Source organism: Marmota flaviventris, chromosome 3, assembly GCF_047511675.1.
Source record: "Marmota flaviventris isolate mMarFla1 chromosome 3, mMarFla1.hap1, whole genome shotgun sequence".
In the NCBI taxonomy this organism is placed as follows: Eukaryota; Metazoa; Chordata; class Mammalia; order Rodentia; family Sciuridae; genus Marmota; species Marmota flaviventris.
Window position 1 is genome coordinate 4,294,564 of NC_092500.1, and position 121,474 is coordinate 4,416,037.

Sequence of the window (121,474 nt, forward strand, 5' to 3'; positions counted from 1 at the left end):
CTCCCTTTAGGTTAATGTACCTTCTCCCATTTATAATTGTCTTAAATATTTCCTCCACATACATTTAGAGCCACATCAGAGAGTGTTATAATTTTCATTTTAATCGTCAAACATGATTTAGAAAATTCAAGAGAAGGAAATCCTACTGTATTTTCCCATATTTTTGCCTATGTTCCTGACGTTCAAAGATTCCTTATCTTATTTTTTCCCTTTCTGCTTAGGTTTCTCTTAGCAGCTCCTTTAGTTCAGGTCTGTTGGTGAGTAATTTCCCCAGGTTCATTCCTCTGGTCTGTATTGGTTTTCTCTTTATTCCTAAAGAATATTTTCTCTAGGATTCTGACTTCTTTCTCCCAGTCTTGTAAAACGCCGTGCCGCTTTCTCCTGACTGCCGTGGTTTCCATGAGAAATCTGCTGCTTTCGAGTTTTTTCTTTTTCTTAGTTTCTGAAAGTCCCCCAGGTCCCTAGGTTGTGTCTATTTTTTCCCCAAAGATCTCCCCCATTGTTCCTCCTGGGCAATCTCTGCTGCTGGATCTTTCTGCTCCCAGATGGTTTCCTTGGTGTTCTTAGGTTTCCTGGTTGAGGCTTTCTGTTTTTTCACTTGTTTGGTGTCATGGCTGCGAGAACCTAACACATCTGTCCTTGGGTTGGGTCTATTCACGGTCGTTTTTCATCCACTTGAAACCTCTCTGGTTCTTGGTGAGATGAGGGGCATTTTTGCATTTCTGTGAGGTCCTGGATCTCATTTCACCTGTGAGACCCGGCCTGCTTCCACGGGGCTCTGGCGGGGAGCAGGGGGCCACCTGCTGCCTGGAGGTGGAGGTGGAAGTCAGGGATCCTCTCAGCCTGACGCCTGCGGGGGGCTGATCGTGGAGGCAGGATCCCTGCCAAGCCTCCAGGAGGCCCCCCTGGCTGGGAGGGTAGAAGTGCCCAGTTACTTCTTCCCAGCTGGAGCCACAGGGGGAGAAGAGGCGGAGCCTCCTTACCTTGGATCACAGAGGGAGACCCGAGTCTCTACGAGGCCTGACGCCACCTCAGGGGGACCTCATTACCAGCTGGCGGGAATGCGAGTCCCCTGAGCCTTCTCTGGTACCTGCCCAGGGCAATGGTGGCCAAGTCATCACTGCCTGACGTGGCTGGGCCGTGGCTTTTTCTGTGGGGTGGAGCACTTGCTGTCTAAAGGGTCTCCTTTTGAGGCTATCCCTCTCTGGACCCTGTGGGTGGAGGATCGGGCTTCTGCTGGGTCAGTTGTGGGTTATGGTTAGGGCCAAGGCTACGATATTCAAGACCAAAGGGAACCCCAGGGAACCCATCGCCTTGTTGTTCCTTGGGTCCTGAGGTCCCTGTCATCTTAAGCTTCCCCCCTGTCCCCACTGGTCAGTCTCCTTATATTTGTCCAGGGTTTTTAACGGCATTTAGTGAATGGAATAGGAAAAACGATCCGTTCCATCTTCTCAGAAACTGAAGTCTCTCTGTGCTATTTTTATTTCTCACGACCTTCCGTGAATTTATAATCATTATGAAATGAAAAGTTAAAAAGCAATGCTAATGTTGGTGCCTAATTTGTTCAATCAGACTGCAAGGATGATGCTTCTTTTTTTTTAAATTTTTAACATTTATTTTTCAGTTTTGGGTGGGCACAACATCTTTATTTTATTTGTACGTGGTGCTGAGGATGGAACCCAGCGCCCCGCGCCTGCCAGGCGAGCGCGCTACCGCTTGAGCCACGTCCCCAGCCCCAGGATGACGTTTCTTCTAAGAGAAGAAAGCTATCTGTCCCTTCAAGTCAGCATGTGACAAATGCCAGTGTGTGGAGGGGCCCAGGGTGGTGGCTCAGAGCCCGAGCACACGCCGGGGTCCCGTCACTAGCAGCAGGTCCCCGAGGCAGCGGGAGAGTACAGCCTTCCGAGAGGAGGGGCTGAGCAGGCAGAGTGGAGGCCTCTCTGAGGATCTCAAAACAACATAACGGGCATCAAGACTGCCAACCCCCGGGGCTGGAATGCCTGACTTCGGTCCTGAGGCTCTCCAGCCCGGAGCACAGCATTGGGGATGCTGGAGCCCCAGGGGCCGTGGGGCCGCCTTCCCGGCCCTTCCCCACCCCAGCTGCACCGGCCAGAGGAAGGCGAAGGCCATCTGGATGTGCGGGTGCTGGGCTGCGGGGAGGCCCGTGCTGGGGGCCCAGCTGGCCAGCCGGACTCCAGGCTGGAAGAGATTGGAGGAGATAGAAGCATCTGGAAGGCATCATTCACTTCAGCCAATCAATGTTTAAAGGCCAAACAAAGGCACAGTGAGCACAGGCTTTTTAAATTTTTTTAGCCTTCCAAGTCGAACAGCACATCTGGGTGTTTCATTTAAGCCCAGAATCCTTTGTGGGGAGGGTGTGAGCTGCTCATGATCAAAGGGCACATTTACCCCTCTTTTACTCCCAGAAAGTAGGCTGATTTCAGACAAACAGAAATTCATACTTGCTGATGAAAAACTAAAAATTAATATTTTCGTATTTTTATTTTTATTCTATTCCTGAGCCAGGCCCCTGGGGGAAGGGCTGGGGACATGGATGGAACCCAGCTCCTGCCCCAAGTGGTCTGCCATTTCTGGAAGACATGAAACCGGACTCGTGCCAGAAAGGAGAAGGCCATGTGGAAGATCACTCCCTCTCCCCTGAAGAAATCTTTTTCTTTTTCCCCCTTTGGTACCAGGGATGGAACTCAGGGGTGCTCAATCAATGAGCCACATTCCCAGCCCTTTTTATTTATTTTGAGACAGGCTCTCACTAAGTTGCTTAGGACCTTGCTTAAGTTGCTGAGGTTAGCTTTGAACTAGTGATCCTCCTGCCTCAGCCTCCAGGCGTGCACCAACAAGCCGGACTCCCGTGAAGAAATCTTCTTGGGTTCCTTCTGCAACTCCCCCTCCCCTCGGTCTCCTCCTGCCCTGCGGCCACAGCTTCCACCTGCACTTCCCACGGTGCGCTCCTGGGCTGTGGCCAGGTCCTCCTTCTCCCACCCCTCTTTTTTTTTTTAAAGAGAGAGAGAGAGGGAGAGAATTTTTTAACATTTATTTTTTAGTTTTTGGTGGACACAACATCTTTGTTTGTATGTGGTGCTGAGGATCGAACCCAGGCCGCAGGCATGCCAGGCGAGCGCGCTACCGCTTGAGCCACATCCCCAGCCCTCTCCCTCCCCTCTTGATGTTGGCTCAACTCTGCCTCCCCTGTGGCTCCAGTCACTGCCCCTCAGCCACTTATCCCTGAATCTGCAGCCGCAGCCAAGCACCTCCCTCTGAACTCAGACCCCCTCCACCTCCCCTCTTGGATGGCTCCGGGTTCTCAGAACTCAGCCTACTCAAAGCTGTCTGCCTGCTGTTGTGGTCTGAATCATCCCCGCTCCCCATCCCCGGCCACATTGTCGAAGGCCACATTCCCAGGACCTCAGAATGTGAGAGAGAGGGTCAGTGAAGACACTGAGATAGGGTCTCCAGGGGGTCAGTGAAGTAGAAAGAGGTCCCTGCCCTGGGCCATGATCCAATGCGAGGCTTGTCCTTCTAAGAAGAGGAAATAGGGACAATAGGAGCGACCACACAAGGACGCAGGAGAAGAAAGCCATCTGTGAGTGAGTGACGGAGAAGGGCCAGCAGACACCAGACCTGGGCCTCCATGACGGTGGGAAATGCTTTTCTTCTGCTTGTGGCCCGTCTGCCGGGCTTGGTGCCGCGGCTCTTGCAAACTCATACACATGCTCTCCCTCTGATTGTGGCTTCCCGCCTCTTTCCCGCCTCTGTTCGCGTCACCACACCTGGGCAGCAGCCGGAGCTGCAAAGAGCCTCCTTCCCCGTGTGACCCCGGCTCCCATGGCCGCATCTGGCAACTGGGTCTCCTAAATGTCTCTTCAGTCCCCACAGCCCTCCCCCTCCCCCAACGCTGGATGACCCCCCAGCAGGCAGAACTGCCAACCTCAGGGTTTCTCAGGCCCGGTGACTCCAGGCACTCAACTTGAATGACCCCCCACAGGCCCTGGTTTCTTGGCTGCAGGGACCCGACACATGGGTGCTGCCCAGACACTATGGAACCTGTGGGCCAGTCCCCGGATGATGCGGTGCTGGGAAACTGCCCTGGGATTGACCCCGTCACCAGGCGCTCAGCAGCCACACAAGAGTCATGCTGCCACATCAGAGTGAGCATGTGGGGCTGCAGGAGAGCCTCTCTGTGCTGGGAAGCGTCCCTGCACCCGCAGGGCTGTGGCCACTCACCCCAGTGCGGCTCCCTTGGACGGGGCGACTGAGGCATCCCCGCCCGTGTTTCCTGGGCGCTTCATTATTGAGACGAACGGTGATGTTCGTAAGGTGTGTGCGTCTTTGCACGGTCACATGTGCCCTGGATACCGCATGCCAGGGGCACCAAACGAGTGTGAGGAGAGCGGGGCAGAGAGGGGTGTCGTGCAGAACGTCACGACACCCGGCTCGGGAGGCACCTTTCCGTTTCAGCGAATGCTAAGCTGGAGTTTCAAATCACCAGTGAGGAGCCCAACTTGGGGTGGCTTTGGCACCAGGTCAGGGGGCAGATCATAAGAGGAGGCTGGCCTGGACGTGGGGTCAGGGGCCCCCTCCCAAACACTAAGCAGTTACACGGGCCAGAGGGTGCAGGATTCAAGGACACAGATGCTCCCCGGGGCCGGGTGCCTGTCCTCCCAGGGCCCACTGTCCACTATAGAGGAATGCTGCGAGGTGTCCCAAGACAGGTGTGCCTGGCGGCACGGGGGTGGGAGGGGAGAGGAAGGAGGACAGGAACTGCTCCTGAAAAGACCCCCGACCGCTGATGCCTGGAAGGTCCTGGAAGAGGGAGACGAGGCGTTCTCAGCAGAGAGGTGAGCAGGACGCTCTGGGGGACAGACAGCCTGGGCAGAGGCCCGGGGGCACAGGGGGCTGCGGGGATCCTGGAAAGCGGCTGGAGTGGCAGTCAGGACCCCGAAGGGGGAGGCTTGGGGGCCCAGGTCCATCCACTCTCTTGGACTGAGGATGCCCTGAGGGTCCAGGAGAGGGACATGGCCTGGTTTGTTTCTTGAACTTGGCCTCATGGCCCCCGTCTCTCAAATGACGCCTGAGCTTCCTCATCTGCTACGTGGGGATGCTCAAGGGACCAACCCGTTCATGCAACGGAAGTGTCTGGAAGAGCGCCTGGCCACGGCCACACTCCGCCCGTCAGTGGTGTTCTCAGTGGCCTGAGGCGTGGGTTCAGGAAGACAGGCTGCCCCCTGGTTGAGGGCAGTCAGGTGCTGCCCAGTGGGAAGATGTTGACTGCAGCCAGACAGGCCGAGGGCGACCAGCAGCCTGGTGGCCACCCCACTGTGAACTGGCAACTTCACGCCTGGGCAAGCGGCCACACCTGCTGAGAGCCAAGGGGACTTCCATGTCCCTTCCACTGGGTGAGGGCTGGAGACGAGCAGCCTTCTGAGTGGAGCTGGAGGGGTGGGGTGTCTCAGGAGTGGGGTCCCCTCCCTGAACCCTCAGGACTGGGCCTTTCCAGGGGCAGTCAGGCAGATGCCACGTGACAGGAAAACCCGCTGGTCTTTAGAAGCGAATGTCCCTGTGTAGGGTTGCGAGGCCACACACAGGGAAGCTGTTGAGCATCGTTTCTGACACAGAAAGGGTCAAACAAACCTGGATTCAGGCCCCTGCTGCACAGTGGGGCCCGTGAGCCATTTTCTCCTCTCTAAGCTGGGGAGGTGGTGAGACTGCTGCCCACAGCCCATGGAAACGGAGCCTGAGAGGCACACACATGTGTGGCAACTGCACAGGGCCCGGCGCAGAGCAGGTGCCCCAGACGTGCCAGCCGCCAGCCATCGGGGGTGGGGGCAGCAGGCACCCATGCTGTCCACTGACGCCTACATTCCGCTGGAAGGTGGTAGTTTGGCCAGAGCTCTACTCTAATTAGGAAGCAGCAGGGAAACTGAACTCAGGGTAGGTAAGCACTTGATGATTTCTGCAGGAGGTAGGAAAAAATGCTAAAAGACAAAAACAAACTGCGAGACATTCTTGAGGGGAAGGGGGAGAGGCCGTGAGCAGCGCGGCCTAAATATAGCTAAGAGTATTTTTGTAGATGGCGAAAATGGTGCCCAAGTCCTGCAAGAATCCGCGGCCTCTTCCCAAGTTTCCATCTGGCTCTTTCTTGAATCACGGGGGCCAGCAGCGTCAGGGAGCTAGAGCATCCGCTCCGGTGCTGGGCCCTCTTGGCACAGAGGGACTAAGCAGGACAGTACCCGACCCTGCGACTGCGAGGCCTTGTGCTTCCCTGCTGCCTCGGGGCCTTCCAAACAGCACTTGACAAAGGAAACACGACTCCAAAAAGGCAGATTTTGGTCAAAGAGCTTCATAAACAAACTGGAGGCCCTGAGCTCCCCAGCCCCTAATTGGGACCAGGTTAGTGGAGATGCCCACAGGGAGTCGACCACATGGCCCCCCGACAAGGCCTTCCCCTCCAGCTCCTTTCTTTCTGATTTTTCAACACAAACCATAACAAACACCATGCAGAACCAATTACACAGCACCCCACCGAGGAGGCCCTGCTGCAGTCGGGGTGGCTGGAAGCGGGCCCCTCGGATGCCTCCTCTGTGCGGGGACCACCCCACCGGCAGTTCCCTGACGCTCTGGTGCCAGAGCCAGGCCTGCCTTCCAGAGGAAAACATACGCTGGGATTTACTGTGAATTCAGGGTGGAGCCTATGGTGCTCAGCAAATGCCGTGGACCAGGGAGCTGGCTGCTGGCCGAGGCGGCACTCCTATCAGACATCCAGGGATGGGTCTGCTCACAGGGATGGCTGGATGAGTGAGGACTCCCCTCCCCTCCCGGATATCAACTTAAGCTAGCAAGGGGCTTTGGTACTGGAATCCCAAGGAGGAGCTGGCGCCAGGGGGGTGGGGCTGGGTGGGGTGGGCTGTCTGAGGGAGCCAGGCACCCGGTGCTCTCTGCAAATGTCTGCTGAGTGCCGGCTCCTGCCAGCTTTGTTCCAGGCTCCGTGAGCAGGGTTCCCTTGGATCCTATGTCCGGGTTGCATGCAGGCTCAGAGCAGCGCTGGTCGAGAGCAAGAGAACATGCAGCAGCAAGGTGCAGAGCCGAACCCAGCCGGGGTGCGCAGCATGAGGCTGCATCACTGCGTGCGTTGTGCAGCCAGAATGACGGGTCCCCACCCTCACTGACTGTGAGACTTTGTAGCCCAGGGCCTCGCTCGCTCACCTGCAAATGGGAGTGACAGAGCGTGGAGCTCACAGGTGCTTGTCAGCAGGGCAGGACACACTCCAAGACAAATGCTCAGCGCACAGAGGTGACATGGGGAGCCTGGGGTGTTTGCTAGACAGGTTAAAAGTTGGACGAGCTGTCGATGGAGGTGGGGTCTGCATGAACCCCAGGCTGTGCCTAGGAGTGGGGCTCTGTTCCGTGTTGCTGGCCTAAGGACTCCCTCAGCTCCAGCAAAGAGCAGATAAACCTGGCCAGAAGTGGCCTCTGCCTAATTATCGCAGTAGGACCCACTCCTGCGTGGAGACTGCAGCTGCTAATGACACAGGCCACAGTAAAGATGGGGGCGGAACCACCAGGCAGGACTGCCCTCCAACCCCCTCCATGTGATGACGAGCGGCTGAAAGGAGTCACCCAGAGACTGAGGGGGATTAAAAGGCGTAAGAGGGACACAGGGAGGCCGCAGGGGTACCCTTGACAGTTTGCTCACACATGAGAACAAAGCTGTCTCTCTTGTACCAAGGTGTCCCCAAGGAGCTCCTCTGCTGAAGGTCACAACCACCCATGGGTGGGTAACAGAAGGGCCCCACGGAATGAGCTGTTATCACCCTCCTGCTGGAGCCCCAGCCAGGGGACAGAAGCCACAAGAGCTCTTGTGAGCTTTGCCCCTCGGGTTTCTCAGGGAAGACTGGTAGGGGAGCTGTGTTGAGAAACGGAGACTATTCATTTACCCGACAATGTTCATTTTCCGGCTGCCTTCTAGAAACAAAGCAAAGTGGAGCAAATGCACACAAATATGTCAGAAGCCTTTGGGGCCGCAGCGGGCAGAGCTCCCAGGGCTGTGGAGACACTGGCCGAGGCCCAAGAAGCCCATGCTCTGTAGGTGAGGGATGGCGGGCCCCGTGTCTCTTACCCCATCCTGATTCCCAAGTGTGAATCCCAAGCAAAGGCTGACAAGGCTTGGGAAGTCTGTAGTCTTGTCACTAGAAAGCCCAGCACTGCTGCCCACTAGTTCTCCGCCAGCCCCCAGCCCCCAGCCTCTAGCCCCCAGCTGTCAGCCCCCAGCCCCCAGCCGTCAGCTCCTAGCCGTCAGCCGGTCTGCTTTCCAGCGTCCTCTCAAACTGGCTCTGCCCCTCTCTGGCACCTCCTTTTGCAAAGCCTCCTTTCAGTAATCCTCAAGTGCCCATCCTAGATCCCTCACCAGCAGGGACTGAGTCTGGGTGGTCTCCATGTCCAGGGCCACTCTGGAACCAGCTCCTGCCACCAGACCGTCCGTTCCATTATGAGGATGTGGTGGATGGTGAATGGGAGGAATGGGTGCAAACCTCACCCCGAGTGTCCTGGGTGCAGGCAGCTCAGAGAGGTTCCCCTTCAGCAGATCCTAGACAGGAGTTTCTACTGTACCATTTACATTTTTCTTCAAAGGTGGAGTTCAAGTGGAGGATATTGATGGATCAGGTTCCAATTCAGTTTGGGTCACAGCCAAGTGTGATCTGGGTTTTTCCAAAGATCAGTTTGGCTGGAGGTGGGGTTGGAGGGTAGGGAACTGACTATTGGGGGCTGGCAAAGGGAGCCTGCTACAATGCTCTGGGACTCAGACAGGGACCCCAAACCAGGACATGGTCAAGGGGATGGATAAGGGGTAATCCACTAGGACCAAGAGGGGCCAGCCTGGACCCATTGGGCTGCATGGCTGAGGAAGGGGGTGTCAGGAATGATTTCCAGGTTTCTCCCATCAGTGGGGAGTCTGGAGATAGAAGAGCAGTTTGGGGGAAATATGAGTTTGGTTCTGATGTGACTGTGGGACGTCCAGGTGGAGATTTCTAGAACCAGTCAGAGACAAGGCTCAGACGAGAGGTGGGGGCTGCAGGTCTAATTTGAGCTATGGGACATTTACCACCAACTGGTGAAAGGCTTTGCCCCGGTGGCTTCACCCCAGCCTTCTGATGCCAGAGAGGGGAGGAGGCAGGATCCCCGAGGGTTGCAACATCCGAGGTGATTTATCGAGCAAACGTCTTGTGTGTTTGTTTCTCGGCGCTGCCTTCCAAGAGGGAACCTAAAACCCCACATTCTGATCCGAAGTGTAATTTCCAGTCATTTCCACCGACAACATTTGGTTCTTATTATCAAAAGATACTCACACAGATGTAGCATTAAAATGTTGGCCCCACAGATAAAGAAAACAAGGTCGTCTCCAGGCTTGAAGCAACCCTCAGACATTTACGATTCCAAGAAATGGTTGCTGGATAACTCCTCTAGAATATCCATTTCCCAATGTGTTTCTGAGTGGAAGAAGGCCAGACACTCGGTCAATGTCAGGCTGTCATCTGAACTTTCAGCCGCGAAGGCCGAGCAGGCTTGGATGATGATCCCCGGAGGCAGGCGGGCCCGGCATTCCCCCCAACCCTGGCCGCCCCAGCTTTGTACTCGGGGTGCACAGACGGGGCTAATAAAGGGTTTGTTGATTGAGAAAAGAAACAGGCGGATGCTGGGAGTCATCCCAGGCTGTGTTCCCATTGACGTTTCTTGCCAGAGGTTCCAGGGGCTTATTACGGGGGGTGGGAGGGGGACTTCTCTAGACAGAAACGGAAAATATTTATACAGAACTCGTGTTTTGAACTTTAGCAGAGAAGCTTATCCTTCCCCTGTTAAATTTTATATTAGTGCTTTTGGCTCCTTCCAAATAACACTGCCAGCCTGGCAAGGCTCTACGTGCGTGAGCCCTGGAGTCCCCAACGGTATTTTTCACGTAATAATTTATTAAGTTCATCCTATGTGCCAAATGCTTTAACAAATTGTGTCATTTAGTTCTCAGAATCATATGGGCACGATGATGTATTTACTGACCCCATTTTATGGATGTGGAAACTTGCCTGGGAAATGTAGGACATTTTTCCACAGTGAGGCAGGCAGTGCAGGGGGTGCCACCCCACAGCCACTTTGCCCAAAGCTTTCCGGCTGCTCTGAGCGCCAACCTGACCAGCAGGGTGGGGGACACCCCTCTCTGTACATTTTCTAGTCACTCCTTCTTACATCTGGAGAAGCTGAGTCTCCTGCAGGATGAAGTCACTGGCAGCAGAGGACCTGGTTCCAAGGACACTGGGGAGCCTCTTTCCCTCCTGTTGGCCCCAGGACTCCTCCCCTGCTCCTCCCCGGCAGCCCCTCTGCTCCTTCCACGAGAACGGCACAGGCCTATGCCCCCAGGTACCACTGCAGCTGCAGAGGGGGGTCTCCGTCGGGGAAGTCCAGGGTCCTCCCGGCCTTGGTGCAGTTGTGGCTGTGCCTGGCCAGGTTCAGGGAGTCCTAGAGAGGAGGCAGAGGGTGAGCCACCAGCATCAGAAGCCCTTTGACATACCCACACCTTTTGGCTTGGGCACAAAGCCACGTGAGAGCAATGCAGAGACTGACTCGACCCCTCCCTCCTCTGGGGCTTGCTTGCCCGGTGGGCTTGAGCCAAGACTGGGGCAGCCTCCCTCTTCCTCCCCACTTGGTGCCGCAGTGACCAGACAGCTCCCTGCCCCACCCAGACAGACCTCGCCAACTTGCAACCCCCGAGCAAAGACTGGGCTCTGGGAAAACAGCCTCACATCATCCGGGATGCTGACAGCTGCGGGCTGGTGCCCAGGGCGTTTCTCGTTGGCCCTCCTCCTGCTCCTGGCATTGACCAGGGCCCCAGACACAGCTGTTAAGGGAGCAGCTCCCGGGGACTGGACCTGTGCACACACCTCGAAGAATTTACCCATGGGCCCTGCCAGGTGAGCAGGGTTAGCTCCAATCCACAGATGGAAGTCAGGAGTCCCTGATGGGCCACGGGGCTGCACAGCCTGGATCCCCCTCCCGGCTCAGTACGCAGTCTGGCGCATCCCTTTCTTGTCTGAGTCTCACTTTACTCCTCATCAGCAATATGGGTGCACCCTGAGGGTTCTTCACCTGGATCCACAGAGTCCTAAGGTGCACATGGAAAGGACCCGGTGGGGGTTCCTTGGGGAAAACTGCCTCTTTATTCCAACCAACCTATAACTGAAATGTGGCAGTTCTTCCCACAAGGAAGGTAGAGAACATTCCAGAGGAATATCTGTGACACCTGTGACCATTTCATCAACACATGTGGCCATCTCTACTCTCCACCTGGCTGTTAGACTCGTCACTGGGTCTCACTTCATGCACTAACTCATCAACTCCTTTCCTAAATGCGTGTCCCACAGAGGAAGCCGGGCCTCGGCTGGGCAGCGGGTCTGTCTCTAACCCCACTGTCCCACAGCTGTGCCCCTGGTTGGCTTTGTCACCTGCTGCCATGTCTCCTGCTGGAGGCCGGGGCTGAGCCGGGGAGGACAGCCAGCCCCTGCCCATGGGCTCAACTCAGCAGATTCTTTTGCACGAAGGGGTCATTTTTGGCAACAGCAACTCCATGCAAACAGATGCTCTGTCCCCAAACCTTGGAGCTGTCCTCGACCCCTCTTCAAACCCTGCACCACTGTGCCAACAGGTCTCTCCACTGTAATTTTAGATTTTCCCAGCAGCAGACTCCTTCTCGCCACCTCTGCTGCTTTGTCGCGGCCCAAGCTGCCATCGTCTCCTACTGAGATCATTGCTGGGGCCTGGCCTCCCTCTCTGGGCTCAGCGCAGGAACCAGATGGATCAGTTCAACACACAGGTCAAATCCCTCCTGCTCACAGCTCTCTCAAGGCGCCAGTCTGGCTCCCAGTAAAAGCCCCAGAAGCCTGGCGGGATCGCCCGCCCCCCACACTGGCTCCAGCTGCGGGGCCTCCGCCCAGCTCCTCGGGCACCCAAGCCCCGTCTCTGCGCAGGCTGTGGGCCTGCAGCTCCTCTGCCTGGAGGCTCACACTGAAATGCCTCCCCACAGAAGCCTGCCCCCCTCGCAGATGCCGAGCCGGGTGTCCAGGCTCGTCCCTCCCCATGGCCTCGGGGAGGCGGCCATTGCTTACAGCCTTCTCTGAGCCTCACCTCGGCCTTGTCCAAGCCTGCACTCCTGCAGGGCTGCCTCGGCCACGACTGATCAGTGTGGGGCACGAAGGCCTGCTCCTGCCCTGATTCCAGATGGTTCTGGGGGCTCATTCCTGTCTGGAGCGCCTCCTGGGGATGGTTGAGGCCTCTCTGGGGCCTGCGTTGTCGCTCGCTGTCTCCCCCCACCCCGTCCCACCTACTGTCCCTAGTGAAGCCCTGCACACTCATCTCCGAGTCAGTCTGCTCCCTGGGGATCTCAGACAGTGTCACCTGCCACCCCACGCAAGCTGCGGCACCCCTGCCAAAACCACTCACCACCCCCTCCTGCTCCTGGACACCTGTCACCACCTGCATGCCCAGATGCCACATGTTTGTCTGGTCTTCACCTGTCCTGCAGAGCATGGGCTCCGGAAGGACGGGCGGGTTGTATCTGGTCTGGTTTTGAATCCGTTCCCCAGACTAGTACCCAGCGCTTGAGCATCCAAATGCTGTCACGTGAATGGGTGGCTGAGAGGCCACATCATCCTTGACAAAATCCTCCACATTATTTTTACACGAGCCGGGACCCTGACGTCACCTGCTGCTGTGTCTCCTGCTGGAGGCTGGGGCCGATCTGGGGAGGACAGCCAGCCCCTGACTGAGGGCTCAGCCCGGCAGGTTCTTTTGCACGAAGGGGTCATTTTTGGCATCAGCAACTCCACACAAACAGATGCTCTGTCTCCAAACCTTGGAGTTGTCCTCGACCCCCCTTCAAGCCCCGCACCACTGTGCCAACCGGTCTGTTTGCTGTATCCGTGTTTGTGCAGTTAGTCTGGGAACCTGACCCCAGGTCTTGATAACTTACCATTATTAAATTCCGTTTTGCTGCCCTTCAGATTGTGTGGGTCTCGACTTCTGGCTCTAATCCCCTGATGACCCCCGGAGCACGTTTTATAGCACCTTTTCTCCAAGTCACCAATACAAGCCTTGAGTAGAAAACACCGCTCCCCTGCCCTCTGTTGCGCTTGTCTGCATTGATCTCATCGTGCTTTTATTCGCTTGTTCCTCTCTGTCCCTCCCCAGCATGTCTTCTAATTGTCTTACGTGGGCCTGGCGTGCCGCGGGCTCTCTATGAACCTGTCAGATGGACGAGTGGCTCTCCCCTTCCCGAGTGCGAGCTCTCAGCACCAGCCAAGTCCCTGAGTCCACACGCAGCCTTACGATCTCGCTTAGTAGGGCTGGCCCCCGAGCAGGAGGATGGCCGTGATTCCGGCCGAGCCACGTGAGCCTCTTGCCATGGCCTCTGCCCCTAGGAGAGGCCATCATACTCCCTGATATCAAGCGTGGCTGGCCATGCTTCTAATACCGGGCCATCTCTCGGAACCACCACCAGGTCAAGCCACCTTCTGTCCCCTACACCTCCCCGGGATGCCTGTCCTCAGACTTCCAGGACCCTCCCTGGATCTCTAACAGCCCCCGTCCCCGGAGCTGAGACTGCTCTCTCCACCATCTGGCCACTGTAGTTGGCCCTGGCCTGGCTCCCCCAGGAGAGGCTTCCCCAGTCACCGTGCCACCAGATCTCTAGTGTGGCGGGAAACAGATGGCTCGAGAAGCAGCAAGCAGCACTCCAAGAGGGTAACACAGCTCCACATTCTGAGCCCTGGGCCCAGCTCCTCACGGCACTTACAGGTTGTTTGGCGTCATCTTAGAGCCATGCTACCTACCACGGGGCTTTTTCCTCTATTAAACCTTCCGACTCTCGGAGGCTGAAGCCTGTGCAGGGTCTGAGGAGGAGCAGCTCACAGGAACGGACAAGAAGGAACGGCTCTTTTCACAGCGACTGCTACCTTCCAGGAGGGAGTGGTCAGACCCCAGGGCAGCTATTGAGAATCCAAAAGGCAGGGACCCAGGGCTAACTGGGCTTCCTGGAGAAAGGCTGGGCGAGGGGAGGCAGAGATGGGGAGGCTGCTCAGCCCCAGGGCCACGAAGGCCCCAGCAGGGTGTTTTCCAAGTCCAGAGAGAGACTCCGGAGAACTCAGTGGAGAGATTTGGGGATTTTTTTTTTTTTTTGCTTACTCTTTGGTCGCAGCAGAATTCCATGGAGAGTTGTGTCCTGCCCACAAGCAGGGGAATACACAGGACAGGTGGCATGCCCCTGCGCAGGGGGCTTTTTCAGAAGTGTTGTGAGAGCATTATTTAACAACCAGGGAATGGCCAGCTCCCCCCCCTCCCCTCCTTACTGCATTCTTTCAGAGAGCTTCTTATCTCACTTTAAGCTTCCTCAGGCAACGGTCAGTGTTTAGCCCACAGAGGACTTGGGAGGGACAGGTTTGGAAGAGGGAGAGGGAAAGCGGCTGTTTGGACAGATGGAGTAGCGCATGGCCAACTGCTGCTCTGCAAAGTGGAAGAGCAACGGGTCAGGCCCAACCCGGAGACTGCTGTTCTGTGTGCCACTGAGTAAGCACAGCAGGGCACAGGGTTGTGACCTCTCCACATCCAAGGAGAGTGATCCAGTCCACATCTAGACTCTGAGCCTGGAAGGTGGCTAGAGAGATAGTAAAGCTTCTCTCCCTCTCTCCCTCTCTCTCTCTCTCTTTCTCTCTTTCACACACACACACACACACACACACACACACACACACACAGTTGTCACCTGTTTTCTATTAAACTGAATGAAGTTTGGCCTAGACTTGTCTCCAGACTAGGGTGATAAAGTTTGGCCCCAAATGGCCTCTGTACATAGTGAGGGTGCCCTGCATACATACAATATAACCACATTGTAACCCAGGAGTATACTCCTGTGACTCAACAACTGAGTCTAGCCAATCTCAGCAGCTGAGCGTCAGGCAATCACAGGCTGTCAACTGATCAGACCCGGCCCACCGAAGGCCGGTGCCCCTGCAGTCATCAGGCTGTTTCTGCATGCCACTGCTTTGTGTGGCTATTAGTAGAAACTGCATGCTGGTGGGACGAAGCACGCTGAGCCCATTGTGATTGGTGATATTACCCGATTGTCGTGAGTGAGCTGTCACTGACATCGACCAGGCACATCTGTGCCTTTCAATGTCAGCGTTTATTGAATAGCAATAAATTCACAGGCTGCACTCCTTCAGCAGTGGCAGTTCTCCAGATGCTCACGGTCGCCTGGCAGGCATGAGCCGGCCACCCCAGGCTCTTTATTCCAGTCTTAGTTACTAATATCTCAACACTTGAGTCACACATCAACTTCACAGTTACATACATAGGTGACAGAAAGGCAGGGAATACCTGAGACAGCCACAGGGGTTCAGGAGGCAGAGCTGGGAGCTGGGAGCAAAGTCAGAGGACGACCCGCGGCAAGCGTTGCTATAGGTGCTCAGGCGCAGGGCCATCAACGCACAGGGACTTATTCTAGCCAAGGTCCTGATGGAGGGCCATGTCACAGTGTCAGCCTAGAGCGTTGGCTTCAGGTGTCATCTTGGAGTGGGCCATGCGTGGTCGTAAAGGGCAGGACAAACGGCACCTTGCTTAAGCCCGAGGACAGAGAGCCACGGTGGTTTTCTGGGCAAGGCTCATGACGAGTGACCAGGTGACAGAATCAGAGTGTCCCCCCCGTTATGGGCCACAAGCAAGGGGTTGCACCATTCTGTGGTCTGGTGTGTTCCATAAGCTCGTGGGCCGGCTTTTTCCTGGATGAGCTTGATACAAGCCATGCATCCACTTGCTTCGGATTAATTTGATAAAACACGGTGGTCATTTGATCAGCATGATCAGGTTGTGCCTTGTGGCTTTGCCAGGCAAATGGTGGCTGCTGACTTGTACGAACAAGGTGTGGAGTCCCTCCACCTCAGCACTTAGATGCAGTAGCTTGTGGCAAACTGCCGCTTCACAAAATGGACGGACAGGGGGCCAGGCCCAGCCTGGAAACTGCTGTTCTATACGCCATTGAGTAACACAAAGCCGGGCACAGCCTGCTCTCTACACTGATTCCAGAACCTTCCTCTTGGTCAAATAAACCTTGTTAAACTTAAATCATCTCAGAATTTTCTCTAACATTTCACTACCCTGGGGCTCAGCTGACCATCACGTTGTGGGCACTGTCTCAGAAGTGGTCAGGACTTTGGAATCAGAATGAGGCTCCCTGCCTGGCCCCACCCTTACCTGGCTCTGGGATCTTAGGTCAGTTCGTTGGCCTCTGGAAGCTCCAGTTCCTCAACTGGGATGTAAAACTGGCCTCAGAGACTTGAGGTGGATTTAATAAGATAATATATGCTGTGCCAGCATCATGGGGGGCCTCACAACAGCAACTGTAAAAACCAGGAGCACATCTTGCTGGACACATCATTGTTGCTACAAGCCAACTGACCTTTTACTCTGCGGTTACACAAGATCCTCTCTTGGGAGGAAGGGGCCCTGGCTTATGGGCCATTTGAGCAGATGACCCTGTCTACTAAGCCTCCTGCTCATGGATTTGGATTGAGAACAAGGAGACTGGGCCTGTCAGTGGAGGGTCTAGAGAAGAAAGGCTGTCCTGGGCCACTTACCCAATGAGCAAGCCAAGGACTGAGTGACCTTGGGTGGAGCTGGCTCCTGTTCTCTTCCCCAGCAGACCCAGATGGCTGAGTCCTGTCCTCAGGCTCTGCCAAGTCCTCCTGGACATTCAGTCAATAATGCTGCATTGTGAGCCCGAGGGCCCAGGGAGGGTTTGGCGATGATTAATTCCAAGCCCGTCCTGGTGTAGAGGCCGTCCTGGTGTAGAAGAGGGCCTCGCTTGCTTCTTTCTTCAACCTGCTTTGAAATGTTCTGTCCCCTGAAGACTGTGGACAATAGAGCTGGGGTTTCTTCTGGCATTGTTAGGGCAGTGTGTTCAGAAAGCTTTCTGGAATGACTGGTGAAAGACAAGGCCCCTTCAATCCTGGGAATCCCATTGGCCCATTCTGCCGTCCACGTCCACCTTCTGGGCCACGCTAGGAGCTGGCGCCAGGGGCTGTGGATTCCTCCTTCATTTGGTGAAAGAAGAAAAAGAAAACTGCCTTACCAGACGCAGAGTGGGCAAAAGTGACTTTGCCAGGGCTGGGCGGAGGGCAGCTGCATTCTACAATGGAGCAGCTCAAACCCAGGGTCCGGACCTTTGCTGGGTGGGTTGCAGCACGATGAAGCCTCAAGCCTGCGACTGCCTCCGCCCCGGAGCTGCCGGCCTGGCTCCTCTCACTTCTTTCATCCCTTGGCTGTGCTGCATATGGTCATGGAGGCCTCGCTCAGTTCTCCCGGGCCTCCACCCAGCTCCTCTTTGACCAGGATCAGAGTGCAGTGGCAGTGTCTGTGGTCCCAGCTTCTCAGAGGCTGAGGCAGGAGGCTCACTGGAGCCCATGAGTTGGAGATGAGCCTGGGCAACACAGCAGGAAAGACCCCGTCCCATTAAAAAAAAAAAAAGGATGAATATTATGCTGCAGGTCAGCCAAGGAGTGTGGGGACCCATCATTGCCCTGACATGCCCAATGGCTGTGGCACAGGCTTGATAACTGCCTCCACACCGGCCTCCTCTGTCTGCCATGAGACCATAGGCTCTGCCGTGGCTGAAGCAGGAGAGCTAGCAGCGCCACCTGCTGGTGGATGTCAGTGAGCACGGTGGGGGGGCTCACCGGGAGCACGGCTAGGGTCCGGGTGCAGAGGAACCCTTCCTTTGCAGGCCCAGTGGGAGGGGTGTGATGATTTTTTCCCACTGCTCCCAAGTAGCCAGGCCCCTCTGCAGTCGCCCCCTCACCCCGTTGCCGCGCCCAGGCAGCCCTGGTTCTGCGCAGAGCTGTAGTGCTGTCTCTTTGGCGCCTGCCACCATGTTTCTGGATAAGGTTTCTGGTTCCGCTGTCTTGCTGGGGGTGTAAGTGGTGAGTGGTGTGAAAGCAGCGTACTTGTCTTCCTGATGACCTGTCGGTGGACATTTTGGCTGATTCTGCTTTGGGCTGCCGCGAGCTTTTCTGTATAGGTCTTTTTGTGGAGGTGTATTTTCATTTGTATTGAAACAGCGAGGTCCTCGGGTAAGTGCAGGGTTGATTTTGTAAACACTGCCTCCTCCCACTTGCATCGAGGCCATCATTTGGTGTGTGTGGTCGGTCTTTGTAATTTTAGCTGTTCGGTGGCCGTGTAGTGAATATCTCATGAGCTTTAAAAAACTGAGACATAATGGACACAACATAATACTCATCCTTTTGCGTGTGTGTGTGTGTTGGGGGGGGGGGACGGGGTCTTGCTTGCTGTGTTGCCCAGGCTCATCTCCAACTCATGGGCTCCAGTGAGCCTCCTGCCTCAGCCTCCGAGTAGCTGGGACCACAGGCGGCACCAGTGCACCCAGCAGTACTCAGTATTGAAAAGTGTGCAGTTTGGTGGTTTTGGAAAAGCCTCAAGCTGTGCCACCATCTCTGCTTTCTGGATTCAGAATGGGGAGGTGGTGGAAGGGGGACTCCTGTGTTCTTAGCTATCAGCCTCACCTCTAGAACGACTCTAATCTGCTTGTCTCTGCGGACTCGCCGTGGTGGACATTTCATGCACTGTAAGTGGATCCTGCCACAAGTGGCCTTTGTGCCTGCTCCGTCCCCTTGGCCTGCTGTTTTCCAGGCTCGTCTATGTTGTCTGTTTACGACAGTAACATCACATCCAGACACATGGCGTTTCGTCTCTTCTTCAGTTGGGGGACATTTGGGTGGATGTTGTTTTGTGGCTGGGGTGAATCATGCTGTTCTGAACGTGGGTGTACGAGTGATGTGTGGACGCGTTCTCAGTACTCTTGGGTACTTGGTATGGGGTGGAACTGCTGGGTTGTGTGGTTACTGTGCCCCACAGATTCCAGCCACCTCTGAACTGGGAGAGACTGGTGTGCTCAGCACGGGTCCCACCCTCTGCCGGGTGCAGCCCCTCCAGGAGAGAGTCCTGGAGCCTCGCAGCTCGTGTCTCTGAGATCACAGGCCTGAGCTGCCATCCAATGTCTGAAACAGTCGTCTCACTCATTAGGTCATTGCTCTGCTGCTTATGGGAAGAAAGAATCAATATGGCCATTTCATCAAGACTGGAAGCAGAAGACCCTTACATTTATAAAGTAGTTATTTCTGAAATATTCATGATCTAATATTCTTGGAAGATCTAAATCTGGATGTTTTTTTCCACTGTGATTTACTCCCAGTGTCTGGTGTCCTTGTGTGTTTAGAATGCTTATGTGAACCTAATTTGGGTTGACTCCCTCTGGGGAGTCCTGAAGGGTTTAAGGGGGGGCCACTTTCTTCCAGAGACGACTGTGTTAGCTTCCACTAGATCCCCTCCTACTCTTTTGCAGTCAGTCTCTCATCACTCTGGAAAAACTAATCTGAGAAAACTCGCATGAAATTTTTGTCTGCTGGGAATTTCCTTTATTTCTTTGAATACATTGGAACTCTGGGGCTGTAGAAGAGTGGACATAGGGTGTGAGTTCTCAAGACTACCACCACCATCACACCAGCATTATTGTCACCACCGCCGCCACCACCATCATCACCACCATCATCGGCTGAGCACGGTGGCTCATGCCTGTAATCCCATTGGCTAGGGAGGCAGAGGCAGGAGGATTTCAAGTTCAAAACCAGTCTCAGCAACTCAGCAAGACCCTGTCTCTAAATCAAATATTAAAAAGGGCTGGGGATGTTGCTCAGTGGTTAAGCACCCCTGGGTTCAATTCCCAGTACAAAAAAAAAAAAAGCCCACTACCACCACCACCATCACCATCACCACCATCATCATTACCACCATTGTAACCACCACCATCACCATCATCACCACCACCATTGTAACCATCACCACCATTGTAACCATCACCATCATCACCACCACCACCATCATAACCACCACCATCACCATCACCACCACCACCACCTTCACCACCATCATCATTACCACCATTATAACCACCACCATCACCACCATCATCACCATCACCATCATTACCACCATTGTAACCACTACCATCACCATCATCACCATCACCATCTTCACCATCACCACCACCACCATCTTCACCACCATCATTACCACCTTTGTAACCATCACCACCACCATCATTACCACCATTGTAACCACCACCATCAAAACTACCACCACCACCATCAAAACTACCACCACCACCATCATAATCACCACCATCACCATCATCACTACCACCATCTTCACCATCACCACCACTACCATCTTCACCACCATCATAATTACCACCATTGTAACCACCACCATCACCATCATCACCACCACCATCACCATCATCACTCTTCATTACTATCTCAGAGCCTGCTGGCAGTCTCTTTTCTATCCACCCTCCTTTCACTAAGAGTACAGCCACCCTCCAAGATGCCAGACTAAGGCAGAGCTCAGCTTTGGGGCCCTTTCCTTGTGAAGGCCTCTCATTGTCCTCCTGACTTTAACCTCCAAAGATCTAAGTTCCTGTTACCAGTTTTGACACCAGCGCAGCCCTGCTGCTATGGCTCATTCCTGTGAGCTCTCTGGTTTCCTCTGACTGGTTCCTCACATGTGAATGTGACTTTCCAAGGTTCCAGTTAGGCTCGTGAGGTCAACAATGCATTTTACTAATCAATCCTGGATCTAGTTATACTTTTTAGGATATTTCATCAGCCACATAGACCGTTCTGTTGGAAGCAGAACACGACCGTGTCAGTGACTTCATCTGTGATAAAGGCAGTAGCCCTGATTTCTGAGGATGGTTGAAAGGGGCAGAGAAACGAGTAAAGCACAAATTGTAACACAAAGCACTGTCAATTCCTTCCAAGGCTAAGGTAGGCCAGGGGCCAGAGCAAGGCTCCACTGCAGTTTGGGAGGTTCCGTGTCTTGGGCTGGTCTCTGTTGGTGGCAAGAAGCCTGAGCACTAAAGTGGAAGTCAGCATGACCTGAATCTAAATCCTTATCAGCCTCTTGTAGTCTGTGACATCATGCTGTCCCTCTATTCCTCAGTCTCCTAATCTTTAAAAGAAGGTAATAAATAATTGCTGGTTATCTCCCAGGATTAATGCAAAGCCAATGACATCATGTGGATGAGATGCCTCTGTCTACAACAATACCCTAGGTAGACACCAGAAGTCATTAAGAAGAGGAGTCAGGGTCGAGGTGGAGACAGGACACTCAGCCCTAGGATATACCTTCAAGTCACTGAATACCTGATTAGAAAAACAAAAGAATTGGTGTGTGTACATATTCAATACCGTGGAGGTACGCAGGCTGAAGAACCATGAATTTGAGACGTTACCAGCTAGCACAGACGGGGCAGGCCAGGAGAGACAGGGCCCCACAGGGAGAGTCCTCATAGTACTTGGTACATGGAATATCCCAATTTCTGAACATTAGAACTTGAACTCAGAATAAGAAACCACAGGCAAATGAGTGTTTTCCTTCCTAGTTATTTCATGCCTTCACTTTTTTAAAAAATAGGAGGTTTTATCTTTTTAGATTTACAGAAAACTTGAGGGCAAGTACTGAGTTCCCACCTATCACCCACACCCCCCATTTTCCCATTACTATCGTCTCTTACTAGAGAGGTGCATCTGTTGCCATGTGTGGGCCTGCACTTGTCGTGGGGAGTTGATAAATCATTGCTTTGAACTATGTGACCCCTGGGCAGCGAAACACTGCTCTTGGGAGCCTCTCATTGCAAGGGCGCCCAGTGAACACCCACCTGCAAGGAGATTCCCACTGATGGGGGAATTCCGTGTTTGCCCTGGAACTCACTAGTTCAAGAAGCCTTGATTCCAAATGCAGCCCCCAGAGATGGAGGAGGTGGGCGTAACCTGCCACACCCCAAACGAGGTGTTTTTGCCATCTTTATCCTGTTTTGCTCAAGAACTGAGACCCTTTGATGTTCCTACCTATGAAAATAAAACACAGGCTCTTGTTCCCCGTCCTGCCTTGTCTTTATCTCTTAACTCCCTCAGACCTTTAGTATTTCTCGTCTGACTCAGGGCCTTGTTCAAACTGAGGACACGCCGCGAGGATCCCGACAGGCACTGACAGGCCACTCCCACCTGGGGCATGTTTACAGTGGGGTTCACTCTTGGTGTTGTGTTGGGGTGAACTCCAGTTAGTGCCCCGCCATGAGGAGGAAGGACTTCAAAGACTGTGAGGAGGTCAGCAAGCAGAGGGAGGGCCGCTGTCCTGGTCTGGGGCTTGGGTGAGGGAGGATCAGAGTGACCTGCTGCACAGTGATCAACTCGCTCACGCACATCTGCAGACTGCAGCTGCACTGGCCGCGCCCCATCCTACCCATCCCCTGCTCACAGACGTGGGTGGCCTCCACTGGCCGACCTCCCCCAGAAGCGGGAGCAATGAAATGTCAAACCCTCCCCCTGGAGTCCTCCAAGTTCTTTCTTTGAGGTTCCCTAACGGGCACACCGGGGCTGTTGCAGCCCTGGGGTTGAACATGTGCGTTCTCTGGATTTGGACAAATCTATCTGATGTGGGTCCATCGTTAAAGTATTTTGCAGAATAGCTTCATGGCCCTAAAAATCCCCGTGCCCTGCCTGCCTGTCCCTTCTCACCCCTGGCAGCTACTCATCTTTCCAGACTCCACAGCTCTGCCCTTCCCAGAGAGCCTCTTGCGATCACGCACATAGCCTTTCCAGGTTGGCTTCTTTGACTTAGTGATGTACATTTAGGATCCCTCTGGGCCATTTCCTTTTTTGGCGGGGGAGTACCGGGGGTTGAACTCAGGGGCACTTGACCACTGAGCCACATCCCTAGCCCTATTTTGTATGTTATTTAGAGACAGCGCCTCACTTTTGCGGGAGCAGGCTTCAAACTCTCAATCCTCCTGCCTCAGCCTCCAGAGTCACTGCGATTACAGGCGTTCAGCACTGTGCCTGGCTTGGGCCATTTCTTTTGTTTTTTTTTTTTATACATCCATGACAGTAAAATGTGTTTTCACATATTATACATACATAGAATATAACTTCCCATTCTGTTGTTGGACACAATGTGGAGTTACACTGGTCGTGTATTCATATATATGAACACAGGAAAGTTATGTCCAGTTCATTCTACTGACTTTCCCATCCCATTCCCCCTCCCTTCCCTTCATTCCCACTTGTCTAATCCAATGAACATCTGCTCTTCCCTAAGCCCCACCATTGTGTGTTAGCATCCACATATCAGAGAGAACATTTGGCCTTTGTTTTTTTTTGGGGGGACTGGCTTATTTCACTTAGCATTTTAGTTTCCAGTTCCATCCATTTACTGTCAAATGCCATAATTTCATTTTTCTTATGGCTGAGTAATACTCCATTGTGTACATATACCACATTTTCCTTACCATTTGTTGAAGGGCACCTAGGTTGGTTCCATACTTTAGCTACTGTGAATTGAGCTGCTTTAAACATTGATTTGTCTGTGTCACTGTAGTATGATGATTTTAAGTCCTTTGGGATATGCCAAGGAGTGGGATAACTGGTTATGATGTTCTATTTCAAGTTTTCTAAGAAATCTCCATACTGCTTTCCAGATGGTTGCACCAATTTGCAGTCCCACTGTGCCATTTCTTTTAAATGCTGGATAATAATCCACTGTCTGGATGTGCCATGGTTTGGTTACTCATTCACCTATTAAATAACACTTGGTTGCTTCCAAATTTTGGCAATTGTATAGATTTTGTTTCGTTTTGTTTTGCACTACTGGCTCAGGGACTGGCAGGGACTGCGGACTTGAACCCAAGGATGCTCAACCACGAAACTAATTACCCCCAGTCCTTCTTACTTTTTGAGACAGCCTCACTAAATTGCTGAGGTTGGCTTTGAGCTTGTGTTCCTTCCACCTCAGCCTCGGAGCCTCTGGGATTACAGGTGAGCCTCTGGGATTACAGGTGTCTGCCACTGCACCTGGCTCAAATGACTTTTGAATGCTATTATTTTTAACTTTTCTGAGCTGTTTTTAGATGTGTCTTTTTATAACAGCACAAAACAGAAATTTTTATATATATTTGTTTTATTTTATTTTTATGTGGTGCTAAGGATCGAACCCAGTGCCTCACGCATGCTAGGTGAGCACTCTACCACTGAGCTACAGCCCCAGCCCAACAAAACGGAAATTTTAAAAAACAAATCTTCAGGGAGGTAGGCAATAAAGGAAATATAGCAAAATATTCATTGTAGAATACAGGTGGCAGGTATCTACAGTCTTTCAGTTAGCAGAGGATGTTAGAAACAAAAACAAAAGTCCTCTGGAGCTTATGTGTTGTGTGTAAAATTCTAACAGGCCACTCGAGAATAATGGAGACAGCCGCACCTGGGCTTTGCCTCCTGGGGATGGTAAATCACTTAGCTTATTTCACCCTGTTTTCTCTGGATGACCACGACAAATATCCAGCACTGTCCTGGGTGTTGCAAGAACTTGCCCAACGTGTGACAGAGGCTCCTTAATGAGCGAATCATTCCATTTTCCTGGGGAGAACAGGAAAGGCGCTGTGCTGTGTCACCAGCAGAGGGCACATCTAACACAAGCAAATGCCCAGCTTTCCTGCCTGTCCTTCTTTCTGGAACATTTTTTGTAAAAATGCAAAGTTCAGCGTTAAAAACCAGCCTCTCCACATTGAGCCCACCATTCTGGGGTATAAGTGCCTCTCCAGGGCTGCAGCAGCCTTCTGGTGGTTCTGGCCCATGCTCATGTGTGACTCGCCTTATGGTCCTATGCAGGGCTCCACTTCCACCCCTGAACTTCGAGTTAGACTGGCTCAGGGACTGTGGACTTGAAGAGCCCTTGGTGCTCTCAAGGGTCGCCTCCCATTTCTCAATGTTCATCCTCAAAAGCAGGACGACAAAGCGTCTGTTCTGTCAGTCGCCTGTTGTCACGTTGCTCCCCAAGGCCTGCCTAGCTCAGCTTGGGTACGATTACCTGAGGAGGCAATGGAGCAAGCTCCCCTCTGCCTTTCCCCTGTAGTGGGTTAATTGCGTGCCCCCCCAAAACATGTTGGGGTCCTCACTCCTGGTACCTCATAATGTAACCTTACCTGCAAATAGGGAATCGTAGATGTGATCAGGAAGACGAGGTCACAGGTGAGCCCTGATCAGTCATACAGGGGAGATTTTGTGAACAGGAGCTTGCAGATCAAGGGATGCCCACACTGAAGTATGCCGGAAACCACCAGAAGCTCAGCAAGAGGCCTGGAACCACCCTCCCTCGAGGCCTGGGGAACGGGGCTCTGCCTTGCAGCAACCCTGCCCACACTTGGACTTCTGGCCTCCAGAGCTGCCATGAACTGTTAAGTGTCTATGGTTTAAGCCACTCAGTTCATTGCCCTAGGAAACCACCTTCCTCCCCACGGGGAGTGTTCTTGCCCCTCAATCTCACTGGGAAGAGAAAGCCCTGCTCTTAAACAAAGGCCAAGTTCTGGGGGACCCTGGGCTCTGCAGAGTGGGACCACAGGTGTTTGCTCCAGCCTTGTGCAAAGGGGGTGTGCTGCCTTTGCACACAGGTGGGCGGGAGCACGTCCTGTGGAGGGGACTCTAGGAGGGGCCTTGGAGGGGTCTGGGTCCCTGGTCTCCCCCTCAGATGCATGTCCTGTGTTTTCCCTGGACCTTTAGCAACTCTTGATGTCACGGCAGGGTCCCACCTTGCTCCAGAGAGCAGACTAGAGGCATGGTTCACCTATGGCTGGCGTGACTCAGGGCATGGGGTTCCTGAGGCCCACACAGGGGTGGGGCAACAGGTCCTAGATAGCAGCATCTGTGGGCAGTTTTGTGGCAGGCGTGGGCAGAGTGGAGAGCTCCCGCAGAGGCTGAGGCCTGGGCCATGTCAGGGAGGAGGGGGAGGGCGCCCCAAAGCCCTGCTCCACTCCACCAGACTCTGGGCCTCTGAGGGCATCTCTCCACCCTGCCGCCTAGGGTGACAGCCTGAGTGGGCCAGCTGTTATTGTGTCCTCAGAGTTCAACGCAGCCTGGCTTTCCTGGTCTCAACAATGGGACTGCAGGTGACAGCAACGGGAGCAGGAGCGATGGTGTGATTCAAAGGAAAAGTGTTTGTCCCACCCTTGGACCATGAGCACATAGGACTGGAGAAATGGGCAGAGGCAGAGCGTGCACTTTCCAGGCATGTCCCCAAGGGAAGCTGTGCCCTCTGCTCTGTTCCTGTTCCCCTGGCTGCCATGGGGTGGCATGAGAGTGGGAGCTGGAGTGGCAGCCTGGACCCCAGGATGGGGGCTGTGAGAGTTGGGGAGGGCCGGGCGACCTGCAGAGGGAGCCCAGGCGAGCAGCGCTGCTCAACAGGGTTCCCGGTCAGCTGGAACTTCCAAAGGGTAGGAAAGAAACATCTGCCCTTCCTGGAGGCCACTGTGGTTTGGGGTCTGTTTCTCCGGAGAGGGAGTGGCTGGGCCCAGCCTTCTGGGCTCACCCTGAGCTTGCTGCTTCTCTGCAGTGGGAAGGACAAGTCCCTGTGCATGTCCACACCAGGGTCTCCAACTAGAAAATGTGAGTAGTAAACACCAGCTCCGGCTGCCTCGAGAATCACAATGGGAGCGACGGACGCCCGCTCATTGGCTACCTCCTGATGGAGCGACGCCACTCGCTAACAACAGCACTTGTCACCGAGGGCAGCAGCTGAACCGCAGTCTGAGCAGCCACAGGCACACCCTGATGCCCCCTCTCCCTGTACTTCCTTTAGGAGGAGAGGTGTCGCTCTCCCTCCTCCCGCTTTGCTGGCTCTCAGCTGGAGGTCACGCCACTAGTTTCCCATGGACACCTCTGACACGTGGGTTAGGATGGTGACAGTTGCCTAGGAGACCCCTGGGGACCCGAAGGCCACTTCTGCTGAAACACTTCTGCTGACTCTTCACTTGGGCCTGTGGACGCCCGGTGGGTGACACGATGGGGTGGAGGGAGGGGCGTCCTGCCTTCACGCATGTCTGTCTCCTCCGGTGGCCTGACCTTTGGGTCAGAGCCGACTCAGCTTTGTGCGACGTCACTGGGGACAACTGGGAAAAGTCTGGGGCTATTACACAGGTTAACTGGACCTGGACGCGGCTGGTCACCAGTCTCCCCACTGAGAGGATGGACAGCTGCCAACCCCCAGACCTGGAAGACCGAGGCCGTGAAAGGAGAAGAGTGGCGCGAGCTCCCAGGGGACCTCGCCTGTTCCCAGGAGGAGCGTGGCCACGCCTTTTCCTCACTGCCCCCCATGATTGCCAGCCGCCTCTGGGGCCCCTGGGGTCAAGAAGCGCCTTTGGTGCTGAGCCCCTGCTTCTCCACTCTGGGCCACTGGGCCAAGCTCTCTTGCCCTCTTCTGCCTCGACTTGCAAAAGACTCAGACCCTTCCGTGGGGGTTTCTGGACCAAGGAAACGCAGGCTTTTTTAAATAACGACTCTTTAAGGTTGCCACACTTCACACGTGACCCAGGGGAGTGAGGGCGTCCTTCTCATCGACTGCTGGTATTAAATTGTGTGAAATAATCTCCTGTGAGCTGATTGGTGCTGACTTCATCCATGTGTTTTTTCCTAATAACAAAACGAGGAGAAAATGATTAGCACATATGTGTACTTCCTAAGTATTTCAAGAAAAAGCTCATGGGCTTTTTATTAGTATTACCCCCATGATGCAGAAGGCATTTCAACCCCAAGGAGCCCCCAAATTGTTCCCCTTCAACTCTCCTCAGCAGCCAGGGCATGTTGCAATCACCCTGCAGTTAAGCAGGGACCGTGCTAGTGTCATCTGGGGGTGTCTAAGATTAGGCCTCCGAGGTATGACTGTGAAGAGGCTCTGCTTGACCCCGGGGACATGGATACCTTAGTGCTCCTTCCAAGCCCAACAGAATGACAAGTCACGGCCCACAGGCAGCCCGAGGTCTGACAGGAGCAGATGCTGTGGGTCCCTCAGAGCGTGAGCCAAGGCTTGACATGTTTCCGTAACTGGATGTTGGAACTACTCCTGGGTCCTATCTGTACCCAACAGGTGCCAGGCAGCTGGGGAGTCCTCTGCTGCCCCAAGAGCCCTCCTGCGTTGGGGACCCTCTCTCAGACCCCCAGCCAACTCGGTGCTTTTTCCTGGGGCCTCAAAGGTCCAAATCAGGAACTGCGGGTTCCCCCACCTGAACTGAGCCTGCCTGGGGTCCCCAGTGCCCAGATGAGGCTGCCCAAGGAGTGGTCTCCACGCTGCCCAGTCCCCTGCCCCTGGGCACTCACTGCAGACACTGTTGCCTGGCCAGGCTGCGGTTGCTGCTGTCCAGGGCCCTGCGCAGGTCTCGCTGGTGTCGCTGCATCTGCCGTTCATACATCAGGTCCTCGCGAGCCTTCTGGATCCTCCGCTGGTCCCAGTCCATGTCCCGCTGGCACTCCTCCTCCTGCAGCTTCTGGAGGAGGAGAGGCGACTTGCTGCTACCTCGCCCAGAGCCCAGAGCCCAAGGGGACTGTCCAGGACCCCCAGCCTCCCCTTCTACAGATGGGGAAATGAAGGCTCAGAGAAGGGGCAGCTGGAGGACCCCCAGCCCACCCTCATCCTGCCTGGCCCAGCTACTTCCTGCCTCCTGTTCCTAAAGGGACAGTAGCAGCAGCTCAGTTCCAACAATGTTCCCAGCCCCATGTGCACAACTGAGAGCAGGGTGAGAATTTAGGTCCTCAGGAGGGCTCCCTGGCTGGCTCAGACACCCGCCCTGGGGAACTCCGAGAATGTGCTGGTGCTGGAGACCACCCTGCCACCACAAAGCCCAGTGGGCAGCTGGCCCTGTGGTTCTGCAGTGCATCCCCATCACCGGCCAGACCCTGCTGTGCAGAACTAGGAGCCCCAAAGGGGAACCTGCACAGTGTAAAGGGGGCTGCCTCATGAGTGGGGCAGTGCAGGTCACCCATCAGGTCCCCTCCTCCCAGGAAACCCCACTGCAGTGGGTGGGCAGGGCAGCAGGTGCCCTCCCAGACCCCTATGAAAGGGTGGAGGACAGAGCACCTCTCTCTCCCACATAGCAAGCAGGGAGGGTCAGGTCTGCAGGCCTGGCCTAACCCCACATGCAGATCCAAAGGCAGAGGGTGGGAGCGGCCTCCTGTGAGCAAGTGACCCACTCCTGGGAGCCTCCATGTGTCGCGAGGCTGCACACAGGACCTGGGCCATCACACAGGCTGCTGTCACAAACATAGTGGCAGGGGTGCAGCACTAGGGCTAATAGCCAGGCAGAGGCCCAGACAGTCTGCAGGATCCTAGGTTTCCACATCCCACTGCTCACAGCCCAGAAGCTGGGAGGAGAGGGTCCAGATGGCATGGTGGGGGGTGGGGTGGTGACAATTTAGGTGGCCCTTTCCCCCCCCCTTATGCTTTGTCTTTTGAATTTTCTACAGATTGGACATTAGACCAAAAGCTGCCTTTAGGGCAGATGGCTGACCCTCCTGGCTAACCGCTGGGGCTGAGTCGAGGAGTGAGTGAGGCGCAGGACCTGCGCCCATTCCTGCCTCTGTGCTCTCCGTAGCCTCCGGGCCTCCTGACCCACCACCCAGGCCTGGCTCCTGCCCTGCCTCACATATCCTAACCACCCATGCCCGCTGCCCTTGTCTGGGCCAGTGCCAGGGCCCTTCCTCCTCCCAGCAAGTTCTCTGACTTGGAGGCTCACCTGGCAGGGCCACCCCAGCCTCTGATCAGCCCTGGACCCGGCGGGTTTCAGCACCTCCCCATCTCTCCTGCCAGGTTCTGAGTGGTCCAGCCCGCAGGTATGCTCCTTTCCTGCCCTGGCTCCTCAGCGCCAGTGCTTCAGCACCACCTCCTCCCCTAGGGCCCCCACTCCCAGGGGCTCCAACTCCAGCAGCCCACCAGCTGGCCATGCTGGTCCCGGGTTGCCTTCGCCTGTGATCACCAATAATGCCACCCCTCCTTGTCTCTCCCCCAGGTCTACCACTCTGACCTGTGTCTTACTCTCTCTAGGACCCTGGTGGCTCCCATGACTGTCCCCTGTCCCAGAGACCTTCATTCCACTGGCGGGAGCACCCTTAACCTTAGATGTGGCCGCACCCACCAGAAGCCCTGACTTCATGGGATGAGCCCAGCTCACACCTGCGCGAGCATGGCTGGAAGCACACCTGGCCATGGGGTGGGGTCCCCGAGCCCAGGCCTTTGGCACCTGGGTCATCTATCCCATTCCTCTAGAGGCCACTCACACTCTGTCCTCTACGGTAACTGGCTTCTCGCCTCCCCAGGAACAGCTCCGGAGGAGCTCCTCGAGCCTCACCTGCAGCCCTCCTGAGACTGTGATGGGTCTGGGCGCCCAGCCATGCCAGGTCCTTGCTTTGCATCCTGGCCTCAGGCCCCCTGCCCTCCAGGGACATGGCTCCCACAGGCTCTCCTGCCCTGAAAACGCTGCCTGCATCTGTGACCCCTCCACTCTCTCTCCAGAGCCCATCAGGCAGGCCACTTCCCCTCCTGCACCACAGCACTCCCCATAGAGCCCTAGGCATGGCCTAGGTGCAGGACCCAGCAGGCAGCCGCATGCCGGCAGCAGTGTAGGCACGGGTCCTCCTTCCTCCCAGACACCTCTCACCTGCTCTCCAGGACACCACAGCTGGTGTCCTTGGGTCAGGCCCCCTTGCTCTGTAGTGAGGGTGGAGAGTAGCCCCAGGACTCGATCCCCAGTTCCCCGTCTAGGCTCACCCCTGTGCAGTCTCCCTAGGTCTGCCCTCATCATGCTCAGAGGTGACCACTCTCAGTTACACCCGCAGCCCAGCCCTTGTTCTGAACCCAGGCCGTACACCCTGCTGCCCTGCAGGCCTCCCCAGGCTTCACTGTCCCACAGCAGCTGTGATTCCTTCTTCCTTGGTGAAGAATCACTGCACTTCACTGCCTAGAATAAACATTAAATCTCCCAGCACTCTGTATAGTTAGGAGCAATCTTGTGACTAAACATTGTCCAATGGAATCTAAGTGGAAGTGTCTTGTAAAACTCCCCACAGTGTTTTTCCTCTTTCCTCCTTCTTCATAGCTGGAATATGCATGTGACTGCTAATGCTCAAGCAGATGTTTTGTGCTAAGAGGTGAGAGCCAGGTGCCAAGGATGGCCCTCTGGCCTGCCCTAGAAGACTTGGGTTGTTTTCCTACAAACCTAGTCTATATGCAAGACAAAGTTCTATTTTGTTCAAAATGCTGGTATTTGTGTTTGGGGGTTTTCTTTTTTGCCACATTCAGTGAATTGATCACAGCAGGTTCAGGTGTCTAAAGGACACTGCACACTTAACATATCTGAAACTGCACTGGTGACTTCCACTCTCCCTGCCAACCTGCTCCTTCCACCATTTTCCCTTCTCTGTGGACACCAGCTCTATCCTTCCAGTTGCTCCTCAAGACCCATCTCCTTCACATGCCACCTGCCTCATCACACATGGAGGGGTTTCTGGCTCTCATCCCCCAGCCGCTCCCACTCAGGGTGAGCGTAACACTGGCCAAGGAAAGCCACGAGGGGCTGGGGGGTGGCGGCAGGGGCACCACGGTGCTCTAAGGGCTGGGAGGCGGGGCAGGTACCAGCTTCTCCAGGACTTGCTGCTTCTGAGTGAGGTGGACCTGTTCCAGTTGCTCCTGGGACATTCCCTTCCAGCGGCCTGGGATCACACGGTGGGGACCAAAGGAGCTGGCCGCCTGCTGTGGGTTCTCAGACAGCAGGTCCCCGTGCAGCAGGCTGGAGATCTCGGCCAGGTTGTCTTCCTCCTCCTGCTTTTTCTCTTGTTTTTTCCTTTCTTGTGACTCTATGGCCTACACAGGGAAAGACATTGGGAAAGATGCTTTGAGAGACTCCAGGGGTGGGGTTCCTAGGCCTGGGTCAGCAATTCCCCTGGGGCCCTGGCAGGAGGCACATGCTGCAGGAGCAGGGAAGGAGGGGCACAGGCTGGTGTGGTATGGATGGACCAGTGGGCCCTGGCTACCTGAGCACTGCAGGTGGGTGGGTGGGTGGGACGGCAGGGCCACTACTGATGGGATTCATGCCTTGGGCCGCTCCCGCCCCTCATCAGCCTGGCACCACAGCTGGACAGGGCTCTGTGCCCCTCCTGTGGCCTGGCAGCCTTTGGACATCTGCAGGCTGCAAAGAACATGAATGACTTCTAAAAGCTGGGAGAGGTACTTCTTTTCACTGACCCTGATGGCCCAGCCACGGCCCCCAATACCAACTGCTGTTCAGATGCCCAGGACAGGTGGCTGTGTGACCTACAGTAAGTCAGCTCCTCCCTCTGGGCTGCAATAGCTTCTCTGTAAAGTCAATAGACAGAATGGGAACCCCTGTGGTCAACAGTTCTCCTTGGTGAGGAATGGACAGCGAATCCTGCAACGCAGGTGCTCACGACAGGCCTCGTGCCACACAGCATGGGCTCTGCAGCCAGACACCCCAACTCCATACTTGCCACTTAGAACTGGCACCCCTGAGAAAATCTGCTCACCTGCTGAGCCTGTCTCTCCACCAATTAAATTGTATTAATCATGGGCACATGTAGGGGCTCATCAAAATAATAGGAAATGAACAAACGAATTAACAAGGCAATGTGGTTTAGCAAGAACCCCAGCAGTGCCCAGTAAGAGGCTCAGGGATAAAAGAACAGAGTAGGTGAATGGAGGAAAGGAAGGAAAGACTCCCAGGCACTGGGTCCATTTGTTATGGAGCCTGAACCAGTCTCCCCTGAGCTGCTCTGTCAAAGGAAGGCAAGGATCAGATAACCTCTATGACCCCTTGAACCTCACTGCTTGGTGACCTGGGGCTCTGGTGCCTCATTTCTCTCCCTGCTGAAAACCAATCTCCTCTGCTCTCTGCCCAGGCTCTCCTGGCTTTTTTTTAATTATTATTTATTTATTTATTTTTTTTTTAGTTTTCGGCGGACACAACATCTTTGTTTGTATGTGGTGCTGAGGATCGAACCCGGGCCGCACGCATGCCAGGCGAGCGCGCTACCGCTTGAGCCATATCCCCAGCCCTCTCCTGGCTTTTTGATTGCATACCCCAGGACATATTTCAGCTTGGGCTCAAATTTATTTGGCTTACAATGCAGCACCTCTAACCCACAAATAAAGGATGTGCTTTGTAAGACACATGGACACAGCATTAAAAAAGACAGGGCTGAAACTATGTGAAGCAAAGTCCTGGTATTGTTCTCCTGCTGTCTCAGGGGCCACCCTGCACAGCTCCTTTGGAGACCAAGTGCCAGTCAACCAGCTAATCTGATCAGCTGAGCCAGACCCAGCTCGACCTCACCCAGGAAATATACCTGCATTTGCGAAGAAAACCTGAGAGGGGCGGGATCCGAGGAAGCTGGGAAGGACTGAGAGGAGGGGGTCGCCAGGAGACCACCATCGTCCTTGCCACTGTCCTCACTTCCCTGGTGAGTGCCTATCCACCTCTCCTGGTTGAGAAGAACTGAACCCAGTACCAGGCCGCAGAGCAGTGCCAGGTAGCATCTGCTCTCAAATTATGAAAGAAACTAAAGCTAAGTTTCTAAGTTTTGTTGCTGATTCAGAGCTAAGGGACAGACCAGACCCAGGGCCATCCACCTCAGCAGGGGCTCTAGAGGGAGGGGTGGGCTTGGGACCCTGAGGCTGGGGTCCAGCCAGCCGCGTGTGCCCATCCACCCTGGAGGCACAGTGCCCCGGCTGGGCACCTGGTTCCTGTTGAACTCTTTCACAGCTGCACAGACGGCCCTTCTGGCGTTGCTTTCCAGCGTCTGCAGGTGCCTCGCTGTTTCATCAAACTTGAGCTTCGTCTGCAAGTAGAGGTCCTCTACAAGGAGGAGAGACACGTCAGACCTGGCATGCCCACACGGGTGCAGAGTAGCCTGCATCAGGGTTGCTCATGCTGTCACCTCCCCTCTGTCACGGGTAGGCCAGGGATGATAATGCCAGGACCTGCCTCCAAAGGCTGAGGGGTCCCTGACTTCATCCAAGCAGAGCTCTCATGTCTGCTGTGAATGGGCAGTGCCTGGGGCTGACTGCTGTGGTCCTGGGGCAGTGTGCCCCTTGCCATCTCTGGTTTTGCAGGAGAAAGCCTCATCCTTACAGTGGGCATGGGGCAGTGAGAACCCAGAAAAAGGAGCTGCAGAAACCAGAAGGACAAAGGGGAAGGGGTGGCAGGTCACAGATACTTGTGGAGGGACAGTAGGACAGGACCTTCCCAGGCCAATGGGAGGGGCCCCAGTGGAGGGTCCCAATGGCAAAATGTGAAGATCATCCAGCACTTGCAGACATTCCTAGTTCTGTACCTGCAACCTGGCTTATCCTGAGCCACTGCATCCCCAGGCAAGGCAAGAAACACCTACTTCACTTTGGGTTGTTCCGTTTTTCAAAAATCATTAATCAGAAGTTCCTGATTTCTGTATTTGTGCCTGATAGGTCCCCTCATTATTTCCAAAAATGACAACCAGACTTTTTTTTGGGGGGGCAGGGTACAAGGGATTGAACTCAGGAGCGCTTGACCACTGAGCCACATTCCCAATCTAATTTTGTATTTTATTTAGAGTCTCACTGAGTTGCTTAAATTGCTGAGGCTGGCTTTGAACTCACGATCCTCCTGCCTCTGCTTCCCAAGCTGCTGGGATTACAGGCGTGGCTACCGCGCCCGACTACAACCAGACTCTTGAACTTCTGGCTTCTGCTCACCCCCAACCCCTCTTGCCCTTCATTTGTTCCTTTATCCAACACACAGCATCAGAGGCTCAGGTGGGCCACTGGCTGTGCTGGGGACACAGACACAGCAGCGAGAAAAACACAAAAGGTTTCCTGCCTCCCTGGAACTGGCTGTCTTGGAGAGAGTAAATATGTGGAGTTCAAAATAAGTGCAAAAACACACATCTGACCATTGGTAGAGGAGAGAAAGCTGAGGCAGCAGGCGGTCAGATGCCACTCGAGCACACACCTGAAGACAGGGAAGGCTTGGCAGTCAATGAGCCGGAGTGGGCAGGGCCAGCAGTCAGCGCTGGAGGCCGGCAGAGGCCCAGCACAGCCTCGCGGGCTATGGCAGGATTTGACTTCACCATGTGCCCTGGGAAGCCATCACAGGGCTCTGAGCTGAGGATGGGGGGTGCCGTTCAACTGGACATTGTTTAAAAAGCATCACTGCCCACCATGTTGAGACCACAGAGGGGAAGGACAGCTATCAGCATGGTCCATCTGGATGAAGAAGGTGGTGCTTCTATCCCAGCAATGATAACAGGGACAGAGAGAAGTGGTCAGCTTGAGGTATGTGTGGGAGGGTCGCATGTTTCCCTCCTATGTGGAAGCTACAAAGAGGGAAAGGGAACTAAAAAGGATCTCATGAAAATAGGAGGGAGAACGGACAGAGCAGAGGAAGGGGTATGGGGAAGGACTGGGGAAAAAAATCTACCAAGTTTTACACCATGACTTCTGCTTATATCTATGATTATAATGTGCTGATTAAAATGATGACAACAACAATAGAAGGGGGGTCAGCAGAGCAAGCGGGTCAGGGGAGGGAGGAGGAAAGACAAGGGAAGATGCTGGGGCTGGAGACTGATCAAATGATGGGTCTGACGCAGTGACCCACTATCATGTATGATCATCATGCACCACATCATAGAAATATGTGCAGGAGGTGACAGGGACAAGAGGTGAAGATGTCCTGCAGGGGGTCAGGGGTGGCCCCAAGTTTCTGGCTTGGTGAAGGGGAGGAGCAGAAAGGCAGGAGGGGCAGACCCAGAGGTGAGGTTAGGTCCCAGGGCCCTGTGAGAAGTCCAGAGAGGGAAAGGAGGCCTCTGGAGGACCAAGGCCAAGGCTGGGATGAGGGTCCTGGCCAGCGATGGCGATCTGGAGCAGGTGGGGAGGGAGGAGATCCCCAGAGCCCACGAGTGGGTTATTCCCACAGGTGTCTGTCTATATACGCAGTAGACAGACCAACAAAAGTCCCCGCCTTCACTGAGCTAGGGTGTGACACTCAGGAGCAGTGTGGCAAGTACAAACCCAAGGTGTGCCAGTAATTGAGCCTCGGGAAAACGGAGCAGGGAAGGGACGAGAGGCCCAGGAGGCCCACATTTCAGCACAGCCTGTCGAGGACAGGGATGGCACCAGATGCGCCTTGTCCAGGGAAGGACATTTCCAAGCAGCAGGAGCAGAGACCCTGAGGCAGAAGCGAGCTGGACACAGCCATGTCCCAGGAAGAGCGGAAGACAGTGTGCAAAGAAAGGAACGGGTGGACAGGGCAGGGTCCTGGCTGGAGATGGGCCACACCCCGAGCCTCAGAGGTCCTCGGGAATTTGCTTTCGCTCAGTGACTGGGAAGCCGCTGAAGGGTCCCAGCAAAGGATCCCACCTGACTTTCAGGGTTCCACCCTGGCCACGGTTGAGTGGAGGCTGCAGGGGGAGAGAGCAGAGGCAGAGGGTAGTTAGAGGACAATGCAACAGTCCAGCTGAGAGGTAATGAAGCCGAGTCCAGGTGGCAATGGTGGCCATGTGAAAAGCAGCTGAAACTCGAGATGATCTGTGGGTGGCCTGGATGTGGAACTGAGAAGAGAAGGAGTCTTGATTGGGGCTGGCGTGATGCGAGAGGAAGGTGGGGCCTGGGGGAGAGCAGAGTGACCGGACCTGCGCTGAAGTTCAGAGCTCATCAGAGGCAGGGCAGCTGGGTGGGGCTGTGAGTGCGGATTCAGGGGAGAACATTCATAGGGACACATGAGCTGGAGAAACGAGGCCTGGGGGTGAGCACAGCAAGGAGGGAGGACCAGGCCAGCCCGTCCTTATCAGCAGCGGGCACAGGCAGAGGGGAGGCCCAGAGAGCGCTGGTGAGCAAGAGCTGCCAGAGCAGGGGAGAGAGTCCCATCCAGGAGCCTGGGCAGGAGGACCAGCAGAGGACGGAGTCCCAGAAGCCAGGTGGCCTGTGTGTCTCAGAGCATGAGATGATCAACTGTGGCACCTGCTGCCGAGAGGCCAAGCTGAAGACCTGAACCTGAGTGACAGGGAGGCCACTGTGCAGCTGGCCAGGAAAGCAGAGGTCTGTAGAAGTGGGCAGAGAGAGCGTGGGGGAGGATGCGAGAGGGACCCGGCTCCCAGAGAGTGGGAAGAGCAGAGGCTGGAGAGGGCGCTACCAAGGAGACAGCAAATGAACAGCCCGAGCGGAGGGGCTCGGAGTGGGGTACAGAGCTCCCGCCCCAGTGCCCTGCTCTCTGTACCACCCACTGGCGTGTCCCACAAGAGCAGGGATGCGCTGGCACGGGAGATAGGCCAGAGGGGCAGCGGCAGCTGCTGCTGCTGCTGCTGCTCAGATGGCTGGAGGAGGGGAGCTGCTAGAGCAGGCGGCTCGCAGCCTCCCTGAGAGCAGGACTTGGGCTGTGGCAGTCCCCTGAGGAAGACAGCTTGCTGCCTTGGCCTGGGGAGTCCTGGTGCGGTGTGTGACCACAGGATGCAACTAGGTCCCCATAGGCCCCCCTCTGACTTCCAGCACTCAGAGGACTCTGTGGGCCTACGTGTTCCCATCCATCTTCTAAGCACTGTGCACACAATGGGGGCAGAGGCCGACTCTGGGTTATCTGAGCCCCAGAACCCACTGGGGCCCTAACGCCGGGCTGACCCGTGGGGCTCTTTCCCCACATGCCAAAGAAGCGTGTGGCTGTGCACTTCAGGAGGATGAACAGCACCTGGGCCCCTGGAGGACTGACTGGTTGGGATCACTGAGCCAGTTCGCCTCCCTCCCTTACCTGCACATTTCTGGTGGGCACGAGCCCTCTCCCATTCCCGTTGCTGTTGCAAGGACCATTCTCTGTTTTGTTCCTCTTGGAATTTCTTCCTCTCCCGGAAGTTTAAATCCTCCCCCATGAACTTTTGCATTCCTGATATGGTATTCCGGATGTCATTATCTGACTGCCGGGCTGGAAGAGCTTTCTTAAGGGATAGGGGGTCAGACAGGTCAAATTCGCGGCGAGTTTCTGGCCTCTGAAAGCTCTGCTGGAAATCATTGGTAGCTCTACAGAGAGTTTTCCTATCTCTCCTTTCCCGATCTTCTAATATGCATGTGATCTTGTCATTTTGCCTCATTTCAGTAGCTAGAAGAGACACAGTATATGAATGAATTTACGAGGAAAAAATTTAAAAATCCATTTGAAAGTAACTTTTAATCATTGTTAAAGTAATACAACCCTCCAAAACAAGTAATGTTCCATTAAAGGATTAGTAACTTAAATATAAAAGAGCCCCTATGGACTAATAAAAACACAGACAACCTGGGTTTGGATTGTGGCTCAATACCTAGCACATGGAGACACTGGGTTCGATCCTCAGCACCACATAAGAAATAAACACATAAAATGAAAGTATATAAAAGAAAAAAACACAGACAACCCAACCAAAAAATGAGCAAAAGATAGGAACAGGTGAACCACAATAAAGAATAAATCGGAGATATCAATAAACTAACAATAAACAATAAACGGTGAGTGATCAGAAACAGAAGAAATGAAGGTAAGAGCACTTGTGCTGATGGTGTGATAAACAGGGTCACACTTCCAAAAGAGCAATGTGGCAACAAGACCTACCAGTTCCACTCCCCTGTGCACTGGGGACATGATGCACAGACGGTCACCACAGCAAGGTTTCAATGCTAAAGAACTGGGGAAAATCCAAACTGCCCATCCATAGGGGTGATAAAGAAACTGGTTAATTCATACAGCAAAACGCCATCAAATAATGAAAACAAATACTCTCGCTGGGTAGATTATTGATGAATTTCAAGAATATTGAGTGAAAAAAAGTGTTATAAAAGGATAGGCTTGATAGGATAAATTTTTGTAAATTTTAAAAAGTTTTAAAAACAAAAAGCAATTTTATATTGTCATGGACATGCAGACAGTGTAAGCAGGAGAAACACATGGGAATGCTGCAAACTTCCCAGGAGGAAGGACAGGGAATTGTGAGGACAGTGCTCTGGCTGTGAACCCACGGTTCTCAGAAGCACTCAGAACAAGGCAATCTGGCAGATGTGAGCAGCTAGTCTAGTGTCCATATGTGTCCTCCACTTTTTTGTAATTTGAATTATTTTACAACAGGAAATAAAGAAGGTAAAAAGCTTAGAAAATATAGAATATTAAAAAGAAAATAAACTCCACTTATAATACCATCATCTGACATTGCCACTGCTGAACGTTGGCCTTTTTGTAAGCATATTTTATTTTTTTTTTAAAGACAGAGAGAGAGAGAGAGAGGATTTTTTAATATTTATTTTTCAGTTTTCGGTGGACACAACATCTTTATTTTTTATTGGTGCTGAGGATCGAACCCAGTGCCCTGCGCATGCCAGGCAAGCGCATTACCGCTTGAGCCACATCCCCAACCCACGTAAGCATATTTTAAAAACGTAGCCGATAGTCCATGGCATGTATGATTTTGGGTCCTGCTTCTTTTCTGTTTTAAAAATCCTCATGATGTATTAAAAAGCAGTTTTTAAATAGTTAAAAATTTGGTCATGATAACGGAAAATGAATTCTATGTGAAATCTTGATCTAAGACCTAGACACTATTATTTGAATCACATTTGCCCTGGAGTCAGCTCGGGGAGTGGGTTCTGATATGTGCTGCCTGGTATGAACAGCTGGTCTCCACAGAAGATCTTGAACTCTGGGGCGAGAATGTGTACATGTGTGAGTTTAAAAAAGTTTTCCAAAAATTTTAAGAAAAAGTAAAACATATATTTACTCTTAAAATATATTTCCTATAATATATATTAGAATTCAAAAGCTGTTTTCCTCTGACAAAGGATTGAGCCCAAGAAGTTAAGAAATTTTAAAAGGAGAAAGAACGTGAAAATGGTGTGTGTGTGTGTGTGTGTGTGTGTGTGTTGGGGATGGAACCCAGAGCCTGGAGAAGGCTAAGCAGGTGCTCACCACTAAGCTACATCCCCAGCCCAACAACTTTTTCAATACTGTGAAGAAGTAAGGAATGGAGCCTGAAGACCCTCCACCCTAACTCCAGGGACAAGCACTCAAGAAGTGCTCACCAAAGGTTTCATGTCTAGCTCTTTCAGTTGCTTCTCTTATCTTCTGGTCATGAACCTGGGAGTTCCAGGCTTCTGTGTCTCCCTGGAAGTGGAAAATCAGGGACAAGGTCAGAGCCAGAAATGGGTGTTCAACAGACCATCCTGTCTACCTTTCTGGTCTGACTGCAAAGTAGCTACCTCAGGCAAGAAGATACCTTTTGCTTCCTCCCTCCTGCTCTTCCTCCTTTTCTCCCAGCCACCAACCCCGCCCTGCCTCGCCCCGCCCCTCTCTCCATAATGGGGTTGCCAAGGAACGGTGCTAGGGGTGCCACAGCCTTTTTTATTGAATTTTCAGGCAGTTTTCACTAAGCTGCCCAGGCTGGCTTTGAACTTGCAGTCCTCCTGCCTGTGCCTACTGAGTCGCTGGGATTACAGGTGTGGCCACCAGGTGCTGCGCTATCAGGACTCTTCATGCTTGGAAAACTTTGTAGTTGGTTTTCTGTGCTCTGGACTTTCCCTCCCCCTTTCCTGGTCAACAGACACATCCTCAAACACTGCTTAGGCATCTCCTCCTCTGGGCGGCGTTCCCCTCCCTCACAGGCTGACCCCATTGCATTTTTCCTGTGAGCACTTTAATGCCCGCCTCCTCCCCTGGGCCGTGAGCTCTGCAAGGTCCAGAACTGGCTAGTCCCTCCTCGGGACGACTCTCCTGGGGCCGGGCTTGCCCCAAAGGGTTGTGTGTCCGACATGAACTGGGCTGGAAGGGACCCTGCCAGTGTAGAAAACCTGGCTCAGAGGGAGCAAAGCCTGTCCCAGAGTCCCCATCACCCCCAGGCACGGCCCTGTCTGTCCGTGGGGCGGGTGGGAAGGCCGCCTGGGCCGCCAGGGCTTCCAACCGCCCTGGGCACTGCGCGGCTGCGCTCGGGCCAGGCTCGCCCGGCCGCTGCTCTCCCTCCCTCACCCCAATGATTCTGCTCCTGGCGTCGAAGACCCGCTTCTGCCTGCACAAGTCGGCGTGTCTCCTCTTGGCCACGCTGGCGTCCTGCCGCAGGTCCGCGGGCAGCACGACCTCCATGGCTCCGGGGGTCGAGGGCAAATCCAAGCCGGCAGGGCGGAGAGCCGAGACCAAGCCGCCGCGACCCGGAGGCGCAGCTCCCCAGTGGGCAGCCGCGTCCGGCGCGGAGCCGGCGGGCGAGTGAGCGGTCACAGCGCCGGTTGCCAAGGAACGGCGCTCGCGCCGCCCCGCGTCTCTCGCGAGACTTGGCGAGGCCCTTCCCGCGCTTTTCCCGCCGGCGCGTGAGGACGCGGCTGAGGCGTGGAGCCAGCCATGGGCCGCCTGGACGTGCTGCTCGTGGAGAACTTCAAGTCGTGGCGGGGCCGCCAGGTCATTGGCCCCTTCAGAAGGTTCACCTGCATCATCGGCCCCAACGGCTCGGGTAACCGCGTGGCGGCCGGACGCGGCGGGGCTGAGGGGCGAGCGCGCCTCGCGGCCGGCCTCGGCGACCGTCCTCTCAGGGACCCCGGCGACCCTCGCCCCTTCCCTCCAGGAACCCCCGGCCACCCTCGCTCCTTTCCGTCCACTCCAGGGAGCCCCCTCCACCCTCGCTCTTCCCCTCCAGGGACTCCCGCGACACTCTTGCCGTCCACTCCAGGGACCCCCGGCCACCCTCGCCTCTTCCCGTCCACTCCAGGGACCCCATGGCGACACTCGTCTCTTCCCATCCACTCCAGGGACCCCTGGCCACCTTCACCCCTTCCCGTCCACTCCAGGGACCCCACGGCGACACTTGCCCCTTCCCCTCCAGGGGACCACCCCCCTCCCCGCCATCTTCACCCCTTCCCGCCCTTTCCAGGGACCCCGGCCACCCTTGCCCCTTCCCCTCCAGGGGCCCTGACCCCCGCTGGCCGGCTCTCTGCCACACTTTGGCGCAACCTGCAGCCGCGACCCCTCGTCCCCTGACCCACGGCCCCCACCCTGGACCCCCGGTGCAGCTGAGGCAGAGGCGACCTGCACGCCCATGCCCACGCCCATGCCCGGGGAGCCTGTGACCTGGGTGTAGTGACAGCGACGTCGCCGAGCTCCTGGCCACCCTTTTGCTCAGTCCTGTCACAGGGCCACGACCCTCACGCCTGGGGGAGCGGCCAGCCGGAGGCTTTTCTCTCAGCTTGGAGTGTGTGGTTGAGAAGCCACAGTGACCTTGAAAATCAGCCTTTCCCAATGAAGGGAGCACGCCGAGGTGCTGTGGCTCGGGGACCCAGAGCGCCAAGGCGGTGCAGCTCCGCAGCGGTCCTGTGGTCCTGTGAAATAGCTGCTGTTGCACGAACACGTGAAAGAATACCTGAGCGTAGAAATAGTCACGCATTTAAAGTTTCCTTAGGTCTTCTATGAAATGTCTTTACTCTGTTTTAAAAAAAAAAAAAAAGATTGAGCCAGGTGCGACAACCCTTGCCTGTAAACCCAGCCCCTCCCGAGGCTGCGCAGGCAAGACCTGTCTTCAAAAATAAAAAGGACTAAGGTTGTAGCTCGGTGGTAAAGTGCCCCTGGCTCAATCCCCAGTACCGGGGGTTGGGGGGGGGGAGAAAGAGGTTGAAAACACGATTACTATAAACACTTGTACTCTTACCCTAACTAACCTCTACTCATTTAGTAGATCACTAGGCCCATCACCAGTAGTTTTCACCTTTTATTTTTGTTACCAGAGATTGAACCCAGAGACACTTAATCACTGAACCATATTCATCCCCATCCCTTTTTATTTTGAGATGGGGTCTTGCTAAGTAGCTGAGGCTGGCTGCCCTACCCCCAGCAGCTGGGATTATGGGTATGTACCACTGCACCCAGCTCACCTTTTAACTGGTGATTGTGTGAAGGTTGCTTAATTGTGTAGCTTTCAGTCATATGATGCTTGGAATAAGTATCTGCACAAAGTCTCCCCCCCCCATAGCTTTATTGAGGTAAGATTGAAGTACATAAAATGTATATATTTGAAGTATGCGATTTGGGTCAGTTTTGACATGTATGTAACCAAAACAATCAATATAAAAAGCATTTCCATTACTTTTTAAAAATTTTTGAAATCATGAAGAATGTGGTTCCTGCATGATTTCTTACATTAGAAATCAATTACCTTAAGGTATATAGGACCCCACCTCCACATCAACTACTTCAAAATTAAATGGCACACTTATAAATGTCTCTGAGGTCTTGGAAGAAAGCACAAGGAAAGTGAATAAAAAGTGCTTTCAACAAAGTGACAATAAAAACTTAAAATATAAGGATCTCTGGGATGAAACAGTACTCAGATGAACATTATAACTTGTATCAGAAAGAAGCTGGAATAACAAATTATTTTCAAATTAAGTAGTAGGAAGGAAAAAATAAGTAGGAACAGAAATATATGAATAAAGAAGGAATAATACAGCTAAAATTTGATTAAAAGTCAAATAAGTCTAATCAAGAAGAAAGCAAGAACACAATATCAATGGCAAGGGAGCTATCAGCCCTACAGATGCTAAAAATATATTAAGGTAATATTACAATTGTATGCCAACATATGTGATAGCTTGCATAGCATGGTCTATATTAGATAAGGATATGTGTGCTGTTGAGAAGAAAGTGTATTCAGTCATTGGTGGATGAAATATTCTATATAAGTCTGTTAAGTCTAAATTATTGCTTATATTATTTAGTTCTAGAGTTTTTTTTGTTTAGAAGATCTATCCAATAGTGAAAGAGGTATGTTTAAAGTCACCCAGTATTATTGTGTTGTGGTCTTTTTGAGTCTTGAAGTTGAGAAGGATTTGTTTGATGTACATACATGCTCCATTGTTTGGGGCATAAATATTTATGATTGTTATGTCTTATTGATGTATAATTCTCTTAAGCAGTATGAATATCTTCTTTGTTCCTTCCAATTAACTTTGGCTTGAAGTCCACTTTATCTGATATGAGTATAGAAACCCCTGCTTGTTTATACAATCCATGTAAGTGATATGTTTTTTTCCCATCCTTTCACCCGAAGTGTAGGCTTTCTGGTTGTGAATTCTTTTAACTTTTGTTTATCATGAAAGGTTTTTATTTTTATCTTCAATCTGAAGTTTAATTTTTCTGGATATAGGATTCTTGGTGGGCTTGGTATGTTATTTCAGGACCTCCTAGCTTTGAGGGTCTGGGCTGAGAAATCAGCTGAGATCTTCTATATGTAATCTGATATTTTTCTCTTGTAGCCTTTAAAATTCTGTCCTCATTCTGTATGCTAGGCATTTTTATTATAATGTGATCCTCTATATGTAATCTGAGATCCTCTATATGTAATATACTGTTTTTCTCTTGCAGCCTTTAAAACTCTATCCTCATTTTGTATGCTAGGAATTTTCATTATAATGTACCTTGATGTGGGTCTGTTGTAATTTTGCACATTTGGGGTCCTGTAACCTTCTTGTATTTGATTTTCCATTTCATTCTTTAGATTTGGGAAATTTTCTGGTATTATTTCATTGAAAAGATTGTGTATTCCTATGGTTTGTATCTCCATGCCTTCATCTGTCCTGATAAATCTCTAATTTGGTCTTTTCACATTATCCATAATTCTTGGAAGTCCCATTCATGGTTTCTTAGCATCTTATCTCCATTGTCCACTTTATTTTCAAGATGACATGTTTTGTCTTCATTGCCTAAGGTTCTGTCTTCCAAGTGATCTATTCTGTTGATTATGCTTTCTATTGAATTTTTAATTTGGTTTATTGTTTCCTTCATTTTAAGAATTTCTGGGTTTTTTTTTTTTTTCAGAATCTCTTTATTGAAGTGATCTTTTGCTACCTGTATTTGCTTTCTTATATCATCCTTTACTTTGCAGGTCAGTTTAACTATGTACATTCTAAACTCCTCTGGCATTTCTTCCACTGTGGTGTCAGTGGATTCTGTTATTGGAGTATCTTGGTTTGCTTGGGGTGATTTGTTCCCTTGATTTTTTTCATGTTGTTTGTGCATCTACCCATCTAACAGTATGGATCTGAGGCAGTAGAGATTCTACCCTGTGGACTTACAGTGTCCCTGAAGGTTTCCATTACCTTACTTGCTGAGAAGCTGCTTGTCAGTTTTCTTGGTTTCACTCCACAGAGCAGCCAGGAACTTGACATTCTCTATTTTGCCATCTTCTTAATCTCAAGTATCTGCACAAAGTCTTGAACTTCAGTCAGCCTAAATTGTGTGCCCATCATCATTCAAATCCTGTTAAAGTGGTATTTTAAATCCTTTTAAATTAATGCACTTTAAATTTTACACTTAAAACTTAAGTGTAAAAGTAATCTTATTTCTTTTCTTAATTTAAAAATACATATTGTGGGGCTGGGGTTGTGGCTCAGCAGTAGAGCGCTTGCCTAGCACGTGTGAGGCCCTGGGTTTGATCCTCAGCACCACATAAAAATAAATAAAAATAAAGGTACTGTGTCCAACTACAAGTAAAAAAATAAATAAATATTTTTTTTTAATTATGTATTTTGGAGCTAGGAAAGTAGTTCAATGAAAGAGCCTTGCCTAGCAGGTGCAAGGCCTTGCTTCCATCCCCAGAACCACACACAGATACATGTTGTGATTAAAAGCCTATTTTAAGATTTTTGTGAAAATATCTCTACAAATTGGCCCTTGCCTGAATCCACATGTTATGGAAGTTCAACTCCCTTTCTGAGAATTACTGATAACTTAAAAATTATCCTTGAAGCACAATGAAAAATATCTGGTTTACTTATTTTTGGATTTTATTGTTTTTTGTCTAGCCTGTTCATATTCTTTTTGCTATATGAAGTTCAAACTCGATATAGTGCTCATCCATAATTAATTTAATGGGTGATATTTCATTTACATTCACTTGGATGCTTCTTAGTGGATCTTTTTAATCTCACAGAAATACTGGCATATTCAGATTTTGTTAAGCTGATTAATCACTTCTTGTTATACTTTAATTTGATTGGTTACTCCTTTTTAATAATTTCCTATTGTTACCACATGCCACAGTGATGGTCCCATTTGTTTATTTTTAGTAACTTAATTTTGTTTTCTTGTGGGTGGAGGAAAAATTGTAGTTTTTTTTTTTTGTTGGTTTGTTTGTTTTTGTGGTACTAGAGATTGAACTCAGGGGCACTCTATCATTAAGCTGTTGGTTATGCTTTCTATTGAATTTTTATTTTCTAATAAAAAATAATCCCCAGATCTTTTTATTTTTTATTTTAAGACAAAGTCTTGTTAAGATGACCAGACTGGTCTTGAATTTGTAATCCTCTTGCCTCAGCCTCCTGGGTTCCTGGGATCACAGGTGTGTGCCTTTGTGCCTGGTGAAAAGTTTTAGTTTTAACTTTCATGTTTTCCATTCAGTTAGTTTTAGCAAATAGTTGCAAATGTACAGTGCTAGAAACATAAAAAGATACACAGAGTAAGGAGCTTTTGTTTCTAAGGTATGGGGAATACACGAAAATAGCACACTAACTGAAATGGAGAGACCAAATAATACATTTATGAAACCTTAAACAAGGAAAATAAATAATCTGATTTGAGGAGGTATCAGCAGAAAGAGCTTATATGGAGTCCAAAGATCTTCAAGAGATGGTGGCATTTGAGCTGAGCTCAAAGTGTATTTTTCCAGGGGTTTGTATATGTATATTTGTGGGACAGTTAATGGTTCTCAATAACCAGAATGTAGTACATATTTAAGGAAGTAGTGGGATGGAAAGTTGGAGTCCCTTTGGGTAAGTCTTTGCCAGAGTGTGAAGTTTGTATTTAACTTTCTGTAAAAATAAATGTTAGCCTTTGAAGGATTTTAGTAGGGAAATGCCTGTGTGTGTGAATCTAAGATTACCTTTGAACGTGTTTTCTGTTCTTATCCCCTCCTAAGTCTTTACTTTTCTAAGTATTATGTTTTGAATTATTTATTTTTTGCACTGGATAATTTTCATTGGCATACATACATGTTCTGTTGACACTAATTTAAAAAAAATCTCACACTTCACAGGCCCTTCAGTTATTGGCTGCCCCTCCCTCAGGTGTAAGCACTGGGGTGCCCCCAGGAACATATGCTCTATTGTGTGGGCTCTCTCTCGTCCAGCGAGGAGGTCCACGGAACAGGGTAGAAGAGAGTGTGGCTGTGGAGTCACGAATCAAGACCAAGCTGGAAGCAGGTCTGATTTTTTTGCATAGTTACCATGTATATGTACTCGGGCAGTAGCTAAGCAGATTATAGGCAGCCAGTAATATAATTTCTGGCCAACTGTCCTTGCAGCAACCAATCAGGCAGCAGGCCACAGAGCAAGCACTGTGACTCTAACATATAGTCCTACGCCCAGGGCTCTGCCTACAGAGTAAGTGGTTTGCCGCTCCCGTGCCTAGCATGAGAGGAGTGGTTTGCCACTCAGGTACCCTTAACATATGCCACATATGCAGCACTCCATGTACTTGTCCCCACACTCTGTTTCTTCTTCCCCCAGGTAATTTTATCAGTCTTGCAGCTTCACGTAACATCCTTACACTTATGATTTTCAAAGTTCTATTTCAGCCTTAGTACATTCTTTTTTGTGCCAGATTAATATCCAACAATTCGTTTGCTATTCTCCTAGACATCTCAGGCAATACTGCCAGAAAGAGTGATTGATTTTCTCCCCCATCCCCATCAAAACCCAACCTGTTCTTTCCTGGTCTTTACTAGCCCAGTAAGGGGAAACATTTAATCATTAATTAAACCACTAACCTAAGAGCAATTCTGAACTTTTCAACCCCACTTCCCTCATCCAGCCATCCCATAAGTCCTATGTCTCTACCTCTAAAACACATCCAGAATCCAGTTACTTCTTGCCATTTTCCAGTGTTGTGAAGTAGTCATAGCTGCTAGGTTGGCCATTGATTATTGCCATAATAGTTGACTATTGCTATAACCTAACAGGTCTCTCTGCTTCTATTCTTGTCTCTCCAAAATCTATCCTCAGCAATTAGAATGAGCATTTTTTCACCCTTAGTTTAAATCTTTCCAGTGGCTTTCCCTTGTGCTTAGAATAAAATCCATATTTCTTACCATGAACCATAAAGCCCTTATAATATGGTCACTGTGTATTTCTCTGCTCTAATTTTCTCTTTATCTACATTTACTCTACTGGTTCAGAACTTCTGCTTTCCTTGCACAGACCAGATTGATTTCCATTTCAGAGTCTTGGCATTTACTAGTCCTTAGGTTTAGAATGCTTTTCTCCTAGGGTTTCACATGACTGCTATCTGGATGAATTCTCTTTCATCCTTGATATATTCTCCCTATCACAGCCAATATATTACCAATCATGCCAGTTCTACTTTTGGGCGGGGGGCGGGTGCTAGAGATCAAACCTAAGGCTTCATATATGCTAGGCAAGTGCTCTACCACTGAGCCACACCTTCAGCCCCAGTTCTTCCTTCTTAATAACTCCATCCTCTACTCTGTTCCCATTGCTACTGCTTTATTTCACTGAAAATTTCTTCCTAGGATTCCTGTAGTACTTTTTATCTGAGTTCCCTACCTCTCATCTTACCTAACTTTAAACTTATGTGCTGTGCTACCAGAGTACACTTTTTTTGTTCCTACAAGAAAGAATATCCATTTGATTTTCTTAATAGATGAAGAAAGGGTATCTGACAGAATTCAGTATCCGTTCCCATCAATATTTTTTCTTGGACATTTTGAATTTCAAGTGAGTTTTTTTCTCTATATTTTCCCAGTTTCCTACATTGAATAATTTTTAATCAGGAAACAGTGTCATTTAAAAATCCCATGTTAGGCTAGGCACTGTGGCGAATACTGTAATCCCAGCTACTTGGGAGACTGAGACAGGAGGATTGCAAGTTCAAGGCCATCTTGGGCAACTTAGCGGGTGAACCCTATCCCAAAATAAAAAGGTCTGTATGTAGCTCAGTGATAGAGTACCCCTGGGTTCAAACCAATACTAGGAAAAAATATTAAAAGTCCATTTTAGATAAACTATAATAATGTTGAATTATTAAGAAAATATATTATCATAAAAGCAATATATAGTTGTAAAACATTAAAAAGTAAACAAGAAGAAAAATCCCCACAATTCAGTTATTACTGCCCTGATCACTTGGGGTATATCCATGTAGATTTTTTTAGGCAAACTTTTTTAAAATGAAAATTAGATCTTACAGAAATATTGTTTTCTAATTTGATTGTTTTCAGGCAATTATCTTCAGCTTTTTCAGTAAATGTTTACTGTGGGAAATGATTTGTGTCTTGTGTCCTGAAGCCGAGAGGCTTTGACTGTCACTACATCTCGTAGTGACCTGGCCATTGCCACCGTCCTAGAAGTTTGAGGACACGTCTTCAGATGTTAAGGTGTCGCCCTATAACCCCTTTGGTCGAATTACACTCACCTGTTCCTTTGTGATACTACTCTTTTGCCCTTTTTGGGATAGCATGTTCCATGGAAACCCCCTTTGTGTATCCCCTTCTCTTGCTCTGCCTTTGACCATGGCTTCCTAGATGTCAGTTAACCTGCTGACAGTAGACATCACTAAGCTAGACTCAACTCCCTGAAACCTGACCCCTTTCCTCATTTGAATGGCTTCTCCTCAATAAAAGGGTTCAGCACGTGCTCACTTGCTCTCTCTTTCTATGGACCCTTAAGGTCAGAGGAGCTGTCACAGGACCCCCCCCCCCCCAAAAAAAAAGGTATCCCTGTCTCTTATGTGATTATTTCATGCAGCCCAGTTCATCTGGAGTGACCCTGAGTGTTTTAGTCATGAGGAACGCAACAGTTCACTTCTTCTGATGCACAGCTCAGATTCAGATTGCCTCAACCGACTCTAAAACGTTCTTTAACCAAAACCTTTCCCAACTCAGAACTGCATATTGCATCTGATTGTGACATCCCTTAAATCTCTCTTAATTTTTAGCATGGTGCTTTTATTTATAATATTGACTTATTGAAAAAATAGGAAAAGTTTTTCTATAAAATGTTTAGATTTGGTTGATTGCTTCCCTAAGGCGTCTTTAAGTTCACTCCTCTATCCCTCTCTATTTCTATAAACTGCAAGTTACATCTAAAGAGTTTATGAATTCACATTATATATTTTTGGATAGACTTCATATTGCATTGTGTCTATCTGATAGTTTTATCATATTAGCAAGGCTAAAATTGACGCTTGGATTAGGGTGTTGACTGATCTCTTCATTATATGTTCTTCCTTTTCAACTGTGATGTCCAGTTTTACTTTGGCATTATACAGATGTTCTTTATTGACCATTTGCCTGTTGCTTTTACTAACAGTAATCTTGGCCTGAATCAACATTTTTTTAAGGACTGCAAAATTAGGTTTTCTTGATTGTCATGCTTTCTATATTCAGTGAATGGTATTCCCCTGTAAAAAGAGCTTTTCTTTGTTAACTATTTTTTTTTAATCAAACAGCTTAAAAGTATAGTTTACACTGAAAAAAAAAACACAGGATAATTGCTGGCCTCTTTCTTTTTTGTTTTTGTTTTTGTAGTACTGGGGATTGAACTCAGGGCTTGGCACATGCTAGGCAAGTGCTCTGTCACTAAGCTGCAACTCTAACCTTTGTCTCTTTACTTTTAATAAATATTTTCAAAGAAAGGCATTTTAGGAGGGACACTGTGGTGCATAGCCTAAAATCCCAGTAACTCAGGAGGCTAAGGCGGAGGATCCAAGTTCAAAGTCAACATAAGTAACTTAGTAAGCCCTATGCAATTTACTATTTCAAAATAAAAAATTAGAAGGGCTGGGGATGTCCCTCAGTGGTAAAGCATGCCTGGGTTCAATCTGCAGTACAAAAAAAAAGAAGGGGGGAAGGAAGGAGTTTTAATAGCTGCTTCACATAGTGAAAATGATTTTCTCTCTCTTTTTTCGGTTGATATTAATACGACTTCATGATTTTTCACTGATGTGGTATTTTTAAAAAATATTTATTTTTCATTTGGACACAATATCTTTATTTGTTCATTTTTATGTGGTGCTGAGGATCGAACCCAGGGCCTCGCATGTGCTAGGTGAGTGCTCTGCTGCTGAGCTACAACCCCAGCCCCTGATGTGGTATGTTTTTAATCTACCAAAATAATTCTTTTTGATTCTCGGATTGTTATAACTTCAGTAACTGGTCACTTCTTCAGGCTGCCCACTATGTCCTATGTCCTTAGGTCATGACTTCATTAATATTAGAAAACTTCCTTGCTTTCTGACATGATGTTCTTGTTCCCAAGCTCAGCTTTGTTGTTCCTGGCCTCAGAACTGGAATTGGCCAGTTCTCTGAAGACGTCAGGTTCCTTTTAGTAGGAAAGGTATTAGAGACAACATTTGAGTGCTTAGAGGTATTGGGTGAGTTCGAATACCATGGGTCCTGGACCATTTTAGTTGCAAGGCTAGAGAATAAATGAAGTACTCTTTCAGGTTGGTTATATATTTTTTAAAAAATTTAAAAAAATATTTTTAAAGATATTGATTAATCTTTATTTTACTCATTTATTTATATGTGGTGCTGAGAATTGAACCCAGTGCCTCACACATGCTAGGCAAGTGCTCTACCACTGAACCACAACTCCAGCCCTGTGGTTGATTATATTTTTTAATAACTACCTCATTGAGATAGAGTTTACATATTATAAAATGCATTCTTTTAAAGGGTAATCTATAGGCAGACCTGTTTCGTTCTGCCTTACCAAAAGAATAGGTTTTGAAAGCTAGATTTTTGCCAGTCTGGTAGATAAGAATTGGAAGTTCGTACTGTTTTAATTTACATTTTTTATGAGTAATTTTGAGCATCTTTTCACGTGTTTAAGGGACTTTATTTTTTTTACTGAATTGCATTTGTGTCATTTGCTCACTTTTGTTGGGTTATTGTCTGAAAAATCTTTACAAAACATTTGAAAAAGTTATTTCTAAAGTTCTTTCATAATCTTCAGCATAAAGTTCAATTCCTTTAATATAACATTATAATTTATACTAAAATAACTTTCTCAGTTTTCTCTTACCATTCTAAAACATGTAAGCTCTATTCTACCCACACTGAATTATTTGCTTTCTTACTAGTTTTGGTGCCATGCTCTCTCACTCCTTTGTGCATGTTAGACTATTATTCTCTTTTCCTGGGATGGAATATTTACCTTCAGCACCTGACTCTCCAAATTTCTCATTACCCTTTAAAACAGCCCAGAATTATCTCTTTGAAAAGCCAACTCAAAGCCTCCAACCTTTAGTTCTTCCTAGTGCTTCAATCGTACTTTATGTTCACTATTTTATTATAATTTATTACATTATAATTTTCTCCATTATCTATTCACTGAACATAACAAAATGATGGTTTTTGTAGGATAGGAACACAGTGGATTGGCTAACATCATGTTATGACAGGATACTTTTCTTGTAAGGGTTATAGCAGAGGGAACTTATTACGCCTAACTCAGATGGACAGGACTCTTTCTGATTGATTGCTGTGAACCTCTTGTTTTCAGGATAAACTATTCCATGTGGAGGTTTACCTGCTTCCTCAAAGTTTCAGTTTGATTATGTGGCACTTAGCATGAATGACCCCATTTTGGTTTGGTCTTATGTTCTGATGCCTAGTATAGAAGGCTAGTTCAAAAGTATTATTTCCCATAAAGTTCAACAGAGTAAAATCTGTATTTTGTTTTTTAGCCCCAGTCCTTACAGCAAAGTAAGGACTGATAAATAGGTGTTCAGAAAATGTTTGTAGGATGAATGAATTAATTTGAGGATACAAGAGATCAGAGGTCAAGGAGTCCAGCAAAAGAGGCTTGCACTAGTAGAGGGTTGGTAAAGAGAGGAATAAGGAGAAGTGTGGAGTTGGAATCAAAAGGCACTTGGAAAATCATGTCGTAATTTTTATGTTTTATAATACTTGGTTCGTCTTTATGAAGTGGTGGTAGCCTGAAACAGAACTCCTCTAAAATCACTATTTTCCTGATGTTGCTTTTAAATTATTCATAGCAGAGGTCCCCAGTCTGACCACTACAGAACTTGGCATGGTTCATTCATTTGTTCTTTCATTCTTTTCAGCAGAGGTTGGTCGTGATTGTTAAGCTAACACTAACTGGTAGGCCTGCACTGAATGTTTTCTGAGCATCTTATCTGAAGTTGCCCTCTTATTTCATCAGTCAGTGTATTTCTCCATGATGCTTATTAAAATATATTTGTCATTTTTATTGTCTGGACAAAATATATAACCTTTATTAGAGACAACATTAATTGAATGATTGGATTTACATGGGGAAATATTTATTTTAGGAAGATTTTTAATAAGGGTTGACAAAATTTGCTTAGCTATGTTACTGTCAGAGTTAATCATTCAATGAATGTTATTTTGTCCTCTATGTATTTCTTTTTTAAAAATTTTTTTTTATTGTAGTTGGACACAATATCTTTATTTATTTTTATGTGGTGCTGAGGATCGAACCCAGTGCCTCACACATGTGAGGCAGGCACTCTACCAATGAGCTATAGCCCCAGCCCCTCTATGTATTTCTTATCAGTTAACGCCCCCCCCCCCCCCCGCCAAAAAAAATATGTTTCATACCTATTAACTGATACTCAGCTAAATAAATTTTCAGCATTTAAAATACTTCTAGTCTTTTTTAGAAAGATCCTAAACTCTAAAGCTAAATCTTATTTCTAGTAGCCGACAGCATTCCTTTTTCTTTATTCTTTTGGCACTGAAAATTCAGATTGCTTGTTGATATGATTTATAGATCCCTAATGTGAAAAAGGAACAAATAATAGAGCAGATAATAGCTGCATTGATATTGCACCTTGGAAAATTCATGAAGCAAATTGCAGCCTCATAATTGGATAATAAGTTTACCTTTGGGGTTGGGAATCCCCAGGACTACTCCCAGGTTTGGTGATTTGCTGGGAAGACTCATAGGACTCAACATATAGTTATACTCAGGAACATTTTTATTCAGTGAAAAGGTACAAAGCACATTCAGCAAAGGGAACAGGTATATAGGGAAAACCTGACAAAACTAGGTACAATATTCTTAGAGTCCTCACCTATTGAAGTCACAGTGCTTAATTCTCTAGCAACAAGTTCACAAGTAGAAATGATGCCTACCAAGGAACCTTGCTAGAAACTCAGTGCCCAGGGTTTTTAATTGAGAGATGATCACATCCTCTACCTAGAGCATACCAAAAATTCCAGACCCCTAAAAAGAAAGAACATATTCAATATAAGTCATATTGTTTGCACAAACAGTTTAGGCATGGTGAACCATTCTTACCAGGGAATTGTAGAAACTCTCCACAGGTCCAAATCTAAGTCCTCAGATGCCAGCCATCTTGCAAGCAGGCCTTTCAAAAGTAGTACTCTCAGGCCTGCCGTTTAGCTGTTGTAGCCCCCTATCACCCCACCTATGAAGATACAACAACATGACCTACCTTTGGAAAGATACTGAATTTAGTTAGCTTATCTTTTTTTTTTTTAATGTGAGGGTTTGGTGCTACATAAATGCTTTAGGTGATCATTTCCATATGTATAAAACAGGGATCACTAAAATTCAGGGATGTTAAATGATTTGCCCTGGTATAGTACCTAATAATCGGAGAAATCTGGAATTTATATTTTCATATATATATGTATGTATACATATATATTTTTTAGTTATAGATGGACCCAATACCTTTATTTTATTTGTTTTTATTTTTATTTGGTGCTCAGGATTGAATCCAGTGCCTCATGCATGCTAGGCAAGCACTCTACCACTGAGTCACAACCCCAGCTCCAGAAATCTGGAATTTAGATCCATTTGTTTATTTTGTTAAACTTAGACCTTTTAATGCTCTGCAGTAGCTGCTTAGAAGAAACAAGTGATCTTCCTAGAACTTCTCAGTCCCATGCATTTTTCATCTCAAGGAGACAGAACTACTCAGACATGTTTTGGCTATATTTCACTTCCATTGGGAGGCCTGATTTCTTTGGCATAGGAAGGGATTCTTTTCCAAAGACTGAATACCTTTCTCTCTTTTCTTTTCCAGGAAAATCTAATGTAATGGATGCACTTAGTTTTGTAATGGGAGAGAAAACGGCTAATTTAAGAGTGAAAAATATTCAAGAACTTATTCATGGAGCACATATTGGAAAACCAGTTTCTTCTTCTGCAAGTGTAAAGATTGTATATGTGGAGGAAAATGGAGAAGAGAAGACATTTGCAAGAATCATTCGAGGTACCTTTGCCATTTGGTTTTTCAGGAGCAAGTTATAAGGCCTGCTTTCCTGTATAACAGGCTGTGACTGTTCCACTGGCAGCATGAGCTAGAGGCTCTTCTTCCTCAGAAGCATGCACATGACAACCTATTTTATTCTCTACTTAGACTTTTCCTTAAGTAGATAGGCTTACTTATTTAGGTCTCTCCTGACAAATAGCATTTTTATACCTGAATATTTGAATAAGATGAAGGAGAGAGCCCACCTGTAAGAAGTCATGTAAGTTCTTTCTCAGGTTATTTATCTATTTTGGTGATGGATTAATTGTTTGCATATTTGGGGCTTGTATAGATAGTTTTTTTTCCTATCATGAAAAAGCAACTAGAGTGAAATGTTTTCATTTGTATTTTGTGATTTGTTTATGAATCTTCTGTGTTCGCTGCATAAGCAAAATTTAGAGTCATTTATATACATTTTTATTGTATGCTAGGATTTTATTTACTCTGTAAATAGGTGTGTATTTTATTTTTTCAATTGTTTCAGTTTTTATTCAGGTCCACTACAACAGTTTTAATGTATAAGTACTGTCTTATTGTCTTCCCCCAAATTCAATCACAGCTGGTTTTAGAGATTCCTGTTATATACTTGTACCTTAATGTGTAATTTAAATATTTTACCACTTATCATCCAGACATATTCATTGGCTAGTTTTATTACTTTCCTTTGGATTTTTAATCATTTATTTATTTAATTTTTTGAGATGGTGTTTCAAAACAAATAGCCTGGGTTGTTGTCCAGACTGGCCTCAAGCTCCTGGGCTCAAATGATCCTCCTGCTTTAGCCTCCTAAGGAGCTAGGGCTCTGGTCCATGTCACTGCACCTGGCTTTCTTTGAATTTTTAACTTCAAAAGCCTTTATCTCATTAAAGATTCTGTTGCCTACCCCATACAGAAGTTTCCATCTTGCTTTGCAGCTCTCGTACTCCTTCATAGTTAGCCACTGTGTCACATATATTTATTTTTATTTTACTTGCATATCTCATATTTGTTTGTCTCCCTAACTAGGATATAAACTTCTTGAAATCAGACTTTGGTCTGTTTTGTTTGCCATTATAAAATATTCCTTGGCATGTAATAGACACTTGGCCTTTGCATTCATTAACAGGTATGTTATTGCATGACTGGCCATTTCAGTAAGAAAAATAGTTTGTATCAGCCTTTATTCTATTTCAGGGGGATGTTCTGAATTTCATTTTGATGATAACCCTGTGAGTCGTTCTGCTTACATAGCAGAGTTGGAAAAGATAGGCATAATAGTCAAAGCACAGAACTGTCTAGTTTTCCAGGTAAGTAGCTGCCGTGCTTTGTGTGGTTCATTGTTTCAAAAAGACATCACTGTATTTTACATGTTATGCTCTACTATTTTTAACAGGGAACTGTAGAGTCTATTTCCATGAAAAAACCCAAAGAAAGAACCCAATTTTTTGAAGAAATCAGCACTTCAGGAGAGCTTATAGGAGAATATGAGGAAAAGAAAAGAAAGTTACAAAAAGCTGAAGAAGATGCACAATTTAATTTTAATAAGAAAAAAAATGTAGCTGCAGAGCGCAAGCATGCAAAATTAGAGAAAGAAGAGGTAAGGTGTCCTGAAATGTAACCAGTTAAGTAAGTGTTAGATATGAAAGCTTTCTGTAGAAGTTGTTGGGTACCAAGAAGTTGCCTGGGGTACCAAGAATATTCCTTTTGTAATAGAAAACAAATGAAAACAAATTTTTTTTTTTTGATGGGTGTAGCAGTACTAGGAGTTGAACTTGGGGCCTCACACATGCTAAGCTAGTGCTCTATCACTGAGCTGTATCCCCAACCCAGGGGATGTCCAGGCTGGTCTCAGACTTGGAATCCTCCTGCCTTAAGAATCACAAGTTTAAAACCAGCCTGGGCAACTTAGCTAGACCCTGTCTCAAAATAAAAAATAAAAGGGGCTGGCTGGGAATGTAGGTCAGTGGTAGAGTGTCCCTGGGTTCAATCCCCAGTACTACAAAACAAAACTAAACCTGTAGTAGCCCCATTAGTTTTTATCAGTAGAAAAATTACTTCTTGCAGTAATTTTACCTGTAATCATTAATTTAAAGTTGATCGCTAGGAGCCCTGTAATCATAAAGTCTGTTTAGTTTATATATGAGGAAGCTAATGCCAGGCTGATGGAGTTGCCATGACAAATTGGTGGACTGCCATACTCACAGGTCAAGACGATAGGATGAGGACCCAGATTGGCAGGTGCCACTTCATTATTATTCCTACCATACTACTAAGGGCATGAACACAAAATCATTTACTGGTTTAGAAACGAACAAAGAAATCCTTTTCAATTTTAATGCTATTTTGGGAAGAATGCTGTTTCTTAATGACATAAATCAAAATTCACTAGACATGGTATGTTGGTACAATAGTTGAGTTCATGAAAGGTCAGCTTAAGTATTCTCCTTTTTTAACTTCCATTGAATTATACTGTTTTTTAGGCAGAACGTTATCAAAGTCTCCTTGAAGAACTGAAAATAAACAAGATACAACTGCAGCTTTTTCAACTTTATCATAATGAGAAAAAAATTCATTTTCTGAACACTGAGTTAGAGCATGTAAATAGGGATTTGAGTGTCATAAAAGAGTCTCTTTCTCATCATGAAAACATAGTTAAAGCCAAGAAAAAGGAACATGGAATGCTAACTAGACAACTACAACAAACAGAAAAAGAATTGAAGTGAGTTTTTTAAAATAGGTATTAATGGTTCAGTTTTATGTAGATTGATAGAGCAAATAAACGTATGTGACACTTTGAAAGTTGATTTTTAAAAATAGTTTTTTACTATGAAATACTTTTAAATTACATAAAAATTATCAAGATAGTAAAGAAAGTTTTCCTATTCCCTCTTTCAATTTCTCCTTTTATTAACACCTTACAGTAGTATGCCATATTTGTCAGAATCAATAAACCAACTTTGACACATTTATTATTAATTAAAGACTATAGTAGTCATATTTTCTTAGTGTTTGCCTAACATCCTTTTTCTGACCTGGAAAATCACATTAAATTTATTTGTCTCCTTGGGTTCCTCTGGACTCTACAATTTCTCACACTTTCTTGGTTTTGATGAGCTCAGCAGTTTTGAGTATTTGCCCAGAATTTTTGAAGAATATCCCTTAATTGGGATTTGTCTGATAGTTTCTAATAACTAGACTGGCATTATGGGTTTTAGGGAGGAGGACCACAGAAGTAAAATGTCATTCTCCTCACATTATATCAGGATATCAACATATTATATGTTCTGTGACATATATCCTGTATCATATCAACATGACATCACTGTTCATGTTGACCTTGATCACCTATTCAGAATAGTTCTTGTCAGCTTTCTCCATTATGAAGTTATTCCTCTCCCAACTCCCCTGACTTTCAACATTATAATCTTTGGAAGGAAATCACTGTGCATGGCCCACACTTAAGGGCAGAGTATCTACATAACTCATTAGGAATTCTGTACAGGAGATTCATCTCCTATTTATTCAATTATTTATATCCATATGGACTTAGGATATTTTATATCTGGAGTTATAATCTAATCCTATGTTATTTATTTATTTTTACCTAGACCCAACTGTTAGCCAGTTGAGAACTCTTTGAGTTGGTTCTTGTGTTCCTTTGATGTATCCCTATAATTGTGATTGTTTTTGGTGTTGGGGGTGCACTTCTTTACTTTCTGGCAGTACAATATACTCCAGGCTTGTTTTATATGAGGCAGTCCTAGCATTAGCCTGCCCAGCTTGTCTGAGCCTGCCCTAGACCTAGGACTAGTCATTTCTCCAGAGTCTTGGCCCCTTTTTTTGAAGAATGCTATTAGGATCCAACATGTGCATGCTAGATGTGCTTGTGCTCCCGGGGTGTCTTTGCTTCTAGGCTTTCTCAGCTGACAGAATTAGGAAATGTATGTGTGTATACTAACTCTTGTATATTTACGTTTCTGTAAGTAATTCCACAAAAGAAAGCATGTATCTCTATTAAGATAAACATGAATTTATACCTGATACCTCCCTACAGTAATCTATTACCACGTTCATCATTTTTCCCTTACGTCTATCTAAAACTTTCCTTTTTAGCAGTGAGAAACCTTGACTTCCACCTTTAGACATCCATTTGTTTAATTGTTCAATTTCAGTAATCATGGGAATCAATATCTGAAAGACTAACCCATACCCTGGTGGGAAGCAGTTTTATAACTAATATACAATACTTGTGTACTCTTTTAGTTTTCTGACAGACTCCAAAATTACTTAGACCCACACTTTTTCCTTCTACTCTTTCAATAAAGTTGTTTCATGTATTTGTAGTATAGTTAGATTCTTTTGTTATGTTCTATATTTCATCTAGTATCCCTCAGCCTCATAAGTGATTTTTTAAATTTGTTCACATTAAGGTTCATTCTTGATGCTGTATAGTTCCATAGTTTTTGGCAGATGCATTATTTAACTGCTCTTTTTAAAAATGCCTATGCTTCTGATTTTGCCCAATCTCTGACAATCACTGATCTGCTTAAGTCTCTGAAAGTTAATTTTTTTAATTTAGTTTTGAATGTGATTTGTCAAAAGAACTTCCCTTTCTATATTAAAAATTAATTTTTTAAAAAACAAGCTTTCTTTTCCCCTTTTAGGTCTCTTGAAGCACTTTTAAATCAGAAGAGGCCTCAGTACATTAAAGCCAAAGAAAACACTTCTCATCACCTCAAGAAATTGGATGTGTCTAAGAAATCAATAAAGGACAGTGAAAGACAGTGTTCCAAACAGGAAGATGACATAAGAGCCCTAGAAACAGAACTGGTTGATTTAGATAGTGCTTGGAGAAATTTTGAAAAGCAGATTGAGGAAGAAATCTTACATAAAGGGCGAGACATTGAACTGGAAGCTAGTCAGGTGAAAAAATCAACATAGTAGAGATCTTTTTTCTCTTATTTCTTCTTTTATTAGAAGAAATTAAAGGATGACCTCTGATATTTTAAGAGAATATCCTTGGGATGTAAATTATGGGAATTTAAAGTTTTCATCTGAATATGGAATATAAATTTGATCTTTAAACTAGTTTCCCTTTATGTGATTAGATGGTGTTATGAGTTTATTAAAGTCTTAGAAAATAAGATCACCTGGTATAATTTTATAATGAAAGTTAGGTCATTCAGTTATTTTAAAGGTGAAACTATTTTCTGTCATATAAAATAAGATGTTTGAGCCTGAGATTTCACAGAAGGGAAACTGGTTACTTAAGGTGATTTAAAATGTTAAGTGATGAATTAATATCTAACTTAGTACAATATACAAGATTTAACTATAATAAATCAGTAACAAATAACCAAAAGTATATAATGGAGTTTTCTAACATTCTCTCAACCAAATTCTTAGCATTTATCTCTTTCATTAATTTTTATGATAATCTGACATCACAGTATACATAAATAATAATTGTGACTATATCAATAGAAGAGATGTATCATTTTCTCTAGATCCCCTTTCTCTCTTAAGATTTTCTGACAGATATTATTTTAGAGGTCTTGTTTTGAATATTTTGTTGCTCTATCTAAAGAGTTTAAAGAAGGGGGCTTTTATACTATATTCACATATTTTACCTGAAGAATTATGATCTAATTTATATAAAACTATTTCTGATAGATTAATTACCTGCTAGTACAGGATGTCATACAAAGACTTTTCTCATGCTTCTTTAAGTGAGTTAAAATGTTTCAATGCTGTTTATACAGCTGGATCGTTATAAAGAACTTAAGGAACAAGTAAGGAAGAAAGTAGCTATAATGACTCAACAACTGGAAAAGCTGCAGTGGGAACAGAAGGCAGAGAAAGAAAGACTGACTTTTGAAAAGAGGAGGCATGGAGAAGTTCAGGTACTCTTGGATTGTATAGTAATTATTTATAATTATTCTCAGTGAAATGTTATTTCCTTAACTCCAACATGTAAATGGATTTAGATCAATCATAAGCAATTTTTAAAATTCTGAGGGGGTGGGTCCCTGAGTTTAATCCCCAGCACAGGGTGTCGGAGGAAGCTCTCTGGATTATTTGTTGTGCTGCTTAGTATTATTATTTAGGTGCTCTTCTATGGTAAAATAAGAGTAGACTCTGCTATCATTCATGTATTTAGTAAGCATTTCTTTGCATCTGTGAGTGATGGACATGGTCAGAAGATACAGTCTCTGTTCTTATGTGTATTTTAGGCCAGTGCATTTAGGAGAAAGTTACATGTAGGGAAAAATATAAGTAAAATTATAGAGATAATGCAGAGTCGTTTGAAAGCATTAAGGACAAATACATTTGGCCCTCCATATCTCTGGGTTCCACATCCATGGGTTCAACTAACTGAGGATTGAAAATATTTGAGGAAAAGATATGTGTTTACTGAGCATTTACAGATTTTTGGGTTATTATTCCATAAGCAGTACATAATAACTGCTGTTTACATAACTTTGTGTTATATTAGGTATTATAAATATTCTTGAGAGGATTTAATGTTTATAGGAGGAGGTATGCAGATTGTATGCAAATACTGTGTCATTTTATATAAGAGGCTTTAATCTGCAGATTATGGTAACCATAGTAGTTTCTGGAACCAATTCCCTGTGGATTCAAAGGATGACAGTAGCCCAAGAAAAACTAGTTATTCTACATTAGGAGTCACTATCAAGACAGCATTATGGTGTTCTGTCTCAGAGTAAGGCATAGTTAGCTTCCAGCTGGTCTTATTCTTTACTTAATGTGTGTAATCTCAATAAATAATTATTATTAATTTCCTGGGTTTTGATTTCTGTACTGGTACAATATGGATGGTGATTGACAGATTGAATAGATTCTTCATGTCTCTCTTTGTAAAGACTAAAAGTTGGGATAAAAATTATTACTGTTGCATATCAACAAAAATAACAATTCATTATATATAGAGTCTCTGGGCCATCCTGATACTATAATGTAGTGTTTATATGAATATACCATGTGCCAACCACAGCTGTAAACCAAATATACTTACCTTACAAGGTAGACATTAGTATTATTAAATTTCCATCCTTATTTTTCCTGTTGCCTATACTCACTGCCCTGGTGATCCATAGTCACACACCTTTTTTCTTTTCTTTTTCTTTTTTTTTTTGGTGGGAGAAACTACTGGGGTTTGAACACAGAGGCTCTTTACCTGAGCTACATCCTCAATTTTTTTTTTTTGTAGTTTTAGATGGACAGAACGTATTTATTTTATTTGTTAATTGTTTTGTGGTGCTGAGGATGGAACCCAGTGCCTCATGCATGGTAGACAAGCGCTTTGCCACTGAGCTACACCTCAGACCTCATCCTTAGCTCTTTTTTAATTTTTAATTTTAAGAAATATTCTTACTAAGTTGCTTGAGGCTGGCCTTGAACTTGCAATCTTCCTGCCTCAGCCTCCCAAGCTACTGGGATTACAGGTGCGTGCTATTGTGGGTGGTGTCACCCAGCTTTTAAAAACTACACTGAAAATTTTTATCACCAGCTCAGGCCTTCTTTTTTATTAAAAAAATGTATTTATTTGTTTTTAGTTATAGGTAGACTCGATACCTTTATTTTATTTATTTTTTAATGTGGTGTTGAGGATTGAACCCAGTGCCTCACGCATGTTAGGCAAGTGCTCTGCCTCTGCCTGAGCCACAACCTCAGCCCCAGCTCAGACCTTCCAAACTCCACTTTTGTGTACATCCAGCTGCTTCCTCAGTGTCTCCATTTAGACAATGATAGACATCTCAACCTTAGATCCCAAACTGGACTTCTGATCTTCCCACCCAGGTGTCTCCACAGTAGTCTTTACCATCAGAGTCCTTAACTCCTACCCCCATTTTTCTCATTTTTTTTCTCCTCTATAATCTGGTAGTCCTGGCTTCCTGGAATGTATCCAACATGTTTCTGCCTGAGGGCATTTGCATTGCTCATTTTTTTTTTTCCTGGAACATGCTTTTCTACATTTCTTCATTTTCAACTCCCTTGCCTCCTTCAAGCCTTTTCGCAAATGTTACCTTGACGTTGTCATCCCCACTGTGTTTCTGCTCTCCTTTCCCTGTTCTGTCTATCCCATGGCATTAATCTCCTAACAAAATTGTGTTTACTTGCTTTATTTGCCTGCCTTTACCCCTTAGCAGGTGAACTCCACAAGGATGTGTATTTTTATCTGTTTTGCTCACAGATACATCTCAGGCACCTACAAACAAAAGCACAGGATGATTAAGTTATGTGACTGAGGTCATTTTGTTTCTAGAATGAATCCCTAACTCACTAAAGTGTACCGTTCTGGTATTTTTATGATTTGGCAGATGAAAATACAATATGAAAAGTGGGTGTGTGGCAGTACTGTGAGTAGAAGAGGGTGTTTGTGCAAGGAAAAAAAATCAAAGGTGGTAACATAATTTTAAAAACTTTTATTTAATTGTACACTTTTCATCTTATCAAATCATACATTGATTTCTGAAAATACCCATTGCACATTTTTGCCTTTGTGCATGTGGATTTCTTTTGGGGATAACCTACTCCTCTGTACAGGTTAGATTCTGTAGTTACCCATACCACCAAATCTTCATTTGCCCTCCTTTTCTCTCTACCTTACTACAGAAAAAAATGTTGTCTTCTTATAATTACTCATTGCTCTTAATCTGCAACTAAGGGCTATTATCAGATTATATAAAAATTATATAATTATAGATAATTGGTTCAGCTCTATCAAACTGGAAGCTTCTTAAAGGAAGGATGCATAATTGTGTCCATTGTAAACCTTTCACGTAGTGAGTTCAGTCACCTGGAATATCCATCTCCCAGCCTTTATTCTGGCCACTTCCCAGACAGGAAGCCAGCTGCAGACTATGATAGTTCCTCTATCCAGTTTCATTTTCCATGGTTTTATTTACCCATGATCTGCCATCATTCAAAACCATGAAATTCTAGAAATAATTCATAAGTTTTAAATAACTTATTATAATATAGTTATAATTGTTCTGTTTTATTATTTATTGTATTATTCTCTTACTATGTCTAACTTATACATAATTATAGGAAAAAATGGCATGTATAGAATTCAATACTATCCATGGTTTTGGCATCCAGAACACCTTAGAACACTCCGCTCCCTCCCTGAGAAAAGGGAGCCTGTGCCCCAGGGTTTGGATTTAATGAAAAAGGACCAATAGAGCAAGACTTTGGGGAGTCCTGCACTGCACCTGTTAGTTGCTCTACAGGTTCCTTGTTACTGTGACACTAAACTTCTCTACTGTAATTATGTATGTAATTGTCTGTTTTTCCCACCAGATATTAGTCCTTGAGTGCAGAGACTGTCCTGTTCATTATTGTTCTGTAGTTGCTACCACATGGTGTCCATGAATAAATATTTATTGACTGATTTAGTTTGAAGGACAGATAGGAGATACACAGGTATTTGAAAATCGTCCTCTTGGAGTTTGAATTTACTAGAGTGAAGTCACTGGAGATCAAATATTTAGCACATGGAAGAATAAGGATTTGAACCTTGATATGTGTGGCTTCAAAACTCTATATCACATTTCCATCTCAAAATTAAAATTTACTTTCATAAACACTTTCATATTTGGTATATGATATTTCAAATTTATATCAACTTATGATACAGTAAGTTGTAGGCATGTAATTGTATTGGTTTGGAATTGCTGTAATTGATTTCAGGTTTCATTTCCTATTTTAGGGAAATCTAAAACAAATAAAAGAACAAATAGAAGATCATAAAAAACGAATAGAGAAGTTGGAGGAGTATACAAAGACATGCATGTAGGTAGAGAGAAAACGTCTTACAGCTTTCTTCTCTCTCCAGTATATTTCTATACATCAAATGAATGCCAGCCCTGTGTTAGATATTCTCATTCCATTATAGATTGTTAAAGATTAACAATCTTTATTAACGATTGCTTATTAACAATTTTACTTAGCCACGTAATAAGTAAAATGCTTAAATTTTGAAAATATAAACATTTAGCAGTAGTGAAACTTAAATTCCCCAGTTATGTTATGAAGTCAAATATAACCTAGATATTATGCCACTGAGGATTTCTTTTTAATTGGTATTTCTTATTAGTAAACTCATAATGATATTTCTGGTTATAGTGAGCTATTCTTACTTTTTTCATATCCAGAAATATGTGGTTTTGAATCAACAAAGAATTATCAAACGCTCTTTTGCCCATATTTGATGTTAGGCATATTTTTATCCTTTAAAAATTGATAGATGGGCTGGGGCTGGGGCTCAGCATTAGCACACTTGCCTGGCTTGTGTGAAGTGCTGGGTTCAATTCTCAGCACTACATATATATATAAATAAATAAATAAAAGAATAAAAAGGTCTATCAACAATTAAAAAATATTTTAAAAAGATCGATAGAACACTAAGTATGGTGGTGCATGCCTGTAATCCCAGCAGCTTGGGAGGCTGAGACAGGAGGATCTCAAGTTCATAGCCAGCCTCGGCAACAGCAAGGTGCTAAGCAACTCAGACCCTGTCTCTAAATAAAATACAAAATAGGACTGGGGATGTGGCTCAGTGCCCAGTGCCCCTGAGTTTCATCCGTGGTACCTCCACCCTAAAAAAATTGATAGAGCACTACCATATTTTTCTGCAGTGGCAGACAAAGCTATGATGTATCTGGTATTTCTTTTTGCTATAATGCAGGGATTGCCTAAAAGAGAAGAAACAGCAAGAGGAAAACCTTGTGGATGAAATTGGAAAAACAAAATCAAGAATGTCTGAAGTTAATGAAGAGCTGAATCTTATTAGAAGTGAATTGCAGAATGCTGGAATTGATACCCATGAGGGAAGACGTCAGCAAAAGAGAGCAGAAGTTCTGGAGCACCTTAAAAGACTTTACCCAGATTCAGTGGTAATTATAACAAGGCAGAGCACTCTCATTTGGTGAAAATAATCTTAGCTGGGATTAGAAATATTACCATTATTATGAAGCAAAATTATTTAATTTTGTATTTGACTATTATAAATAATAATAGTCAAATATAAAATTTGACTATTATTATTTTAATAATTATAATAATTTATTTCACAGTAAATAATTAGGGTTAGATGTGAATAACTTCTAGTTCATGTCTACAGATACATGACTATTAGCGGGAGTATTGACATGAACACCGTACCAGCAAACATATATGCCAGTATCCCACATATGGCTGTGAAGCAGTTTGAGTCCCTTAACCAGCTGCAAACCTCTTGTTCTTCACAGTTTCAGTTTTTTAAAATATATTTTTAGTAGTCTCATTGGCATGTTTTTAATTTTCTGTCCACTCTAATATTGCAAAGTGTGTTTCATTGGCCAAAATCCAATCATCTCTTGTTTGGAGTGTTAGTCTCACAGCATTATTTTCTTGGGTTTCAGGGGTCTGGCATCTGACTCTTGTCATTAACATCAGTGTACCCTGTGCATGCCTTGTTTGGTGATGGCCTATTTTCATCACTTGACACTGCTAGCCATCACTCTATTTCAGAACACCTACCCTTGACTTCCTTGACACTACTGCTTTCATGGTTTGCTTCCTGCCTCTCTGTATACCTATCTTCTCCCTTACCTCATCTTTTTTGATTTTCCAACTCTTATATGTTGTCTTTGACTTCTGGATAATGATTGAGCTAGATCACAGAATCTCATTCCCTCAGTTCACAGAAAAAATAATAAAAACTAATTTGAAGAAAAAGCTCAAAAAAAAGAAAAAGCCAAACAACCTAATGCCATAAATTTCAAAAAATGATAGGGGGAAAAAAAGACTGAAGTATACCATTGCTTGTCTGAACTCTGCAGAAGCCAAACTGATGAACTGACTAATTTCTAAGAATTTTCCCAGTACCTATTAAGATCTAGCAAGAAGCAAATGCATATATTTGTTTCCTTTTCCTCTTCTAACTGGAGGGAGTTAGATTTAAAAACTGGTGAATCAGGAAATGTAAACCTCTGATGCTCTCTGATGGAAATTAAGACTTTAGGGCTCCTCATTGAGAGGCCTTTTAAAATCCCTTTCTTCCAAATGAGGTTTGTCTTCCTATCCCAAGGGAGAAGGATACTAATTAAAAACTCAAGAGAGAGCCAGGAGTGATGGTACACACCTGTAATCCCAGCAGCTCTGGAGGCTGAGGCAGGAGGATCATGAGTTCAAAGCCAGCCTTTGCGAAAGCAAGGCGCTAAGCAACTCAGTGAGACCCTGTCTCTAAGTAAAATACAAAATAGGGTTGGAGATGAGGCTCAGTGGTTGAGTGGCCCTGAGTTCAATCCTGATACCCTCCCCTCCCTCAAAAACAACAACAACAACAAAAAACCATCTGGAGTGTTAGTCTCACAGAAAGCAGAAATAGGTAAGTAAAGTGTTTTCTTACAAAGCATTGGCTGAGAGCGCTCACATGCCCTGCCTTCCAAGCCCTTGGGTTTTAGGAAAGTGAGTAGGATGGGAAGTAGGTGTTCCATCACTTACTGTCCAGAGGAGATGGCATCTCAGTTCTGTGGGAAAGAAACCTAGAAGTTATCCATCAGTAGTGGAGTGATCTGAACAGAACTGCCCACATTACACAAAGCAAGGTAGAAAGGATCACCATGGCAGCTATCAGCATATACTCAAAAGAGAAAAAAAGTATTTGAAAATATTTAGAAGCCAAAGAGCCCTGTCCATACAGTTATAGAACAAAATCCCCCATAAGTGTTTTGTGCTGTGGACAACATTCAAATGTAAGCTAAAACTATAGAATGGAAAAAAATCAAGATCAAACATTATTACTAAATACTCCCATTTAATTAAAAACTAACAGAAAAATTAGAAGTAGCAAGGAATACTAGTAAAGTAGTAGTGGAAAGGAGGAGATTATACAGCTGAAAAATTGACTCAAAAGAAAGACTTGAGAAAAAGGGGAACAAAAGAAAAACAAAGAGGTTTAAACAATGAAAGCAGAGAGAATAAATATGAAAGAGTGATGGTCTCTCAGGAAATCAGTATGCCTCAGGGAGAACCAACAACGGAAGAAAGAGCCCGAAGATATAAAGTTAAATCTTCAGCTACTCTAAGGCCTGCTACTCTAAGTACCCTAGTGCTGTCAGCTGCTGCAAGAAGTATCTTTTTTGTGAAAAGCCTTTCCTAACCTCTTGGGCCAACCTGGTCCCTGTTATGTTCCCTCAGAACACTCTTAGTGTCTAACTCTGTTTTATACATTCATGTTATTGTTGATTATTTATGTCTTTCTTCCTTAGTAGACTAAACATTTTAGGAGGCCAGAGAATATCTTTTGTTCAGTAATGTCTTCCTCAGTCCCTGCACATTGTAGGTGCCTTGTAGATTCTTATCTAATAAATAGGGGAATAAACTCATATTATTTAATTACTGTACTTCTATAAAATATTTTAATACTTTGGTAAAGCTAGTCCTTCTTCATTACTCTTCTTAAATGAAGTGTGACATGCCTAAATGGGCATTTATTTCATAATGAAAGTTAGGTCCATTTGAATGAGACTCCATTATTACATGTATAATTTTATAAAATTAGTTTTGTCTGTTTCTTTGTTACATTATAAATCAATGATTATATGTTTCTCACTAATGTATTTGTTATTCTCTCCTTTTTTGGAACCTGCTAAGTTTGGAAGACTGCTTGACCTGTGTCATCCTATTCATAAGAAATACCAGCTGGCTGTGACTAAGCTTTTTGGCCGGTACATGATTGCCATTGTTGTAGTGTCTGAAAAGGTAGCAAGAGATTGTATTCGATTTCTGAAGGAGGAAAGAGCCGAACCTGAGACGTTCCTTGCTCTAGATTATCTTGATGTAAGAAAGTTGTAATGTTTAGTATCAAGTAGTGGTAAAATCTCATCTGTTAAAACATATCTTTATTGCTTACAACTATGGTAGCTATGGGAAAAAAAACAATATCTTGGATGCCACTTAGCCAGTATTCAAACAGCTGGTGTTAATTAATGTATTGACAAATGAAGGATAATAGCAAGTGGCTGCTATCTTGACATCCCATCATTTCCCCTGATCTAGTTTTGCCATAAATCCACCTTCATGTCTAATTCCATTGCTCTTAGAGTGCACACTCTGCCTACTAGCCAACAGTGTATTTTGTTCTACAGCAGAATATGGGAGATGGATAAGACATATAGTCTGTTGGTCAAATGCCAGCTCAGCCCATTGTAAATATTTGATCTAGTATCTCAGCTCTGGCAGAGCAGGCTAAATTTTGAGCCTTGAAGTGTGTATTTAGATGCCTAAGCACATCCAGAATCTAAATTCCTGAGCAGGAACTCTCATATGAGTTATACCCTTTAGTGATTGTTTTCCTTGCCTACTAAGGAAAATGTTCTGTTTGGTCCAGTGCTGAAGACTGAACTGCAGGCTAAGGATACAGTGGTTAAGAGCACATGCCCTTAGGGCTGGGGATGTGGCTCAAGCGGTGACGCGCTTGCCTGGCATGCGCGGGGTGCTGGGTTCGATCCTCAGCACCACGTAAAAATAAAATAAAGATGTTGTGTCCACTGAAAAATAAACAAACAAACAAACAAATAAATAAAAAGAGCACATGCTCTAGAATTGGACTGTCCTGAGTGAATCTCAACCCTATTCCTAAATAGCTCTCACTGACTTATTTCCAAATTTCTGAGTTTTGGTTTTTTCATCTGTGGAATAAAGTAATAAGTCCTTACCTTATTGGAGGATTTCAAGGAGTCATTATGTGCAAACTGCCTGGCACAGCCCCTACACAAAGCCGGGACAGCAAACACTAGCTGATGGTACTCATGACCAGACCTGCCTTTTCTGCTACCACACTTTTTTCTATTCTGCTAACTAAAACTACTTATCCTAATTCATCTGCCTTTTAAAATCCTGTTTTATTTATTCCTCACTTAAAATTTTTTCAAAACCAACTTATTTTTTAAAAGTCTGATATAGAGATATACCAGATATAAAGGGAATACTTCTATCCTCTCATTGCCTGATTCTTTTATAGTACTACTTTAGATTGCTTTTCCATGCACTCAGTTTGTTTAAATATGTATTCCCAACCTATATTTATATATGTGTAAATACATGCATTTCCAAACTACGTGTGTGTATACATACATAAAACAAAAAGGTGTTTGTATGTAGGGTTTTGCTTTGTTCTATTTAACAAAAGCAAGGATTCTAGTAATACATTGCAGATACTCAGGGGCCAAGCCTGAAAGTCATGTCTAAGAAGGTCTGAAGGATTTCCTGATCATCCAAGTCTAAAGAGTTTTTTAAGACCCATAGTGTTTGCTACTTTTTTGAAAAATATCTAAGTGAATCTTGTTTTCCACTAGATTTTATGATTTAGACAGCAATGAAACATTTGTATGCATTGTTATATCCCAACTAGTTAGTGACAAGGGTTGAATATATAAGTTATATACAACTTCTGGCTTTTGGTGAAGTTATTGTATTTTTAAAAGATACTGGATAAGACAATGTGGGATATAATTTATTATATCCTTGTCAAACTTTTATCACATACAACTGCATACTGTTAACATTTTGCTGTTATGCTTCTGTATGTATTGTAAGAAAGAACATCAATGAGCATTTGGCTTTCATTTTACTGTAACTAGTATATAAAATATTTTTTAAATCTTTCAGATCAAGCCAATCAATGAAAGACTAAGAGAGATCAAAGGCTGTAAAATGATGATTGATGTCATAAAAACTCAGTTTCCTCAGCTGAAGAAGGTGATTCAGTTTGTGTGTGGAAATGGTCTTGTGTGCGAGACTGTGGAAGAAGCAAGACATGTTGCATTCGATGGACCTGAAAGGCGAAAAGTAAGAGACTTGGTCCCACTTAGATAAGTCACAGCAGTATTCACAGGCTGCATTCCACACAGATCTTTATATATGCTTTCATATGTTCTGTTTTATAAGCAAAACCAGCAGGGAACCTAAGATGGTCATGGTATCAGTTTTTATAATGTTCATTTGAGTTTTGAAAATATTGTAGCCAAGTGTGGTGGCATATATCTATAAATCCAAGCTATTCTGGAGGCTAAGGCAGGAGGCTTACAAATTTGAGGCCAGCCTGGGGAACTTAGTGAGGCCTTATCTTAAAGAACTGGAAATGCAGCTCAGTGGTAAAGTGCTTGCCTAGCAAGTGCGAGGTGTAAGGTTCAATACCTAGTACCACAGAAAAATAAAAAGAAATGAAAAATTTTAACTTCTGCTGTATCTCAACATCATAAACTAGGTTTTAGAAATTAGATTTTAAATCCTGTTTTATTTATTCCTCATTTAAAATTTTTTCAAAGCAAAGTCTGATATAGAGATATACCAGATATAAAGGGAGTTTTATAAATTTTATATATATATGGCAGTTTTTAAAATTTTATATAAAATAATATATAATATAACATGGTATACAAATCTGCTGAACCCCAGATTTTCCTTGAATTTTCCTGTAGTACATGTGTTTTTTTTACACCATAAAATGTGGCATTTGGCAATTTGTGTCTGATTCAGATTGTTTTATTTTTAATTTTTAATTTTTAATTTTTTATTGTTGGTTGTTCAAAACATTACAAATTTCTTGATATATCATATTTCACACTTTGATTCAAGTGGGTTATGAACTCCCATTTTTACCCCATAAACAGATTGCAGAATTATATCAGTTACACATCCATTGATTTACATATTGCCATACTAGTGTCTGTTGTGTTCTGCTGCCTTTCCTATCCTCTACTATCCCCCCTCCCCTCCCCTCAGTACATGTGTTTTTGAAAGTAGGAAAGATTTTGGTGTTTACATTCTGGCTTAATTCTTACATAACTTAAGAGGGGATCCTAACTCTTCTTTTATACGTTCAAGGTTTGGCACAATTGAATTTATAATAAAAAGTACAAGTGAAATGAGATTACTGGCTTTCAAGGGAATAATTTTGATTTTAAAAATAAATATTGTTTTACTTTCATCTGAATAGTTTGTGTTGCATTGAGCAATGTCAAATTCCTCAAATGATGTGGCATATTTTGTTAAGCTACATTTGTAATGAAGTATAACATAGCGCTTAAGGGTACAGCTGTAAAAAGACCAGTGTGACTTTAGGCGAGTTTCTAGACCCCTCAATTTAAATTGGGAAAATGATAGTATGTATATTGTGGGAATAATAAGGATTAACTTAAGTAACATAAGGCTTAATGCTATAATAGTATCTGGCAAATCTCAAAAACGATGATGGTTTTATTTAATAGTCAATAATATATTTATCTAGAATGTCCAGAATCGCAAATAAAGCAAACTATTCTTATGAGATGTAAGGATTTCCAGTATTATATTTATTCATTTATCTAACATGATAAAGCTTTCATACTTTTTTTTTTTTTTTTTTTTTTTGGTACAGGGGATTGAACTCAGGGGCAATTAACCATTGAGCCATATCCACATCACCAGTCCTTTTTTGTATTTTATTTAGAAACAGGGTCTCACTGAGTTGCTTAGTGCGTTTTTCTGAGGCTGGCTTTGAACTTGGCAATCCTCCTGCATCAGCCTCCCAAGCTGCTAGTATTAGAGGTGTGCGCCACCGCACCTGACTCCTTTCATACATACTTCTGTCAATAATAGTGTTAATGTCTTTTAGTAATCACTGTCATTGATTTCTACATATTAAACAGAAGTAATAGTGAGCTTTTAAAGTATCTTGCTTATTTTGCTATCAAGTTAACTACTAAAATTGACTTGTATGTTTATAAAATTGATTTTTGAAAATTTTTATGGATAGTTTAATCCCATGAAGATAACTATTTATTCCTTCATTTAACAGATTTTTATGACTTCTCTCTTGTTTGTAATAACATGCTTTATCTTATCTCATTAGGTTGTATCTTCTTATGTATTTCAAAATTTTAAGGAGTCTTATACATCTTATTTGTATTATAACTATATTCCACGAACTTTTAAAGAATTTTTCTGTTTTAGGTTGGGTAAGACATATGAATAGATGTCACATTTTCACAGAAATCATCCAGTGTTTGTAATTTGTGTTTCTGATTTTCCATAGACTTGATATCAATATTTTAGAATTTTCTTTGTTTAAACATTACTGGGTTGAGCTTGCCTAGCATGTGTGAGGCCCTGGGTTTAATCCTCAGACCACACATAAATAAACAGTAAAAAATCCATTGGCAACTAAAACAATATTAAAAAAAAAAAACATTGCAAGAGACATCACAAAATATTTTGATGTTTTTATAAATTATATATATATAAATAAATGACATACTCCATGATACAAACTGTGCAATTCTGCTAGCTCTAGTTTGGGTATCATTTTTTATAATTCAGTATTTAAATATTTTAAAAACTTATATGTTAGAGTTTTAAAATCCGAATCTCTTTATATACATGTAATTTTCCATCTATTCCATGGATTTCATCATTCATTCCAGAGATAACTGTAATGTGCTTCATTCATCTATAGATGAATTAGGTTGTTACTCTAAAACATATATAGAATGTATATAGAAAAATATTCTCTACTCTTTTTAATATAGTATGGAAAAAACCAGACTCCCAAGAATGTCATAAAGTATAGTACCATAATTTGTGAAAAGATAGCTTTTTCAAAAGTTACACAAGACTAAGGGTCTTGCCCTGAGTTCAATACCCAGCACCAAACACATGCAGACACACATCATACAAGAATGAATAAAAGCATAGGGTGCTACTTTACTGGATACCATCTAGAGTAAAATATAGTTGAATATAATCCTCTTACCTTGTATCAGAATAAATTCCAGGTGGATTAGGATTATAGGAAAAAAATGAAACCATTTGGGAGTAGTGGCACACACCTATAATTCCTGCTACTCAGGAGGATGAGGCAAGAGGAACACAAGTTTTAGGACAACCTGGGCACCTTAGCAAGGCCCTATCTCAAAAATAAAAAATTAAGGGCTGTGGATGTAGCTCAGTGGTAAAGCACCCCTGGTTCAATCCCTAGTATAAATAAATAAATAAATAAATAAGCATGGAAAAAAAGCAAAAAAGCCTTTTCATTATGAAAAAAAGCTATAAAAGATAGACAGTGATATTTAACAAAAAAATTCTGAGGCTGGGGTTGTGGCTCAGTGGTGGTGTGCTTGCCTAGCATGTGTGAGGCACTGGGTTTGATCCTCAGCACTACATAAAAAAATAATAATAATTAAAAAGAATTTCTGCATGGAAAACCTATTGTAAGCAGGGCTTCAGATATAACTGATAGAGCACTTGCCTGACATATGTGAGGCCCTGGGTTCCATCCTCAGCACTCATGCCCTGCCCCCCAATATCGGGATTATAGGCATGTTGCATAGTATCTGGCTTCTATTTTAATTGTATGCATACAATTGTCTTATTGTAAATTTATGTTACAATTTTTGTATAATCTATGAGATGACAATACAGAAAATAGTGTACATTATAAGTAAGTAAAATATTAGGCCATAAGTACTGTAAAATCAGCATGTCTAAAACTAAGTTTGTGTTCTTTTTCTAAATCTTGATCTCTCCTATATTCTTCAACTCAGTTCTTGATACCTCTATTCCAGCCAAATGAAAGTCTGCTGTTTCCCCAAGAATTCTCTGAACTTCCTGGCTTCTCTGTTAATGTGTCCTATTTCTCTCAATCTCTCCCCTCTTCTTTACTGAGGTACTATTGGCTGAAGGTACACCATCACCTCTGGCTTTGCTTAGGCCAGTCCATTTCCACATAGATCTACCCCAGAATGGTAGATCTAAGCTGTGTTTCTTTCTACCCCTCTACAAGTTCCATTAATCAGTGGGATTCCATCCACATTCTTCCTTGGTAGCTTGCAGAGAGCCCCATGTTGGCTTATTAGCTTCATCTCTTCATTTATTCCTTAACTCTCCTGGGATTTCCAAACTGTCTCAAGTTTCTTCTTTCCTCATCTCATTGCTGTGACACATGCACACTCATGTGCGATGTCTTTTTAGTCATCTGTGCTCCAGTACCAGTGAGCACCCTTTCCCTCTGTCCCTCCACCTCTCCATCAGAGACTAAAACTTGATATCCCTCTCTTCTTCCTAGCAGATCCTTGACCTCATTGAGGAACAGTCCAGGAGTGGCCACTGGATGTCAGGGGCAGTCATTGGAGGGCCTGCCAAGAAAGTTTTGTAATAAGGCCTTCCCATCTTTATTGAGACACCGCCACCATAGCCTGGCTCTAAGAGTCATCTTGGACCACACAGTGCCTGTGTTATATTATTCTATCACAGACACACATGGTAAATGTGTCTATCACAGACATAAAGTCAACTTTGTTAAGAAACACTCAAAAGCTGAGAAGCGTTCCACAAAGAGCTGTGCTTTGGCCAGATAAAAGTAGCACAAGCTTAAAATATTCTAGGAGAGAGCCTGTTCCATATTTCTTTATGGTTTTATGATGAAGTGAGAGGAGTAAACCAGGTATGTTAACCGTTGGTTTCCTGGTAGGGAAATTGCTGACCAGACCAGAACTTGGCAGCAGGAGTTCAGCTTCCATGCCACTGCTGCTGGTGTCAGGTGGAGACCTAGGGGCTCATCTAAAGAGTTCCTGCAGCTCCTATGAGCAGTTCATTGTCAAACTAACATCTGAGAGGAAAGGGACCCCTAGGTCCCTCCAGAACCCGGTGAGCTTATCTCCCTGAGGAGGAACCCAGGTGCTGGGTGGCACAGCAGTACTGTAAAAGCAGTCTGCCTTGTTAACTAGGGACTCCCGAGTGCTTTCTGCCAGGATTCCATTTTGTGAATGGGAATGAATAGTTTTCGGTCAAATGTAACATTTAGTGCACCCAGCAAATGCAGAAGCTTCGCTGCCTCAGGGAGACTTCTGTGGACAGGAACCCTCCACTTTTATGCTTCCAGATTTCTGAATCTATTTCTAGTATCTTCTCGTTGTTTTCTCTTGTGATATTGGGTTCACTTTCCTTTTCCCTGCTGGCATGATTCCCTGTGGCCACCATCCCCCTTCACTGGCTCCCGTCCCTGAGACAGGCAGAGAAGTCTCAAGTGAGGGAACATGAGTGAGATTCTCATCTGTTTCTCTCCCCCTTTTTTGTTAGCTCACATTACTTTTAGTCTCTCACAGATGGTTTCCTACTCTGATTAATGAATCAGGAACATTTGCAAAACGTTGAGAATTAATTTCATTTATTTCATAAGGTGTATGTTTCCTCAGAGGACTATAAACTCCAGGCTCTCTTATACCTTGGCTCCATTTGCATTTCATATTTGATCTTGAGTTATGTGTCTATTTTGGATATCTGAAGTTATTAAGACCATTTTCATGATATGTCAGACATTTATGTCCAATTCTTCAAAACACAGAATTGTGTAATGCAAACTATTGGCTATTAAATATAAATGTTCTTAGTTTTTGCTTTTTTCAATATTGAATATGTTTGGAAGTAATATACAACTTATTTTGAACCTTTATATTTGCTGCTAGTTTGTTGCTGAGAATTGCTTTGTGCCATAGTAAGGTAAGTTTTGTATTTGTGGTTTATTTATTTGTGTCCTGCATAAAGAGTATATTTTGTTAGTAAAGTTCAGAATTGTTTTCATCTACAAATTCTTAGCTACAAATATTGCCACATTATGTCCTTATTTTTACCTTCTATATACATTCCTCTAGGGTAAAATATTTTTGATTTTACAGACAGTAGCTCTTGATGGAACACTATTTTTAAAATCTGGGGTTATCTCTGGAGGATCAAGTGACTTAAAACACAAGGCTAGATGCTGGGATGAGAAAGAGTTAAAGAATCTACGAGACAGAAGAAGCCAGTTGGTCCAAGAGCTAAAGGTAAATCCAAGTCCTATACTTATAAAATATTAAGGAGAACAATTGTATTTTAAGACTAAGTGGATTTTCAAAAATAAAAATAAGTTCTGTTAACTGCTTATTTCCTATGCACATTTTTGTATTAGGTTGTTATTTTGTTACCTAGTTTAATGTTATTTGTATAACAAGTAACTTAATCCTTAATCATATACATTCTAAAATTGGGTATAATTTATGTACAATTATGCTCACTAGTTTTAAGCATTCCTTTCAGTACATTTCCACAAATGTGTGTAGTCCGCCAAACTCCTTTACAACCAGTCCCCATCCCTAGACTCTTTAGACTTGGCAGTATCCTTCCTGTCATTGCAGTCTTTCTCTTCTAGACTTTCATGTAAAAAGCATCATGCAGAAAGTAGTCCTTTATATCCTATTTTCTTCTTTAACCTTTTTGAGATTTGGGGTATATACTTTATTTTATTTATTCCTTTTATTTATTTTATTTATTCCTTTTGCCATTTGACATTTGACTCACTAAATTGCTGAGGCTGGCTTTGAACTTGCACCTCCCTCAGCCTCCTGAGCCACTGAGATTACAGGTGTGCACCATACAGGTGTGCCTGTCTGTTTTTAATCTTCAGCCAAATTTTTAAATCTTTTATAACTTCTGGATATTAGAACGTTTCATGCTTAGAAAGACCTCTTTCTAAAGAGAAGATCACAAAAAGATTGAACAATACTTCCTTCTAGTTCTGACTTGGTATTTTGTAGAAGTCTCATTCATTAAATATTGTAATCCCCCATTTATTTGATATGTAATCCCCCATTACAATATTGTAATCCCCCATTTATTTGATAACAGATACTAAATCAATAGAATGCTTTCAGAATATTCATTTTTCCTAATATTCTTATTTTGTTTACAAATTATTAGTTTTTGATTCAAGGAGCTGTTGTGGCAAGGTTACTTGACAATTTTAATCTTTTTTTCCAAGCATATGACCACATTTGATGTTTAAGTTGTAGATATGCTCCACTTTTAAAGACTTAAAATTTAGACATTGGGCACAGAGAAAGTTCTAGGAAGATGGCAACTTGAAATTAATCTTGCCATACTAAGTTCCCTCTGTGTGTCTTACCTTAACTAGGTGGGAGCTAGGTAGAAATAATGTCTTGAGTTCTTCTGTGATCCGTTCTACAATGGAATATTGTTCAGCCTTTAAAAGGAAGGAAATTCTGGTGCATGCTACAATCTGGATAAACCTTGAGGATATTTAGTGAATTAATCTAGGCACCACGTGAATTTTAGGATTTTTTTCTTGTTCTGTAAAGAATTTCATTGGTATTTTGATGAGGATTACATGAACTCTGTAGATCACTTTTGGTAATATGACTTTAAATAGCATTAATTCTCCTAATCTGTGAACGTGGGGTGTCTTTCTATCTTCTAGTGTTTTCTTCAGTTTCTCTCTTGAGTGTTTTTAAAAAAATTTTTATTTATACTTTTTAGATATCAATGACAGTAGAGAGTATTTTGACATATTGTATACATGCAGTATGATTTATTTGGATTAGGATCCTATTCTTGTGGTTGTATATGATGTGGAGTGACCCTGTCAGGTATTTGTATACAAGGATAGGAAGGTTATGTCCAATTAATTCTTCTGTCTTTCCTATTCTCCTCCCCACTCCCTTCCCTTCATTCTCCTTTGTCTAATTCAGTGGACTTCTATTCTTCCCCTCCCTACCCTCCCTTGTTTTGGGTTGGCATCACATATCAGAGAGAACATTTGGCCTTTGGTTTTTTTTGGACTGGCTTATATCACTTAGCGTGATAGTCTACCAGCAAATGCCATACTTTCATTTCTTATTTATGACTGAGTAATATTTCATTGTGTATATATACCACATTTTCTTTATCTGTTTATCTGTTGAAGGTGGTACCTAGGGTGGTTCAGGAATTGAGCTGCTATAAACTTTGATGTGGCTGTGTTAACTATAGTATGCTGATTTTAAGTCTTTGGGTATAAACCAAGGAGTGGGATAACCAGGTCAAATGGTGGTTCCATTCCAAGTTTTCTGAGGACTCTCCATAATGCTTTCCATAGTGGTTGCAACAGTTTTCAGGCCCACCAGCAATGTGTGAGTGAACCTTTTCCCCCACATCCTTGCAACATTTATTGTTACTTGTATTTTTTTGTGGGCGGGTGGGGGGTGGGGTGGTAACCAGAGATTGAACTCAGGTGCGCTCAGCCACTGAACCACATCTCCGGCCCTATTTTGTGTTTTATTTAGAGATAGGGTCTCACTGAGTTGCTTAGTGCCTTGTTTTTGCTGAGTCTGGCTTTGAACTCATGATCCTCCTACCTCAGCATTCTAAGTAGCTGTGATTACAGGCGTGCACCACCACACCCAGCTTGTCATTTATATTCTTGATAATTGCCATTCTGATTGGAGTGAGATGGAATCTCAGTATAGTTTTAATTTGCATTTCTCTAATTGCTAGAGATGTTGAACATTTTTTCATATTTTTTTGACCATTTCATATTCTGTGAGTTGTCTGTTTAGTTCCTTTGCCCATTTATTGATTGGGTGATTTGGTTTTTTGATGTTGAGTTTTTTGAGTTCTTATCTATCTGAGGCCCAGATTTTCTACCATCCTGTAGGCTCTCTGTTACCATTCTTGATTGTTTCCTTTGCTGTGAAAAAGTTTTTTAATTTGTTATCATCCCATGTATTGATTTCTGATTTTACTTCTTGCAATTGAGGAGTCTTGTTGAGTGAGTCGATTCCTAAGCTGATACGATGGAGAGTTGGGCCTACTTTTTCTGCTGGTAGGTGCAGGGTCTCTGATCTAATGCCTAGGTCCTTGATCCATTTTGAGTTTTGTGCAAAGTGAGAGAGGGGGGTTCAGTTTAATCCTACTACATATGGATTTCCAGTTTTTCCAGCACCATTTTTCAAGAGGCTATCTTTTATTGCACCTTTGTCTAGGACTAGATAACTGTATTTATGTGAGTATGTCACTGTGTCTTCTATTCTGTTCCTTTGGTCTTCATGTCTATTTTTGTGCCATTACCATGCTATTTTGGTTACTATAGCTGTGTAGTATAATTTAAGTTCTGGAATTGTGAAACCTCCTGTATCACTTTTCTCACTAAGGATTGCTTTGACTATTCTGGGACTCTTATTATTTTTTCCAAATGAATTTTATGGCAGTTTTTTCTATTTCTATTAAGAACATAATTGGAGTTTTAATAGGAACTGCATTAAATCTGTGTAACACTTTTGGTAGTATGGCCATTTGGACTATATTAATTCTGCCTATCCAAGAACATGGGAGATCTTTCCATTTCCTGAGGTCTTCAATTTCTTTCTTTAGTGTTCTGTAGTTTTCCTTGTAGAAGTCTTTGACCTCTTTTGTTAGATTAATTCCCAAATTTTTTTTAAGGCTATTGTGAATGGGATCGTTTTCTTGATTTCTCTTTCAGCTGATTCATCATTGGTGTATAGGAATGCAATTGATTTATGGGTGTTAATTTTATACCCTGATGCTTTGCAGAATTTATTTATGAGTTCTAGAAGCTTTCTAGTGGAGTTTTGGGGGTCTTCTAAATATGGAATCATGTCTTAGCAAATAGGGATAGTTTAGGCTCTTTTCCTATTTGTATCCCTTTAAAATCTTTCTTTTGTCTCATTGCTCTGGCCAGGGTTTCAAGGACTATGTGGAATAGGAGTGGTGAAAGAGGGTGGCCCTGTCTTGTTCCAGTTTTTGGAGGGAATTCTTTCAATTTTTCTCTATTTAGAATGATGTTGGCCTCATGTTTAGATTGTTTTTAAAATGTGGAGGTAGGTTCCTACTATCTCTAGTTTTTTAGTGTTTTGAGCATGAATGGATGCTGAATTTTGTCAAATGCTTTTTTTTGCATCTATTGAGATAATCATGTGATTTGATGAAGTATGTTTATTGATTTCTGTATGTTTAACCAATCTGCATCCATGGAATGAACTCCACTTGACCATGGTACACTATTTTTTTTTTCTGTCAGAATCACATCAGTTACACATCCATTGATTTACATATTGCCATACTAGTGTCTGTTGTGCTCCGCTGCCTTTCCCATCCTCCACCATCCCCCCTCCCCACCTCTCCCCTCCCCTCCCCTCCTCTCTCTCTACCCCCTCCACTGTATAACCCTGAGGGTCTCCTTCCATTTCCAAGCAATTTCCCTTCTCTCTCCCTTTCCCTCCCACCTCTCATCCCTGTTAAATGTTAATCTTCTTCTCATGCTCTTCGTCCCTACTCTGTTCTTAGTTACTCTCCTTATATCAAAGAAGACATTTGGCATTTGTTTTTTAGGGATTGGCTAGCTTCACTTAGCATAATCTGCTCTAATGCCATCCATTTCCCTGCAAATTCTATGATTTTGTCATTTTTTAATGCAGAGTAATACTCCATTGTGTATAAATGCCACATTTTTTTTATCCATTCGTCTATTGAAGGGCATCTAGGTTGGTTCCACAGTCTTGCTATTGTGAATTGTGCTGCTATGAACATCGATGTAGCAGTGTCCCTGTAGCATGCTCTTTTTAGGTCTTTAGGGAATAGACCAAGAAGGGGAATAGCTGGGTCAAATGGTGGCTCCATTCCCAGCTTTCCAAGAAATCTCCATACTGCTTTCCAAATTGGCCGCACCAATTTGCAGTCCCACCAGCAATGTACAAGTGTACCCTTTTCCCCACATCCTCGCCAGCACTTGTTGTTGTTTGACTTCATAATGGCTGCCAATCTTACTGGAGTGAGATGGTATCTTAGGGTGGTTTTGATTTGCATTTCTCTGACAGCTAGAGATGGTGAGCATTTTTTCATGTACTTGTTGATTGACTGTATGTCCTCCTCTGAGAAGTGTCTGTTCAGGTCCTTGGCCCATTTGTTGATTGGGTTGTTTGTTCTCTTATTGTCTAATTTTTTGAGTTCTTTGTATACTCTGGATATTAGGGCTCTATCTGAAGTGTGAGGAGTAAAGATTTGTTCCCAGGGTGTAGGCTCCCTATTTACCTCTCTTATTGTTTCTTTTGCTGAGAAAAAACTTTTTAGTTTGAGTAAGTCCCATTTGTTGATTCTAGTTATTAACTTTTGTGCTATGGGTGTCCTATTGAGGAATTTGGAGCCCGACCCCACCGAATGTAGATCATAGCCAACTTTTTCTTCTATCAGACGGCGTGTCTCTGATTTGATATCAAGCTCCTTGATCCATTTTAAATTCACTTTTGTGCATGGCGAGAGAAAGGGATTCAGTTTCATTTTGTTGCATATGGATTTCCAGTTTTCCCAGCACCATTTGTTGAAGATGCTATCCTTCCTCCATTGCATGCTTTTAGCCCCTTTATCAAATATAAGATAGTTGTAGTTTTGTGGATTGGTTTCTGTGTCCTCTATTTTGTACCATTGGTCCACCCGCCTGTTTTGGTACCAGTACCATGCTGTTTTTGTTACTATTGCTCTGTAGTATAGTTTGAAGTCTGGTATCGCTATACCGCCTGATTCACACTTCCTGCTAGCATTGTTTTTGCTATTCTGGGTCTTTTATTTTTCCATATGAATTTCATGATTGCTTTCTCTATTTCTACAAGAAATGCCGTTGGGATTTTGATTGGCATTGCATTAAACCTATAGAGAACTTTTGGTAATATCGCCATTTTGATGATGTTGGTTCTGCCTATCCATGAACAGGGTATATTTTTCCATCTTCTAAGATCTTCTTCTATTTCTCTCTTTAGGGTTTTGTAGTTTTCACTGTATAAGTCTTTCACCTCTTTTGTTAGGTTGATTCCCAAGTATTTTATTTTTTTTGAAGATATTGTGAATGGAGTGGTTGTCCTCATTTCCATTTCAGAGGATTTGTCGCTGATATACAGGAATGCCTTTGATTTATGCGTGTTGATTTTATATCCTGCCACTTTGCTGAATTCATTTATTAGCTCTAATAGTTTCTTTGTAGAGCCTTTTGGGTCTGCTAGGTATAGAATCATATCATCTGCAAATAGTGATAATTTAAGTTCTTCTTTTCCTATTTTTATGCCTTTAATTTCTTTCGTCTGTCTAATTGCTCTGGCCAGTGTTTCGAGAACTATGTTGAACAGAAGTGGAAAGAGAGGGCATCCCTGTCTTGTTCCAGATTTTAGAGGGAATGCCTTCAGTTTTTCTCCATTCAGAATGATGCTAGCCTGAGGCTTAGCATAGATTGCTTTTACAATATTGAGGTATGTTCCTGTTATCCCTAGTTTTTCTAGAGTTTTGAACATAAAGGGATGCTGTACTTTGTCGAATGCTTTTTCCGCATCTATCGAGATGATCATATGGTTCTTATTTTTAAGTCTATTGATGTGGTGAATAACATTTATTGATTTCCGTATATTGAACCAGCCTTGCATCCCAGGGATGAATCCTACTTGATCATGGTGCACAATTTTTTTGATATGTTTTTGTATCTGATTCGCCAGAATTTTAAATCAGACAATGAAAGATCACTTTGACAATGAATTACGCAAACAAATCCAGGAAGCAAAGGATCAACTTTACAGGGAGATAGAGGTTATAAAAAACAAACAAACAGAAATCCTAGAAATGCAGGAAGCAATAAACCAACTTAAAAACTCAATGGAGAGAATACTACCAGCAGAGTAGAACACTTAGAAGATAGAACATCAGACAATGAAGACAAAGTATTTCAACTGGAAAAGAACATAGACAGCTCAGCAAGACTGTTAAGAAACCATGAGCAGAACATCCAAGAAATATGGGATAACATTAAGAGACCAAACTTAAGAGTCATTGGGATACAGGAAGGTACAGAGCTCCAAACCAAAGGAATGAGCAGTCTATTCAATGAAATAATACGAGAAAACTTCCCAGACTTGAAGAATGAGACAGAATCCCAAATCCTAGAAGCCTACAGGACGCCGAATGTGCAAAATCATAAGAGATCCACACCTAGACACATTATAATGAAGATGCCCAACATACAGAATAAGGAGAGAATTTTAAAAGCTACAAGAGAAAGGAAGCAGATTACATTTAGGGGTAAGCCAATCAGGATAACAGCTGATCTTTCAACACAGACTCTGAAAGCTAGAAGATCCTGGAATAACATTTTAAACACTGAAAGAAAATGGGTTCCAACCAAGAATTGTGTATCCAGCGAAATTAAGCTTCAGGATGGAAGATGAAATTAAAACCTTCCACGATAAACAAAAGTTTAAAGAATGTGCAGCTAGAAAACCATCTCTTCAAAACATCCTCGCCAAAACATTACAGGAAGAGGAAATGGAAAATAACAATGAAAACCAACAGTGGGAGGTAGGACCGTAAAGGGGGGGAAAATAATCAAAGAGGAAAACAAACCATGTTTAGTAACAGAAATAAACAAATATGGCTGGAAGAACAACCCATATCTCAATAATAACCCTAAATGTTAATGGCTTAAACTCACCAATTAAGAGACACAGGCTAGTAGAATGGATCACAAAACAAGACCCAACAATATGCTGCCTACAGGAGACGCATTTGATAGGAAAAGACATACATAGGCTGAAGGTGAAAGGTTGGGAAAAATCATATCACTCATATGGACTTCGGAAACAAGCAGGAGTGTCCATACTCATATCAAATAAAATAGATTTCAAGCCAAAGTTAATCAAAAGGGATAAAGAGGGACACTACATACTGCTTAAGGGAACCATACACCAACAAGACATAACAATCATAAATATTTATGCCCCAAACAATGGTGCAGCTATGTTCGTCAAACAAACGCTTCTCAAGTTCAAGAGTCTAATAGACCACCATACCATAATCATGGGAGACTTCAACACACCTCTCTCGCCACTGGACAGATCTTCCAAACAAAAGTTGAATAAGGAAACTATAGAACTCAATAACACAATTAATAACCTAGACTTAATTGACATATATAGAATATACCACCCAACATCAAGCAGTTACACTTTTTTCTCAGCAGCACATGGATCCTTCTCAAAAATAGATCATATATTATGTCACAGGGCAACTCTTAGACAATATAAAGGAGTAGAGATAATACCATGCATCTTATCTGATCATAATGGAATGAAACTGAAAATCAACGATAAAAGAAGGAAGGAAAAAGCATACATCACTTGGAGAATGAACAATAGGTTACTGAATGATCAATGGGTTATAGAAGACATCAAGGAGGAAATTAAAAAATTCTTAGAGATAAATGAAAACAGACACAACATATCGGAATCTATGGGACACATTGAAAGCAGTTCTAAGAGGAAAATTCATTGCTTGGAGTTCATTCCTTAAAAAAAGAAAAAAACCAACAAATAAATGATCTCACACTTCATCTCAAAATCCTTGAAAAAGAAGAGCAAAACAACAGCAAAAGAAGTAGAAGGCAAGAAATAATGAAAATCAGAGCTGAAATTAATGAAATCGAAACAAAAGAAACAGTTGAAAAAATTGACAAAACTAAAAGTTGGTTCTTTGAAAAAATAAACAAAATCGACAGACCCTTAGCCATGCTAGCGAAGAGAAGAAGAGAGAGAACTCAAATTACTAGCATACAGGATGAAAAAGGCAATATCACAACAGACACTTCAGAAATACAGAAGATAATCAAAAACTATTTTGAATCCTTATACTCCAATAAATTAGAAGATAGTGAAGGCATAGATAAATTTCTTAAGTCATATGATCTGCCCAGATTGAGTCAGGAGGATATAGACAACCTAAACAGACCAATATCAATTGAGGAAATAGAAGAAACCATAAAAAGACTACCAACTAAGAAAAGCCCAGGACCAGATGGGTATACAGCAGAGTTTTACAAAACCTTTAAAGAAGAACTAATACCAATACTTTTCAAGCTACTTCAGGAAATAGAAAAAGAGGGAGAACTTCCAAATTCATTCTATGAGGCCAACATCACCCTGATACCTAAACCAGACAAAGACACTTCAAAGAAAGAAAACTACAGACCAATATCTCTAATGAACCTAGATGCAAAAATCCACTATTTTTTAATATGTTTTTATATGCTATTTGCCAGTATTTTATTGAGAATTTTTACATATATGTTCATTAGGGATATTGGTCTGAAGTTTTCTTTCCTTGATATGTCTTTGTCTGGTTTTGGTATCAGGATGATACTAGCTTCATAGAATGAGTTTGGAAGGATTCCCTCCTTTTCTGTTTCATGGGATAATTAAGGAGCATTAGGTATAAATTCTTCTTCAAAGGTCTGGTAGAATTCAGCTGAGAATCCTTTTGATCCTGGGCTTCTCTTTATTGGTAGGCTTTTGATGGCATCTTCAGTTTCATTGCTTGAAAATGATCTGTTTAAATTTTCTATGTTCTCTTGGTTCAATTTCGATAGGTCATATGTCTCTAGAAATTTGTCGATGTCTTTGTGATTTTTCTATTTTATTGGAATATAGATTTTCAAAGTAGTTTCAGTGTATCTCTTTATTTCAGTGTCATCCATGATGATATTTCCTTTAAATCACGAATTTTAGTGATTTGAATTTTCTCTTTTTCTTCATTAGCTTGGCTAAGAGTTTATAAAATTTTATTTATTTTTTCAAAGAACCAACATTTTGTTTTGTTGATTTTTAAAAAAAATTGTTTTTGTTTCAATTTAATGAATTTCAGCTCTGATTTTAATTATTTCCTGTCTTCTGCTGCTTTGGGTGTTTATTTCTTCTTCTTTTCCTAGGGCTTTGAAATGTAAAGTTAGGTTATTTATTTGGTGATATTCTATTCTTTCAATGAATGAGCTCAATGCAATGAACTTTCCTCCTAGAACTGCCTTATAGTGTCTCAGAAATTTTGATATGTTGTGTCATTTTTCTCATTTACCTCTAAATATTTTTTTATTTCACCCCTGATTTCTTTAGCTATTCATTGGTCATTCAGTAGTGTATTATTAGTCTCCAAGTGTTTGAGTAGCTTCTAGTTTTTATTTTATAGTTGATTTCTAATTTCATTCCATTATGATCTTATAAAATGCAAAGTATTATCTCTATTTGTGTTAGCCTAAGAGTTGATTTGTGGCCTAAGATATGGTCTATTTTAGAGAAGGATCCATATGCTACTGAGAAGAAAGTGTATTCAGTCATCAATTGATGAAATATTCTATATGTCTGTTAAGTTCAAATCATTAATTGTATATTTTAGTTCTATAGCTTCTTTATTTAGTTTTTGTTTTGAAAATCTATCAATTGGTAAAAGAGGCATGTTGAAGTCACTCAGTATTATTTTGTTGTGATCTATTTAATTCTTGAGATTGTGAAGGGTTTGTTTGATGTATGTAGATGTTCCATTGTTTGGGGCATAAATATTTAAGATTTTTATGTCTTGTTGATGTATAGTTCCACTAAGCAGTATGAAATGGCCTCTTAAGTGTTTTATAATTTTTCATTGTACAGGTAGGTCTTTTACTTCCTTGGTTAGGTTTATTCCTAGGTTGTTGTTTGTTATTTTATTTTTGTTTTTTTGTTTTGATTCTAGGGATTGAACCTAGGGGTATCTACCACTGCATTTCCAGCCCTTTTTATTTTTTATTATGAGACAGGATCTTGCTAAGCTACCCAGGCTGTCCTTGAACTTGCAATTCTGCCTCAGCCTCCTGAGTACCTGAATTACAGATATATACCACCATGCCAGGCGGTTGTTGTTATTTTATTTTGCTTCTTTAGGCTATTGTGAATGGAATTGTTTTCCTCGTTTCTTTCTCAGTTCATTGTTGGTGGTATAGGAAGCTACTGATATTTGTATGTTTGCTTTGAATCCTGCTACTCTGCTGAATTTGTTTGAGTCCTGAGAGACTTTTTATAGATTCTTTAGGGTTTTCTAGGTATAGAATTATGTCCTTTGCAAATAGGAAAAGTTTGGTTTCCTTCTTTCCTACTTATAACATTATTTTTTTCTCTTGCTCTATAGTTCTGTCTCAAGTTTTCAGTACTTTATTGATTAAAAGTGGTAAGAGTGGACACACTTGTCTTGTTTCTGATTGAGAATAAATTCTTTCAGCTTTCCCCCATTCAGTATGACGTTGGTGATGGGTGTTGTATCTAACCTTTATTTTGATGAGGTATGATCCTTCTGTAGTTTATTCAGAGTTTTTATCATGAAGGAATGTTATTTTTTCAGAGGCTTTTCTGCAGTTGTAGAAATCATGTGATTTTTATCTTTGATTCTGTTTATGTGGTGTATTAAAATTTTGATTTGTATATGTTGAACCAACCTTTCAAGTATTTTATGGAGTATTTTTATTCCTGTTCCTCAAGGATATTGGCCTATAGTTTCCTGTTGTTGTTGTGTCCTTATCAGGTGTTTATAGTAGGATAGTGCTGGCTTCATAAAATTAGTTCAAAGGAGTTCTTTCCCTTTCTATTTTATGGAATAGTTTGAGGAGCATGGGAATTAGTTATTCTTTAAAAGTTGATATAAAATTCGTCAGTAACTATATGGTCCTGGTTTCTATTTGTTGGGAGACTTTTTTTGCTTTGGGTTTTTCTTTTGTTTGGGGATTGAACCCAGGAACACTCTACCACTGACTTACATCTCCAGTCCTTTTTATATTTTATTTTGAGACAGGGTCTTGGTAAGTTGCTGAAGCTGGCCTTGATCTTGGCATCCTGCTGCCTCAGCCTTCCAGGTTGTTGGAATTACAAGTGTAAACCACACACTGGTGATTGGGAGAGTTTTTATTTCTGCTTCAATCTCATTGCTTGTTATTGATCTATTTAGTTTTTTTTTTTTTTTTCAGCTCTCTTGGTTCAATTTTGGTAGGTCATTTGTGTCTATAAATTTGTCCATTTCTTGTAGATTTTCCAATTTGTTGACATAATTTTTCAAAATATTTCCTAATGATGCTTTGGATTTCAATGGTATCTGTTGTAATATCCCCTTATTTGTATTTATATGTCTTTTCTCTCTTTTAGTTTAGCTAAGGATTTGACAATTTTGTTTATCTTTTCAAAGAATCTAGTCTTTGTTCCATTGATTCTTTTTTATATATTTTTAGTTGTTGAGGACCCTTATTTATTCATTTATTCATATGCAGTGTTGAGAATTGAACCCAGTGCCTTACACACATGTGAGGCAAGCACTCTACCACTGAGCCACAACCCCAGTCTTCAACTGATTCTTTATATTGTTCTTTATTCTCTATTTCAATTATTTATGCTCTGATTTTTATTATTTCTTTTCTTCTACTGATTTTGGATAGGTTTGTTCTTTTTCTGAGGCCTTGAGATTCATCATTAGGTTATATATTTAAGATCTCTGGTTTTCGAATGTAGGCATTTATGGTGTAAACTTTCCTCTTAGGTTCTACTTTAGGCTCTCAAGTGTGTGTGTGTGTGTGTGTGTGTGTGTGTGTATTTTTTTTACAAATCTTAATAAATACAAAATATTGAAATTTTTGCAACTTACCAGATCATAGTGGAATGAAATTAGAAATCAAAAGCAAGAGAAACTGCAGAAATTATGCAAACACAATGCAGTTTTGAGTAAGCAATGGATGACTGAAGAAATTAGAAAAATTTTATAAATTCCTAGAATCAAGTGAAAGTGAAAAAATCTATTGTGAAATGTTCTCACGCTTCTCTTACTTTTTAGGATTTAATGAAGATACTCCGCAAGGAAACAGATTTAAAGCAAATACAGACTCTAGCACAAGGAACTCATACACGACTCAAATATTCACAAAGTGAACTAGAAATGATTAAGAAGAAGCACCTTGCTGCTTTTTATCGGGTACATGAACTTACTTAAAATTTGATGTAAATTAGAACCATAACTTAGTTCAGAAATTAGTTATGTAGCATAATGTAGTTTATAGATACCTTAACCCTTGCTTGAGATTACATTACAGTCCTTTGATGATTTTTTTAATTTTTATTTTAATTTTTTTAGTTGTTGATAGACCTTTATTTATTTATTTATAAGTGGTGCTGAGAATTGAAACCAGTGCCTCACACATGCTAGGCAGTTGCACTACCACTGAGCCACAGCCCTAGCCCCTTTGATTATTTTTATGCTGTTTAATCTTGTTATCCATCTGTACTAGAATTTATCTCACCTTATGGATTCCTCTTATTTTAAAACACACCTATCATGTTTTTGGCTTCACTGTATAAAGCTAAAATAGCCATCTTAATAAAAGAAAATTCTTTTGTTATTAGGAACAATCTCAGCTACAAAGTGAACTATTAAATATTGAGTCTCAATGTACTATGTTGAGTGAGGGAATCAAAGAACAACAGCAACGAATTGAAGAATTTCAAGAAAGAATAGATAAGGTGATGTATGTTATATTCATAATTAAATGATGTGTGTGATTTAGTTTTGGACCAGACACCAAATTGGGTGTGTGCTAAAGCAAAAGTTGATAGGTGACAGCACCCTGTCAGAAATAGCTTGAAGGCTGTTTTATTAGTTTGCCCAGTTGATCTCCTTGTGTCCTTTGAGGACCACTGCTGCCTGTCTCAGGAGATGGTGACCAGTGAGTATTCACTTCTGTTCTCCAACCTCTCCTTGCCCTTTGTAAAAAATACAGCCTTTTCTTTTTTTACTGCCCTTCACACCAAGAGGTGAAGAGCTGTCATACAGGTTATCTTTTAAGGTTGTTTACTTAGTCACTTTTTAAACATCTCTTACAGGCCAGGTATGGTGCTTGGCTCTGGAGCAATAAACATTTGGTCATCTATCCTCTGCTTATAAAGTGACAGGAACTTTTTTAGATTTGATTCAATACACTGTTGGGTACTGCCAATCCTTGGAAAGTTATTTGCTCCCCATCACTCTGTAACTTCCACCTTTTGCTTTTAGTTCTGCCTTTTCTACGTATTTCAAAAGCATACTCATGTTTCTCCTTCGTTATCTCTTTTGCAGGTTAAATATTACCAGTTTCTCTAATCATTTTACATTACCATGGATCTAGGATGAGCTCTAGAAACCATCCCCTGGATGCTCTGTTACTTGTCCATGTCCAGAACAGAGCATAATGTCAAAATAAGGTCTAACAGTACAGAGTATCCTGGCACCCCAGATATGGACCTGTAGCTTCCCATAGTTTGGATTATCTGCTTATGCTAATTGCAGCTTACTCCTGCATCGGTCTTGTCACATTCATGTTTAATTTATATTCAGCTAAAATTTGAAAGTTTTTAACATGTCCGTCTCTTTTATCATATAACCATACATTTTAAATGAAAGATTAAATGTTATTTTGTTGGGTTTAGCTCATTTGAACTTTTCTTTCTTCTTCTTTTTTTTTTTTTTTTTTGTATCAAGGATTGAATCCAGGGGTGCTTAGCCACTAAACCACATCCCCAGTTCTTTTTATTTTTTATTTTGAGACAGGGTCTTGCTAATTGCTTAGGGCCTCACTAAGTTGCTGAGGCTGGCTTTGAACTTGCTTTTGGTCTTCCTGCCTCAGCCTCCTGGGATTACAAACGCATACCACTGCACCTGGCTCCATATCTTTTTGATTCTTCATTCTATGTTCTAACCATATTGGTTTTTTTATTATCTGAAATTTTTAAAGATTAATTTCTTTATATAGAATGTTGTATTTTGGTATGGCCAATGTAAATGGAATCCTTTCAGTTTTATATTAAATGGTACATAAAGCTCAAACACTTAATAATGCAAGTTAATGAGCTTTCTTTTTAAATTTTTGAATAAGAATTTGAAAATAGATGAGCATAACTTACAGAGATAAAGGAAGAGGAAGCAGTGGATGAATATGGTAATATTTGGTTTGATTACATTTTAGCTTAATCCATAAAAATCTTGGAATGAAAACTTATTTAAGCCTTATCTATTTCTCAAAATTACTTGTTAAACTAGTTGTTTTTAAATCATTTAAAAGGTAGAAGATGACATTTTCCAACACTTCTGTGAAGAAATTGGTGTGGCAAATATTCGTGAATTTGAGAATAAACATGTTAAACAGCAACAAGAAATTGATCAAAAAAGGTATTTTTATTAAAAGATATTTTACACGTATACTATACTTTTTATGGCTACTTCTGCAAGTGAATTCTAGAATCAGCTTATCTAATTATTTAAATTTTTTTTTTTTTTAGTTGTCAATGGACCTTTATCTTATTCATTGATACATGGTGCTGAGAATTGAACCCAATGCCTCACACATGCCAGGCAAGTGCTCTGCCACTGAGCCACATCTCCAGCCCTCTAGTTATTTAAAAAACAAAAACAAAAACCAACCTTAACTGTACTTGTTGTATTGAAGTGATATTTAAATTGTATTTAATTTAGAGAGACTCAGCTTCTTCATAATATTGAGTTTTCCTATGAAAGAACTAGTATGCCTTTCCTATTTTTTTAAGTTTGTTAAGTTAGAGCTGGAATGTAGCTCAGTGGCAAAGTGCTGGCCTCTCACACGCAAAGCCCTGGCTTGGATCCCTAGTTCTAACAAAGAAAAGACCAAAAAAAAAAAGTCTCCAACCAAAAAAAAGAAAAAAAACCCTTAAGTTTGTTAACTTATTTGTAAGAAAATGAACCTCTACTCTTTTTTTATGAACTGAAATGAAAATTCCCTTAGGTGTACTTCCTCTAAATTGTAAAATAATAGCTACTAAAGCTGAGCAAATGGGAGAGAGACATTTTACTTTTGTATGTTCCTAAGTCTTTTGCTTTGTACCACAGGCATGTACGATCTATTCAAATAATGTTTAAATGTAAGAGTAAAATGTGCCTGTGGGGGAAATAGGAAAACTTTTCTTTGTCCTGAAATAAAACCTGCCAACATTTTTGCCAACTTCCTTTCAATTTATTCTCTACAGTTCTCTCATACTTCTTTCATTATTTTAACACCCATTTACTATGTACTCCCACGTAGCAGGCCCCCTTCTAGAAATACAGAAGATACAGGAGTGAACAAGAAAGGTGATGCCCCTACCTATTCTAGGTCCTCTACATTTCCATGTACATTTTAGGATCGGTTTTTCAATTTATTTTTATATATATATATGAAAGACAGAAAGAAAAAAGAAAAACCCTGCTGGAGCTGGGGTTAAGACTCAATGTTAGAGCTCATGCCCAGCATGTGTGAGACCCTGAGTTCAATCTCCAGCATTGTGGGGGGGCGGGGCAAGAAAGAAAGAAAACCAGCTGGGATTTTGATTGGGACTGTGTTGAATCTATAGATTAATTTGGGAAGAATTGATATCTTTTAAAAATATTTTTTAAAATAATATATCTTGGGCCGGGGATGTGGCTCAAGCGGTAGCACGCTCGCCTGGCATGCGTGCGGCCCGGGTTCGATCCTCAGCACCACATACAAAGAAAGATGTTGTGCCTGCCGAAAACTAAAAAATAAATAAATAAATATTAAAAAATTCTCTCTCTCTCTGTCTCTGTCTCTCACTCTCTCTTAAAAAAAATAAAATAAAATAATATATCTTTATTTATCTTTACGTGGTGCCGAGGATCAAACCCAGTGCCTCACATGTGCAAGGCAAGTGCTCTACCACTGACCTACAACCCCAGCCCAAGAATGGACATTTTAATACTAATCCATGAGCATGATACCTATTTCCGTTTATTTATGTCATTATCTATTTCTCTCATTATTGCTTTTTAGTTTTCTGCCTTCAGATTTGGTCTGTGTATATTTTGTTATATTTGTTTCATCTTTATACTATTGTAAATGGAATTGTTTTAAAATTTGCACATAAAATATTTGGTTTTAATATGTTGAAATAAAATTTGTTTTTTATAAATTGACCTTGTATCCTGAAACCTTGCTAAACTTAATTCTATAAGCTCTTTTATAGATTCCTTAAGACTTCCTACATAGATAATCATATTGTAGTAAATAAAAAGTTTTATTTCTCCCTTTCCAGGCAGTATATCTTTTATTTCTTTTTCTTGCCTATTGTACTAGCTAGGACTCCAGTACAACGTTGGATAAGTGGTGAGGGCACATATCCTGCCTTATTCCCAGTCCTAGGGCCACAGGGAAAAATAGAAACTTAGGGTAGCTTTCAGGTTGAGGAAGTCCCCTTCTATTCCTACTTTACAGAAATTTTTTTGCCATAAATGAGCACTGAATTTTGTCAGATACTTTCTTTGGCATCCACTGAGATGTATGGCTAGATTTTTTAAAAAGTTTTTAATATAGTAAGTACAAATAATTGGTAAGTTATATTCATTTTAAAGTGTTAAATCACCTCACATAAAAATATGAACCCAACTTGGTCGTGAGTTACTCTCATATGTTTTCATATGTTTTTGGATTTGATTTGTTAAAACTTTGCTAAAGATTTTTGCACCCTTTTCTTGGGTGTAACAATCTGTAGTTTTCTTATAATGTCTTTGTCCAAAGTTTGGTTTTAGGGTAATGCCAGGCCCATAAAATGAGCTGGGAATAAAATGTACTTTCTTTTTTGGGAAGCGTTTATGTAGGATTGGTATTGTTCTTCCCAGTGTTTCATAAGATTAGTCAGTGAAGTCCCCCACTTTTCTTTTTTGGAAGGTTTTTATTTGGAGATCCAGTTTCTTTAATGAATTCAGGGCTACTCAGGATATCTACTTCTTGGACAAGGTTCGGTAGTTCACATCTTTCAAGAAATCTGTGTACTTTATCTGGGTTGACAAATATATTAACATAAAGTCACTTTGTGTATCTTTTTTTTTTTTTAGTTGTAGATGGACACAAAACTTTTATTTTTTTAATATGTATTTTTTTAGTTGTAGTTGAATTCAATATTTTTATTTATTCATTTATTTATTTTTATGTGGTGCTGAGGATTGAACCCAGGGCCCTGCACATGCTAGGCAAGCGCTGTACCACTGAGCCACAACCCCAGCCCTTATTTTATTTTTTTAATGTGGTGCCAGGGATCGAACTCAATGCTTCACACATGCTAGGCAAGCACTCTACCACTGAACCACAACCCTGGCCCAATACTTTGTATTTTTAAAATCTGTAAGATCTGGACTGTTGTACTTTTGTTCCTAGTATTGTGGCTTGTCTTTTCTTTTCTTTTTGATATCTAGCTAAAGGCATATTAATTTTATCGATCCTTGTAATACCAGCTCTTGGTTTCATGGGCTTTCTCTATGGTTTGTTTGTTTCTATGTTATTGGTTTCTGCTGTTCATTATTTCCTTCTACTTTTTTTTTTTTTTTTTTTTGGTACCAGGGATTGAACTCAGGGACATCCCCAGCCCTATTTCGTAGTTTATTTAGAGACAGGGTCTCTCTGAGTTGCTTAGTGCCTTGCAGTTGCTGAGGCTGACTTTAAACTCAAAATTCTCCTTTCTTAGCCTCCCAAGCTGCTGGGATTACAGGTGTGCACCACCGTGCCCTGCCTTCCTTCTACTTATTTTGATTTAATATTCTTGTATATCTTTCTAAGAGGGAAGTTGACATGTATTTGGGGCTTATCTTCTAATATAAACACTTAAAGATATTTATTTCTCTCTAAGTGCTATTTAAGCTACATCTTACAAATTTTAGCACATTGTATTTTAATTATAATTCTGTCCAAAATATTTCCTAGTATCCCTGTTGTTTTTTTTTTTCCTATGACATAGGATGAAAAGAGTGTTGTCTGATTAGCAGATATTGGCAGGGCAAGAGGGTTCAGATGTCTTTCTGTTAGTGATTTTTAGATTAATTTCATTGTGGTGAGGAATATATTCTGAATTATTTTGATACCTTCAAGTGAGGCCAATTCTTGTCTGTTTTAGTACATGTTCCATGCATACCTGCAAAGAATGTGCATTCTGCTGTTGGGTGCAGTGCTACCCTGCAAGGCAGTTGGCCAGGCTGCTGGTGTTGCTCAGGTCTTCTGTCTTTGAGTCTCTGCCTGGTTGCACACTAAGAGCTAAGAGGAGCACTGAGATTTCCAAGTAGATTTTTGGATCCATCAGTTTTTTTCTAGTTTTACCAGCGAGGGGACAGGAAGGCTGGAGTTGTGTGGTGTCCCTCATGTTCTGTAGGCCTGACTGCTGAGCAGAGACAAGTCTCTTGAAGGTTTCTTCTTGACCTCTCGCACAGGCAGTGCAGTCAGAGGTCAGGAGTGGGGACCCTGTTGCCTCCTCTACATCACACCTGGCTCCATGCTTCCCGAATGGGTAGCCTTAGACAAGGCTGAACTCTTTGCTTTTGTCTCTTCTGTTAATGGGGCATTAGTGTTACTTACCTCACAGTCTACTACTTTGAGTAGGTTAATTTATAGCAGACCTTTGATAACAGATGCATAGTAAGCTCTCATTAAATATTACTTTGTTTTTATTGTCACTGTTTTTCAATCAGTTTATCTAGCACAGTATCTGATACAGATAGCACTTAAAAGTACATCTTGAATGAACAGTTGGGTTGCCAGGATACATGGGAGGGATAGAAGAAGGAAAGGGCAAGTTACAGTTGATGTTGGTTTTTTTTTGTTTGTTTTTTTTTTTAAGTACTGGGATTGAAGCCAGGGGTGCTCTACCACTGAGCTATATTCCTAGCTCTTTTTATTTTTTGAGACAGGTTCTCACTAAGTTGTTTCAAGTCTCACTTGGTTGCTGAGGCTAGCCTCAACCTTTTGATCCTCCTGCTTCTGCCTCCCAAGTTGCTAAGACTTCAGGTGTGCAGTACTGTGCCCAGCAGTATTAGAGTCTTTTATGAGGAGTTTATGAAGCTTACAAGTAGAAAGTACATCAGGAAGGGACATGTTCTTCAGTTTGAAAGTTTATATTTGGAGTTTATATTTGAATAACTATTGCAAACAACTGAATAAATAATTTAATAAACACATAAAGCCAGGCATGGTGGTGTATGTCTATAATCCCAGCTACTCTGGATGCTAAAGCAGGAGAACTGCAAGTTTGCGGACAGCCTCAGCAATTTAGCAAGACTCTGCCCTATTTCCAAAAAAGAGGGGGAGGCTGGGAATGTAGGTCATAGGTAGAGAGCCCTGGGTTCATTTCTCAGTATGGCAAAAAAAAAATTAATAAACATGTAAAGCTGGGTGTAACAGTGCATACCTGTGATCCCAGCTACTTGAGGCTAAGGCAGGACCATCAAAAGTTTGAGGCCAGCCACAATGAGATCCTGTCTCAAAGTAAAAATTAAAAATTTTTAAAGGACTGGGGATGTGGCTCAGTGGCTGAGTCTATCATGTGCAAGCCCTGGGTTCAAACCTCAGTATCAATAAATAAATATGTAAGTTGTAACTTAAAGAAAAAGAAGGGAACCTATAGATTATAAAATATGTAAGAAACATATCACCTGTATGCAGTGTCTGAATCCTAATACAGAAATCCAGGTTTTTTTTTAAATAATGAGATGCCCTGGAAATTTGGCAATGGTAATAGTTTCATATTAAAGATTTATTATGATTTTTTAAGTTATAATAATTTGTGCTTATGAATTAAAAGTCACTTCACTTTTGGAGATACACATAAAATATTTACAGATGAAATTACATGATGTCTTGAATTTGCTTGTGATAAGTGGGGTTATACATAAAAGAAGAATGATCTTGAATTGATTATATTGAATTTGAGTGAGAGCTTCATGGGGTTCATTATCATATTCCTTCTACTTTTGTATTTGAAATTTCCTGTAAGAGAACGTTAAAAAGAAAGAAAGAGAGCATTTCACTTACCATTTGTAATACTTGACTTTTTTATGCTAGATTAGAATTTGAAAAGCAAAAAACTCGGCTTAATATTCAGCTTGAGTATAGTCGCAATCAGCTTAAGAAGAAACTGAATAAGATCAACACATTAAAAGAAACTATCCAGAAAGGTAGAGAAGACATTGATAATCTGAAGAAGGTAACTAACAGTGAGTGGTAGCTGAAGTGTCTCTTCATTGAATTTTCAACCTCCTTCACTTATTGAGCTCCTAAAAGGCTTTGGTAGTGATGGGGGCAGATGTGAGAAGTGCTTAAATCAGCAGAGCTTCCTGAGTTCTGGATGCTGGGTGGGAGGGAAGGTGAGGCGGGGTGCCACAAGGACTCCTGCCTGAGTTCTGATTGGGAAGTAGGTGGGAGGGGACTTAGGTCTGTGTGGTGCCTGGACGGTAGTGTCCACCAGCAGGGAATGCAGAGAAATCTGGGCAGGAGCTATCAATCTGGCAGCTGCTGATTGACCCAAGTAAATTGAAACTCTGTGAGAAAAGTTGAAATGCTTGGGCAGATGGACAGTGGAGAGCACTGAAGCGGCCATGGGATTCTGGAAGGTGCAGGTAGGCTAGGAACAGGGGTAGTCAGTCGAAGAGGAGGCATCCCAGAAGCCCCAGTGCTGCAGGAAGGAAGAAGTGATAAAGACTGTTTAAAAGGCTGAGCCTGAAATGTTTGTTTAATTGCCACTTAAAAGTCACAGTGGCAAGAACTTTATTGGATAGTGGGAATGGAAGTCAAATGGCAGTGAGATGAGAAATGGGTCTAAAATGAAGGATGAAGGCAAGTACTGATAATAATTCCTAAAAGGTGTAGAATGAGAGTAGGTCACAATCCATGACATAGGTTCAAGCAGCACATGGGATATGATTTATCTTAGAGTGACTGGGTTGGTCTTATTGATAACAGAACCTATGGACCTTAACAACATAAAAGGTGGTAAATCTGCAATGCATATCCTCTTTCTTCAGGTTGAAGAAGACTGTCTGCAAGTTGTGGATGAACTCATGGCAAAACGGCAGCAACTTCAGGACATCTTTGTCACTCAGAATTCCAACACTGAGAAAGTTCAAACTCAGATTGAAGAAGAACGGAAGAAGTTTTTCGCTGTTGATAGGTAATTAAGAATTCATCAGTTTGAAAGATATAGCCAGCATTTTAGACATGTGTATTGTCGGAGTGGAATGTATTATGTGAAGCTATATTTGAATATGTACCCTTTATTGCTCTTGGTCTCACGTAACATATTTGAAATATTCTAATTTGGGGGGAACCAAATGAGGGAATTAGTTGGTTAGAGTGAGTAGTTCTTTCTGGTGAATGAAAACGTGATCCCGTAGAGTCCCTTGCCCTAAATCCCCCTTGATGTTGCTGGTGTCTTCTGCTATCTAGAGATTCCCTCTCTGCAGCATGGCACAGAGGGTAAGGGATGGGTCAGGCCATGCTGCCTATGAGTACATCCCAGCTTTGCTTCAGTCATACTGTGCCTTGATCTCCTCATCAGTAAATGGGGTTAAAGAAAATGCCTGCCTCAGAGAGTAGTGACCTGAACACTGATGGAGTGAGCTTAAAAGACAGCCTGGTACCTGATAAGCATTTGCCATGATGATGATGGTGACATGCCTTGGGTCAGCTGACTTGTAGCAAAATAACATGCTTTTCTGCATGACTGACATGATCATAGCAATGAGAAATTAGCTCTTTTTGCTCAACCTCTTGGCATGTCACTTTTCCTCACTGTCCCAAATCCTTCAGTGCTTTAAGACACTGCTGGGAAGTTCTTTGTGTATGACTTTTTTTTTTAAGAGAAATTAAAATCTGTTTCTTGATTTTTTTTTAAACTTTTATATTTAGTTTAAAATTTGTTTCTCTTTGTATTCTTGAAAATCTCGGAGTCTTCTCCTGCCTGCTCCATGCCTTTCATCCTTCCTTCCTTTTTCTTTTCTTACTTTTTTGTCCCATTTCTGGGTCCTGTTAAAAGTCCACATTGTTTCAGCTAGTAAACCTCGTAGCCTCATCTTGAGAAGAGCCAGGTAGTACAGAGACTTCAGATTGTCAGGGATACAATGATTTACCTGATTTCTCTTGCAGAGAGACTATTTCTACTGGGTTTTTGTTTGCTTGCTTGTTTGTTTTTAATATTTATTTTTTAGTTGTAGTTGGACACAAGATCTTAATTATTTTTATGTGGTGCTGAGGATCGAACCCAGAGCCTCGCCCATGCTAGGCAAGTGCTCTACCGCTGAGCCACAACCACAGCTCCTATTTCTCCTGGTTTGAGGTTCCAAAATGTAGAGCTCATATGAGGAATAAACACAACCTGAAAAAGTATAGATTTATAAATAAATTAAGCTGAGTATGGTGGCATAATACTCCTGTAATCCCAGCAACTCAGAGGCTGAAATAGGAGGATCGCAAGTTCAAAGCCAGCCTAAGCAACTTAGCAAGACCCTGTCTCAAAATAAGAAGCACTGAGGATGCAGCTCAGTGGTTAAGTGACCCTAGGTTCAATCCCTGATATCAAAAATAAAAATAAATAAAGTAACTAGGAAAGGGGCTGAGGTTGTGGCTCAGTGGTAGAGTGCTTGCCTAGCACATGCAGGGTCCTGGATTCAATCCTAAGCATCACATAAAAATAAAAAATAAATAAATAAAAAATGAAAGGTATTGTGTCCAACCACAACTAAAAAAAAATAAAATATTAAAAAAATAACTGGGAAAGGACTGCATCTTGGTCACTGTGATTAAATCAGGAATGTATATTATTGAAAAATGCCATTGCCAGGCTCAGTAAATATGCCTGTGATCCCAGCTACCAGGGAGATTGAGGCAAGAGGATAGCAAGTTCAAGGCTAGGGGCTGGGGCTGGGGCTCAGCAGTAGAGCACTCACCTAGCATGTGCGAGGCCCTGGGTTCGAACCTCAGCACCACATATAAATAAAGGTATTGAACTACAACTAAAAAATAAATAAATATTAAAAAAAAAAGTTCATGGCTAACCTGGGCAACTTGGCAAGACCCTATCTCAAAATAAATAGGATTAGGGATATAACTAAGTGGCGGAGTGCTTTCCTAGCATGAACAAGGCCCTGGGTTCCATTCTCAGTACCACACAAAAAGAAAAAAGCAACCTTGGGTTAACTAGGTTCATTCATGGTCTTTCTCAGGAGTGTTAATGTTTATATTACAAACTCTAACACTTACAGGACTCATAAGGAAAAGTCACCTTTTCCTATAATATAACTTTTTCTTGATTTAGTGCCGCATTACATAATGAGTAAAAGCACTTTTCATGTTGTGTTTTTACAGGGAAGTGGGAAAATTGCAAAAGGAAGTTGTGATCATTCAGACTTCTCTGGAACAAAAACGATTAGAGAAGCATAACATGCTGCTTGATTGTAAAGTTCAAGACATTGAGATAGTTCTTCTGTTGGGGTCACTGGACGACATAATTGAAGTAGAGGTGCCTAGAAAATTACTTAAAATATGTGCGGTGGTACTGCACCTGGTGTTTAGAGCAACTTGCCTGCTTATTTTTTATTTCTCTGATTCTTGGGCCTTTTAAGGCTGCAGAACTCTTATTCAGTATATCTTGACTTTGTCCTCTTAGATCAGCTTCCTCAGGAGGCTCCAAGGTAGCTGTGGCTTTGACAGAGGGAAGAGAATTCTCTCCTGCCCTCCCAGAAAAATCCTGGGGAAGAATTCTGATTTGCTCATTTTGGATCATGTACCCACCCAGTCTTGTGGTGTGAAGGGAGGGAAAGGGGGTGGTTATTGTAAGCAAAATTGGGGGGGGGAGCATGCAGAAAAACAGCACTCGCTATACATACAAAGAAATAGTCAGTTTAAAGGCAAGTCAGTTTAATTTTAGAAGAGTATTATAATTACAGAGTGGAGGAGGAAACAGTCTCCAGGACTCAGTCTGTGGCTGTTGGTCAGTAACAGTGCCACCACTTTGTTTCCAGTGTTCTTTCAGTTACTGAACCTTCAGAATTATTCTCCAACATGCCCATCATGAGTGGGAAATTATGTGCTTCTTGATTAGCATGAAAGACCTCCACATTCGTGGCAGGGTATTTCACAGCAGATACTAAGACAAGCCCAATTCATATTGAACCACATCTAAGAAGAAAAGTGCTGCTTCTAGTTTCCATTCCAGCTTGTCAGAAACTTGAAAATCATCCCTTCATCTTTTTTTTTTTTTGTGTGTGTGTGTGTGTGGTGCTGGGATCTGAACCCAGGGCCTTGTACATGTGAGGCAAGCACTCTACCAACTGAGCTATATCCCCATCCCTCACTCCTTCATGTTAACAAGTAAAAAGCTGAAAATCAGTAACTCTTACATCTGTCAGAGAAGTGAGGACAGAGCAAAACCCGCTGCTCCAAAACTGGAGAGACAGACAGATACAGGGAATCACAGCTTACAGTGCAGGAGCCTCCAGGAGGATCCAGCACCCACTTAGGAAAACCTGGAGGTCTGAGAGATGAAAACACCAGGAACACCAGTCATAGGGCTCCCTCACTTTTGTGCATGTTGCCTCCTGAACCTTCAGGGTCTCACTTAATAGGGGCTGCTGCCCTGGGAGCCTGTCTGCTGGGGTTTTATTAGAGCCTGATTGACCTGAGGTAGGGGAATGGCCATCTCCAGCAAGCTTTGGCTATTCTGTACCCTGAAAGGGGGAAAAATTACTGAGAAACACTTATGAAATCATAGGGACAGAGGCTTGCTGAAAGATTGAGATCTAGCTGGGCAAAATGGCGTACACCTGTGATCCCAGTGATTCTGGAAACTGAGACAGGAGGATCATAACTTCAATGCCAGCCCTGCAACTTAGAGAGACCCTGTCTCAATATAAAAAGAGGTGGGATTATAGCTCAGTGGTAAAGTACCCCTGGGTTCAATCCCAATATCTGCGTGGGGTGAGGGGTACTAAGACCTAATCATAGAACTGTAGATGCTTCCCTTCCCCCACACCTCACCACCAGATTACTGAAGGCCAATTTACAGCAGTTCCCTTCACTCAGTACATCATGTTCAGCTATCAAGAAAAATATGAAAAGGCATACCAAAAGGCAGAAAATAATTTGAAGACACAGAAGCAGCATTAGACCTAAACTCAGATATAGGGATGTTAAAATTATCAGACCAGGAACTTAAAATAGCTGTGATTAAAAGCTATGGGCTATACAGGGTAAACAACATGCAAGAACCGATGAGCAACTGAAGCAGAGATGGAAAGAACCAAAAAGAAAAGCTACAGATCAAAAACATGAAGAGATATTAAGAGTGCTTTTGATGGGCTTTTTAGAAGATTGAACATGGATGAGGAAAGGATCTGACATAAGGATATCTCTATAGAAACCTCCAAAACTAGAAAGCAAAGAGGGGACTTAAAACAGGTTTTCCAGGAACTATGGGAAAGCTACAAAAGGTGTAACATGTAATAGGAACACCGAAAAAGAAAAGGGAAAGGAACAGAAGCAGTGTTTGAAATAGTAATGATTTCCCTCAAATGAATGTCAGACACCAAACTGAACCAGGAAGCTCAGAACACAAGCAAGTGTTTAGTGAAAGATATACAACAGCACAGGCACAACACATGAAATAATTGTAAACTGGACTTCACCAAAAATTTTTAAAATCTTCTCTTCTAGAGACACTGTCAAGAGAATTGAGACAGGCTAAGACTGGGAGAAAATATTTGCAAAAGACATACTTGATAAGACTTATCCAAAATATTCAAAGAACTCTTCAAACTAGGAGACAGCCAGGCACGGGGAAGCACACTTGGGATCTGAGGCAGGAGAGTTGCAAATTTAAGGTCGATGTGAGCAACTTAGCAAGACCCTTTCTCAAAATTTCAAAAATTGGTTGGGGATATAGCTCAGTGCTTGCCTAGTATCTCACAAACACACCAAAAAAAAAAAAAGTAAACAACTTGATTAAAATAATATAGGCCAAAGACCTTAACAGACTACCTACCAAAGGAAATAGATGACAAATAAGCATATTAAAAGATGTTCCATTTAATAGGTCTTTAGAAGAATGCAAAGTAAAAAAGATACCACAACTGGGTACCATGACACATGCCTGTAATATCCCACATGCTCACGAGGCTGAGGAAGGAAGATCATGAGTTCAAAGCCAGCCTCAGTAACTTGGCAAGGATTTAAACAACTCAGCAAGATCTTGTTTCTAAATAATAAATAAATATGTATATATGTATATACATTATATATTTATATATATATATATATATATATATATATATATAAAAGAATTGGGGATGTGGCTAAGCACCCCTGGGTCCAATCCCCAGTACAAAAAAAAACACTTAAACAGCTATACTCTAGACCAAAATCTAGAACACTGACAGCACCAAAGGCTGGCAAGGATCAAGAACAGGAACTGTCTTTCATTGTTGGTGAGAATACAGCCACAGCCACTTTGGATACAATTTGGCAGTTTCTTATAAGACTAAATATATTTTTACCATATGATCAGCAATTATACTACCTGGAATTTACCCAAAATAGTTGAAAACTTACATCCACACAAAACTTGCATATGGATGTTTGTAGAAGCTTTCTTCATAATTGCGAAAATTTGGAAGCAACCATAATATCCTTAAGTAGGTGAACAGATAAACGGATTTACTCAGATCCTGCAATCTTATCCAGCACTAGGGATAAATGAGCTACTGCTGGTTGCGGAGGCACACATCTGTAGTCCCAGCTACTTAGAAGGCTGAAACAGGAGGATCACTTGAGCCCAGGAATTCAAGACCATCCTGGGCAAGACCCCATCTCAAAGCAAAAAAAAAAACTATGAAGCCATGAAAGAACAGGGAAGAAACTTAAATGCACATTGATAAGTAAAAGAAGATAATCTGTGATTCCAACTTCATGATATTCCAGAAAAGGCAAAAACAATCTAGATAGTAAAATCTGTTTGCCAGGAATTAGAAGGCAGTGAGGGATGGATAGGTGAAACAGATGACTTTTAGGACAGTGAAACTATTCTACCTAATACTATAATGTATAATGTTGGATACGTGCCTTTATGCTCTTATACAAACTCATAGACACCAATAGTAAACCCTAATGGAGAACTGTGGACTTCAGGTAATTATGATGTGTTGATGCTTTAAACCTAAAACTACTCTATAAAAGTTTTGGGGTTTTTTTGTTTGTTTGTTTGTTTGTTTGGTGGTAGTGCTGGGGATTGAATGTAGGGCTTTGTGCATGCTAGGCAAACACTTTACCACTGAGCTTCACACCAAATCCTGAAATAGTCTCTTTAAAAAAAAAAAAAAAAAGTGTTACTTCTGTTCTACTCTGTGCTAGTCGGGCTACACTAGAATACTGTATTTACTTTTTAAAACAAGCATTTTAAGAGTAATACATCCAGACTAGTGAAGAAAACCCTGACCATGTTGTTTGGGGAGGGAAGGCTTGGGGAATGTAACCATTATCTTCAAATAGGTGAAAGTCTCATGTGAGTCACACTTATTCTTTCTGGTCCTAAGGGGGAGTATTAGATTGGGTGCAGAAAGCCACAGAGTCATGTCTACAACTTGGGAACACTTTCTATAGAAAAACAGTGGCCTCTGGTGGTGAGTTCCTGGTTGGAATTTGATAAGCCATCTAGTTGTAGCCATGCTTATCCAAGGTGTTCTGTAAAACCCAGAATAGAAAGATATTAGGTGTGAACTGAATCCTCTTTCCAGAGGATCAAACAGGTTACTGGGTAGAAATCATTATTTGACAGTGTCTGTGAGGTGGAACCCTTCCATTGGAGGTGTTGCCTGTACCGCCAGGTTCTCAGAAGATTTCCGTATTATGGGGAGGGATTTTCCTGGATTCCCAAATCATAATGTGCAGAGGAAGCATCTGGGTATCATGTGACCTAAGAGTGCATTCCACACAGCCCCAGATGAGGCCCCTGTTGCTGGCCCATGGACCACTTTGAGTGGCATGGCACCAGATGACTTACACAGAAGTCTAATGCAAACAGGGATGTTGAATCACACATAGACATCATGGGAGTTAGAGCTTCAAACATTTTGTACTGAAGTTCAACTTCTTTGTGAGATATGTTAACATGTATTACATAAAATTATGCTTAATTATAAAAATTTCATTGAAGGTGTGTAGCTAAGAAAGGAGTGAATATCAAGTGGGTTTTTTTCCTCTTCTTAATTTGTGAGTCTTGATTTTGATCAGCTTACACAAAAGGCTAGGCAACTGATAAATAAGTGCTCATCTGTTCCTTATTTCCTGTTCCTTCCAAAATATAATACATACTGAAAATGAAATGTATGTGTCAGTCATCGTGTGGAACATTGAGAATACAGCAGTGAATACAACAGCCAAAAATCCTCTCCTTCAGATTACAGTGTGGTAGGGACAATCCAACAGAGAAATTGTAAACAAGTAAGATATTGATGTGTTAGGTGTTGATAGGTGCTAAAGAAAAAATGAAGCAGAAAAGGGAATACAGAGCACTGTGGAGGGGCTTGCAGCCTTGAGTGGAGAAACCAGGGGTGGCCTGGGAAAGGTCGCCAGTGAGTAGAATGAGAGGAAGTGTCACAGGCATCTGGGGGAGGTGGTCCAGCAGAGTGAGCATGCCAGCCCTGAGGGTGGCACTTGCATTGTGGTCAAGGAGGCTGTGGATTTCAGCAGAGGGAGCAAAGGACCCTGGTTCACCAGAGTTAGGGCAGCCAGATCATTGCAGCCTTCCAGCTGTCATAAGGGTGTTAAACTTTTAATTTGCATGAGGTGACAAGCAATTGGAGGACTAGGGGCAGATGAATCAGCAGAGGTCATCATCTCAGATAACAAGAAAAGAGTTTTGTGTGTTTTTCAGCTGGGAACTGAAGCAGAAAGTACCCAGACGACAACTGACATCTATGAAAAGGAAGCCACAATTGAAGTGGACTATAGCCCTTTAAGAGAGGATCTCAAGGTAACTGATTTCTCCTGATTATCCCGACTAACAGCAATATTGAATATTTAAGTACTGCAGAATCATTTTTAGATAACAGAATGTAAGTTCTTTTTAAAAAATAAAAGTAGATTTCTTAATGTTTTTAAAGAAATATACAAAGGAAAAACATTTTTTTCTATATTAACTAAGAACACTTCTGTGCGGGTCTCTTTCACATCATAAAGTGGGCTAATAAGTAAGAAGGTTACTTTTACATCTGTATCAGCATTGCTCACTGCAGAACACTCTGCCATGAAATGTTTAGCCAAAGAAGCAGAGTTCCTGTGCCCAGCTACTGTTTGAATCCTATTTCCTTCTTGTAGGCCACAATGAATAAACAAAAGCTTTGCAAAGTCCTGCAGTAAATGAAAGTGGCTTCTGCTCCAGCATGCTGAATTTGCCCCATCAGCATCCTAGTACGGCCCTTTTGGGGTGGAGCTGATCTAAGACTGAAAGGTTTTAATACAGAGTCCCAGCAGTTGTCCCCTCATTGCAGCCACCTGAGTGGGGTTACATGTTCATTTCTGACCCAGGCACCACCCCCAGTGGGTGGAGGAGAGGGGCTTAGCTGTCACCTGAGCAAAGCAGGCCCACTCCTCAGCACACCTGGCCCAAGACAGGCTGCAGTAGTAAGAAAAAGCAGAGATGGAGCCAAGGAGCAATACCCGCCACATCTTTTCATTTCACACATCATCAATATCATTTTGTTAGACTCTGTAGTTGTGGCATCTTTTGGCAGAAGAGTTTTTTGTCTTTCCTGTAGTTTTCTATTTAGTGCTTTCTTCATTGCTTTTTTGTCACCTCATTTCTCAGTAAATATGAATATCTTATTTGTACTTATGGTGTTGTTTTCATTTGCCTGTTTAATACATCTGAAATTTATTCTAGTGTATGGTATAAGAATGTTTTAAGTTTACTCAGTTTTCAGATAATTCTCCTTTATGATGTATATCATTCCCTTCTGGAAAGCAACAACATTTTCCTGGAAGGGCATGGCCACTGTTTCCTTTCCATCCTCACCCCAATTAATTCTATTCATTAGTCAGGTTGAATATTGCCCTTCTCTCTGCATTATGCTATCCTGATAAGAGGTTTTTCATCCTGTTATAAATGGCAGATATATTGCTTACTTCTCTGTGAACTTTTAAAGACAGAGAGTGTCCTTCATTGAATCTTCAGTGTCTAACATGTAGTAGATGATATATACTGTTTATTGAACACAGAAATTAAGGTGATAAATGAATTGTCTTTTAGCCAGGTTAAAAAAAAAAAAAGAGAGATACAACATCTTCCAAGAGCAGCATGTGTATTGTAGAGTATGAAAAGCACAGCCGACCTGGAAAGCTGGAGATGGTGCTGTGTGACTGCAGCTCCAAGCTGAGCAGCTGGGGTGGGGAGTGTGCAGAGGGAGTTGGTGGGGTCAGAGGGGCTGACCTGTGCTTCTGTCTTACTTAGCAGTCTGGATGTAAAAGGCGTGCCAGTCAGTGGTGTTTTTTGCAATAACAGGCTCTGCAGTCAGATAAAGAGATAGAGGCCCACCTTGCACTCCTCCTGCAGCAGATGGCCTCCCAGGAGGATGTTCTGTTGAAGACAGCAGCCCCAAACCTGAGAGCCCTAGAGAACCTGAAGACTGTCAGAGACAAGTTTCAGGAATCCACAGATGGTGAACTTGGGTTTTTATTATTATTATTATTATTATTTGGTGCTGGGGAGTGGACCCAGGGGCACCTAACCACTGAGCCACATCCCCAGCCTTTTTTTTACTTTTTATTTTTAGACAGGGTCTCATCAAGTTGCTTAAGGCCTTGCTAAGTTGCTGAGGCTGGCCTCGAACTTCTGATTATCCTGTCTCAGCCAACTGAGCCACTGGGATTACAGGCATGCGCCACTGTGCCCAGCTGAACTAGGGTTTAGTTGTTAACAGGATCATATTCATGGGTATTTTGATTTCTAGAACAACAGTCACCCTTGGAATATAACTTTTCTTATATATTTTCCTCTGCTGTTTTATATTAATGTGTTCTTTTAATCCTGAATCACTACTTGCTTCCTCCATGAAAAATGTTCTGCTTTAATTTAGAAATAGGTTTATTGATTATTATAGAGCAAACATTTAGTTTTTTGTGCCAGAAAAATAGGTATATTAAATACTCTTTAGGAACTTGTTAATATTATTTGGAAATTAGCCCTGCTAGAGTCAATTTATGTTGTACAATTTCAGTTTTTTTGTAATTGGATAAAATTTTTGTTGTATATAATATTGTTTTAACTAAAGACTACTCAGATATGAGTTTATCAAGATTTGTAGGTTAATATTTTATAATAAAGAGTTTTATTTTATATATATATATATATATATAATATATATTATATCTTTTTTTTGGACACAATACCTTTATTTTATTTATTTTTATATGGTTCTAGGGATCAAATCTAGGGTCTTACATGTGCGAGGCGAACACTCTGCCACTGAGCTACAACCCCAGCTCTAATAAAGAATATTTCCTTGAATATTCCAATAAAATTTATAAACATTTTATTTTAAAGAAAATAGCCTTGCCCAAAAAGGGAGGGGCTTATCAATTATAAGAGCATTGCTCTTGGAATTAATAACAGTTGAGGTTATTTTGAAGATAGATTTACTTAAGAAAGCCAAATTCAAAATTCAATTTTTAAAATATCCTACACTTTAAATAAGAGAAGTTCCCGGTGGTCTCCAAAATAAAGAACATTGATTCTCTCTTAGCTTTTGAGGCCAGCAGAAAGGAAGCCAGAATGTGTAGGCAAGAGTTTGAACAGGTGAAAAAAAGGAGATACGATCTTTTCAGCCAGTGTTTTGAGCACGTCTCAATCTCAATTGATCAAATCTACAAGAAGCTCTGCAGAAACAACAGTGCCCAAGTATGTATTTTCAAACCTGAAATAACTAGTGGGATCTTTGTGTTATTGGTGGTGTTTTTTTCTGGTGGGATGTAAATAACCACTGCACATTATTTGAGTGCCTCACTTGCCCGGGGGTAGTTTGTGAAGACTGATCTCATGAGCTGCGTTCTTCATCGGAACCAATCTGAGCCGGCAGCCTGGACAAGTCATAACCACTCCAGGCTTGTTTCTCTACCTGAAATGAGTGACCTAGATCATTTGGTGTCCAATCTGTTGTCTGGTAGTGATTTGACTTTAGCACCTTGGGTCTCTGTAGTAAAGGTGGAGTCAGTATAGAGTATCCTAGGGAACATTATCAATGGAATTGGTCAGAGTATCACAGAAGAGAGGAAGAACCAAAGGCAGGATCCCAATCCAGGTGTTTCCTTTTTAATGAGAGTCTCCGTGATCACCATGCCATTCCAGTATCAGTGCCCACAGAAAATGCTTGGGAATTGGATGTGGAGTTAAGGTGTGGGTCAAGGCTAAATACCTGCTTTGCTTTTGGCTCATGTTCTTCTGTGACTCAGATGATCCTTTCAGAATTTCAACTGAAAATAATATGATAAATTAAAATAATTTATTTTCAGTAAAATAAGACTAAACTAAGCTCATTAACTCTTTGAGAACAGGGTTCATATCTATTTTTGCAGTGCTTGGCCCATAGTAAGTGTTCAGTAAATATTTGATAAATGGTCCGTTGGTCATTGAGTGAACTAAAGAAGACTGCCTTTGTAAGACTGGCTTGTGCCGCTGTGGTGTGACACAGCCTGGTGGGAATGCCTGATCTTCTGTGTTAGAGTATTTTTTCTCCCCGCCCCAACCCAGACAACCCTATAATCTGTGATTAAATGGAGGAAAACCTAACCAATAGAATATTTTGCATGTAAACTATGTTGCCACCCCAATTTGAAATTTGCTGATTACTTTTCTGATAATGCTAAATAACATGTGTTTCAGGCATTTCTTAGCCCAGAGAACCCTGAAGAACCCTATTTGGAGGGAATTAGTTATAATTGTGTGGCCCCAGGCAAACGATTTATGCCAATGGACAATTTGTCAGGGGGAGAAAAGTGTGTGGCAGCTTTGGCTCTCCTGTTTGCTGTACACAGGTAAGGTCACAACAAGCTACTTGGTTTGCTGGGCACAGTAGTGCACTCTGGTAATCCCAGCAGCTTGGGAGGCTGAGACAGGAGGATTGTGAATTGAAAGCCAGCCTCAGTAGTGGCAAGGAACTAAGCAACTCAGTGAGATCCTGTCTCTAAATAAAATACAAAATAGGGCTGGGGATGTGGCTCAGTAGTCGAGTGCCCCTGAGTTCAATTCCCAGTACCAAAAAAAAAAAAAAGCAGCAGCATCAGCTATTTTGTTTTGTACCAGGGCAAAAACCAAGTGGAGCTTTCTATGGAAGATCTATACTTATTTTTCTTTATTAATATTTAGTAAATGCATACCAAACTTTTTTCTTCAGCTAGACAATTCAGGGTGTATTTTAGGCCTACAGTAATTTAGACTGCAACTCTTTAAGAGTTCAATCTTTGACAGATTTTATTAACAGTAGCTAGTAATTTTCCAACTATAGGGAAGAAAAAGAAAAATTTAGAATAACCAGATATGATATCAGTATTGCTTAAAACCATGAGCAACAAATTCAAAAACTAAAATTGTATATTATTGTCCTACTTCATATTCAGAGATATATTTAGTAAATAATATTGAAAGCAAGGTATTTCTTTAGAAAAGTATTTAGCCTTATTTCCACTGATGATGGTGGCACAGTTTCTTTGCAATATAAATCAAGAAACAGAGAGTTAGCTAAAATAAAGGCATTCACAGCTTTTGGCATTCCAAGCAGTTGGTGGGGATCCAAAGTGGAGGGGCTGCTGCCTCTTAGTCCCATTACCAGGAACATTAGAACACAAGAGATTGACAAGAGTTTCTTGTTGGTCTCAAGGAGGAGAAAGAACAGGGCCCCACAGGAAGAGACCAACCATGGCAGAGGAGCTCTGGGAAAGGAGACTGGCTCGGAACAGGAGGCTCACAGCAGCATAAGACGGTCACTAGGTGGCGCCCCAACCTTTACTCAACAAACCTCTACTATCTGTACTGTTGCAGGCACTGGAGATCACTGAAACAAAATGCCTACTTCAAAAATACTTGTTTTAGCTGGGCAAAAATACTTGTTTTAGCTGGGCACCGTGGCCCATGCCTGTAACCCCAGAGGCTTGAGACAGGAGAATTGCAAGTTCCAAGCCAGCCTCAGCAACTGCGAGGCACTAAGCAACTCAGTGAGACCCTGTCTCCAAATAAAATACAAAATAGGGCTGGGGATATGGCTCAGTGGTTGAGTGCCCCTGAGTTCAATCCCCAGTATCAAAAAAAAAAAAAAGCTTGTTTTAGTTGGGCAAGATAAATAATAAGTAAATTCCATTAGTAATATAGAGAATATTAGAAAATGGAAGTACTACAGGGAAATAATTGGATCAGGTAACAGATAATAGGTGGCTGGGAAGGTTTGCAATATGAAGAGTCATCACGTGTTAAGGACCAGGTGCAGTGGCACACACCTGTCTTCCCAGCTACTTGGGAGACTAGGGCAGAAGGATGAGAGTTCAAGCCCAGCCTGGGCAATTAACGAGACCCTGTCTCAAAATTTATTAAGGACTGGAGATGTAGCTCAGTGGTAGAGCACTCCTGGGTTTAATCCATAGCACCACAAAAACAAAAAGTCATCAGGGAAGACTTATTAGAAGGAAACATTTGAGCAGAGATTTGAAGTAATTAAGGGAACAAGCCATCTGGATAGCCAGGGATGGTTTCTCTGGATATGAGGACAGCAAGTGCAAAGGACCTGAGGCCAGAGTGCACCTGGCACATGTGCAGTAATCTTTATGCAGCAGTGTCAGGATAGGGTTATGACGCTATTGTGAGTCAAGGTGAAAGTCAGTGATTGCTGGGCCAGGGTGGTAACAGATATTGCTAATGGTGTGGCGTATGAAGAAGTCCGGGGATGACTCCAGGATTTGGCCTAAACAGCTGGTAAGAGGACTAGTAAGAGCTGCTCGTAACTGAGGTGAAGAAAACCAAAGGAGGGAGGCAATGGGGGTAGGTGGGGGACATTTGCTTTTGGATGACCTTGGAGTGAGTGTTTATTAGGTTTCTACATAGAATTGTTGAGTGAACAATGGCACGTGTGTCCAGGAGAGAGGGCAAAATTACTGACGTGTGGGAGCCTCAGTGTGTGTATGGTATTAAGACTTGGGGAGCAGATGAAACCACCAGGGGAACTGGTTAGATGCTGGAGAGCTCTGGGCACTGAGTGCCAAGGGCACTGGGTGTTCAGGAGTTAAAAGAGTTGACATCAGAGACTCAAGAGCAGTGGGTGGAAGAAAAGCATGAAGTGTCATCCACAAGTCAAGGTGTCCGAAGGGGGCAGTGACCAGCCCTTGCACATGTCACGTAGGATACATACTGATATTTGAACCCTGTTAGCCACACAAAGGCCACTGGTTACTTAGACAAAGTTTCCAAAAGAGTGTGTTGTATTTATTCTGAATCCTGTTAATTCTTTCCTCTGACTCTTTTGAAAAACAAACAAAAAATTACTTCTAATTTGTTATTTTTTCTAGTTTTCGGCCTGCTCCATTCTTTGTCTTAGATGAAGTAGATGCAGCCCTGGACAACACCAACATCGGCAAAGTACGTTTCTTCTGCTTTTAATTCTCAATAGAATTTCTGTAACTCCAAGTTTGTGTTACAATCAGAAGGCAGTTGCCAAGAATGAAAAGGGTTTGGGGCTGGTAATAATTGCTAGTTGAAGTAAAATCTTTCCTTCCTTCCATGTTTTTTATTGGTGTACTATAATCGTGCACAATGGGTTCATTGTTACGTACTCACTCATATTTGCACACAATATAACAATAGAATTTGGCTAGTACAATTTCCAGTGTTTCCTCTTTTCCTCTCCTCCTCCCTTGACTGATCTTCCTTCGATTTCCATGTCATCCCTCCACGCACGTACCTTTCTTTTCCTGACCCTTGATTTTGTGAGTTTCCTTATTTCACTTAATGTTCTCAAGGTCCATCTATTTTCCTGCAAATTACATAATTTCATTTTCCTTTATTAATAAAACTCAATTGTTTTGCCACATTTTCTTTATGCATTCATCCATTGATGAAGACCTGGGTTATTGTGAATTGTGCTACTGTAAACCTGGGTGTGTGTGGATTGCTGTAGTTCTCTGACTTTAATTCTTCAGGATAAATACAAGGAGTTGTATAACAGGGTCATAGGGTGGTTCTCTTCCTCATCTTTTGTGGAACCTCAATACTAATTTCTAGAGTGGCTGTCCTTATTCACAGTCCCACTCACAGTGTACAGATGTCCCTTTCCTCACATCCTTTCCCCCATTTGTTTGTATTCTTGATGACTGCTATTCTGGCTGGAGTGAGATGAAATCTGTTTTTGTTTGTTCTGTTACAGGGGATTGAAGCCAAGGACACTTAGAGCCACATCCCCAGCTCTTTTTGGTTTTTTTTATTTTGAGACTGGGTCTTGCTAAATTGCTAAGGCTAGTCTTGAGTTTGCAGTCCTCCTGCCTCAACCTACAGAGTCATTGGGATTACAGGAGGGCATCACCACGCCCAACCTCAGTGTAGTCTTGATTTGCATTTTCCGTTTTGTTAAAGATGTCAAGCATTTTTTCATATATTTATTGGCCATTTGTATTTCTTTAGAGAGTGTCTGGTTCATTTGACCATTTATTAATTGGGTTTTGGTTTTCTTTGGTGAAGAAAGTTTTTTATATATTCTGGATGTTAATCATCTGTCAGAAGAGTAGCTAGCAAAGATTTTCTCAATTCTGTAGGTTCTCTCTTCACATCCTAATTTATTTCCTTTGCTGTGCGGCTTTTTAATTTGAGTGTTAAGGGCCTATTGAGAAAGTCATGGTTGCATAGTTTTTTCTCATCTAATTCCTAGGTCTTTGATCCTTTTTGAGTTGACTTTTGGCCAGGGCGAGAGATAAGGATCGAGTCTATAACCAGTTTTCTCAGCACCACTGTGTAAAAGGCTGACTTTTCCCCAGTGTGTGTTTCCGGCACCTTTGTCAAGGATCACGTTACTGTATCTGTGTGGGTTTGTTCTTCTGTTGGTCTCTTTGATGCCAGTGCCATGCGGTTTTTGTTACTATAGCTCTGTAGTATAATTTGAAGTTGGATATTGTGATGCTTCCAGAATCACTTTTTTGGCTTAGAATTTGGCTTTTCTGGGTCTTTTCCTCTTCCAAATGAATTTTAGGACTGTTTTCTAGTTCTGTGAAGAATATCATTGGTATTTTGATGGTAATTGCTTTGAATCTATATATTGCTTTGGGTAATATGGCCATTTTAACAATACTAATTCTGACTGTCCATGAAATGGGAGGTCTTCAGTGGATTTCTACAGTGTTCTGGGTTTTCATTAATTTCACCTCCTTGGTTAATTGGATTCCTAAGGGTTTTTTTGTTTTGTTGTATTTTGTTTTGAGAAAAAGGTAAGAGAATTTTTATTGTTCTAGTAGCAAAGGAGAAACACAAGGGACTCCTGTGCCCCAGAGGCTGTGATTTTGACCATCAGGGGGAACAGGAGGTTTTTCAAGAGGTTATTCATAGGCTACATTCCAGGTGTTCTCTGTCCAGAATATAAATTCACTTGTTAATTTGGGAAATAGCCAATTCTTAGATTTTCTGTTGCCATCCCTTAATCTGAATGAATCACTTCTTTCATTCCTGTGGTGGGTGTGTCCTCAAGGGCAGAAGACTCTCCTCTGTCAGGGAAGAAAGGTAATCCTGGGTGGTGGGGGAGCTTTAGGGAAGGGAAGTTTGTGTGGTTGTTTGAGGCTGTTATGAATGGGATTGTTGATTCTTAGGAAAGCTGTTGATTTTGTAATGTGCTGCTTGCTGGATTTGTTGATTAGCTCTGGCAGTCGTCTCTGGTGGGGCTTTTTGGATTTTTTAAGTATAGGCATATCATTTGCAGTGATATGATGTACAGTGATAATTTGTCTTCTTTTCATATTTTTCTCTTTTTTTGCCTAATTGTGGCTAGAATTTCTAGTACTATAGTGATGAGAGTGGACAACATCCTTTTCTTGTTCCAAATGTTAAAAGAAAGGTTTTCAGTTTTCCCCGTTTAATAAATTGGCTTTGGGTTTGTTTGGGTACTGGGGACTAACCTCAGGGGCTCTTGACCACTGAACCACATCCCTAGCCCTGTTTTGTATTAGAGACAGGATCTCACTGAGCTGCTTAGCGCCTCGGCCTCGCCCTTGCTGAGGCTGGCTTTGAACTCCCATCCTCCTGCCTCAGCCTCCTGAGCAGCTAGGACTACAAGTGTGGGCCACTGCGCCCAGTGGCTTTGGTTTTAAAATGTAGCCTTTATGATGTTGGGGTAGGCTCCTTCTGTCCCTATTTTCTTCAGTGTTTTTATCATAATGGGTGCTGGATTTTGTTGGAGGCTATCTCTGCATTTGTTGAGATGTTAAGTTAATACTTTAAAGTCGAAGTTAAATATCTACAAATAGGATGTTTCAGAGTGGTTTTTGTAAGATCTGGGAAGCCAACATAGGGAGCCAAGAGGGTTGAGGGTTGCTACACATCATCAGCATCACCACTGACACAATGGCTTCTCCACAGATCTAGGTATTGGAGATTAGTGGGTCTCAGTAGCAGGCCTGTGGCAGAGAGGTTTATATAGTTTCATGGACCAAATAAGTTGTTTATTAAAGCCCAAATTCTACCTCCCCAACTTTATCAAATTCATCCTATCCCTGTATTTGTACACAATTCTATTTCCATTATTTGAGGCAGAGAGAACTAAGGAAGCAGTTTAATTCTAGGGTTAACTTTAGTCAGTACTTGACCAGTGGACAGATCTGTAGAGACCCCTTCACAGCCCACACCTCTCAGCTGCAACTGCATGGAATTCTGGAAGTGAAAGGGCCATGGAATGTGAGCAAAGGACAGGGCAAGCACCCATAGCACCCGGACTCCTTGGTGGATTCCAGGCCCCTCCTCTTCCACAGGCTGCTTACAAGGAGGCTGCTTTGTTTATGCGACAGACATATTTCTCAATATTTATTTATAAATTGGCACTCTGGTTTACAACCTAATCTCTGGAGCCTGGTTAATATGCCCACCCCTGAGAGATGTTTTCAGCCTTGAGGTGTTGCCCAAGGGTTCTGTGCCCCTGGCGCTCACCTCCTGATTTACTTTGAGTCTCACATGACATGCCTGGGCAGGTTGGGGGACACAGAGCAGCTGTGGCCTGAGGTAGCTCCTAATGTCACAAAGTTAGTCTTTCCTATTCCACCAAGTTGTTAATGTAATCCATGTCTTTTGGGGGTCCTGCTTTTTAACATAGCATAAGATACACAAGAATGTCTCATCAATTCCATACCCAAAAATATGTCACAGACTTCATGGTAACCAGAGGAAGAAACATAGGAACAGAGGAAATCTCAATTTCTCTCGAACACCAGCCATCCTGGTCATCTGACTGGACTTCACCATCTGACTCTTGGGAGAAACCTCCCCTCGGGAGGTTAATTTTGGCACTTTAAATTCCATATTCTGTCAGGGGAATCTTTGTGGACTACATCTTTTCTTGGTTGCCTTTAAAATAGCCTTACCTTTTAGCAAAATTCTAGAAGTTTGTATTGGTGGCTACTCTAGGATATATGTCTAGCTTAAGATTCCTATTAGCACCTGGCCTGTATATTAAAGCCCTTTAACTTCCATGATTCCTTAGAGATTTATGTTCCTGGCACTCCACTGCTGAATTATGAAGTTATGTAGTGTGAACAACCATGAAGTAGCCTCCACTCCATCTAATGAACAAGGTCCCAACATTTCTTCTTCTTTTTAATACTGGGGATTGCACACAGGGGCACCTTACCACTGAGCTATATCCCCAGCCTTTTATTTTACTTTTTTGAGACAGGTTCTCACTAAGTTGCTTAGGACCTTGCTAAGTTGCTAGGCTCGCCTTGAACTCACAATGCTCCTGCCTCAGTCTCCCAGTTAGCTGCGCTGAAACTACAGGTGTGCACCACTGTGCTAGGCAGACCACCAGTTCTGATAGGTAAAAGCAGTATGTACACTGTACATCTTTTTATCTGTTAGTCAGTTTTGTATTATAATAAAATAACCTGAGATAGTCAACTTTGAAAGGAGGCAAGGTTAATTTGGGCTCACAGTTTGAGGTTTTAGTCCATGGTTAGTTGCCTGTAGATTTTGGACCTGCAGTGAGGTAGTAAATTATGATGGGAGCACACAGCAGCAAGGATGCAGAAAGGGGCAGGGCCAAGGTCCCAGTATCTCCTTCAGTGACCTACATTCCTCCAACCAGACCCCACCTCTTAAAGGTTTCATTCCTCCCCAGTAACACCATAGGCTAGGATCAAGTTTTGGGGGACATTTCATAAACAAATCGTAATCGTAGCTTCTATCTCCTCTTTTCTTATCACTGTTCCAAGACTCTTTCAGTCCTGAATCTTAGAGGCCAGTGCCGTGGCCTCTAAGGCTTGAAGCCCTTCTGACTATATGAGCCTCCTGTCTCAGCACTCATGTTAGCTGCTGACCTTTCCTCTGAAACTGCTGCTCCTGCTCCTGGATCTTGTATCTGATATCCTGGATATAGTCGGGACCAAGACACACAAAGCCCTACTCCAGCCCATGGAGATCTAGGGAGCTGGCAAATAGTATCTTGTTAGACTGTTTAAGTCTGCCTTCTCCTTCATCATTCTCCAAGCACCTAGCAGTGTGTTCTCCAAGACTCATTTTTATGCAGTCCACTTTGCTCTTCTCATTTCCTTGGAATTGAGCTTCCTGAAGGGGCCAGAGTTCACCATGCATAATGAATACATACACAATTGCTGTTTTTTTCCCATATTCAGGCATACCAGCCCTTCTTCACCCCCATAAATATCTGAGTTTTTGTTATATCTGATCATAAAGACTGATTGTCTGTTGCCGCAATAGTATCTCAAGTTACAAGTTTACTTTTTAAAATATTCTTTTAGGGATTAGGGTGTAGTTCAGTAATAGAGTGCTTGCCTAGCACACAGGAGGACCTGGATTCAATCCCCAGCACCACACATAAATGAGAGCTGCTTACATTTCTGCAGTTGTAGTGGATTTACCTAACTACCAGAAAGGCAAGTAAGTGCCTTATTACCTAAAATGGGCAAATCAGAAACATGCAGAACTGTTGTCCCTAGAGCCCAAACAAGGCCTTTCCTGGCTGGTGAAATGTGTGCTTATTTCCTCACAGGTATCAAGTTACATCAAAGAACAGACTAAAGAACAATTTCAGATGATAATCATTTCCCTAAAAGAAGAGTTGTATTCCAGAGCTGATGCTCTGATCGGCATCTATCCAGAGGTAAAGAGAACACCAAGGGGAGAGGAGTGGCCACCACGAGCTCCCGACTGCCAGAGCTCTTCCCTTCACAGTCTGCAGTCCTACATGGAGTCTAGAGACTGCAGACACAGGCCTAAATGATTGTTCAGTTAAATACAATTTAAGAGTAACTGTTCAAGAATTTCCCTATGACAGTAGAGATTTAAGATACATTTTAAGAGACAGGAGCAAATTGAAAACTGCACAGCAGTATGACAGTTTTGTAAAATAATAGTACACATTAACTTAGAACACTGTTAGTACTTGTATTTCATATTTCTATAATTTCTGAATATTTTGAGCAAAAACAAATGTATTTTATCACTGTATCGGGGGGAAAAAAAGTCCACTGGGAATTCCAAGTGGTAAACTAGCTGAGATTTTGAAACAACTTTCTTCAGCCATTCACACACCTGCCTGAGCTAATGGGGTAGGACAACTAGTTCAAGAAATCGGGGGTTTGTACAGTTGGCTTCCTGAATTTTCCTTTAAGCTCAAATGAAAATTTACCTTCCTGTGCCCACAGATTAGGGTATCACCTGGAAACATGGTATAAGAGAAACAGAATTTCTCCTACCAGATAATAAAAAAATAAATACCTGGTATAAACACAGGTATTCATGCACTTTTAGGCATAAGGAGGTTCCTTTTTAATGCATGTCCAAACTCACTGATGGCCTTACTTGAATACATTTCTTCCCTAATCAGAGGAACTGACTCTTAACCTGGCTTCTTTCCATTGCAGCATGAAGAGTGCATGTTCAGCCGAGTGTTGACCCTCGATCTCTCTCAGTATCCTGACACTGAAGGCCGGGAAGGTAGCCGGAGACACCGTGAGTCCCAGTCAGTGAGAAGCTAGAGTGCCCTCCAGCAACCCCACGCCAGCTCTAGCTGTGGAATCTGGAACCTGGCCTAAGGAGGTCAGGTTAGTTTCTTTAGTTCCGGGGAACAAACTTCAGAGAAAGCAGGACCAGCCCCAGTGTCCACTGAAGAAAATTCTTAATTGTTGTAGCCAAAGAGGCAGTAGAGCTTAATTTCACAACTTCATTTAAGGAGTGTTCTGGCCCTATTCCATGAGGGCAAGTTTTCTGTGACAACATTGGATGTTAAAAAAAAAAAAAAAAAAAAAGTATGACTTTGTATCATAGTTTTAATTTCAATTTTTGAAAAAAGTTTGTCATGTGAAATTTTGAACTCAACCACCATCTTCACTCTCGGCTTGCCTTGCACCTTTAAAGTAATCTTTAAGAGAAATCCGTGGTGGTTCTCCCCTCTTCTCTTCTGCAGTCCTAGGGATGGAACCCAAGGCCTCAAGCATATGCTAGGCCCGCTCTACCACTAAGTTACATCCACGGCCCTGAAATGTTTGGATTTTAAATATATTAGTCAAAGGGAGGTTAGTAAGTTTTGAACCTGGCTTTTGTGGAAAATTATTTCAGAGGGACTATATGTCAATATTGAAAATACCAATAAAAAATAATTTTAAATGTCTGTAGTGTGTGGTTTTAGAAACAAAAAAAATGATGGTGGTATGGTGCCGCAGTCTGGCTGGGCACAAAAATCACGAGCCACTCAAGCAGGAACAAACTTTATTTCCAAAACTCCCGTGAACGCCATGCATGCGGCCTTCTCTTGGGACACACCACACCAACCAGAAATCCCTCCTCCCGCACTTCCCCCAACCAATGGGAACTCTCCAAGGCGGACAGCAGGGGTCTAATATCCAATTGAATACACATCTTAACATAACCATTATCATTTCAATGGCTTGCTGGCATCACCTCTCTACCAAAAATGCCATGCTGTCATTCCTACCGGCTATGGCTCTCAGCAGTATGGTTTGGATCTGGAATGTACCCCAATGCTCCCATGTTAAGACTTGGTTTGCAGAGCAGAGATGTTTAGAGGCAGGCCTTCTAGGAAATGACCAGGCCATGAGGGCTCCAACCTCCATCAGGAGGTGGTGGAAACTGTAAGAAGCAGGAGACTAGGACCTGCTTGGAGGGCACTTGGGGACTGTCTTGTCCCCCAGACCCTTCCCCTTCCTCACTCTGCTTCCGAGGTGACAGCTTTGGACAATGGGTCCAGAGCAATAGTGGCAGCTGACCTCCTCCAAGTTGTTTTTCTCAGCTACTTTGTCATAATTACAAAAGCTGATTAATACAAATGGCAAACCAAGTTACATCTACTTCCATTAATCTACATTTTTCAAAAATATAATTTGTCAAGGAAGTACTGGAGAACACAGGCCTTCTCAAGGAACAAGTG

The 121,474-nt window shown here is 43.3% G+C and overlaps 2 protein-coding genes across 2 annotated transcripts; one reads left to right on the forward strand and one right to left on the reverse strand.

Annotated features, from left to right (window-relative positions):
• Nucleotides 1-27,548: 27,548 nt before the first annotated feature.
• On the reverse strand, nucleotides 27,549-41,172 carry Ribc2 (RIB43A domain with coiled-coils 2). Its single transcript, XM_027954558.2, has 7 exons — nucleotides 41,021-41,172; nucleotides 40,081-40,162; nucleotides 37,790-38,134; nucleotides 33,750-33,868; nucleotides 31,633-31,860; nucleotides 28,326-28,492; nucleotides 27,549-27,641 (listed from the first exon to the last, which is right to left on the reverse strand). Exons 1-7 carry the CDS (start codon nucleotides 41,132-41,134, stop codon nucleotides 27,563-27,565), a joined length of 1,134 nt encoding a protein of 377 aa, XP_027810359.2. The 5' UTR covers nucleotides 41,135-41,172; the 3' UTR covers nucleotides 27,549-27,562.
• Nucleotides 41,173-41,386: 214 nt separating this feature from the next.
• Nucleotides 41,387-120,065, forward strand: Smc1b (structural maintenance of chromosomes 1B). Its single transcript, XM_027954625.2, has 25 exons — nucleotides 41,387-41,495; nucleotides 55,091-55,279; nucleotides 56,492-56,604; nucleotides 56,691-56,894; nucleotides 57,778-58,016; nucleotides 59,962-60,220; nucleotides 61,060-61,200; nucleotides 65,037-65,119; nucleotides 66,015-66,222; nucleotides 68,966-69,151; nucleotides 70,982-71,161; nucleotides 77,026-77,172; nucleotides 89,822-89,959; nucleotides 90,388-90,504; nucleotides 92,079-92,185; nucleotides 97,866-98,007; nucleotides 98,825-98,970; nucleotides 101,163-101,316; nucleotides 106,723-106,821; nucleotides 108,349-108,505; nucleotides 109,589-109,743; nucleotides 110,725-110,876; nucleotides 113,394-113,463; nucleotides 119,078-119,188; nucleotides 119,952-120,065. The coding sequence occupies exons 1-25, from the start codon at nucleotides 41,387-41,389 to the stop codon at nucleotides 120,063-120,065; spliced, it is 3,720 nt and encodes a 1,239-aa protein (XP_027810426.2).
• The last annotated feature ends 1,409 nt before the right edge of the window (nucleotides 120,066-121,474 follow it).

Excerpts from the sequence above, each read along its gene's own strand:
- Ribc2 (XM_027954558.2), bottom strand. The coding sequence starts at position 41,134 with ATGGAGGTCGTGCTGCCCGCGGACCTGCGGCAGGACGCCAGCGTGGCC. Across the intron at positions 40,163-41,020 it reads CCAGGAGCAGAATCATTGGG|GGAGACACAGAAGCCTGGAA; the intron begins GTGAGGGAGGGA and ends TTCCACTTCCAG. Across the intron at positions 27,642-28,325 it reads GCCAGGCAACAGTGTCTGCA|GAAAAAACACATGGATGAAG; the intron begins GTGAGTGCCCAG and ends TTTTGTTATTAG.
- Smc1b (XM_027954625.2), top strand. The coding sequence starts at position 41,387 with ATGGGCCGCCTGGACGTGCTGCTCGTGGAGAACTTCAAGTCGTGGCGG. Across the intron at positions 77,173-89,821 it reads AGTTGGTCCAAGAGCTAAAG|GATTTAATGAAGATACTCCG; the intron begins GTAAATCCAAGT and ends CTTACTTTTTAG. Across the intron at positions 92,186-97,865 it reads CAAGAAATTGATCAAAAAAG|ATTAGAATTTGAAAAGCAAA; the intron begins GTATTTTTATTA and ends TTTTTATGCTAG.